Raw genomic sequence first — 121,896 nt, forward strand, 5'->3', positions numbered from 1 at the left:
TTCGGTTGATCGAAGAAAATTATAAGTAAATTGCTTTTTCAATAATGATGATTTTATATGCTAATATGTCGTATATTTTGCATATATTAGGCTACCTACATTGTACAAATAATTTTTGGAGCCAAAGAGTCAGGATGGTTAGGCTATACCGACACATTACTACTAGCCCTCCACCTCTATATCGCTGTTTGAATCCCATGATATACTAAAGTTGCAAAGCACCGACCACTGGTCGATGATTATTCTCCTGATACTCTTCCTTTCTTCCACTACCTCAATCTGGCATACCCTTAAATATTCTCGACTTTAATGAAATGTTTAGTCAAACCTGTTGACGGACTTTTAATTACGACTTGTCCTTCGTCTATAAATGTTAGATGATTAAGGTTGTCGATTTTTATTACAGGGCTTCTTCTCCTTTATGCCTGTCTACTGACGACAATGTATACCCTACATCATGACTCAACGGGTTCACCAATAAAACAATCAAGTTAAGACCCGAGAAAGAGGCTGAGCTTCATTACGAATGTTCGCAAGCAGACTATATGCTGTATGATTATTTTGTTAAAAACTTGAAGCGTAGCATTTAAAACTAGAATATGAACAAATCCTGAACACTTCTGTGCAGCTTTAGTTGCAAATGAACAAACCACAAGTGAAATATCGTTAGGGGGGGAGTGCATGGAACAAGCAGTTTTTTTTTATACGAAAGGAGGACTGTGAAAAGCTGTATATTCGTGAGAAGACATATTTAAAATTGTTAAAAAAGAAAAGTCATTGAATTAACATCGCAATCGTGAAATATATATATCGCATATGTAGCCAGCTACTTCCCTTGATTAAATACAAACTTTATGTTCATTTTCTCTTTGTTTTTATTGGCCGATTATTTGAGAATGGTGCGAAAATCCAACGTTATCGTGACGTCAAAATAGATGCTGTGATGTTCCATATTGAATCAAAGGTATTGTTCTTTAAAACGTTCTTCATCAGATTACGAAAACAATTGCAAATTTTTGTAAACGCAGAAATTATTTATATAATGTTCGCCTATATCTTGTCGTATACATGTTAACATTAGTATGAGAAAGATTTTAAAACGCGTGCTTAAAACGGTAGATTTACGTACTTTTGAAATAGTAGATGAAACACATTATTTTTAATACACGTTGCATGTAATATGTGAATGTTATGACTACTAAACTCCAAGGTAAGTCATTGGTTTCGAAAAAGTTGCAGTCATGTCTCGGAGTGGGGAAATCCATCCTAGATACTCAAGGAGTTACTTTCACTGTCGTTATATACACTCCTAGAGACTATCTCATAGTTAAACTGTAGGCAGTTCAGGAGAAAGAAACTGACTACATTGTATTTACAGACAGTGAAAATTTTCTTTGAAGATTACAGAGAAGACTGAACAACTTATTGGGAAAATATTGATGTTTATTTATGGCTTCAGCTTTGTTTGTATTTTATCTAAGTTTATACAGATGAATGCCACACATACTGTAACCAAAGCAGTAATATATCATTAATCTTGCAGTATAAAAAAAACAGTTCGGTAGAAAATGAATCAACATAGGAACCTGAATACAAATAAATAATTAACTAACAATTCATTAACGAACACATGAAAATACTAATTCGTCTGCTGCTTTTTTTGATAGAGACAAAATACCATTTGCCAGCGATGAAGCATCTTTAAACATAACAAAACCTACCATTACTTAATCTATAGACACGATGCTCCCGTGATATTTCTGCATTATCACGTAGAAAAGCGTTTAATGTTCACATTAAATATCTGACGATGTGTAAAACAACACATCATCATCATCATCAAGGCCTACTGCGCCATTAGTATATCATTATCACCGGAACACATCCCGTCACGTGATAAGGTGTTTAATAGACTAGTCTGAAAGCAAAGTCATTGAGATACAGTTGATTAGGTGTTTTCAAAATATATCCTTTTATCCAATATATCTTTATGAGAATTTTTATGCTTTTTCCAATGTCTCTGAATTCAAATTGCTGAATTATGCCGACAAGGAAGAAGGGGAAACCTGATGTTTGTAATACCAAACAAAGAGTTAATACAAAACAATGTTGTATGGCCATATATAAAAAGTACAACCTATATATCAGTGCTGTGGGTATCGGTGTCGTGCCAAAGTGATATAGGGGAACTCTTATTATTTAAGTTTGAGTATGGTCATGTGGTCATATCAGATTCACAGATAAAACGTATTAACACAAACAGACTATAAATATCGCTAATTAGATTTAAATGAAATAAAACCAGAGGGTTACGCGTTATCCTTTACAATATAAATGAGAAAAGAGTAAGGTGTTCATTTTTTCGTAATGATAAATGTTTACATACCTTGAGTAATATTTGCATATGGCGATACACCATCATTGCCCATCCTACAAATCATTCATCTGATTGGTTTATATAATGACAAAGAAGATATGGTAACACTAGTGTTCATTGTTTTATTACTTTAAACCTTACGGCTCATAAGTGGATCATGATTATAGACAACTACTACAGCTGACAATATAAATACCGCCGCCCCAAAAGTAAATTAGGATTAATTAATGTCATGAAACTTATTGTGACAAAGATTTGAATTTTAAATAGTCACAAAAATGATTTAGGCAATCAAAGGTTTTGGCAGTTATTCAGGATATTCAATTCAAAACTCAAAGAAGAAAGTCAAATTATCATGTCAATCATGATCACAAATTACATTAACATGTCGTTATTAACGGAACAAGTTGTACATATGTATCAAATACATCTATCTTGAATTATATCTCATATCTCTTATATTTGTTTTCTATTTTCCAAAGTCATTTAAATCAGTATTTGGTACATGTATATATATAATTACCTATTAGCGTCGATATTGTCAGCTCCAGCTGTAAAATACAAGTTTGTTTTAATACATTTACTGCAGGGGATAATTATGTTTATTCGAGTTTTACTTCTGGTCATTCGTAATATCTTTGTCATTATGCTGTACTTTCATAATATCCATAAACTGGGTGATCAAACTAATGCTTTAACTTATTATATATTTAATAACTCTTTTTTGGTATTTGCATATCACAGAGTTATCTGCCATTGCGGGTATATATGTAGATATTGCTTGTGACGTGATGTGTTTAAACACAACATCATTCTTTTTAGAGAAAACGATGTGCATTTTCCTCTTGAAATAATAATGTTAAAATCAATATCTATCAGCAAGATAAGATAGCTCTGTATTATGCAAAAACGGAATGCATAAACCAGAATGTAGCGGTATACAGATATGACAAATGACTCAATAGATAAAAATACTTATATATTCAATACTACGATAGAAATATGGTGGGATTTCTTACCTGCAGTTGTGCTATCATAATGTGATGGCGCCCCAATATCATTGAGGTTGAGTTCTTGATATTGAGTTCTGATTAAAAATAACCACATGGTATTTTAAAGTGACTGTTACGCATAACGTCAATGTACATTATATATTTTCATCATAAACTGCATCATTGTATCCACTATCCACTATTATTCATTTCCATAAACTTGGAACGTCTGTACCCTCGATAACAAAAAACCAAGGATACTCCCTTCATGAAACGTGGTAGTTCGTTACTTCAGTATAATTTATGACCTTGAATGAAGGTCGGTGTCATTTATATGAGCAACTTTATAGCCTTTTACCATAATTTAAAGTCTAACGGAACAACAAGTTGGCATCAAATAAATGTATCTTAAATTATATCTCATATATTCTATTATGTCAATTGTTTTCTATTTTCCAAGGATTTCAATATAATTGTGTTTGACTGTCATTTAAATCAGTAGTTTGTACATGTATGTATATAATTACCTATTAGCGTCGATATTGTCAGCTTCAGCTGTAAAATACAAGTTTGTTTTAATACATTTACTGTAGAAGATAATCATGTTCTATTTAAGTTTTACTTCCGGTCATTCGGAATATCTTTTCTGTACTTTTATTATATCCATAAACTTGATTTTCAAACTAATTCGTAAACTGATTCAATACTAGCTCTTATTTTTCGGTATTTGCATATCACAGAGTTATCTGCTCTTGCGGGTGGGGTATAGATATTGCTTGTGACGTTAAGTGTTAAAAACATGACGCAATGTTTTAGAGAAAACGACGTGCATCTTTCTCTTGAAATCATAATGTCAAAATCAATATCTATCCGCAAGGGAAGATAACTCTTTATTATGCAAAGACGGAAGACATAAACCAGAAAGTAATGGTATACAGATATGACAAATGACTCAATAGATAAAAGTACTTATATATTCAATACTACGATAGAAATATGATGGGATTTCTTACCTGCAGTTGTGCTATCGTAATGTGATGGCGCCCCAATATCATTGAGGTTGAGTTCTTGATATTGAGTTCTGATTAAAAAAAACCACATAGTAGTTTAAAGTGACTGTTACGTATAACGTCAATGTACATGATATATTTTCATCATAAACTGCATCATTGTATCTTAAAGGTCCACTATCATTCATTTCCATAAACTTGGAACGTCTGTACCCTCGATAAAAAAACCAAGGATACTCCCTTCATGAAACGCGGTAGTTCGTTACTTCAGTATGAAGTTTATGACCCTGAATGAAGGTGTCATTTATATGAACAATATTATAACCTTTTATCAAAGTATTTTAAAGTCTAAAAGCAGATTTTAGCTAATGAAAAGAATCCCACTTAAATGAAAATATATAAACAAATATCACTTGTGTTTCTGTCGGTTGAGTTAAACTCATTCTACTGATACATACACGATAAGTTTGAATTGCTCTATCGATTAAATCATTTTACCCGTACCCGTCCTCTGTACGATTTGGTTGTTCGTCTGAAAATATATAGAATGTAATCATTAGGTAGAAAACGTTAGTTTTACAGCCTTGAAATATAAATGGTCAAAGTACATCTCTCCGATGTGACTCATAGACAGTCTATATTGGTTTTTTGCTGAGGTTGAAAAGCTGACGCGACCGCGAATGTTAAAATCTAAAACGAAATTTATACTTACCATTTTCTGAGTGAATTATATCACTAAATGCAACTGGTGTCTTTACTCTGTCCTGCTGAATCGAAGGCCTGAAGCGATAGAGACAAAGGGTTAAATAAAAGAACAGTTTGATTGCATCATATCTCATTAACCATCACACTCCAAAATGAAATGAATCATAACAATTTCAGTTATAGCAAATTTATCTTTGTGTGCATCTACTACGACAGGTCACTATCTGCCGATAATTAAGAAGTATCGAATGTATATTTAGAAAAACAAGCAAATTCGTAGAACTTATTCCCCCCGCTTTGGTTAATCAAAGGCCCATAACTCCGCCAAATCGGGTCCGATGAAAGTGACGAGCGAACTAATCCGAGCCCATGGCACATTTAATCATGTTACCAAGTTAAAAAGCCGCTTATGATTTGTAGCAGTTATTGCACGGAAACAACGCGTTACAGACAGATAGCCGGACGGACCCAAATTACCCCCTTCCCGTTTCGGTGAAAGCGGGGGATAAAAAGTGAAAATACGTGTGAACACGCCAAATCTTTTGTATAGTTACTTTTATTGAAGACAAAATAAATTTCACTTTTGTTTTGACACAGACAACGACGGATTGATAGGTATTGCAAGAAATTATCTTACCTGGAGAGTAAACACCCCTTCCCTAAAACAATAAAGCATGAAATGCATTAGCACGCCATTAAAGGGGGACTGCGTCTTGTGTCTTTATATTTTGTTGGAGTGATGCTCATCATGACGTTCTCGTTAAAAAACATTAATCATTAAGGTTTAATGTAAATATATGTAAATACTGACTTAATATAAATTAAACTTCATGATATGACAAAGCAATTAATATTATATAAATGACAGGTTGCCTGGTGCAAAATTCAGAGCATACGTATTTCCCAAGAGGACTTACGGTAAATGACAAAGGCAGTACCCAAACTAATGATCCCTATCACGATCAGGACAGCTCCAACAGCAACGACAGCCACAGAGGTAGAGGACGTGGCAGCTTCCTGGCCAGAGGGTATTGCTGTGGTGCATTCTGTAGGTTCTAAACAAATAACATACAAGGAAATAGAGAAATGATACGTTCAACAATATACATTCAAGACAATAATAAAGGGTATAAAATAAAGTAAAAAGCTTTCAGTTAAATGATCATCTGATATGTGGAGAATTAAACAGCTATAAAACTGTTTTTACATCTTTAGAAATGCTACACATGTAAAATACAAAAGTAACGTCAACATCATTAAACGCTTTAGAATTCGTTTCCTTTACCATTAAATTATGATCAATGAAAACCGTAATTTCATTTATTTTAAGAAGAACATCATTGCAGTTTGCATTAATGCAACAGTATGAAACGATACCTGAATATCTTCAAGGAGTGACATTCAATAGCTGTATTTCACTTTATTATAAAAACTTAAGAAATATACATACGAGGTGCAGTTGCCACAACCAGTCCCGCTGACACACGTGTACCGAGTTTGTTAGTGGACGTGAGATTTACAGTGTACTGGGTCCAAGACAGCAGGTCAGTCAGTGTGGTGAGCTGGAACTCTCTGTGGCTTACTGTATCAATTGGAATGCTTCTCATGTCGTCACATTCAACACAAACATACTCAATACTTATAGTGTTAGATGAAACGGCCTCCTCACTGGGGAGCCATTTCAGGGTAACTGAAGAGGAAGATACGTTTGTGATGCCAAGTAACTCCGGTACCGTCGGTAACACTACAACGACAGTTAATAGAACGCGTTTTTATCAATTTTATCATAGCAAGTTTCTTCTTACATTCATTTTGAGAGAATGTTCAATATAATGTTGATAATAACATGATAATAATATAAAGTGGATACAACTTTTTATGTATCTTTATATATCTTCGGATAGGTTACGACATACATTCTGTAAATAATGCCCCCCAAAAAAGCCGAAATTAAGATTGATTGGTTAAGCTTAGGGTCTAATTAGCAAACAAGGACGAACTCCCGTGTATACGTTTTACTGCGTGTGTAAAGTTCTGTTGTTTGACCGTTGACAGCATATTGTAACCAGGTGAGATGTGCTGTTCATTGTCTTTGATTCATTAAGATTTGTAATATAAAGTGACAAAATTTCTCCTATCACTAATTGCGACATAAATCCCAACCAGTCAACGTATATCTATCTTTTCTTTTCTTTATTTACTTTTTAAATGTATATGCTTGTTATCCTTTTGTATTAGAGACAACTATACATGCTCCTGAGAAAAATGTTAGATTAGTATAATAGTGTGTAATTGTTGATAATATATACAGGTCAGTGAGTGTGGTGAGATGGAAACTCTATGACTTCCTGTATCAACTAGAATGCTTCCCATGTCATCACATTCAACACAAAAGGATATAACCATTAGTTGTAGTATTTGACAATACATGTATTTAATGTATGGTTTCAAAATCTTTGAAAAATAAATAATTTTAAAAAGTGACATATTCAGAATGAATCACTTGACTCACAAACAACTTCCAATGTGATATTAGCAGTTGAGCTCCCAGCGCTGTTATTGGCTGTACATGTATAAACCCCGGCATGTCCTAGTGTGACCGGAGGCAGACCGTAGGTACCAGTCCTGGACACCACTCTACTTCCTTTGGTCCAGACCATGGACGATACGGGTGGGTTGGTCAGCGTCACTGCGCACTGTAACGCTACGCCAGTCTGGCCTTCCTCAAGAATCAACGGGTTTGTGGATGGGCTGATTACTACGTAAGGCCGATCTGGTTAACAAGAATTAAAATTACAAACGTTTAAATATTGAGAAATGTGAATACTGCCTTTGCAACATACTGATACATGTAATAACTTAATTTTGAAGATTATACACAGCAAAGGAAAAGTGGGGAAAAGTGTTTAAAGATTTTTGCCTATCAGATGGAAATTGTCCAGACGATGTTTTAATGTAAATTTAATACTGTTTTAAATTTTATTGAATGAATATATCGTATATACGAATATGCATAATACCTCTTCTTCATTATCTTACTAGTATGGTCAATGTACTATATAAATATTTACAGAAAGGATATAAACAAAAGTGAAAGAGTTGACAGACAACTGGGAAAGGCAGTTTTGTTGAAATATCCTCTGATATTTATTTACAAAAGAATCAAATGTCAATATAACTTACATTTCATTGTAAGGTTGATAGATATAAATGACTCCCCGGCAATATTCCTAGCAGTGCATCTGTACATTCCCTGTTCTGACCTGTCCATTTGTCCTAGTGACAACACAGGTGACACAGTAAAGTTGGTGTTGTCCGGTCGTGTCCAGACAAAGGAACAGCCAGGTCTACAGTCCGCCGTACATGTGATGTCCGGTAACGTGTCACCCTCTGTCCTGTTGTAGGTGATGTCAGGAGGAGACAATGATATTGAATTCCCTGGACCATCTGTAAAGAAAATGGAAACATTTTCCACGTTCATTCGAATGTGTCCATAGTAAATGTAAAGAATAAAAGTTGTTTTACTTCAAAATTAAAGCCACCTTTCTGGTGAAGTGCTTTATTCGCTATTGTACGGTGGCTGATTTATGCTATTTCGTCTTTTCGTCTTTTCGACCCGAAAAGAAAAGACGAAAATTAGATATCTTAATTCTCGTCTTTTCGTCTTTTCGCCCCGAAAAGACGAAAATTAACAAACCTTGAATTTCGTCTTTTCGTCTTTTCGCACCGAAAAATTATTTATTACAGATATACTTTGTCATCTTTCATATACGATGGAGATTATAATGTAATTTCTAATGTACAATTATGATGAAGACCATGTCATGTATGTAGTCAAAATGTCTTTTCAAATAATATACAGTACATTGTACCTACTGATTGACTGTTATAATTAACTGTATTTGAGAAATTTCTTGGTACAAGTCCTTCCTTTAAACTCAAAGTCTTCACGAGTTGTCTTTCATAAAAATATTTGTTAACAAGTTGATCCGTGGTTCAAACGTTTTCAAATATTACCCGCCGACAACTTCTTTTTTCAAGTTGTGTAGGGGAGGCAACTCCTGTAAGTACTATGTTTAGCATCTTAAGTTCATGGCAATGTTTTGATAAGCGTAATTGCTAAATAGGGCGATTAGAACACAAAAAATAAGATATTAATGAATTTTAGAAAATGTATCAATCACGCGAAAAGATTTGCGGAATGATGAATCTGTTAGTGGCACGTGGCATATGACACGTGTGAGAAATCTACGTAACTGCTGTAAACATACATGTTGACTTATGTTTTAAAACTTCTAATCTTAGTTATTGATGAAGATACTTGTAATACTATCAATTTAATAAATCGATTGTTATCATAAACTACTTTGATGCTTCCATATTGAACAATTAAGTCAATATTAAGATAAAAAGATTTCAAAATGACTTCCACACCGGACCGGAAGACGAAAAGACGAAAATTAAAGTTTGTTAAATTTCGTCTTTTCAGGGCGAAAAGACGAAAAGACGAAAATTAAGGTTTGTTAATTTTCGTATTTTCGGGGCGAAAAGACGAAAAGACGAAAATTAAGGTTTGTTAATTTTCGTCTTTTCGCTACGAAAAGACGAAAAGACGAAAAGACGAGATTTTTGAAGGCGAAAAGACAAGAATTAAAGTCGCTAATTAGCGTGTATCACTTTCGTCTTTTCGTGTTTGAGTTTTCGTCTTTTCGTCTTTTCGTCTTTTCGCCGCGAAAAGACGAAATTTAAATTTGTTAAATTTCGTCTTTTCGGGGCGAAAAGACGAAATTTAAGGTTTCTTAATTCTCGTCTTTTCTTTTCGGGGCGAAAAGACGAAAAGACGAAATGGCACAAATCAGCCACCGTACTATTGTGACTTAACACTGCTGTCTTCTTTTCATCAAATAATGTTTGTGCTAATTTGAAATGAGTTCACTTTTTAACAGTACAAATTCTAGTAGTGCGTTAAAATGGTATTCAATGCCTAGACTATATTTGGGAATTTCTATTTTCTTCTCTCAACCGTATCCCCTGACACTGCCTTACTTTGGCCTTGAGTTGAGCGCTCACTTCTGTAAGGGAGGTTCTGGTATATGCGCATCGCAGTCTAGTATTGTAGTTAAAAGTTTAATAGTCAAATTAACTTTAAGTTCATTCTTTAGTCAGGATTATTTAGATAAAGTCTAATTCCATTACTTTTTACACGGGTAAAAAGTCGATTTGACTTGAAATTCAACTAAAAATATTTAGAAAAGCAGTCAAGATTTTCTGCTGTCATTAGTATCCTTAAATTCACGTTATCGCCAAATCATTCAGGAAGTCTTCATATATATCCAGGAAGGTCTTAAGCCAAATAAATATATCTTACTAATTTTACCTGCAACATTAAACTTAAAGTTCGGGCTGTCCAGGGTGTGGACAGTGAGATTGCGTTTTCAAATAGGCATGACTGATTTTTTTACTTGCGATTTTGAGAGTATAGTCGGCACTGTCTTCTGTCTGGATAGGCAGGTTACGGTTGGTACGTCTACAGTACCACACAGATCCATGATCCGCTGTCTTTGGCTGTATGATCCACCGGAACACTGTACCAAGGTTACCACCAGACGCTACACAGGAACACACATCTGACGTACATGGGGTGGCGGGACTCGTTATTACATTGTAACATTGGTCAACAGCTACTTGTATCCCACCCACTGAGAATGTTATGTCAGGAAACCGGTAAAACAGGACAAGCGTAGCCTCCTCTGGTACATCACATGTCAATGTAAAATCAGTCCCCGGTGTGGCATAGTCTGTCGAACCATTCAATGATACAGCATCTGTAATATGCACGTCAACTCTTTTTACAGTTTATTTAAACGTACCAAAATGCAATGGTTTGTTATATAATTGTATCTTCACTTCATCTGTTGCACTAAGTCTTAATTATTGATGCACACAGACCACTCATTTTGTATATGCCGGAATGACACAGAATAAAAAATGGCGGTGGACCAATAAAACGTTTCTTTTCTATTTTCTTTTATGCCGTTTTGATATATTATGTGTAGATAATGTACTTTTAGTACAGTACTAAAGATTTTTAGGAATCAGTGAACTGTGAACTTTAACCTCCATGAATAAGTCATGCATAGAAAACCGCGAAATATTTATCCCGCAAATTTAAATCTATACATTACACGAAAATATCCTTCTAGACTTAAAATCAAAATTCAAGTTATTAAACACTGAGATAATAAACAACAAAGTGTTAAGCCTGTTTGTAAAGCGACAAGAGAAGAGGGATATTTGATACTTGAAAATGTCAATAGATAATGCAAGAATGCTTATACAAGATACAAGAAGTTTTATTTAGTGTCGTATACATACAATTATATAACAAATTAGCTCTGTAGAGCTTTCCTTACGACAGACAATTATATACGAATTGTCTTTCATTGCGTTAACATAAATGAGTTTAAGAATCCACTTACCAGTTAAAGATAGAGTAGTGATCAGTAATAGAAGCATGCTGACCAGTGTCAAAGCCTCCTTGTATAAATCTATGTTACATACATAAATGTACTTGTTGTTCCCCTCTCCTAACAAATCATATATACATGTATGTGTGTCTTAGATCTTCTTCCTGGTCTGTGTTTCCCATAAGTTTCCTCCGTGACCCATATAAATCTAGATATAAGTATTCAGTGTGGTTTACATGTGCACAACGTTATCTTTTGCTATGAAATATGGTCGTATATTCTAGTGGTTTTTAAATGTATTGATCACAATACTAGTACCCGCCATTGGGGAACACTGATCTATGAAACATGTTCTTGCATTGAATCACGTAAAGTCAAACAAGAATAAATATCGTATATGGCTATTGAAACAAAAACTAAAAATAGATAATAAAATCGCATTGACATTTTCCCCGTATTTTATGGAAATAATTTCGAAGGACAATATTTTCGATATAATGTTTAAATTAATCACTTTTGATCAGTTTCACTTATATAAGTTCAATTAAGTAGTCTATAATCATGTTCGCTATATTGCGTCTTTTCGAATCTTTTTCCTGAATAAGTGTCGTTTTGGTTACACTGCCTTTTGGTTTATTTTCATTTAATTGACACAACCAATACGGTAAATGACTAGCAAATACGCTCAGTACGGAATGTGAGCATGATGTACAAATTATAGAGCTGGCCCTCTGATCGCGTAGACGTCTTTCTGATTACTCCAATTCTTCTTCGTGTTTTCTTCTACATATAAGACGCCACATTTCCTTTTTCACACAATAAGTAGATTTCCCTGTTTTATCGGCTCGATTTAGGAAACCAGGGATGTAGTGTGCTGGTAGTGTGGTAACTTAACGTTTGACCATGGATAGTATGTCTCTGTATAGGCACCGGGTAGTAGCTCACTACTGCGCAAAAGGGTGGAGGAGTGTGTAGTAAAACATTTACATTTTTTTTTGTATTTACAGCTTTAGAATGGTAAGTTCCGTGTGTTTATTGGGGTACTTTGTCAGCAGGGTCTTTGGTTATGAAATTATATTAAAAAAATATTTTAATCGTCTCAATTATGTATAGGAAACTGAAATGAAAAGTTTTTGAAAAAGAGTGTGTTGTTGATGTCTTTCATTTTTTATATGGACTAGTTTTCATCACATTGCCCTTGGCTGTTCAGGTTAAATGGTTGAAGCGGGAAATTCAAATGTTCACTCGGATCTAAATTATGTTTTACTTTGAAATAGAAAACAAAATGTAAATATACATGTAACAATTAAAGGATTGTTAGATTGCATTTATTGGAGATATAAATACGGGCACTGTTCTATTTGTCTCCCAGATTGTATCTATATCTCCAGTAAATGCGGGCGGTATGAATATTTATCATGACATGTATCGTATTTTCGACAAAATCGTATTTTGTATGAAGCGAATAAACATTAGAATGTTTTTAAATTAGTATCACCGAAAAAAAATCTTATGAAATGAAATAAATCGATATTCATATACATGAATAAACTTCGAAAACGAGATGTGTTTTTTTATGATTTTTACCGACTGAATGTTAAATAATTTCAATACCACATGAACACATATATACATCCAGCGCGGGTGAGGCACGGGATACACGTACATATATAGTAAACGTACGCGTCTCAGAGACCGTGATCAACCCAAGTAAACAAGATGGCGAACATCGACGTGGAAGATGAAAATATACTGACTTCCATGTTTAAAGATTCGTTCCCAGGTAAAGAGTGACATTCCTTTGATGGAAGTATTCGCTTTAAAAGTAATTCTTTTCGGTCGGCTCTCAATATTTCCCTGGAAACACAAAGGTCACAACTAAAATCCCTTTCACAATGAGCTCCCTATCGTTATCAGCTGGTTATATATAATTACTGTCAAGTGTGTTTTTCGTTACTAGGTCCAGTATAGATAACACTATTTACATCTTTTGGATCTACTCTGGATACATGCTGCATATACAACCAAACCATAATTATTTGGCCACGATAAAATATATGCAGTACTGTACCCAATTGCAATATGCCCAAGGATTTGAAGTTATAAGGATTCTTCTTCCTTCTATTTCCTCCAAAATAAAGGACAGGCTCAAAAGTTTGAGCGCATTTGTCCCTTTATACAACTAAACACCACACGAGACACCTTTGACCTATGAACTGGGAATAAAAACAATTTTTTCTCAACAAATACTTTTCTTATCGAGTCAAATGAAACACCAAATTGCAATGCAGCCCGAGATACTCTGGCCCTGACACCAGACTCGTATATTATGACAGATAGATGTCTGGTGTAGGGTCATGAGCACACTACTACATGAAAAGGTGGAACTCGTTGAAACTGTTTGGTATCGAGCTAGGTCACTTCTTAATCAGATTGCTTACAAATATAATCGCCGAGAATCACCACTTACCTTGGTCTTTTCAACAAATAAATAATTTATCTTCTCATGGCCGGAGTATCTTGGGCTAATTGCAATGTAAAGCTTAATCAATTTCAAACATCTAATCTTTGCTTTAAGGATGGAAGATTTTAAAGAAGTGTCGTAATTTTTCATTAAAAGATAACTTTTTCATGTACAATGGAATGACTGCCCGCTTCAGAAAGTGAGATGGTAACCCTCTCACCCGCAACCTATATCAAGGGTTGCGTCATCGGATATCAAACGAAAATCAATACGCAAACACAAAAGCACTTGTGACGTAATCGTCCAAAACCCCAGTGACTTATCCTTGTTATCTACTTCCCTGAGTATGCCTAATAACTTACATATACTTATATGTAATTTACATGATCTTCCTGAGAGATTAGTGAAGTAGAGTTTGGTACATTCACAGTATCTTTACGGGGTTCAAATCGACAACTTCCGAACACTAGTCAGATGCTCAATCGATTGATCTTCATATACATAGTCGCTGATAGCACTTGAAGACACATGATTGAGACCCTGTACCACATGCACCACCTTAAGATTTTTAGCTCACCTGGCCCTATAGGGCCCAATAGGGGTAATAGAGGTAAATCCTATAAATCGCTACTTGTCCTAGAGTTCTATATGGATTGTAACCAAATTTGGCCACAAACATCTTTTGGGGAAGGGGAACAGAACTTGTATAAATTTTGGCTCTGACCCCCCAGGGACAGGAGGGGCGTGGCCCAATAGGGGTAATAGAGGTGAATCCTATAAATCATTACTTGTCCTAGAGTTCTACATGGATTGTAACCAAATTTGGCCACAAACACCCTTGGGGGAAGGGAAACAGAACTTGTATAGATTTCGGCTCTGACCCCACGGAGGCAGGAGGGGCGGGGCCCAATAGGGGAAATAGAGGTAAATCCTATAAATTGCTACTTGTCCTAGAATTCTGCATGGATTGTAACCAAATTTGGCCACAAACATCCTGGGGGGGGGAAGGGGAACAGAACTTGTATAAATTTTGGCTCTCCCCGGGGGCAGGAGGGGCGGGGCCCAATAGGGGTAATAGAGGTAAATCCTATAAATTGCTACTTGTCCTAGAGTTCTACATGGATTGTAACCAAATTTGGCCACAAACATCCTTGGGAGAAGGGGAACAGAACTGTATAAATTTTGGCTCTGACCTCCCGGGGACAGGAGGGGCGGGGCCCAATAGGGGAAATAGAGGTAAAACCTATAAATCGCTACTTGTCCTAGAGTTCTGCATGGATTGTAACCAAATTTGGCCACAAATATCCTGGGGGGGAAGGGGAACAGAACTGTATAAATTTTGGCTCTGACCTCCCGGGGACAGGAGGGGTGGGGCCCAAAATTAAAATTCCTTCAGAAAAGAAACAGTGAACCTGTATTCAGAACATGACTTGACATTACAAACCAGGTGAGCGATACAGGCCCTCTGGGCCTCTTGTTTGTAGTGGCCGTCCAGACAGAGGAATTGTGATCATACCATGGTCAGGACTTTAGAAAACTAGTACTATTAGCTATATATTTTATATTGCTAGTTACGATTAGATGACCTACCGATTGTGTAATTTCTACTGGAATTTCAGTTGGAATTTAAACCAGTTCACAAGTATATCATTTTTATACTGAATCACAAAACAAATTTAGCATCATTGTTTTATAGTTGCTATTTAATGGTATACTTTCTTGTTTTTGTGTACAGAAAGCTGGAATGACAATCCTGAATTTGTGCAGTACTTATCTGAACTGAGCTCGTATGGAGTTGACAAATTAGGTATGTATGATGATGGACTATCAAATTAATCACTCATGTAATATATCTACTTGTACCGGTATGTATATATATATACAGCAAATTTTTTATACAGATAGTGCTGTCTTTTTGGATGAATAACGTTCATTCTAATTCTACTTGATATGTTTCAGCTCAAGAACCAGATCGTTTGTCTGAGGCAAAATCACAGATTCTACAAGAAACTCAACACTTGGCATTCCAACACTACAAAACATTTATCCAAACAGCAGAGTGTTCACGGGAAATATTTGAAGATGTAAGTTTATCGCCAGATATAAATATGTATACATCACGATGAATTACAAAAAATAATGTAAACAAAAAATAGTTTTTTAGTTTAGATTTTGTATCACCTTTGACAATAGTCAAGGAAAGCAACACTAAATTAATGATTTTTTGAACTGTTTAATAGTCATTTAATATTTACCTGTTTATATGATGTTAATCATATCTGATTAAACTGAAACTTGGTCAAGTTACATTCTCTTTGGATCATTCACAATACAAGAACAAAAACCGAGTACAGCTGTAATTTGTAGCTCTTCTTTTAAACTTTTAAAAAGTTTGTCTTGTAAACCTGATCTGCTAATTGACAGCTTTAAGGTGAAATGAATGATTTACTTTTAAAAAACATGCGATATGTTCAAAGATGAATGTCAGGATGCTTGTTTTGACAAATTTTTGATTTAGCATTTCAGGATTTTTAAAAAAGAAATTCAGATTTGATCATTTTTTATTTCAGTTTCAAATCATAGAAAAACATGTCGGAGACATGCTACACAAACTTCCAGACTTTTCAGAAGAATGTGAAAAAGTGATGAAGCAAGCGGAGGACATCAATGCCAGGTAAAGGCTTAATAGATAACCATATGCTATTAGTGTTATGGTAATTAAGGGTGTGTGAGGGGTGAATAAGTGATAAAACACACTTGGTATTTATAATTGTGATGATATACATTAAATAAATTTTATTTTTGATACTCAAAAGTGGTGGTCTAAAAAGATTTTCAGTTGGAATGGTAAACAAGATGCATACTGGTAGTTAACATTTTAGTAGCTCTATTGAGATAATTTATTTAAAATCAAAAGATTTAATGATTGTTTTTTATGATAATTCTATTTTCTTAAAAAAAAAAAATGAGAACTTAAACTTAATCTCATTTATATTATGTTCTTGACTCCCTTTGATAGCCGGCGGATGAACACACTGACCCTGCAGCGTCACACACAGTTACTGGAGATCCTGGAGATGCCCCAGTTAATGGACACCTGTGTGAGGAACAGTTACTACGAGGAGGCATTAGAACTGGCTGCACATGTCAAACGTCTCGAGAAGAAGCATGCCAACATTCCAGTGATAGCTGTACGTATGTTATTATGCTTAAAGACTGCCATAACAACACCTTCTAAAAAACAGATTGTTTAAAAGCTAAATCCATCAATTAAGTTAATTTATTTTACTATTAAATTAGTTAAATCAATTTAATTCCACTATGAATTTAGATCACCAAAACTCCAAGTATGTAAATTTAAATTACTATAATATTCAGATCATTGTAGATGTAGCTATAGGAGAAAATAAACATATGAATGCTTTGTATACAAAATTCTGTTTTCAGAACATTGTGGCTGAGGTCAAAAACTCTGCTCAGTTGATGTTGAACCAGTTGATCCAGCAATTGAGAACAAATGTCCAACTCCCGGCCTGTCTCCGCGTCATCGGTTATCTCCGCAGGATGGATGTCTTCACCGAAGCTGAGCTCCGTATAAAGTTCCTTCAGGTACTGTGGTCTTATAAAAATAATCAGTTTTGTCATGATTTTATTTAGAAGGAATTTCTTTTACATTAGTTTTATCAATATAATGAACCATGTGCATTGCAAACCTTAATAAATTTAGTATTTCTATGATAATTTCCATAAAGAGAATAAGGCTGTTTGTTAATGAGAAAATACATACCATTACATTTGTTTTATATAGTAAAAATAAAAAATGAGTGAAGATTATTTCATTGAATTTATCGGTATGACAAACTTTTACATGAGTGGTTTACTTCATGAGTATAAATGAAAATTAACTACGAGCACAAGAATTTGTACAATATATTCTGATTGTATTAGTCTAAGATTAGAAAGTCTTTTATTAATTAATGGATATCCAATTGTAAAGGAATGCCTTCTATCAATGTTCTGATGTTAAATATTAGGTGTAGTGACCACAATTAAATGTTTTCTCTGTTGCAGGCTCGAGATTCTTGGTTCCAGGGGATATTAGACGCCATACCAAAGGATGATCGTAAGTGAACACCAAAATCAATTGTATTATACCCTTAAGAAAATGTCATGACATTCTCTGTTCTTTTAACTCAGCTTGACTGAAGCAAAGGTTTCTAAATTGTAGTCTATTTATTAAAGATTACTTAGCTGAAATACTCAGTTTTTCAACTTTTAATTACCGGAAATTCTGTTGATTTTAAGCCAGAATGCAGAACCTTGCCAGAATGTAGAGGTAATCTTATGAAAGTTGTTTTTATTGGAGTTTCAAGCATAAGCAGTATAACCTTTTTACATTGCAGCCATGTATAACCTTTTTACATTGCAGCCATGTATAACCTTTTTACATTGCAGCCATGTATAACCTTTTTACATTGCAGCCATGTATAACCTTTTTACATTGCAGCCATGTATAACCTTTTTACATTGCAGCCATGTATAACCTTTTTACATTGCAGCCATGTATACTGGTAACCTTTTTAAATTTCAGCCTATGTCCATATTACGAAGACAATAGAAGCGAGTCGTGTCCATCTTTTTGACATCATCACTCAATATCGTGCCATCTTCTCCGATGAGGATCCAATTCTGTCTACCAATAAAGAAGAGAGCGTAAATGAATCTGCACTATTCCATGGATGGGTTGTACAGAAGGTACTTTCTGTGTAGACTCATGATCAGCAAACAAATCAAGAAATAATTTAAAGTTTCCTTACTTTGATATTCTTTTTTTCATATTTGCTTTATTTTATTGTGATTACCCTGTCTGGGCCCAGTTTCATCAACATCCCTTAACTAAAATTTCACCATAGAAAAGCGTTACAGAAGTTAGGGAAAATCTTAGGATAAAGAGCCTTCCTTAGAATCTGTAATGCTTTCCTTTGGAGAATTTTAAGTTAAAGAATTCAAATGCATCTTAAAATCTTATCTCACCACTTCAACATTTATAGAAAGTCTATCTTTTATAAAATGAAATCTGTTAAAAATAGTCCACATACATATTCATAATCATTATTATCATTTGGGTTTCTTTTGAGTGAATGTATATGTTTGATGTTACATCCATCAGGTGTCCCAGTTTCTGTCCATCCTTGAGACAAACCTACAGCAGGGTGTAGGAGGTCGTCTTGACTCCATTCTCGGTCAGTGTATGTACTTTGGGCTCTCATTCAGTCGTGTTGGGGCTGACTTCCGCGGACTCTTGGCACCTATTTTCCAGAGAGCTGCTCTCCAGGGGTTTAAACTAACTCTGGCAGAATCTCTCCAAAGGTATTTATAGGAAACATTATATAATATGACTTCGTGAAAAATAACATACTCATCTTAAATAAGTGTATTATTACATAAGTAAAAGATAATTTAAAAGCTTTCTAGACTAATGATAAGTTCTAAGCTACCGAAGGATAGGTTTGCAATATGAAACTGCAGATTGATAAACTGTAGAATTTTAGTGTTTCCCTTGTCTGTTATATCTTGTTATGATTTCAAATTTCATATTTAGTTCATACTTTTCAAGCTTTGATCATTTTTATTACAGATTTGAGGGAAACATGCAATCATACAATTTACTACAAGTGACTTCTACTGTAGGTAGTTTGTCATACAGTACAGGAACACAGGTACGTTTATCCTTCCCTCTATTATAATGTCTAAAGTGATGACCATGTACCATGATAATGCTTTATTTTGGCCAAATATCAGTAGACTTTGTTATTCCATTTTAAATATCTATTCTCCCGTTCCCATACTGTAATGATGTTCTTCTGCCTTTTGTTTTCCGTTGTAGTATAAAATCTTATCATTTCTTTCTTCTCTATTGAACTTGTGTTTGTGTATTTTAGTCAGGACAGATGTTTCCCCCCGCTATCCTCCTGGATTACTATCCCCTGGCCGCGTACTGTAACGACGTGCTCTCTGCCTTTAATGAACTACGTCTGTGCTCTCCTATATCTCTGGCTTGTAGTATTGCTGAGGTCCTCCAGGAATCACTGCTTCAGATTAGCCGCATCACATTGGCTTATTACAGGTTTGTATCAATTACTGTTCTACAATGTTTATAAATCTGAAATCTAATCCTTACTCCTGTAATGAAGAATTAATTTGTCACATTTCTTTATAAACACAAAAATAAAACTAGAGTTATCTCCCATTGATCACTGTTATTAATTGGCTGCATATGAATCTTGTTTGGCTTTAGTTAAATAATAAACACAATAAACTTTTTACTGTCATAGGTATGGTACAGCTTACAGTATTTCATTCCAAAATGGAAATTTCTTATTGTCAAACAGCAATTATAAAAGGATTTTAAAAGTGCTGTAATTGAGCTATGTTTACTTTATACAGAGCTGAGGAGTCGACATTTGACCCGAGAGAAAAAGACCATTTTTGTCAATTTTGTCAAGTGTATGCCACTGATCTGCTGCCCTACCTCAACAAATGTCTGCAACAGTTATTCCCCCCTGCCACACTAGCCCAGATACTAGGTGTCACCCTGACTGACCTTAACAAAATGGTAAGTTTTGTGTGGGTCTTTTCTCAGTAATGTTATACCATATTTTATAAAGTGAGTTTGTTTGATTTCACTTTCTTAAGTTCAATGCCCTATGGAATTCTTTGCTTCAATCTCTCTTTTTGTCTTTCTGTCAGTCATAAATAATTAAGATATTAATGAACCTACCTGGTATCTAAAAGTAAATAGGTAGATTCTCCAGTGTGGTGAGATGATTTTAGACAAATTAAGAACAAAAAGAAAAATAAACCTGGTCATAGATCGTTTGTTTTTCTCTTGGTACTCATGCATTCTCCACCACTAAAAACTGATACTTCCTGAAATGACACTGGATTGTTACTTGTGTGTTTAATCGAGTTATCTCCCTTTAACTTATTTAGAAAACGATGTAATACCATAACCTTTTAAAAGTTTTATTGCATAAATGTAAAAATACATATAAAAAAATCTTTGAGAACCAGTTTTATGATAAATGTGTTCCAAAACTTTCCTAAAACAACTTTGTTTGTTTTGAAATCATTGATATTTAGTGTATGATGTTGTTACCATGGTTTCAGGGACGATTGGGACTGGTAGATATTTTGGCAGTCCTCGACCCAATTTCCCACCTCCTGCCACAGAAGGAAGAACCAGTTCCTGACCAATCGGATATCAGTGTCTCTCCTGCTATCCAACCAACTGTCAGTAGTGTAACACAAAGTAACAAATCAGACTCTGCCAGTCTTACAGACCAATCAGAACCAACAAATGTTACAAAAACTGACCAATCAGATTCGTCAATAATACCACCTGACCAGAGCAAATCTGAGGTTAATAATACTGCAAACCTTACTGACCAATCTAGACCCGTATCAGATGATAAGAAGGACCCAGTTGACCAATCAGATTCTAGTTTACTTGGTGACATGAATGATATGAGCATTAAGGAAACTTCACCCAAAGTAACATTTACAACAGGAGAGAGTGACGACAATGATGACACCACCTCCACTGATCCAACAAGTGATCAGGCTAGTTCTGTATTAGATTCAGTGGGGAAAAAGAATGACTGAGCTTTTGTTTTCTACTTTGTTTTGTTATTATTTTAATTGGGGTAGTGCTTATTTATTGGTGTTAATATATCATGTATGGACTTTATGAATTAATAAATTACCGTGTCACATTAATCCATGTTTTGACTTTATATGCGAGGGTGGTGGACTGTCTTCTAGGATTATCTCCCCTAGATCAGTGTGAACCATGCCTCGAGTCCTGAGGTGGACTTGGACACTTATCAAGACAGCTTACATCAAAAACATGATCTATTTCAATTTTCTCTGTATGTCTTAATTAATCTTTACAACCAACCCATTTACTTAGGGTTTGATATAATTTGAGGCAAATGTTGTCATGTTTTCTACCATTTACTTAGGGTTTAATATAAGTTTGAGGCAAATGTTGTCATGTCTTGGTAGTACCCATTTACTTAGGGTTTGATATAAGTTTGAGGCAAATGTTTGTCTTGGTAGTACCCATTTACTTAGGGTTTGATATAAGTTTGAGGCAAATGTTGTCATGTCTTGGTAGTACCCATTTACTTAGGGTTTGATATAAGTTTGAGGCAAATGTTGTCATGTCTTGGTAGTACCCATTTACTTAGGGTTTGATATAAGTTTGAGGCAAATGTTGTCATGTCTTGGTAGTACCCATTTACTTAGGGTTTGATATAAGTTTGAGGCAAATGTTGTCAAGTCTTTGTAGTACCCATTTACTTAGGGTTTGATATAAGTTTGAGGCAAATGTTGTCATGTCTTGGTAGTACCCATTTACTTAGGGTTTGATATAAGTTTGAGGCAAATGTTGTCATGTCTTGGTAGTACCCATTTACTTAGGGTTTAATATAAGTTTGAGGCAAATGTTGTCATGTCTTGGTAGTACCCATTTACTTAGGGTTTAATATAAGTTTGAGGCAAATGTTGTCATGTCTTGGTAGAAGTCCAAAGGTGATCTATTCAGGAATTATGTTTGCTTTCTCTACCAGCCAAACGGACACACATTTCAAAATTTTGGATGTCAAATTGCTCTGTTCTCTTAATAATTGTGTTGCCAAAATGCATTGACTTTTTAGTCACTTTTTTTTCAAATAGAAGACAAAGGATTATTATGTATGACTTGTGCCTCAAATCAATCAAGTTTTAAAACCTGTTATTTATTGATTAAAAACTGTTGATTTGTTTTTTATAATAGCGAGTATATCACGATACAATGGTAATTTTTTATTATTGCAGCTGCATTCTAAACATGCATAAATTATGAAAATATGGAAATTTTTTCAATTTTGGCAGTTTTGTATCTAGAAACCATAGAGTCAATCCTTGAACAAATTATATATTTCTCCTAAGGATATGTGACGTGCCTACATTCAGTAAATAATAGGTTTGTTCAAGGTTGTGCTCTATTGTTACTTTTGACAAAAATTTAAGATAGGCAAGAAAATCAAATCTTCAAATTGTTTAATTAATGCATATTTAGTTGGATGTCATACCAATTAATCTGCAAAATTAGAAAACTAGCATGACAATTAAATTTAGGATGTGCTAAATGTTTCAAATTCAACATCTTAATGTCATAACACCTAGTTAAAGGCTCAAACCATACCTAGTCATTTGAAATACTGATTTGATAAAGTTAGAAAATTTTGAAGAAATAGATATGTTGTAAGTAAATAAATTATTACTATGTTCCAGTGGTTCATGCTTATCCACCATAGAAATTTTACATGCATCATAAACATTATTTGGAATTTTTTATGTACTAAATACGTTCATAAAAAAACATTACCCTCCATATCCCAATGTTGAAGTGGTCATGGTTTACTTACAAACTACCCAAGCCTTTCTAGTTGGATACAGTGTAACTATAATTGACCACCAAAATATTTCCAATAAAACATGTACAGCATTATAGTTATATGAAAAAGTTTGAGTTAACGAAGTGTTTCTTTGCTGTCTTTAGCGACGCCAAAATTATCTTACCAGTACTTAAGTAAAGTGACATTGACATTTTTTGTGCGACATTTGGGCATTTAAAATGGTATTGTGGGGCACACAATCTGTAATATAATCGTAAAGTTCTTGTTTAAATCATCAGAGCAGGGAGCTATTTATAAAGTCGTTTGGTTATACATGTATTGTATAAAAATACAACTCCAATATATCTTACCAATTTTCCAGTTAGATCTTCTATACAATTGATTTTAATTTAATGACAATTTTAGTCAAAAGCCAATAAAACAATACACATTATGTATCTACTGCTTTGACATTGTGTTCTGCCATCAGAGACAAAGTCTCACAGCTGGTTACTGACCGCCTGGCACCAGTCCAAATCAGCACGGATCTTTATGTGGTTTTGGCGGGAATATGTGCAGTTATCTGTCTTAATCTGGTTAACAAATGATAAATCAAAAGGCTTCGTATTACCATTTAAACTTTCGTAGGTGTACAATATGTAGATATACATTTACATGATGTGAATGTTTTCAATTTTGGGACAGAATTTAATTGCCCTATGAGAACTCTTTTTTTTTTTTTTTTGCAACAGAAATCATAAGATTTCAATATATATACACGTCATTTGCGCCAATATATTCCATTACCATCAATTATGTCAAATTATGTTGGTACATTATACTTGCTAAACATATATTACGTTGAAATTTCGATTTCTTTTCCATTTCCTAACCTTTGCTTTTGAAACATTTCATTTTTTCATTGAATATACACCACATTATCTTTAGCCGTCGTGAATTGAATTAGTACATATTGCGGTTCATATTGCCCTGCAGGCAGGACGTTAGAATTTTCGGGAATGGTTGTGGTACATTATTTTGTAGACTTTAAAGATATTCACAAACAGACAGGCCCAATATATTTCATCATTAAAACTCGTCATCTATCAGTTTCAATTAACATATTAGTGATAACTTTGATATCTAATACAAATAAAATAATTTTAGTTTAATTAAATATGAAAATAAATCTATAATAAACGCGTTGATATGTTTAAAGCTTATATGTATCTTCAGATTCTTCCACTGGACTTAATATTGAAATATCAATTTACTTTCAATGCCAAATTTTCATCACCAAGAAGTCGCAAATTAAGTTGCATTTTGATATGATGGAGATAAATTTAACTTATTACCTTTGCAAGGGGAGCTAAATAATTTGTCTGTTTACAATAGTAAATAATTTCATTTTCACAGTGATTTCCACAGTTTATAATGTGAGAATCATCGACTATATAAGAACAGAAATTATCATCTTTAACAATACTGTATGTATTCCTCAATAAGCTGTGAATGGTATCTAATATCTGTCACCAAAACTAAAATATATCGGTTGGTGAGAGAGGATTTCTTAGCAAAATGCTAACTTAAAAGTAGACAAATGTAAGAACGTATTTCATTACATCAATTTTTATTTTTCCAGTTTCTTAAAGAGGAACGTAAGAAATAATTCGAAAGAAAATTAGGAATTTTATGGGTTTTTTTCTGCTTGTGTAATAACTGAAGTTTTCTTCTTGTTATCCTATCAATTAGTAATTCTAAATTGAGATTCAAATTTTGTATATGATGGTGAACCCGTCATTATTCTAACTACGCCTTTTTGTGCCCTTTCTAACTTGTCACAATCAATTGTTACTTCACAATGTTAAGCCCATCAATCGATCGATCATACATTATACCTGCGTCTGGAAATCATGGCTATATGATTTTATCATAAGTTGCAAATTTTAGTAAAATGAAGTAGAAAATCTTCCCATTATTATTACATACGACTTTGCCCTTGTACATGCTATACCAGGTAGTTTGTGGTTCTGATATATGCTTTATGACCTATGGATACTAACTATCAATGACATACAGACAATGGTACATCTTAAGGTTCTAATCCAATACCATTCTGATTACCCACACAATATAGAACAAAAGACATTTCTATTGTTTTAATTACAATATATCCGCTGTGTATATCAGGGCTATTGCTATCTTTATCAATCCTATTGTTAAAATAGAAAGACCGTGTCGATATTGTGAAAATTTAAGGCTAAAGTTTGTGGATTAATTTAATGTATTATGATTGGAATCAATAATTCTTGTTTGCACATGTAAGATGTACATTTAAAATGCTAACGGCGACTAAAACGGTTGTCAGTCGTTAGCCGATACATAGAGAACTAGTTTTTGGTACCATCATGTACAATGCCCTTATACTTCAGTGCGTTACAATGACAAACGATCGTTGTACAGTTAAAGAAACGTGTTCGATCTATAATTATCCTCGAAGGTCATTTCCTTTTATTAGATATCGAAGTTAGCATTGCGAATTTTCCTTTAGAAATTAATTTCTAATTCACATAGATTTTGCTTTCTTGTGTTACGTGTCATCTGAAAGACTTCTGAATTTCTGTATTTACATTGTACGGGGGAGGAGAACGATCTGGCGTCAATATCCTGCCCGTGGGTTACAATTTCACGGTCCTCTGGGGTACTGTACACTGTTACACGTTGTCATTGCGTCTTTTCTTCCGGAAACCAAACCGTTACATGCGGAATTACTGCTCAATTATTCTTTTTAGTTGCGCTAGCAACCTGTTAACGCAATCTGTTATATACGTAATGAGTTTTTTATAGTTATATTCCATTTCAAAGATAAATAGCATATAGTATACCCTAGCCAATTTTGGAACGAACCTTTGTCCCCGCCTTTTGGGCCCCCGGGGATAAGCCTGATCATTTGAACAATTTTGAGTTCCCATCTCATAACGATGCTACCAGTCAAATTTGGTTGAATTCCGAGTAGCGGTTATGAAAAGAAGTTGATATTGTTGAAGGAGCCACAGTATAACATTTTAACTTTGCTCCTTCGAACTAGGTAATAAATACAGCTTTAGAAACAGGCACAGTTGAAGAAAATACAGAGCCCGGTAGATGAGGTCCTAATGATAAGTTATGGTGGTCATAACCAGATAGAAATGGTTGCTTTTGTTACAGTCGTTTTACAATGTTAAAAAGATTGATTCACAGAGTTTACACTTACACAATTCAGTTACGCCTTACATTGATACTCAATATGTTAAACTTGGTACCGAATCGCTGGACAAATATAAACAGTAAAATGTCGATTGTTAGAATGCTTGGGGATTACCGGTATTGGAGATCAATGGAACGTTGTAAGTTCTTAATTATAGAGAAAGCCTTAATGGTTAAAGTGTAAGACAGAATGGGAGATTGCAATACAAATCAGTACCTTCATGTTAATTCAGTGATTGTAAAGAAGAATGTAATAAATAACATAATTAATTAAAGATGCTCCACCGCCGACAAATGGTATTTTTTCACTATCAAAAACAGGAGAAGACGATTTAGCATTTTTCTTCAGTTACAAAAGTTACTTACTTTACATCATTACCAACATTGAAAAGCTTGAGCATCTTATTCTACTTCTAATTAAAAATATGAAAAATAATTAATTGCATCCCGAAAAAATTCCGTTGCACTATATCCTATATGGAATATAGTACTCATTGCGCATAAACCAACGGCAAATAAATTATTTTATATTATTTTTTATGTTAATTAGACATATATACACGATAATACACCAATTATTGTTCAAATAATGAATATCATTCATGCTCTATCGGCGGTGGAACATCTTAAAAAAAAAACCTACAAACTATTGGCGAGGGGGCTGCAGTAGACTACCATCCCACAACAATACCATACGTTATACCTTACACTGGTTACACTGTTATTCCTTCTGTGAGTGCCAAAATTGCATTTCAAAGGTTAGACACGCCTGCCCATTGTCATTTACATTACGTGATTCTGTACCTTGCATAGACGACTAGTAAAACGAATCGTAATCAAGATTCACCAAACATCTATAATCATTGCTAATGAATGGAAACTTGATGTCTATGTAGCAATGTATATCTTTAGTGAAGATATAAAATATAACTGCTCTTACGCTGATTAACATGGTGTTGTATGGAAGAAACAAACCATAATCAAAAGTCAAACTAAAATCTGGACAGATAACAAGGACATTTAAAACCCCGCCAATCGCATTTCATATAGCAATGAACTGAAATTAAAAACAACAGCTCATGCTATATTTCTTTTATTTAACATATTACGGATTTATTTGTTATTGCCACTTAGGTCGAAGGCGGATTAAGGATACACATTACTTTTCTGGCCTCCTCAAAATTTCCATATACCTCATCCTCTCTTTCTAGCTTAATTCTCGTTGGACCAATTTTGGGTTTCCAGATCTGTCCGCTGTAAGCGCAACTTTGAACAAGTGTGACGGTAAGTTAAGTAGGAGGATGATCATCAGTTGACTGTACCACGATACTATTATTAAAGACGACTGGTTTGTAACAGCTATCTTAAAATAGCAAAATACGAATCATTTTTAACGTCCGCATTGACACAGGTAATGTCGAGTATCATCTCGATTACGTTTGCTACCGTGCGTGGTGACCACTGACAGTCTGTGATTAACAATCAAGAAAACAACTTATCAATCGAAGTTGTAAGTTATTTATTTGTAGAGAAAATCTGGTTATTTAATAGTTATATGTGAAAGGAGAATAGGATTATTTCGCGCCTGAAATAATCACGTTTAGGAAACTGCTGCCTGTTAAAACACGCGAGATATAGTACAAGGGCGCTGATCATTTTTTCTTTATCAGGATCGCTATGTGGAAATACCTTCTGCATAAGGCCTGATCTGTATAAGTATTTATAAGACATAGGATAATTAATTAGATTGATGGGACAAATAATCTGATAACAATCTGTTGTACATACCTGTTTGAGAATATGGCGTTATTGTTGTACTGTTCGTGATAAATACTCATGATAAAGTGATAGTAATCTCTACAGAAATACATACCTGTATGTGTCAGCAGTTTGTGTTAATGTACTGTATATACAGTACACTACCCTCAGAAAATTGTGTTACACATTATTTTTTTTAAATATACATAAAATACAGAAATATGTTAACCTTGTTAATACAGACATCAGTATATTATTTATCAACTTATTCATCTTCTCTAACTCGTTCATTACATTTTCGAGAGTTTTCGCAGAGATAAATTGTCTGCAAATAACATATGTAACATAACTTTTGGAGGGCAGTTGATATATGATATTTTATATTTTTATTGTATATATATAATGTTTTTTGTCTTTTATTGTATATATATAATATTTTATATTTTTATTGTATATATATAATGTTTTTTGTCTTTTATTGTATATATATAATATTTTATATTTTTATTGTATATACATGTATATAATTAATGTTTTATGTCTAAAAAGGGCTATACAAAAATATGTTTTTTTATGTTTTATACGCTTTCTATATGCATTGTAATTTGTTCGTAGGGTTTCTAAAGTAATAACAACAACGTTAGTTTTTGGTTGACGATGTTAGTTGTCGCGAGTGGTAAACATTCCATATTAAAATGTTATCCTCATTAAGTAATCTGTCAAGGAAGAAGTAGCAGTATATATGTATATGATGTAATATTGTGTTGTTTTTACGACATATGACACATCATAACATAAATAGTTTTAACACAATACATGTATGTACTGCCAATCTTTGTACCAATGAATAGTACATATACTTTAATCGATCTACATATGCTTTGGCACTTTAACATTTTAGATATATGTAATGAACTTAAACTTGCCGCTAGAACCTAAGTTGTTTATTTTTTTCTCATCAGAGTTTTTTTTTATTTATTTTATTTTTTCAAAGTTTTTTTTCCAAACATACACATAATTATATATAATATACAAACTACATACATACATCATTCATTCATAACGCATAATATGCATGTAATTTGTTTTACATTGAGCAGTATTAATTTGAAATTATTTATAACGACAAAAAAGGAGTAGACCGATACAAAGCTTAATTTGTATCCATTATAGTACACTAGCAGTTCCCCTATTACTTAACATTACTCTCATATACATTTATAGACCTACACGCACAAACTCATACCATGACAAGACAAATATAGACACATACCTACACACCATTACACACATACACAAGGACACCAGCACGTGACAACAAACAAACAAAGAAGGAGCTGAAAAAAGAGGGGGAAAAGAGGGGGTGGATCAGAGTTGACCCCTCCTTCATAATCTGAACCTATCGGCAAACATAAATTGTCTAGCAAACTTTTTCCATTCTACGTGTATTTTAAGCAAACTGATATTTGCTCATTACTCCTACGGAATTACCAAATTATTATTTAAAATTACTGTTCCCTACTACAAATGTCTTGTTATCTATGTATATGGTTAATTTACAACCTTTAAAAAAAGCTCAAGGACAAGCGTTTGAATTTAAACCAGAACTTGCCAGAAGCAAGATGTCTATATTTCTTTCGCATTCCCTTATGAATGCAGAATTAAATTTATAATGCCAATATTTTGTACTTAATAGATGTTATCTTTTGACTTTATTTCACTTTAAACAAAACCGACAATAACTGCATGTACAAATTAACAGGATTCTAATAATGCATGGTAATCTTGTATGTCTTTAACAACCATTTAAAACTAGAGGCCATGTCTAAGTACTATAATTGTCTATACAATATACTTAATAGTAGAATCTATTTTATCGCTAATCTAATGCATTCAACCTTGCAGAGGTTAACGTAGGATCGGGTTTAAAATTGGCAAATCAATGCAATGTCTATCTATGTGGATATCATGGTAAATCAAGGTATGAATTACATCAAAGGCAGCGGTAACAAAGCATTTCTATATCATTATATAAGTATTCAAATTGTTCGGGTACCGCTGCTACCAGCATATTTATATATCATTGCAGAATTGCGTTTCGGGATTAGCCATGTTGATTTGTCAACACTATCCGTTCTAATTATTTTATGATTTTAACGAATATCAAACCATTAAGTTATACAGATAATAAATATCTTTATCACAAAATCCGCCTGATATCCAGTGATTTTGCCAGTGTAGTATTTTTGCATGTGTCACGTGTAAAATATGACCTGAAGCGATTTTCATTATGTTGGGCAGCTGGCAATCCATTGTTACGTCATGGCAGAAACAATAAAGTGACATCAGTAAAATGACGTGACGAGGATTTCGAGGACGGCGGGACAAAATTACTGTCTCCGATAGATTTTCACAACACTTTTTGAGGTGAGATTCTTCGAAATGTATGTTATTGCAGTTATGTGATAAAGTGTCTTATTTGTGTTAATTTTATATGATATTCTCGAAGTTTTAATATTTGCGAGCTTCAGACTAGTTTCATAAAATCTTATATGGCATGAACACTCATTGAAGATCCTATATATAGTAGAAAAGGAAAACATCAAATCAGATATTCTTTATCTCTGTACAATGCTCAAGTCCTCAAATATGTAAAGAAAACCAGCCAATGCATACTCTACCTCGCTATTGAATTTGATTAGGCATCTAAACAAGAGGTCCATGGGCCTTAACGGTCAGCTGAGTCCGGATACAGAATGAAACAAAGACATATAAACACTATACATTGGCCATCAAGCCCTTGAAGTCAATCATTGATTTTATAAATTCGACTTTTTAATCTATGAAGATAAATTTGACCCCTCCCCGGGGAAAATTTGAGATCCCAGGGCCATGAAATTCACAATTCTTGGAAAAAGCCTTAAAACCTTTTCACTCTATTAAGAGTATCTGTTTCCATCAAATCTGTGAATTCAGAAGATGATTTTTGAAGTTTTAGCCATTTTGACCCCTTTTGGCCACGCCCCTCTGGCCCCTGGGCGTCGGCAAGAACCAATATAGATATGACATTAAAATGCTATTTCAGGATAATAATTATAACCAAATTTGATTAACTTCCTATGAAAACTTAGCAAATAATGTTCATAAATGTGTTTTCCCTATATAAACTATAGTAAACTTGACCCCCTCCCCAGGGATAAACTTGAGACTCCAGGGTCATATAATTCACATTTTTTGTAAATGACCTTAAGAACTTTCCAGTTTTGAAGAGTATTTGATTCTACCTGTTCCAGAATTTCATAAGAAGATTTTTGAAGTTTTAGCTAATTTGACCCCCTCCCCAGGGAGAAACCTGAGACCTCATGGGCATATAATTCACAATTGTTGTAGAGGGCCTTGAGACCTTTCTATCCAGGAAGAGAATTTGATTCTACCACATTTGTGAGTGGAGAAGAATATTTTTTGAAATTTTAGTCAATTTTACTCCTTTTGGTCCATCCCACAGCCTACTTGGGGATAATAGGAGTCATGTAATTCACAATTATGGTTGGCTAATGCCTTAGAAGGTTTGTGCAAAATTTCATTGAAATTGCTTCTGCAGTTTTCGTGGAGATGTCGAAAATGTAAATTGTTTATCGTCCCACGACGGACGACAGACGACGGACAAAATGCGATTAGAATAGGTCACCATGACACTTCGTCTGAGGTGACCTAAATAGAAATACGATTTGAAATTATCACACATGTATATTATATAATCAACTATACATGCCAGTGGAGGTCCAGATGTCTTTACGTAAGTTTGTACATGTAATTTGAAAGATGAAACAGAGCATAGACGATTATATGAACAATAACTGACGTTTAGTCGTGTTTATATGTCTAATTAACACAGAAGTTCATACAAATAATTTGTTTTGCTCTTGGTGCATGCACAATCAGTATTTAATTTTATATAGAACATAGCATCATGGATTTTTTTCGGGTCACAATTAATTATTTTTGATATTTTTAATAAAAAAGATCAAACTTTTTAATGGTGGTAATGCTGTAAAGTAACTTTTGCAACAGAAGAAAAATACTAATTTGTCTGCTCTTTTTTCATATAGCAAAAAACATTGTTGGCGGTGTTACATCTTTAAAAGCAATGATAAAAATGTAAAACGTTGACACGATTTTTTTTTCAAGGTAAACATGTGATTTTACTCCCAAAATAATTATTGTTCTCTAGTATTAGCTGATTCCTGTGACACATTTATGTTCAGAGTTGATTAATCCTCTAACTTACCAGAAACTCGTACGAATCAGAGTTAAAACATATATGATTCTTATTTCTTCTTGAACAGGAAGGGACCGACATTTCACTCATGGCTTCCTCTTCAATTGTCTTTGAGTTGAAATTCTTGAAACTCTACATCGTGTCCTGTTGAAATTGTTCGTGTGTTCCTATAGTGATTGAGTTTCCTTACTTGATAAAGTTTGATGACTGGTTCTTTGTGTACTGTATAACACAAAACTCGGTGTGTAGATACGTTCATGGTTACCGTAGTTACTGAGGAACTTCGTTTTTATAGTATTGTTACTAGTACTATGGCTTGATCGAACAGTCACAAACCATAAAAACTCCGAACAACGTTTTGAATGTTTTAAAGTAATTTGAAAAGTTGGGTCATTTCTGCCTTTTTTAAAGTTGTTTTTTTTTCTTCAAATTTTGAACAAACTGAATATTTACTGACATTATAGGTACCTAAGATACACATTTAGAAATATAAAGTTTGTTCAATTATGCACTCTTTGGTTTCTAGATGAAAAACGTGAAGCAAAACTGACAAAATTTCCGCTTTTTCGTAATTTACGGACATTTAGGATGGTTTCCACAGCAACTGTTATGAAACTAAATAGTGATTTATTAGCACAGATATAAATTAGATTTTGATCAATAAGGGAAATCGGTTACAAAATTAAGCTCTGTGCATGAATCAGCGCCACTAAAGCGCTAAAATAAAACTACTTCTAAAATAAGTACGTTGCAGTACTGTAAATTATAAATTATTTGACTGTGTTGATGCTCCTGTGTTAAACAGATGCTCCACCACTGACAAATGGAATTTTTTGCACTATCAAAAACAGGATCAGGCGATTTAGTATTTTTCTTCAGTTACACCATTACCATCATTGAAAAGTTTGAGTTTCTAATTTTACTTCAAGATAAAAATATTACAAATAATTAATTGCATTCCGAAAAAATTCCGTGGTACTATATTCTATATAAAATGAAGTTCTGACTGCGCATGCACCAAAAGCAAAATAAATTATTATTTCATATTATTTTTGTGTTAATTAGACATATTTTTATATACACGATTAAACACCAATTTATGTTCAAATGATTGAGTATCATTTATGGTCTGTCGGCAGTGGAGCATCTTTAAATCAAGGATTCACCATATGTTTGAAATTCAACAATTTAATCACTCTATAACAGGGTCCAGTTGTTCAAAAGGTAATTAGGCTAATCAAAGTTTGACGACAATTTTCAAATCAAGATAAAATAATTTCTGGTAATACGAACTTTACAAAATTATATAAGAATCTTAAGAACTCCATTCTTACTTGCGTGTTGCAGTAAATGAAAAAAAAGAAAATTTCAGTAATCATGTGATTAAGCTAACAATGCTTTGAACAACCAGGTCTGAAAACTTGATAGATTTGGAATACAAACAATTCGCACATAGCATTACAGATATTTATTCGTATGTACAACACACAGTACAATAGCGGAGCCGCGGTGGCCGAGTGGTTAAGATGTACCGACATATTACCACATGCACTCCACCTCTGGGTCGCGTCCCATGTGGGGCAGTTGCCAGGTACTGTCTGCTGGTCGGTGGTTTTTCTCCGGGTACTCCGGCTTTCCTCCACCAACAAACCTTGCACGTCCTTAAATGACCATAGCTGTTAATAGGACGTTAAACTAATCAAACCAAAAAGTACAATAGCAGTGGGTTTTTTTAACCAATCATTTGTATAATTTAAGCTGGTTTGTTGTCAAATATAGTATCTATGTAATTAACAATTTCTGATCAGTGTATTCCACGAAGCCGTATCAAAAACTAATGAACATGCTTTGTGTACTGCCTTCCGTATATAACAAGCTTTATTTAACGTTTACATATTGTATAGTTGTTAAATAGACTCTACTATGTCTTAACACTCTATCTCGTATATCTTGCTGAAAATTCTCTTCTTTTCTACATTCATTAATTGTCCTTATTTAATAAAGTTTGATAACTGTAATTCGTTAGTTGTAATTATCCTAAAATTGACATTTTTTTATGATTTGTAGCCAAATATAGTTTAATGTCAAATATAGCATCTCAATACCTAACATTAGCTTATCAATGGACCCAACGGAACCGTATATAAAATCAATTTTGTTTAAAACATAGGTAGGCTACAAATAATTTCAAAAGAGCAATATCTCCAGTTATCAAAATTTTTTATGAAGTAAAAAAAAGAGATGCAAAAGTTACGACAAACTCAGACATATGTATTTGACATTTTTATTAAAAAACAGTAGAATGAACATTGAACACAGATACTGGTGGTTCGGTAAGTCAACCTAGATATTCCACACAGACGTTCACTCACACTCTCACTATAACACATACATAAATGTTATCAGTCTTAAAATTTGCTACGAAAATACGTATACCAGATTAACAATGGACATTCGTTTCTTTTTCACTTACAGTACACGTACAGTAATGCAATGATTTACATCTGACAGTGTATCATTGCTTGATACAAAAGGACAAATTCGACTGATAACATGAGATTGCAATAAACCAATTGAAATCAAGAAATAATTGTAAAATTAACGCATCATTCCTTGTCCTGTTGTAATTTTGTGTAATTAAGTCAGAATAGATCAATAAACAATGAAATACAAAATTAATGTTTCCATTGAAATAATAGGAGAAATGTTAAACCCTATAATAAGACTTTGGATTACTATCATTCTCTTTCACTTCACACTGTTTCGTTTACATCTCATTTACACCAACAATCCCATTCATACGATTTAAAACGCCAGCTTCTTCACCAGGAGGTACACGTGGGAATCGACCTCGAATCCGTGAAGGTTATTGGCGTCCCCTTGTAGCCTCATCAACAGACCTCCGTAAGATACATAAGCGGCCCTGGAATAGCAAAGATGTTCATTAGAACTCACAGAATAATAGGGTGAAAGAACAATGTCCTATTGCATTTAGTAATGGTGACAGTATTGTCGGAGAAGTTTTAGCTCTGGACATGTAATGCTCCATTCGACCGTGTGAACAGTACTGTTTCAACTATGAATTCTGTGACAGTGATGCAGCGCCGAAATTGATTAAGAACGTAAAGAACGTACAGATGTTTATGAAAAATGGGGAAGCAAGAATCATGAAAAACTGTATTAAAACTCGATGACTCATCGACAGTATGATTAGATGAAATGAATGATGATAATTATATATGGACATGTGTGTTTTTCGTGGTGATGTGATATTCAATGTTCAATTATCTGTTCTTAGCAGCATGTCTGAAATGATGTTTATGAAGTGCATGTCCAATTTCCAGCACGAACTTAATGATAAATGAATGAGATGAATGTATGAATGATTTAGAGAGATGTGTCATAAAGTTACAAAATATTTCAATTTGCCTTACACATCCATCGACTTCATCCATACATCCATTTAGGTTTGGCTGAACACCATGATCAAATATGAAAAGTTAATGAGAAGGTTTGAATAATAATGACCGAAATTGGCCGAATTAGAGCATGGTTTCACGGGAGTGCAAATAGTGGTTGTTTCATCGTTACCATGACAACCAGCTAACCACACTGCCACAAAAACACACCAATCAATATCTTTGGAAGAATAACATCCAAGGAAATTTGCATGAGATTTGATGATTAGCAGAATATTGACCAATAGAATACCAGATAGCTTGAATGCCTGGATGGATGGTCGAATGGCAACTGGTTGATAAGTTAATGGATGGATGGATGATTTTGTAAAGTATTGTACTTTATCATTTTAAACGCATATATATAACGAATAGGTCACGTCACAATTATATATTATGTACTGTGGATTTGCTATTTCAACAGTTAAAGTTAATACATTATGAAATCATAAAAAGCAATACATTCAACTAACAGGAATACAACAACAAAGATTACATTATACACATTTTAGTAGTAACATGACTGCTAGTTCCATCAGTCAATGACATAACTTTCTGTGATTTAAAACAAATACTAACATTTTTATCACAGAAAGAATATTTCATCCGACTGAAGTGTTAAAGGCAGGTTATGATATATGGGTAAAACATGCAGCTAAAATGGATTAGAACAGTAATGTTAATTTACCCATCATGCACTGTTAACAGGTGGGTCAGAGGTCACAGGTCACAAGTGAAGGTAAGTGTGCGTGGTATCCACGTGACGACAGAGGTCAGGTGACTGGCCTGGTCCAATCACATACCAGATTATGCATTTACAGATACTAATTGGATTGTAAAAATGCACAGCTGGTACTGATTGTACACAGATTTCTACCAATAACTTAGCTCTTCGAGCCCGAATTGTAGTCTTCATTCGCTTTTACGTCCAAAATGTAGAGACTTGTTTTCGTTTTTAAGAAAAATATGAATTAGAAAGCGTCGATCAAAAATGATTGCGAAAGTTGTGCAAGAGTATGATGTGCAGAATTTGAAATAAAAGCAAATTCATATGTTTCAGCTATCATGACCTCTCAATCACAATTTTGGCATAGAATGTACATTTAAAAATTCAAAATGTTCAAGCTAACAGATTGTTTCCTTTGAATTAAGTTGGTACAATATCTAGGACGATTATGCCAAAATTGTTGGAACACCTACATACATACAGTTTAATGTACTTAAAACCATTCACAATTACACTGTTATATATATTGATATATGAACTGTGAGAAATCCGTATCATTTCATGTGTTGTATGGATGCAAATCGATTTGATATGATTGAAATTGAAATATATTTTGACTTTCTTATTTACGTGTAGATCTGACAATTCATATATCAATATATCAATCGCTAATTAGGTTCGCTTATTTATCACGCCACATGTTAGTTTGAATTAAGATTAAGTCTTAAATGAAGTATGATTTCCAATAAAATACAGACTCAAAAATAAATATTCAATTAAATTTTGAACAGAATGTAGGTGGTATTGGAAATGATACTTCATCTACATAATGTCAGTGAAATAAACATTGGATATAATGCATGCGTACAACATAACATATAAATATATATGTGTGTGAATACATCGACAGTAATATTAGGTAACCAACACAAAGTGCACACTACCCATAACATAAGATCATGCAATACTTTACAATACGATAAATACCAAAAAAAGTAAAATAAAAAGACATGCCATTTAATTCAAAACTGTTTTACTTTATTATCAGAAGTATGTTTTAAGGATATCAGTAAATATTTCAGTTTTATTACTTTTTGGAAAGTCAAATAAGTAGTCGAATTCCAAATCTATATAAGCAAAAAAACCTTTCTGTTCAGCTAAAACTATTGAGCTTTCCTTTATAAACTCCAAGGGTAAATCAGAATAATGATGCATGGAATTTTAGTTTTGTTTAGTGACAAATAGAAGCGCTTTGTTTAGAAAGAGAGTATGTTACAATCACGTTGGATGAGCTATCTGCAGGTTAAGGCGGTAAAGCAAAGACACTGGAACATCAGGCTTAGACATGAAAATGCCGCCTATACGGTACTTGGTCATAAAACCACTTAGGCTGAAGATCAAACGCATGTTACGCTAAGACAATCGACCACACAATTGTAGAATAGCTCAACCGCAAAATATTTCCTATACAAAAGATTAAACTTTGTATTATATTGTCACACAATAGACTTAACTTAGCATTACACAACCGGGGTGTAAATCCATTTGCTATTTAAACTATGCTGAAGATCAATACCTAAAGAAATCCTTCCAATGTAACACACGATTACTCAAACCAAACAGTCGCACATTCAACCCGTCAAGTATCCTGATCTCACGCCAGTTACGCGGGGCCTTTAATTCCTCTCCTTATTAGTCCAAGTGGATAATTACCGCGCAAACCAATGTCATGTTTTTTCTTGATCATATCATAAATGTATTGATTCCTTAATGAACATTTTTTCGCGGCTAACTTTGTTAATGCAGGTAAAATCAAGATTCGGCTTGTACAACAAGATAGCGGTGAGTTATAATACCGTTACATTGAGAGTTGTATATGTTATACGTGTAGTATGTTAAATGGGTTTTAAATGATTTATGCCTTTAACCTTGAATTGGATTATGTATACTATGCGATATATAAAAGTGAGACGTTTTCTCTAAAGTGATAAACTTGTAATAAAACAAGTTATCAACATACAATTGCACTAACGATATATTCATGTTAAGAAGGCATTTTGTCATGACAGATCGAGTCTCTCTGATATACTTAGATATACTTGTTTCCGATGAGAGAATGAATTCGTTTCCGAGATATTTTGCAGCATAGAAAAAAATCGAACCGTTCATTATTTAAAACATATTTCAGAGCGATTTCTAACCTATGACATTACGAAATAATATCAACATGTATTTAGCATAAAACATGAGGAAATACTTAGTATCGTTTTACTGAATTTCCAGGTCTATTTCACCAGCTTTTAAATAACTGAAAACTTTCAAGTCGCCGGATACGACAATGGTAGTTATTAATATTCCAGGTGGGTAATTAGATAGGCAAAGGACATTACCTGTGCATCGATGGTACATGTACGGTGTGAAAAAGATTATTGGCCACCATCCAAAAGATATACTGGTCCTAGTGAGTTATCACTGTGTCCCAGTATATATAGGTGAAATGGTAGGTAGGTAAGGAGACTGCATAGTAAAGTTCAAAGTACGAAAGGGTAAACGTTTATACCTGTTTATACAGCTAATTACATGTTAGTTACACAGTGATTCAAATACAGATCAGGAATAATGATTACAGTAAAAAAAAATCTTGTGTGAACAATATTGTAACATATACAGACATTATAAAATGTTACTACAAAATGCTTCGGTTGCCCAGGTTAACATGTTTAAATTAAATGTGAAATGACTTCTTATTTTTACATATCACGCGGTAGTACTTCTATAGGCTTATACATGTATCATAATAGCTTTAGACATCTGATTCACCCACATGTTAATTAAGTCGTGACTGGGATATGTATCGACACGTACCATTAAGAAAACTGAACTTAAACAGAAATCGTGGTGACGTGATCAAGTCTTTAAAGTGAATGACCTTATAACACTATATCTTCTGTTTCCAACAAGTAGATGTACCACAAGTCCCTGAGCAAACCAAACCTTCACGGCATTAAACCATATTAACACTCAAGTGATCTTTTACTCGTACGATGACCAAGAAATCTATGCATCCAATATTTTACCAGCAGATCTGTCTGACCCTTGTGATGACCAAAACATTTATATATTCGATATTCTATCACTTGCTTCGGAAAGGTGGCTGACACTATCACTGAAATACATCTTCAATGTCAAAACAAAAAACCAAAGTCAATGCGGAACAGTTGTAGCTTTTATCCGTATGTCAACAGTTCTTCAAATAAAACTTTATTTTATATATATAACCATAATTATCAATTGAAAATCTACAGAAGGTGTTTCTATAGAAGCCGAGGTTCGGTAATAACGTGAATCAGATTCTGATACTGTTTGGTTAAGAGTTTTATCAATACATGACAATACCCCACGATGTTGTACTAATATGGTATAACTGGGAAAATAAAAATGACATCTAAATCAGATATGATTAAACACCAAATAGAAAAATACACATTTACATATCAAATCATACACATATAGAGACGGTTATAAAACTGTTCACAGTTAAAACATCAGTGACATAGACTAAGATATACAATCGCAAAAATATAGATAATTCGAATGATTTAAATACTTCTGTTTCTCCACTCCAATATCTTCAAACAGTTGATGATATTTGGCTCGGTTTTACCTCGCATAAGTTGTACCAATGTCGATTCCTTTACCAACTATACAAACGGAACAGTTTTCTCCAATGGTTTTCCCGCAGATAGTGTTCACAGTTATATACCCTAATGACAGCGGATTCATATACCTGGAAACCCACAATGCCAGGTAAGAACAAGTGTATATATATGAAGCTGATCTCAATTCGAGACCGATCGTAGGTGTATATATTTACACCCGATCTGGAGGCGTACTGCACATATAGGTATACACATAGACCTCGTCAGGATTATTCATGTACATAGCAGTGACAGGTCCATTCAGGTTAGCCGGGGTACAATAGGTAATTATATTAACGACAAACCATGTACCCGGCAGATCTATACAAATCTATATAGTTACTCGCACAAGCGTAACGTTTCCATCGGGAATTGTAAGGAAGATAGTCTGTTATTTTCTCATGACATGTATAAAGATTATTGAACTTAACAATGCTAACTTTTGGAACTGTTCTTAAATCTATTCTTACCCAACTCACAGGACATTTAACATGTCTAAGATCGCGACATGCAATATGTATCTAACTTTGTTACATCGATTTCCCATTGTACTGTCAGAACTCATAAATTTTATGTGTCGTTTTGGGAACCTTGTCTATAATCCCATTGAGTCAAAAGGTTTTGTATTTGCAATTGGAGGGCACCTCCAATTCCTTCCTTAGTCTATTACCCATATATGTTTAGAATTTGATCAGTATACATGTACCTTTATGAACAGATCATTATGCTATGTCATATTGGCCCGTGACCTGACAGACGGTAAGACGCGTTTCAACTTGTTGTCTCTAAATTGCATAGACAAGCATTTATCGAGTGAAAGAAGTCCTCGGAACACTCCACATAAGACTAGTTGTAGACACACCTACACCATCAGGTTATTTAGACATACACCTCAACACGTCTATTATTCACCTATACTTAGGTTTACATGTCGCATGTTTAGCATCTATATATTTAATGTGATATCAAACTAGATACTTTTAAGCTATGCAAGACCAGGATCACAACTAGTTACAACACAACTACATAGTTATGATAGTAAAACATGTGGTTGTAAAACACATAACTGTAGTCATAATGCATATTATAAGGAAACACATTTAACATATTGGGTATTTATTGACATTAAGTTACAGTATCTACTCTACTGACTAAAACCACAGCAACCATTTCACTAACAAGTATGTTAATGCTTATGTCATCTTCTCTTCGTCACGTTTGCCGAAAACTGCCATAACCAAATATATATATACACTCTTATAAGGTGGAATCTATATTTGGTCAAGACATTATACACATTGAGGTGACACTGGTTCCATTTGAGAAACAGCACGTTGAAATATACAATCATTTTAGTACTTGTGCAATTAGTTATTATTTTAGTTCACATTGGATATGATTCGGGCACAACTGAAAATAGTGAAATGATTATCTATCAAAAAGACCATATTTCAATTTTGAAAAAAAAATGAAAGAAATCAAAGGAGTATTGAAACAGAAGAAATCACATCCACCGAACGTGACAAAATATACAAGCATTAGTCAACGGAAAAACTAAGGATACATACTGTATTATAACAGGTAAACCAACTACCCAGGCTTGTATGGACAGGCACGGTAATCATTTAAAAGTATTTATGGTAGTTAGTTGTTCGTGATTGAACTCCAAAATCGACAATCTTGAAATAGGGCCTAAGCAATAGTGTACCTACATGTTGAACTTCCCTGTGTATGTTGCTATAGTGACAAGAATACACTAAACAGCGCCCCCTAGAAAGTCCGATATGTGATTAGAGGATAACTTCATGACATAACAGGTTAAAAGTAAATAACCTATTGAAGGCGTAAGCATTTTTTTTTATTGAGAAAACAATTTTATATCTTGTGAAGATTATGGCATCGCGCCAAAGTCCAGGTCATCCATACACTATATTGATAATGAATAACAGGCGTGCCCACCTTAAAATAAATAAATGTTTTCCTAGAACTTGAATGTGAAAGAGGTTTAGTTTATAAAGGTTAATAATCTCCTCCTTTATCAAGAACTCATTACAAATTGCACACAAATTATTGGGAAAGAATACTTAATTAACAAATCTAGCCTTGAGCACCCTTAGGCTTACGTATAACAGCACCCATCAATTAAATACTAAAAACGTTTTTGTTCCATCTATATAACAAGCATTTCTCAATGTGTTAAAGTTATGCCCAGCTTCTTATGACGAGATGTCCAAACCAGAAAACGACAATGAAAGAAACAAAGCAAACCACCAGAAAATTAGTATCCTCCCTCCAACTGGTAACATCGTTTTGGCATGGTAATCTGTAAAGGTGTGTTGTCCTCTTCTTGTTGCAATTCGCTGTCAAGGAAAAGATACCACCAGCTGTGTTCACAGACTAGTTACCATGCGAGCACACAATGGTATCTTTTCCTGCACAGGATCAGAAATCAACCTTCTCGGCTGACCAGGATCAGAAATCAGCCCTCTCGGCTGACCAGGATCAGAAATCAACCCTCTCGGCTGACCAAGATCAGAAATCAACCTTCTCGGCTGACCAGGACCAGAAATCATAACACTAAAATGTCGACTTTCTTGTGAAGGTTTAAGGCGTCCAAACAACGCTTACAGTAGTGTGAATGGCATGACAGACGTCAATGATAATGTAGGTCAATGATGATGATGATGATGATGATATAATGATGATGATGATGATGATGAATTTAAGCAACATGTTACCATAAACTCAGTTTTATCGAGTTTTCTTTATGAACCTGCGAAACTAAACTGATGGTTTTTTTTGTTATATTACCAAGGTTTCTCTTGTTACAGTATCCATCTACCTTAAAAGTACATTTTCAACTATAGTTATTGGCTCACCAATTTCTGAAAGTTTCAGACCATAACACATCCCTGTATACCTTACCTCTCAGGAGATCAAAGTTAACCCAATAGCAGACTACCAGTGTACACTGGGCAGTACGTCAAAATGTTTCATAAGACAAATGTATAGTAATGGGCTAGTGATGACACATATAGCTAACGTATTTTTCTAATGTCCCCGAAAGGCTCTAGAAAGTAAGTCCTTATGACCATGAGCTATGTATAACAAGAATCACTCTTTAGAGTGTACACGTGTATTACCTAGACGTACCTTATAGTAAATTAGTTTAATCTGCACCTGGTATTATATAACAGTATCTTTGTTCTTCGAAATCATTTACACCTGTATCGATTATGAGGTTTAAAATTAAGTATATCTTATGAAAAATCATGCTGCAAAAACGCTGATTGTATGCGACGAGATGTTTTGTCTGGTCTGATGTGAACGCTTAATAATTTGACTCTACCATAGACTCTACCAGGTTTAATAAAACAAACATTTATAGATACTCTACTTCTGTGTCTACGCACATAAGAATGTCATACCTCTCGCATACATTTAGCAACACAAAATGTCGGAATGATTCATACCACAGATTTAGATAAGTACTGAATCTAAATGTTTAGCTATTTCAGAACAGCATTCTGATTGGTGTTAAAACGTAAATGATGGGGTATAATTAACTTATTCAATATACTTATAAGGATTTAATAGGCAGTTATAATTAGTACTTACGGCTGTATCTTTGATATTCCTCTCGCTTTCGCTCTCAAAATAGATCTGACGCAAGTTGTTAAGTAGCTAGGCCTACTTGTTATTCACTATACGTTTCACGCTGCAGTTAATACACTCAAGTTTCATACTAGGTGTATTATTAGCCTTTAGACCCACTAATCTTGTTAAATAGCTATATAGATGTGATGAAATCCTAATACATGTACATTTCAGCGTTTAATATTGATATTTTAAACCTTTTCAGTTCGTTCATTGTATCATGAAGTGCATCTCTATAGGCAGTCAATCATACATACAGTTTTAATCACTTTGATGTCATTTTAAACAAAACAGAAGTATTAGCATTGGTTGTAAATACAATGTATAATAACATCAAACCTTCAATATTAGAGATATATCTGATTCATAGATTTTTCTTCAAGATAAGGACTAGTTTGATTTATTGTTATCGTGATTAAATCCATACATACGTTTTTTGCTTTGATATAATACTGCAGTTTATTAAATTTGTTGTTTTTTTAAATCAACAGTAAATAGTGGGTTAAACCTACAATAATCTCTCCATCCAATGTGCCTTACTCATTATCACTTTTTACACTCCCGCCATGTTGATACGACATTTATCAGATAATACCAGATAACAGTTCCGTGTGATAACATATCCTGGGCCGGATAGCACACATCATGTAACACTAGTCATGTGGTCAAAGCTCGAACCATTTTATATTTGAAGGCTAAACTATTTTAATCAATAAACCTGTAATCGTTTAAAAAAAAAATATGGTCAAAAACTAACTAAGTCAAACTTTTTTTTTGTTTTAGTGACATAAGGGGGAAAATATTAATTTTTGACTTAAGTCTGCACGTTTTGTTTCGAGAATTCGAAGCCTGATCTGGTTGATAGTTGAACAATACGTCTGCATCATAGGAACAATTTATAAAAACGAAAAAAATATTTTCTTTGGTTAAACAACAAATTGTTTTATTTGATTTTTTTGTTAGTTTTTTTTTTATTGTTTTTTTTTACTTTGTTGAAAGAGAAACAAATGAGAAATATTAGAAAAAGAAACATAATACAAATTTTATAGCAGTAATTGATAGAACTATACAATACTTGCATGCATACAACTGAAATACGTTCAACAAACATTCCATGGGGCTAGTTAACTTATTGACAAGGGTTAATATGACAAACCTCTCTCAACAAGGGTCATTATCATAATTATTACTTTTTAGTTATTTCTGTTAGAACAAATAACACGTTCGGAACCAATCCATTAATCAATGCATAAGTAATAGACATGTTTTACATCTTTTAATAGATAACAATAGTACTTTCAAATATATTTTCAAACAAATTTCTATGAAAGATAATCTTAAAATAATCTATAATTGATAAGTAGTTTTCTCTTTACAAAACTTATAATCAAACAAATTTAATGGTAGATACCAGTTAGCGGCTAGAAACTATTTCCTTTGTTGAGAGAACTTTGTTCTCCTACCTAACAAAGTGCACTGAGACAAAGGTCATTAGTCTACTTTACACAGGGTAGGTAACTCAACATGGAACACTGAGGTAGTTTTAAAATGTCCAAATCTCATTTGTTTTAATTTTTAATTAATAATCATTTCCTCCATTCATCAAACTCCATTCCATCAAAGAATTCCATTTTTTTTTTTATAAAATTGATATAAGAATTTCAATGGATTGGAGTTATTTCCACAAAGGCAGTGTTCAATCTATGATTATTTTTCGTGGGTCCTTTTCAACGGTTTTTGTAAAAGCAATGGGTCTCACAGTGTTATAGATACCCATTCCCAGAAATTTCATGGGTCCTTTTAAAATTCTGTGAGTCCAGGACTCGGGATGCGCATGTAGATTGATCACTGTTAAAGGTAATATTTTTCTATTTCTCCAGACAATGGTATAATATAAAAAATTTGATCATTGAAACACTGAGGAACAAACGGAGGATAAACACAACGATCCGCTATCAGATTGATTCGAAACACAACATGAAAGAGATGAGTTTTGGACATTTCTATCTAAGGGAAAGTGCAAGAGGTGGTTTTATCATTTCAATGTATTGTGTTAAATTAAAATTTGAAGAACCAGCTAACTGATAATGCATTTAATTAATTAACACAGCTACAATTGTAATGATTTACCTCCCCTTTATATCTAATAACCTGCTTCTCATGATACATCAACTTACAATGCAAAGGAAATCCTTGTAATGATGTCAGGTACAGCTTTATCGTATTAGTAAGAAATTTAAATAATCACTGTATCATTTTCAGTAATTTATTACCAAAACATAAAGGATTGAAACCAGCTTTAAATAATGCTGACGTTTGCTATTCAGTATTGCAAGTCTTATAAGAAATTTCTTCTGCAGCATCAGTCTGAAGGTTCATGAGAGGTAGATACAATGAGTTTTAAGTGTTTTTGGTTCTAACATGGAAATAAAATTTCAAATGTTGACTTACAATCGAGAAGAATCCGGTCCGGTCTCATCTCCCTCAATTCTGTACACTTTGCCATACATGACGTACTCGAAACTGTCTGCACGTGAAGGTCCCGTGTCCAAGGGGTTGTATTCTCCGTCATCTGGAGAGCCATCTTCTCTTAGTGTTGTCGCTAACACCATACGGAATTTGTCTCCTTAAAATTTAATGTGAAAAGTAATTATAGTTTCCATTCAGCGAAAAGGGGCAAATCATCTGAATACAGAAGGGAAAATATCATCTAATGTAAGTATGCAATTTATACCACTTTAATGAACAGTTATAACTCCAAAGTTAGTGGGGCTTTAAACTATAACATATATAGCCTTGACAACTTAGTTTTTATTTAGTTTTGAAGCCAAACTGTACTGACTAGTTTAGAAACCATTAAGTTCTAATTTGACAGGAAGAACCATCTTTTATTTATCAAAACATGACAAAAGCTATGTTTGTAAATATTATTTATAATAAAAAATGTATTTGATTATAGGATATTAACTTCGTAATAGTATGAACCATGATACATTTATCTGGTCATATACCAGGTAACCTAGATACAATCTGTAGCCACGGACAGTCCTGGGTATTTAAACGTAGGTGGTTTATTTGCTCAAACTACCAAGCATGTTAGAACAGATATTTTCTCAAATACTTCAGAGTGTGAATACATAACAGTTCTATTTGTCATTGTGAGTTTTGTTTTTATAGCATATTTAACCATTAGCAATAAGATTATTGGACACAAATGATTTAAAAGCTCTATATCAATATAAGATGGCTGCATACGTATACACTACAGATGCCGAAGAATATACCTCTACTTTATCCCTTTCTATTTCAAATTATTGATTTTATTAAGAAACGTTGTTTATAATATATTTACAGACTAAACAGGACAATAATCAAGAAAAACAAATAAAATAGAGTTTAATTTTAATAGGACTGCAATACACTGCACCTTTACTATTAGAATTTTATACAAATAAATCAGTAATTTCATAAACTAAGTAAGGAGTATGTCATGTTACTTCAAAAAATATTTATCTTTTACCTAATATAGTCCATTTAAATAGCAAAACTTGTTTTTTAAAAGAATATGTCTAAAATAATTTTGCTTTCTAATGAGGTGATGCATTTCACCTCACCCACCCATGTAAAACATGTTGTTTAACATTACTTACTGTTTCTCCTAATTATATACCATGTTGATGTGGTACCTTAAACATTAGCGTACTACATTTTACTATCATGTGTACAATCAGTTACACCACACATAAATGTAAATACTGGTAGCACATTTCTAAATGTATTTAAAACTTTTGATACAATTTTTTTTGCAATTGTGCAACAAGCACATACATGTATGTTCTAGGACAGTCCATATTAAATTTTCAAAAGTTGAATGCAATTTCCATTTATGCTACAAAATACATGTCATACAACAGTTTCACAATGTCTTTAGAATTCAATATGAAATATAAAGAATGAAAATGTCATACTGTGGTTTTGTTTGTTTAAGGTTCCTGTATTATACATATTGATCTACATGTTTGTACTCATACAAATACACAGTTAGAATTGAACACATAGGTGGAGCTGCAATAGCAATCTACTTCAGGTCAGCAACAAGTATAAACTTATTTTTCTTTGGAAATTTTTTAAAGCATATATTGTTCCAATTGGATTTTAAAATCCTCTATGCACTTCTAAAATACCAGTGTTCAATTACTTTGCAACGTCATAATTTATTTTCCTAACATACAATCCTTCAACAGGTTTGGGCAAATTCCTCTTCACAATTTGCTGGACTTTAATTCATGGATCTTGCCAACCAGAAAATGCAGCACAATCATGTACCAGTAAGGTAGTACAATAGTTTAATATAACCTTAGCCATTGTTTTCTCCATGCGGGTGACTACTTCCACTGTATAAATGGTTTGTGGTCGATTAAACAGTCGCCATAGTATCTTTAAATGGACGTTAGAAATTCAACAATAGCCCAGTGTCGGTATAGTCCACTAACTTGATAAGTTTACCAATAAAGTCATTGATAAAAAGAACATATATGATGAGAGCACAACTATGTATATATTATCTATTGTTTCTGATCAGTTTAATGATCTTCTTTGTTTTAAGTCGCCACATGCAGGGATTTTGAATGACAAAGGATATCTTTTCAACCTTATCATTTTTAATTTAAATCTAAATCTGATATCTCAATCAATGGAGCCTTTTGTTCTACACAAGGTGTATTGGATAATAGCTATATAGACAGCCTACCATGAAAGACACCTCTAAAGATAAACCAGACGACACACAGCTAATTTGATTCTGCTTGATTGCTTCTAATTATGATTAATCATCAAAAACTAAATAGCTTGATATTCATTCAGATAGAAACATGGAATAGCCTCATCTTATTTATTTGTTATACTGATTTTGTCAAAAGTCATATTAATCTATATAGAACCATGATTATTATTGACTTTCCAAATGTTTAATAGAATATTTAGCATTTACAACTAAGATACAAATAAGATATTCTTTTATAGGTAAGAAAATGGTGCACTTCAAAAATAAGCAATGCATTTTTTTATGTGTCTATTATGAATTTGCGGTTTAAGCAGAAGATTTTTTTATTTCTTAATTACACGACCTTGACTCAGCGTCCAGTTTAATGTGTAAGTATACATACCTAGGTCAACAGGATAATGTTGTGTATTGACATCAAGGATTAAGTCCATCTTAAAAGACTCGGACTCACAGAAAAGCCTTGACACTGAAAAGACACAAGAAACACAAATTGAATAGAAAAAGTGAATTAACTGATTTCCCCCCAAATATGTATGATTCATGATAAGTAATAAAGTTATATCATTGGAAATCAAGAAATAATCTTTATATATATATCTCTCTCAATAATCTCCCAAACAAGAATTTTTTTTCAATTATAATATCTCCCTTAAGGAATTATTGATTTATTTGTACTCAATAAGTGTTTTGCGTACTAAATGTTCAAATTTAATTAGCTGAAAACTAAAACCATCCATGTTAACAATTAGAGAAGAATAACTTCAAAAACAGATTTTATAAGTATACTTTTAAACGAAGTTTTCACAATTTTTTAAATAAAACTTTAACTAACTACAATTTGAAAATCAATAGCATAAATAGCAGCCTGTGAGTTGTTAAAGGTTGGATTACATTGGCATGGTCTGTTAACCTGGACAACCCTATCTCTAATACTCTGCTAATTAAGTCATAAATTCAGCACAATAGATGTTAAAGTTCACTCATAGGTAAACCTAATAACAGATGTACTCTTTGGCCATGTGTATAAGCTTAATATTACCTAGATAAATATATTTACACAGATCAGGACACACCTTCCCAGAAAGTGGTATGTGTACAAGCATCAGTATAAGTACAGTTTACATGATTTCAGCACAGTACACCACAGGGATTTGGTGACAATTTCATAGTAACAAACCATAATAAACATACTATAAATGTATGCACATGTATGATCTCCACTGCCTGATTATTCATGTAGGTTTTCTAGTTTCTTCTTTTCTAAGACCCCTTAAACTTTACATCTTGCACATGTAGTATATAAGTAATGTATCACCTGCTTCAAACTTGTTGTAAAATACAATAAATAATCTATAATTTCATTGAGTCCTTTGAAATTGTTATTCTTTAAATAATGAACTGCAGTAATACATACATAGTTTTGAGAAAAAAAAATAGAATCATATAATCCTTCTTTTGTAGTGTTATCTTCTTTCAAATTTTGAAGTAAAAATAATGTACTTCTTTCCATGATGATTGCAAATAAAAAGTATTGATTGAATGTAAGATTCTTCACCAAGTCAACCAATAAAGCTGTTCCATTTAGTCTAAGCGCTAAAAATGTGAGTTTTTTCTTAATTACTTATTATCTATTAAGAATTGGAATAAAATAATGCAGTTTATTGCATTCATAATTTTCCCCCTTTAAACTAAAGACAGTGATAAACATGTCTTTTAGTATATCATCTATAACACGAGTACTATAAAAAAGAAAAAAGAAATGATGTCTGCATAGACAAAACAAGAAATAATTAAAATAACTATTATCAAAACTTTTAATCTACCAATAAGTTGTCTTAAAATGGATCCTAGCTGAAAAAATATGAATTAGTAAATTTTCAAAGACAAACATTTTTCTGTTAAAATATATGAATAAATTTATAAAAACATATTATGAAATACGTCAAATATTTCAAAATAGATTTCAGTTTAAAATTGAATGACAGCACTAGGAAAAGTATGTCATTTAGTACTGAACATGTATTGACTTTGTGTAAGGCCAGGTGGTGCCTGGTTTGTATGTGTATTACATACCTAGGCAACCCATGCAGCAAGACTCAACATGTGAAATTTCTACGACAGAAATATGTCATCAATTTTGAAAGAAGTTCAAAAAATGCATTACCATAAGCAAGCATTAAATAACATCCCTACAAGTTTTTTTAATCAAGACTTCAAAAAATTTCAGTGATAAATATGACAATCCTAGATTCCGTTTTCTTTACATGTCTCAGCCTGCCATTAAACATTCAGGCAACAGTAAATAATATGTATGACAAGCAAACATAAAACATTCATAAAATAATTCAAATACAAGTCACAAATTTAACATGTGATAAATATTTGAAGCATATCAGGAAAAGTGACACGACATAATCACTGTTTAAGCAGAATTATCAGTTGTTGATAGCATTCAAAATGACAAGACAGGCTCACACATGATTTACCAGATATTTTTCTGTAGCTTCATTTCTTCAAACCCTCGTCAGTCCATTGCTAAGGCGTTCTCGTCCTCTGAATGTTTCTATCATATGCATTCGTTTCTAATGATGGCTTTCCAGTTTCAGCCAGGTTGCCAATTTTAAAAATGTTGGACGACATGCTGGATTTCTTCTGGTGCCTAGATGTACGACTGTCAGTGTAACGCCTTGGTCTGTCAGAATCGTCCCGATCCACAGGGGGTTTTGTAGGGCTTTTGAAGTTCGTAACCAATCAGACAACTTCACTACTGACAGGTTTTGACAAGTCCAAAAAGTACCGGGTACGAATTCAATAGCGTAACGGTATTGATCGTGTTTCAACTATGTTTTTATTCTGATAAAGATTACAAAGTTAAATGATTACAAATAGATAACCACAAATCACTACCCTAATTAGACACAAAACAATAGTAGACATAGCACCCGTTTTCCAAAACGTACGAATCAAGTGGTCACATGTTCGCCGAGTCCGTCAATGTTTTAAGAGGTTATCCGCAAACCAGTTTAATCAGCCAAGCCATGTATGCCAAATTATAAATTAATTTCCAAAACTTATCTGAACTTACCTCTATCAAACTTCTTTCCGTCAGGATCAATATCTTTAACGTCGAATATATCTTCAAAAAGCACACCCGCCATTTTTTCTGCAAATCCGGCGTGACCTCACAAGTTTATAAATTTTTATAAGAACTATATAATGGATGAGGTGACAGTTGATATCGTGATATTAAATGCTATATATTCTATATATTTACAGTCAAACAAGTTTTTAAATTAACATGATTTCACAAATAAACCAAGAAAACGTTTATTAGAAACAAATACACTTTGAACAGGAAATGACCATATGTAGACTAGTTATTGTTTCACACACAAGAGAGTTCTAACAAGGGAAGTAACTCGATGTAAAACGCAGGTTCCAACTTGTTGCAGTAATACATTGTGTTTTAAACAATAAGATTATGTGATCTAGTCTGAAGATTTTTTTGCTATTGTGACCAAACACTTTAAGATTGTTAAAAAAGTTTAATTTCAACTTTTTATTACTTATGCAGTTTTATAGCATTGAAAAAATAACATTTCATACAAAAATATAAGGAGGCTACTTCAGTACTATTTGGTCGAATTTGGCATGAACTTGATTTACGTACAATGTAAGTACATTGTTGTACAAAATAACTCCAATGTTGTGTTAAGAAAATAATATTAAAGAGGTACTGGCCCCCTAATTGCTACGCTGCTTTACATTGAATTTACATTTTATAATGTAAGTGACCTGCAACTAAAAAAGTAATTATTTTGTACGAAAATCTTAATTAATTGACAAGCCAATAAAATCACTATAAACAATACGTAATACATGTATGATATGGACAAGTATTTTATATACGTAATGCAGCAACAGGATAGCCTAGTATTAAGTCTTTTTTATTAAGATACGTTTGATACTTTCAGATTTATTTTGGACGATTTTCTTTGCATTGACTCTGTCATAGGCACACAATGTAATTCAAAAACCTTTCTAGATATAATTTATTATATTTTTATGTCATACATTAAACGTCGTAAACCTTTTATTTTCTATGCTTTTAAAAAGAGACACTAAAATGACATTTGTCATTAATATTATAATAATTATGTCGGCCATGAAATATTAAATTTAATAACAAATTCAGCGAATTTGTTGTTTTTTTTCCGCGACCAATTTTTATTTGTTATATATACATGTAAAGCCATTTTACAATTACATGTTGCAAGTGTAGATATACATAAATATCTGTACAACGAGTATGTGTGCAATAGATGTGTGGCATACAAAGTTTAATTTTTATTCCAGCTTTGTTTTTATTAGAAATAGCTGAATCAGTAGCGAATTTTCTGCAGTCTTTTTGTTAAGTTACGACTACCCGAAGTGAAGTTTAAAAGTCTATTCTGATTGATAGGCCCTTAATAATCGAATGACTTTATTTGAATTGCACACGTACCATGTGTATAACCAACTGCTAATGAGCCTAGCGATTTACGAAGATATTACTCACTAATTTAAAATCCTGTTATGACGTTGGACTGAATTAAAAACGGTTAAAACCCATACACCAACCCTACCCTTCCAAAGACGGGAGGAAGTGGGACGGGGGTTGAAGCTTATATGTGGTAACATCGAATGGCTATACCATTCACTAAGTTGATATGCAACGATTTTACCAACGTTATTTAGACTTTAATAAATTCCAAAGATTTATTTATCAAAACCGTACTTTTTTATGATATTATAGGGCATTCTCTATGTTATACAGTGATATACATCTTATTGGCGTAGTGACGTTATAAAGGCGAAATCCATCGACTAGGCTTATTGATTTTTCTGACTAGAGAGACGTTCAGGTGACGTCTTATATTTATATTCTTTTTTATATATGGCCTTAATTTTATATTCTCAAATAAGTCTTATGACTAGGATATTTATATATATTTCCAGGTCAGCCCTTTTTCGTTTTAATACAGGAATACGTATATGTATAATTAATCGTGCCAAGAAGAAAACCGATGGCGACATTTATTCGTACTTATGAAGATAACATGCTAGTGATTAGAAAAAAAAAAAAAAAAAAAAAAACTGATGCACATATATTAACTAACAAAGTCTATTATAAATAATTCAGTAAACTTTTATGACTTTACAACAATTTTGTATGAGTTTAATATCATAATATTTACTAATCGGTAGGCTCGAAACTACGTTTTCGAAACGAAAATTTAAGATGAATTTAAATTATCAAACAGATGCATTATTCCACGTGTATTTATGTTATAAAACCACTGTGAGGCAATCGGTTCGGCGTCAGACCCACGTCATCGAAATTAATTTTTGTTCTGAAAGTGATGATAAGTGAAGTATTTTAAGGTAAAATAAAAGCTTTCGAGACTTACCAAAATTATCAATTGGTCATGCTGAATACTCTTTCATCAAGTTCGCCGGAGTTACCTCTCTTATTAAAGTCTGCCGGAGTCGCACGCTTTCTAATGGGGCGCCGTTGTCCAAAATTCGATATTGATATATATCCAAAATTCGAATTCTTGATATCCAAAATTCGATTTATTGATATCCAAAATACAATCATTTCTTGAAGTCAACAATTCGAAGTTTGGATATCAAGAAATGATCATTTGGATATCCAAAAATATCATTCTTGATTTCCAAAAACAACAAACATTTCTTGATATCCAAAATTCAAATCTGAGTGTACTCTACATAAACCGAAGCGGTTTATGTAGAGTACACTTAGATTTTTGTGTTATATCTCCATAACATAAAAAATATATTCAAGTTAATCCTTAATTCTTCTTGTCATAATGTCTAAGTCTGGTGTTAAGGCGAGAGTATCTCGGGCTATTACCAAAATTGAAACGGTTATTTTGGATATCAAGAATTCGATTTATTGATATCCAAAATTAAAAACTATTTATTGATATCCAAAATTCGAATTATTGATATCCAAAATGTATTTCTTGATGTAAAAAATTCGAATTTTGGATATCAAAAAATGGTTGGCATTTTTGGATATCAATAAATAAATTTTGGATATCCAAAAATGAATTCTGGATATCAAGAATTCGAATTATTGATATCAATCAATCATTTAGAATTTTGGATATCCATAAACTGAATTTTTGATATCAATAAATCGTATTCTGGATATCCAAAATAGTATTTTTGGATATCAAGAATTGATTTTTGGATCAAGAATTTTGGATGTCAAGAATTCAAATTGGATATCTTTTATTAAAATTTTGGATATCCAAAAAGCGGAGAAAATAGTACAAAGGCGCCCCATATTAGGCCCACCACCTTTCCAGAGCAAAATATTAAGGTTTCTTAAAAAACCCATTAATAACATCAGAAAATATACGATATGAGTATACATTGATTGGATTGCCGTCCTATTAACAGCCAGGGCCATGTAAGGACGCCCTCCCATGTATGTTGTGTGTTGCGTTTATGAAATACGTGGTACATGTTTTGGGAGACTGCGGTATATTCGTGTTGTGTCTGTGTGTGTCTCGGCTAGGGGACAGAACCCAAAGCCTACCTCATAGGGGCGAACGCTCAACCAAAGGCCAAAAGTGAGGCGGTCTCAAGGGGGGCGTTAGGAAGAAGAATGTAAGTAAGGAAGAAAGAATAGATAAGGTCCTAAATTTAGTCACCTTAAATTACGATCAGCATGTACAATTCTTACTGCTCCTATAGCATGATTGTACATAATTGGCGACTAAATTTAGGATGTTATTTACTTATGCGATACATATGGAAATTCCTCCATATTATAATGTAAAACATCACTGTTAAAAAGCACATGTCGTGCGTTACTAAGTATGTACGGAAATGACACAAATGAGGAAATATTTTTTAGAGATGTATGAGAGAACAATAAATTAGCATCCGTAACAAGAACATGAAATTCGCATCCGTTACAGGGACATGAAAATTAGCATCCGTTACAGGGACATGAAAAGCATCCGTGACACAGGGACATGAAAATTAGCATCCGATACAGGGACTGGAAAATTAGCATCCGTCACGGGGACCTGAATACTAGCATCTGTCACAGGGACATGAAAAGTAATTTCAGTCAACATACGCATTTTATATGCATTTTGACATTTCCCATAGTACTCATTATTCTAATGTTATGAAAGAAGGTTGTAAGGAGGACAGTTCAACTTATCTGTGCCGTGACATCAGTAACATCTGAATACAAAGAAAAGTACTTATGCACAGCAAAATGAAACTAGACATGTATTAAGGTTGGTTAGTTGAGTATCTTACGCTTTACATTTTTTATATTGTTAATGTAAGATTATTGCTGACGTCCTCTCTTGTATGCGATGTTTGTTCGTATAGTACTATCTCGTTGAATCATACTGCCACTGACGTCCCAACAGGTCATATTGTAACTGACTTTTTCATAACGTGGAACGTTGTCTAAAGAAGCAAAACGTGGAACGTTGTCTAAAGAAGCAAAACGTGGAACGTTGTCTAAAGAAGCAAAACGTGGCACGTTGTCTAAAGAAGCAAAACGTGGAACGTTGTCTAAAGAAGCAAAACGTGGAACGTTGTCTAAAGAAGCAAAACGTGGAACGTTGTCTAAAGAAGCAAAACACGGAACGTTGTCTAAAGAAGCAAAACGTGGAACGTTGTCTAGGGAAGCAAAACGTGGAACGTTGTCTAGAGAAGCAAAACGTGGAACGTTGTCTAGGGAAGCAAAACGTGGAACGTTGTCTAGGGAAGCAAAACGTGGAACGTTGTCTAGGGAAGCAAAACGTGGAACGTTGTCTAGGGAAGCAAAACGTGGAACGTTGTCTAGTGAAGCAAAACGTGGAACGTTGTCTAGGGAAGCAAAACGTGGAACGTTGTCTAGTGAAGCAAAACGTGGAATGTTGTCTAGTGAAGCAAAACATGGAACGTTGTCAAGGGAAGCAAAACGTGGAACGTTATCTAGGGAAACAAAACATGGAACGTTGTTTAGAGAAGCAAAATATGGCACGTTGTCTAGGGAAGCAAAACGTGGAACGTTGTCTAGTGAAGCAAAACGTGGAACGTTGTCTAGGGAAGCAAAACACGGAACGTTGTCTAGGGAAGCAAAACGTGGAACGTTGTCTAGGGAACCAAAACGAAGAACGTTGTCTAGGGAACCAAAACGTGGAACATTGTCTAAAGAAGCAAAACGTGGAATGTTGTCTAGGGAAGCAAACCGTGGAACGTTGTCTAGGGAAGCAAAATGTGGAACGTTGTCTAGAGAAGGAAAATGTGGAATGTTGTCTAGGGAAGCAAACCGTGGAACGTTGTCTAGGGAAGCAAAACGAGGAACGTTGTCTAAAAAAGCAAAATGTGGAATGTTGCCTAGGGAAGCAAACCTTGGAACCTTGTGTGGGGAAGCAAAACGTGGAACCTTGTGTAAGGAAGTAAAACACGGAACGTTGTCTAGGGAAGCGAAACGTGGAACGTTGTCTAGGGAAGCAAAACGTGGAACGTTGTCTAGGGAACCAAAACGAAGAACGTTGTCTAGGGAACCAAAACGTGGAACATTGTCTAAAGAAGCAAAACGTGGAATGTTGTCTAGGGAAGCAAACCGTGGAACGTTGTCTAGGGAAGCAAAATGTGGAACGTTGTCTAGAGAAGGAAAATGTGGAATGTTGTCTAGGGAAGCAAACCGTGGAACGTTGTCTAGGGAAGCAAAACGAGGAACGTTGTCTAAAAAAGCAAAATGTGGAATGTTGTCTAGGGAAGCAAACCTTGGAACCTTGTGTGTGGGGAAGCAAAACGTGGAACCTTGTGTAAGGAAGTAAAACACGGAACGTTGTCTAGGGAAGCGAAACGTGGAACGTTGTCTAGGGAAGCAAAACGTGGAACGTTGTCTAGGGAATTAAAACACGGAACGTTGTCTATTGAAGCAAAACGTGTAACGTTGTGTAGTGAAGCAAATCGTGGAACGTTGTCTAGGGAAGTTAAACACGGAACGTTGTCTATGGAAGTAAAACACGGAACGTTGTCTAGGGAAGTAAAACACAGAACGTTGTCTAGGGAAGTAAAACACGGAACGTTGTCTATGGAAGCAAAACGTGGAACGTTGTCTATGGAAGTAAAACACGGAACGTTGTCTAGGGAAGCAAAACGTGGAACGTTGTCAAGGGAAGCAAAACGTGGAACGTTGTCTATGGAAGTGAAACACGGAACGTTGTCTAGGGAAGCAAAACGTGGAACGTTGTCTAGGGAAGTAAAACACGGAACGTTGTCTAGGGAAGCAAAACATGGAACGTTGTCTAGGGAAGTAAAACACGGAACGTTGTCTATGGAAGTAAAACACGGAACGTTGTCTATGGAAGTAAAACACGGAACGTTGTCTAGGGAAGTAAAACACGGAACGTTGTCTAGGGAAGTAAAACACGGAACGTTGTCTAGGGAAGTAAAAAAACGGAACGTTGTGTAGGAAAGTAAAACACGGAACGTTTTCTAGGGAAGCAAAACGTGGCACGTTGTCTAGAGAAGCAATATATGGCACATTGTCTAGTGAAGCAAACCGTGGAACGTTGTCTAGTGAAGCCAAAACGTGGAACGTTGTCTAGAGAAGCAAAACGTGGAACGTTGTCTAGTGAAGCAAAACGTGGAACGTTGTCTAGTGAAGCAAAACGTGGAACGTTGTCTAGTGAAGCAAAACGTGGAATGTTGTCTAGTGAAGCAAAACATGGAACGTTGTCAAGGGAAGCAAAACGTGGCACGTTGTCTAGGGAAGCAAAGCGTGGAACGTTGTCTATGGAAGTAAAACACGGAACGTTGTCTAGGGAAGTAAAACACGGAACGTTGTCTAGGGAAGAAAAAACACGGAACGTTGTCTATGGAAGTAAAACACGGAACATTGTCTAGGGAAGTAAAACACGGAACGTTGTCTAGGGAAGCAAAACATGGAACGTTGTCTAGGGAAGTAAAACACGGAACGTTGTCTAGGGAAGTAAAACACGGAACGTTGTCTATGGAAGTAAAACACGGAACATTGTCTATTGAAGTAAAACACGGAACGTTGTCTAGGGAAGTAAAAACCGGAACGTTGTGTAGGGAAGTAAAACAGGGAACGTTGTCTACGGAAGTAAAACACGGAACGTTGTCTATGGAAGTAAAACACGGAACGTTGTCTATGGAAGTAAAACACGGAACGTTGTCTAGGGAAGTAAAACACGGAACGTTGTCTAGGGAAGCAAAACGTGGAACGTTGTCTAGGGAAGTAAAACACGGAACGTTGTCTAGGGAAGCAAAACGTGGAACGTTGTCTAGGGAAGCAAAACGTGGAACGTTGTCTAGGGAAGTAAAACACGGAACGTTGTCTAGGGAAGCAAAACGTGGAACGTTGTCTAGGGAAGTAAAACACGGAACGTTGTCTAGGGAAGCAAAACGTGGAACGTTGTCTAGGGAAGCAAACCGTGGAACGTTGTCTAGTGAAGCAAAACGTGGAACGTTGTCTAGGGAAGTAAAACACGGAACGTTGTCTAGGGAAGCAAAACGTGGAACGTTGTCTAGGGAAGTAAAACACGGAACGTTGTCTAGGGAAGCAAAACGTGGAACGTTGTCTAGGGAAGTAAAACACGGAACGTTGTCTAGGGAAGCAAAACGTGGAACGTTGTCTAGGGAAGCAAAACGTGGAACGTTGTCTAGGGAAGTAAAACACGGAACGTTGTGTAGGGAAGTAAACACGGAACGTTGTCTATGGAAGTAAAATACGGAACGTTGTCTAGGGAAGCAAAACGTGACTCCCTTTCAAGCCAATCTGTGAGCGGCTTACAATGTTATGTCAGAAAGAGACTGATTTGCTTGACAAAATTAATTTTATAAACTTGTTCTACAAATCTCATTTTGTTACACAAAAATGAATTTTGTCCACAGATAGGCATAGCTTATTTTTGTTTTTGGTGATGTGTGCATGTTTGTTCACGCAATTAAATATAAGCTAATTTGTTGTCAAAAATACCCGAACTGATTTGGTAGTGAATATCAATTTTGTGATACATAATTTAATGTTGTCTACAAATATGTCATTTTGTGAAACATTTCTGTCAAGTGGAAGAATATCTAATCTGATTTAAGAATATTTTTTATTTTGTGTACAAAATTTCGATTGTCCCATTTGGCGCCCCGTAACCGATACTTTTGTAGATATATTGTGTATTAGCGCATAAAGCTTGTTTTTATCATTTATTGTTTCACAGGAAATGGGAACACTTGCCTATAGCTATACAACGAGGAAGAATTCAATGTACATATAAAAAACAGATGTATGATCCATTCATATACAAGTAACTTCAGCCATGTTCTTACAGAAATGGAAGTAATAGTATTAATCGTGGTATTGGTGCCTTGCCTTTATGCAGGTGAGTGTCTTGAGCACTGTACATGTACTGTAATATTCTACACACAGGGATCTGAGGATTAGTTAGTCTATATCATTATGGAACTACCAGAGTGCCCATAGACCATTTTTAGACTTTTAGGGGTTTAGATCAAAAATAGGTAAAAATCATATCCTACATTTTATAAGTGTAATTTCATATCAACTTTTTGAAAACTTTCACTTGACATAAATATTTCACAAAATGACATATTTGTAGACAACATATAGGGTAAAAATCTGCACAGGATAAACTTTTTGAATTTAAATTAGTTAATTGCATTAATACACATATGTCTATAATACTTAAAATCCAATTGTACTATTATCATTACTACAGCGCCCCTTCATTAACACTAGTAAATTTGAAGCCCATTAGGTTTTTTACCTATAACAAGTCATAGTGAAAATACCTAAATCGCGTTTTTGTTGTGACTGAAAATACCACATAAAATTACCTTTAAAACGACACATCACACTTGACTGTATTCAACATTGTTCTTTCACAAATCAAAATTTGAAAATTTGACAGCAAATACGACTTTTCTAAAAAAAAATTTTTTATTTTTTTCGCTTGAGCAACTGAATAAGTAAGACACTAGTCGAGTACCCTAACATTTGATGTTTAAAATGATATCCAAGTTATCATCAGTTCACCGTGATCCACAGCATCAGTTTATGTATTACTGGATATGAGTACTGAGAGTAAAATGTTAAATATTACCAACTTTATGTAAAAGTAGAATGTGATGATCAGGTGTTTATTTTGACCAAACCTTGAAATTAAACTGATATTTACACTTTTCAGAAATTCTACTTATCCGTTTTAAAAGAGTGGGACATATAATGCTGAGTGTTGTGATTTAACATATACACAATGTCATGTTGCATTCCAGAAACTGTATAAGCGTTTAGGTAATAAAAATTCAATACGACAGTCTGAGATAGGGGGTTAGAATTGCACCTGCTATCCCCATTGCATGATCGTAAAAGATGACTAAATTCGGTACCTTCTTTTGCTGGCGTCTATCAGACAAGGCGCTATATGTCTTTAGTAACCTAGGGGTTGAAAAATGATACCACCAAGTTTTTTCTCATCCAACATTCTTCACAAAAGTGCACTCTTTAATGGCCATTGCTTTCTAACAGCTTCATTTTGCTAGGTATTTTAGTCTAACTTCTTGGAAACTGAAGACTGAAATACCTTTTTGAATTAGTTTAAATTCGAATTCGTCGGTCAATGTTCAAATTACTATTTTCAAGAAAATACTATTGTTACTAAGTAAATTTTGGAAAGCTTTCTTTGACGAAGGCTCTTGGTAAAGCCCTTTGGTCAGGCAACACTGTAGAATGTACATGTATGAAATGGTATACACGGGATCCCGTCCCAGCTGTAGAAGGGCGTCAGTCAAAAATCATAGGTCCTACCAGTTTACTTTCGCGGTAGACAAGTTCCTGAATTCGTGACTCTATGAAATCGTTTTCATTGTTCATTGTCTAATACAACATTATTTTAAAGTTGTTTGGAAATACTATAAGGTCTTGACAACAGCCACTCTCCCAATCATAGATAAGTTTCTAAAAGACCAGTCTGAGAGAAGAAATTCAACTGATTTTAATTTTCCGTAAAATGATCTTCGTAAATATCATCTTTTGATGAATCATATTTATTCCCTACGAGCTTAAATTTCCCTCAATAATTCCATGAAAGGTTATGCTCTGTTTCGATTTACTCCCGCAGGCCCGTTTCACTTCTTTTCTTCTAAATCTAAAGAGTTGCTTGTATTGCCTTAATTAATTGTTAGGCACTACTGTATTCTTTGACAGTTTTGTATTGTGCTAATATTCAGATGACCGTTAAGACCTATGGGCCTCTTGTTAAATCATCTTGCCCGATGAGTCAGGTGACCTCAAGGCTGTTTTCGACTGGCAACTCTCGAATAAGAGTGCGGTTATTTAAAGAAAGGAGGAGTGTCAACTTGGGCCCTCTGGTGGCCATGACCGACACGCATTATTTTTGTTTACAGATACCAAGGGGTTAGGACATCATGATATGACATATGATTAAGGTCAGGTCTGAGTCCCTTGTGAGTTATAAAGGGTGTTAAACAGGAGGGGCAATTTTCTGTTTTGTCCAGTTTTGTTAGACACACAGATGAACAGGACACGCTCCCTGTAAACGGTAACGTAACAATATACATTTGATCCTGTGACAATCCTTCCTATCAATAAGGGCATCGATTGCTTGAGTCTGGAACTCTGTCAGCTTCAAATCAAAGGTTAAAAAATGTATTTGTAACATATTCTTAATAATAAATGAATTTTGCAATGTTGGTTTTTATCCTTCTTTCAAAGCGCGAAGAAAACTTCATTCTGATTGGTCGAAATTTCCGAAAACAACTTTTTTTTCGGGAAAACGACGCGATTCGTATCATGCGACCCACGGTATTAGACCGTAGGCTGATCAACGTGGGTAGCCGACAATTATGATTGGATGCGAGCTTGTCGCCAACACTAACACTACCTAGATTCGATCCCTTCATTACGTTATGAGAAAAGTGGTAACAAACTTAACTTTAAAAATACAAGATGGCGCCCTGGCGGCCATCTTGTTGATTGATCGGTCCCATTGGACTGTAAACAAAAGGAAGCAGATTATTGAAAATGTTAGAAACATCGAGTAAAAGACCGAACTCCAGCCCAGCGGGTAAAGAACAAAAGAAAGGAGAGCAAAACTAAAACTCTACATCAGCTCCTAATTATAAACATCCTAATTTGTCTAATGCCTAGGCCAGTGAGCAAATTTGATTCAACGGACAGTGAAGGCGGAAACAAAGACCTAACACGAATATGTTGTGATAACTTAAACAACACAACTATCATTGACGACATGAACACGAGAATGGCTAGCTATGAGAATAGGGAGTGCCCTGTCTCTTACCCAGGTCTCCACATCCCTGCTATATAATAGTTTCTGGTGGCAAATCTATGAACTCAACGGACCCGGTATATTGATGAGAATTTACAAGTACTTTTAACCAGGCCACTATTGATGAAGCGTAGCACCTTAAAGTTGTATATACCAACGCAGACAGCCTACGTAATAAAAAAAAGAAGAACTTGAAATACAACATCATAGCTGTTACCGAACTATATACTACCCAAAAACAGGAACAATTGTGACATTCAGCTGCTAGAATTCAACATTCCCAACTGCAAACTGTTCAGTAAGGAAATCGATAAATTGTTGAAAAATAAAGTATTTTCATCTCAGTAATCACGAAATTAAGATTCCAAATTTAGTCGCCTTTTACGAACATGCATTTAAGTAGCAGGCACAACTCTAATATCCTACATACAGTAAAGGCGTTGCTTGAAAAAAAAACCTTACAAAATAAGAATAGATATTTAAAAACCTGCTTTTCACATGGGAAAACAGAGGATGCATTAGTTATGACCTAATTTATGAACGTGACCTAGCTATTGTGATCCTACATGTAGGATGTAATTATCTAAAGCAGGCCATCTCAAGATCCACCTGCAGTACTAAATATCAACCTCAAGCTATCAAATCTTTGAAAAATCTTCATATTTAGCAAATGTTAAAATTTGAATATAATCGTTGAAAAATCTTCATTTTTAGATCACTGTAACCTACTTTTTGAGTGAAGACTAGATTATCTATGCAGGTAGAGGGCCCCGCAACCGCTGGAAACAATATCTTATTCGATACTGGAAATATATGTTCTTAACCTTAAAGTTGACTTTTTTATTACTGTTTTTTTTCAGTATCTATATACAGTATATTTCGTAAATATTCAAAACTTCACAAATTTTCACCGTTACAATATTATCTCTCCAAAGAAAGACTAACAAAGGGAGAGTGAATGAGAATGAATGAATATGTCCTGAGGGAGAGAGGGAGAGAAAATATAATATTAAAATAAATTTGAAATACTATTTTTATTAGCTGCAGTAAAGTGAGAAAGAGAACGAAATAGTATAAATGTGGAGAATAAAATTCAAAGCCAAAATGAAAATAAAAGAATGTACACGCATTTATATGGAGAAAAATAATAAAACGAAAGAAAAAAGCATAAATGTACGAAGATGAATGGCTCCGTGCCGTATAACATATAAAACATAAATAGATAATTATAAGACTAGACATTAACAGCACAATTTCACAAATACTGATTTCACCACATTTAAGTTAAACAACTCTTGGTTAAGTTATTTTTTTTTTTTTTTTTTTGCTAAACATTCAAAAACTTTATTTTTCTTAACGGAAAGGCCTTTTCTTTGAATATGTTTTGACTATGCTATGTAAAAACACATGACGAGCCCATCACGAGTACAAAAAATAAAAATAATGCTAAAATAGAAAAAAATTACTAGGTCACTGTGACCTACTTTTTGAAATTTTTAAATAGTTTTCAGAGTTGAACTTCACAAACCAAGATGTCAAGGCAAAAATTGCAAAAATTATTTTCGTATTTTTCCTTTATTCTAATAATTTAAAAAAAATGGATATTCTGAATAGCATACATATGCAGCTGACCCCTATGTGTCCTCATGTAATTTTTTTTTTCTAACACTGATTGGCCGTAAAACGGCCCAAAGTAATACCCCTCCTCTCTGTTGGTCAGAAATACCTGATGATAATCCGGGTACATGTACGTACAGGCACATAGGCTATGTTTGTCTATTTTTAGACAAATACATTTACGTGTTCTGTCTATATTTTTTAATATGCATTTTGGTCGGAACTATAAATATTTTAGCAAAATTAAGTAAAGATAAATTAATAAGGATTATCGATGTTTAATTTATATAACATTCAAAGGAAAACATAAAAGGAGTTTTAGCATCTGTTTTTCTTGGAATATACTCTTTGTAAAAGTGTTGCTTGTTATTAATAGATTCGCCTATCTCGGGTATCATGCTGTCTCCATCTGGTTCGAAAACTATTAGTGCAGGAGAAAATGCAAGCATTGAATGTCAAGTAAAGGGAGGTAACCCCCTGGCTACACTTTACTGGAGGTGTAAAGGATTACCAGTCCAAGGATACAACATATCTGGCCCAAAGCTAGCAGCATCCCGACTTATAATCCCTATTGACAAGTCCTACCACGGTCAACAGTGTGTGTGTAACGCCAGACATCTGACCAGACCTGACGGAGTCTTCGCCACAAAGAATGTGACTTTTGATGTGATTTGTAAGTACAATACTTTGTCCCACAATAAAAGTGTTTGTCATATTTTTTGTTTGTATCATACATTGGACGATCTATCATATCTACCATGACACACGTGCTTGTGATACGTTTTGTTTTCTGTTTTGTCATTGTAGCTATGGCGGTTCTGTCGTAATATGATTTTTCAACAATGTTTTCAGAACAATATCCATTTCAAACTTCTTTCCTAGTTCCATCAATGGAATATCAATAAAATTATCTGCCTATTTGACTCATATAACTGATAGACTAAAACCTAAACTATTTGCATAGCTTCAATGACTAATGTAGGCACAAGCCATAGACATATGATTTAAAACATATAGAACACTGCTTTATAGTTCAAAATCATTTGAATTATGGGTCTCCTAGCCCTTCGTTCAACTCAGAACTGTGCTGTAGTTTGGTGTTGAACACTTTCAAACTTTTAAATCAAATACTATTATAGTAAACTCACTTGATCACTTCACAACACAGTTATTTTTCACATTATATTCGTTTCAAATCGTCAGATATATTTGTTCAGTTTTTTGCTAGTATTAGAATAAACCATAACAACATTTTTAGAACCTCTGCTAGGTCACAAACAGACAAATTAATATTAATGGAGTAATTATCCAATACAAAAACGTTTTATCAAATTTCTTTTAGTTTTATGCAGGTGAAATGAAGTGCAATCACAGTGTCTCATCATCACAAGGCCTTTTTCATATTCTAAGCCAAAGCAGTCACTTGGTCGATTTCCTGACATAACGTTTCTTATTCTTGATCGCTGCCATCTTGAAAACATATGTTGGATCACTGCTTCAGATTACGGTTGACGTTTAGCTTTTAACTTTTTAAAATTCGCCAAATAGAACTGTACTCTATTCTACATGACTTCATCGTGTTTTTTCTAGATCCTCCGTCAGGAGTTGTATCTATTCTACATGACCTCATTTACTGTTTTTGAGATCCGTCGCTAGGAACTGTATCAATTCTATATGACCTAATTTATTGTTTTTGAGATCCGCCGACAGAAACTGTATCAATTCTATATGACCTAATTTGTTGTTTTTGAGATTCGCCGACAGAAACTGTATCAATTCTATATGACCTAATTTGTTGTATTTGAGATCCGCCGGCAGAAACCGTATTAATTCTATATGACATAATTTATTGTTTTTGAGATCCGCCGACAGGAACGGTGTCAATTCTAGATGACCTAATTTGTTGTTTTTGAGATCCGCCGACAGGAACGGTATCAATTCTATATGACATAATTTGTTGTTTTTGAGATCCGCCGACAGGAACGGTATTAATTCTATATGACATAATTTGTTGTTTTTGAGATCCGCCAACAGAAACTGTATCAATTCTATATGACATAATTTGTTGTTTTTGAGATCCGCCAACAGAAACTGTATTAATTCTATATGACCTAATTTGTTGTTTTTGAGATTCGCCGACAGAAACTGTATCAATTCTATATGACCTAATTTGTTGTATTTGAGATCCGCCGGCAGGAACGGTATTAATTCTATATGACATAATTTGTTGTTTTTGAGATCCGCCGACAGGAACGGTATCAATTCTATATGACATAATTTGTTGTTTTTGAGATCCGCCGACAGGAACGGTATCAATTCTATAGGACATAATTTGTTGTTTTTGAGATCCGCCAACAGAAACTGTATCAATTCTTTATGACATAATCTGTTGTTTTTGAGATCTGCCAACAGAAACTGTATCAATTCTACATGAACACATTTATTGGTTTTTTTTTTTTTTTAGATTCGCCGACAGGAGCTGTATCTATGACGCCATCTGGTAGTCAGACCTTTCAGACGCTTTCTAATGTAACGCTCACGTGTCAGGTGAGGGGAGATAACCCTCTCGCTAGATTTACTTGGCGCTGTAAAAGAAAGGCATTGATTAGACGTCAATGGTCTGCTGGGAACATATCACGATCGAGTCTGTCTGTTACAGTGGATACCAGTTATCACCTAAAAACATGTACTTGTACCGCATGGCATAATGCAACTAGAAATGGACGTTTCGGTGAAGCGAATGTCAAGTTTGATATCCTATGTAAGTATCACAGACTTAAGCTGATATTTACCTATTTTTGATACTTTTCGTCCTCGTGAACTAAGATTTCTCTTCCCATTATTTTAAAAAGATAAATAAATCAATTTTCATAATCGGGTAAAAATGCTCTATGTGTCCAGAGCAAATGTAGTCGAGTTTAGAAATTTTAAGAACAACATATCAATCGATATCTAAAGAGTAGAACTCGATGAAATATTGATGATACCTAATGACCAACAAGACTGAATATAAAAAAAATATAACATATTGAAAACGATATGTTCATGAATATCCGACTTTTGCTGAATTCCATTCGTATATTTTTCATGTACTTTAGATAAGATTGAAAGCAAATGAACCAAATAGATTAGCTAACAATGATGATGTAGAATTAGTGACGACGATTCAGACTGGTACATATTGCCTTACGTACATGATTATTGCAGATTCACCAGTAGTCACACTTGATCCTACACTAGTTCATGTCAAGGAAGGTAGCACTTTCACCAAGATATGTAGTGCTCGGGGGAACCCAACACCAACGATTTCCTGGCATCACGGATCTTACGTTACTTCAGACGACGTTCTGACGTTCACAAATATCAGCAGATTGGACGCAGGAAACTACACGTGTAATGCTAGTGCTACACACCAAGGTGTTGCCCTGTCCTCAGTGGCGACACTTCAGCTTGTTGTATTGTGTAAGTACTCAAGTATTGTTCTCCATCTTCACCATGTGAAAATGTTATTGGTAGTATTATAAAACTTAACAGGGCAACTTTATTGATAGAGATGTGGAATCATAGATATGTATTCATGATAATGGTATATATTTTTAACAAAAGTGAATCACTCTATATCGTTATATCTATAAATGAAAGTCTATTTGATTATGTCATTTTTGTTTAGATGGACCTGATGTTGATGTTTACATCAACAACACTAAAGAAAATACCACAAATCTTGCATTGAAATGTACAGCTAAAGGTGTACCGGCAACTTACAATTACACGTGGACCCACAGCATCGGTTCTACTGTCATCAGGGACACATTTGCTCACGTGACTAATTCAGGGTCAGTCAGTACATTGATCATTTCCAGAGCGAGGCTACAGGACATGGGGATGTACAAATGTGAGGTAGAGAATGGATTTCCTGGGAGAGACGGGCAGATCGTACAAACAGCAGAAGGATTCTTGTCTGTAACAGGTTGTGTCTTGTACTAAAATCGTTAAAATTCTAATATAAAGCTTTTGTACAACTTCAAAAAACAATCAGAAAAAATATATCATCTAGAACCTATAAAGAAATAGCTTTATTCGTTTTTCCGAAAATCCCGAAAGAAAAGAAGAAAATTACAACATTCCATTTTGTAAACAAAAACTCATTTGTGCATCTATATACAATATATGGGCAAACTGGTTATTCGCGTTATCATTTCAAGTCATTGTGCAATGCTAACGTATATGATATCATATTGTATTTCAAACATGTTTAATTTATTTTAGCATTGGTTTAAAGACTGAGGTTCTTGTCACGTTGAAGTATCCATTGAAATATATTTGTCAAGTAATTATTACACGAATGACCAAAAACCATATATCAATACGAGTGTAAATCCGATATATCAAGTAAACATATGAAATAAATATTTTCGAGTTTAGGCAGTCCGCGGGTGATTGGAGCAAAGAAAAATTATTTCCCAGAAAAGAATGCGTCCTTGGCTATCAACATGACATTCCTGAGTTTCCCTGAGGCCGACGCCACCACACTCCATCATACTGGCCCGTCGTCACCACCACCCAGTCAGCCTACCGTGTCTGTAGCCCCAGTCCTGGTGGAAGTGGCCTTCTACAACAAGACGGTGTCTATAGACGGCTTCGTGGTACAAATACTCTTTAACAAATTCGAGACGGGACATCGAGGACAGTATCAGCTGTTTATCAATAACTCTTACGACTATAACTACGATTTCGAAATAGAAATATCGGGTGAGGATTATTATGGTCACTGTTTTATTTGACAGATCATTTAATTTGAACAATGACGCTTTGGGGAACATATTCTTCTAATCTTATTCCCTTGTGTACCAGTATGTTATACGTCTACATGTATATTGGTTTCTGTACGAAAAATTTGCATACGTAATGCATATGAAACAACTAGACATCTCATGGTTTAAATATTAATACACTGTAAAATACAAAACATTTTTTCTAATATCAAAACTTTTTTTCTAATATCAAAACTCTTTGATAATTGAAAAACTTTATATGTATCGATAGACAAGCCTGATGCCCCGACACACCTGGTGATTGATGGGATCACAGAAAACAGCGCCCGGATATCTTGGCTTCCCGGGGAGGATAACGGACACCCCCAGACATTTACGATCAGCTATTGGAAATTTAGTGAAGAACAACAGCAAAATGTCAGCCTCAACTACACCGTCACGGAATTCACGGTGACCAAGCTTGCTGAGTCAACCAAGTATGTTGTCATTCTATATGCCAGTAACGAGAAAGGAGCTAGTGAAAAGATTGACGCTACATTTCACACAAACTCAGGTAAATATTTGATTTATTTGGCTCTATTTGCCCTATTTGCTAAAATTAATATGTATTCGTAAATTCAAAACAAAACTCTGCTCTCATACTTGACAGTATTATTCCGCAGTTCCTATCTTAGGAAATATATCTCAGCTGACACCTGTTAGACAATGATGTGACGTCATCAATAACGCGATAAGCATTATCGACATATAGTCATCAATTTTAATGCATTGTGTGATTCGGAGCTATGACATTGTTTTAAAAAGATGATTTTCACCCTTCTTTGTTAAAGTAACGGAAAAAAATACCAAAAATTGGTCTGTCAAGGTACATGGATATTTCGTGAAAGATATTGGCTGGTCAAAACTCAGGCCTCTTGTTAACCAGCCAAGATCGGGTTGAGTAATAACATTCTATTATTTATTACAATGGGTAAAATTGAAGTCCATTGCTAAGGCCTCGCACAATTAATATGTATATTTCGGTATTAGAATGCTCTGATTTTGTATTTTTGTAAAAATCTAAAACACAATTTTCTCTTTTGTCCAGGGTATTCACATTTTTTCACTTCGTATTGCTGAGTTAGACTGAAATGTTTCTTTTTGCAGTTGACAAATTATTTGGGATCAATATTTCACATAAAAATAAATAAAATAGAGCATATATAATGACTACCAGGCAATATCACATTCTATCATTAGTATCAATATCGATTTTTTTCATTAAATCCATAACGAATTAATATACCATTCCATTACAACTTGTAGCAGACACATCTGTTCGACTACTGGATATTATTGCTGGAGGGTCTGGGGCAGCTGTTCTTGTCATCGTCTTAAGTGTGATCATTATTGTGGTTGTTTGTATCCAGAGGACAAGAAAATATTCCCCTCGACGAAGTAAGTAAATGTTATTTATAAAATGGAAATTATTTTTAAATTAGAATCTTTAATATGAAATATATTCCTGTCATATTTTATTATTTGCAGAGAGTACAGAACCTGAAGACAGGTAAGCACTATGTTAATTATGATTTCACCTGGTTACAACTTTGAAATAATAAGTACAAAGCTTTAAACAGTGTGGTTAATTGAAATATCTTATTTTTGGAACAAATTTTTCAATGTTTAAAATTTCTTAAATGCATACTGAAGAGGACATACAATATCGACCGTTATTATCGCTATCTATAATTATCGTGCTTTGTCCATCAATGTGAGGGGGCCGCGGTGGCCGAGTGGTTAAGATGTCCCGACATATTACCACAAACCCTCCACCTCTGGGAAGCGGGTTCGAATCCCATGTGGGGCAGTTGCCAGGTACTGACCGCTGGTCGGTGGTTTTTCTCCGGGTACTCCGGCTTTCCTCCACCAACAAACCTGGCACGTCCTTACATGACCCTGGCTGTTAATAGGACGTAAAAATAAACAAACCAAAAAAATCATCAATGTGCGTAAGTCTATTGCATTATAAAACCTTCTTCTTATATATTATATCGACGACCCGTTAATATTAACCTTTAGAAACAGTATGAACACTTCAAGTGTTCTTCGTTTACTTGTAAACTAATCTTGATTTCACTTGATTCAGACCTGGAGACAACAATGGTGAGTTGATATCAAACTCTTCACCTATCTCCTCTATCAGTTTCTATCTAATTCACAAACGAGCTGTATGTCACCTTACCTATATATGTTGTGCTCTAGATTTCGTGAAAATTATAATAGGTGAACAATATTTCCATATATATGTATATCATTCTAAGTCTTTCCGTAATTCCAAATATAAATATGGCTTCAATTCAATAGAATTTGCATTTTCATATTTTCATGCTGCGATCTTTTAAGAAACTGTTTTCTCATATGTTGGTATTCACTAAGTCTGGACTGAGTACCATTCTTTTAATAAAAAGCCATGAGATCAAAGATACATTTTATCTCATACTAGCATTATATTGCTAGGTTTTTTTTTTGTTCTAAAATAAATCAAATCCTTCGAAGTTACTCATTAGTCGAAGTTATAATTTACTAAAAGTGAGCAAACTCTGCTCCTTCTTATGAACTGATACATTTAACGGATTGTAAGATAAAAAAAACACACACACACACAGCTTAGTTTATCAGATATCCTCGGGACTTACGTCACGTTATTGTCATAATCATGACGTCAGGCATCATTGTGAAAATGGGTACTACGATATATAGCAAAATGGGTACTACGATATATAGCAAAATGGGTACTACGATATATAGCAAAATGGGTACTACGATATAAAGCAAAATGGGTACTACGATATATAGCAAAATGAAAATATACGTACTAGATAGAAAACATGGGATCGACAAATAGATCTTCTTTTAAAAACGATTTGTAAATGTCAACAGACTTAAATGCCAAAATGTGTGGTATAGAAAGAGGGTCTTCGATCATTTCTGTGACTTACTGCTACCACGAATTTCTACATAAATGTGGCACAAATGTTCTATTTTATGATGAGGGTACTGTTTATCATGTTTGATTTGTAATAAAACATTAAACACTCCAATTTCTAAATATTCTTCATTTCAGGTGGAATGAAAGATAACATTTTATATGAATCTGCTGGTCCTGATTGGGCGCCGGAACCAGGTCCAAGTACTATCAATAAACACATGGAAGCTAGTCATGACGCGGACGCTCAACCAAAGCAGGACACTGCTGCTACAGAAACGCGTGTGTACGCTGAGGTGAGCGACGCAGTGAAATCGACGGAACAATCAGATCCTCTGACGCCGACAGAGACAAAAACGGGTAAGTATCTTCCTCTCTTATGGATTTCGATATCAACCTCCTAGGTTATTTAACCTGCAACTGCCCCGCATACTGACGGATAACTTCTACCGGATACACTTGTGCGTTATCCGTCAATACGATATATTTTTTCTCCCATACTTCACAGGGATATCCCGTGGTTGCTAGGGAAAAGATATCTCAATCTTACACGGGGGAGGGGGGGGTGTAAGACAGCTCACACGCGCCTGACAATAACGTGGCATTGTAGATGACGTCATACTCGTGAAAGATTTTGGTCAACCCTCGGCAAGCCTCTGGTGAACGGACAAAATCTTTTACTCGGGTTGAGATATCCCTGTCCACTTTACAGACCCATGTAAGATTCTTTTAATCCGTCAATATGATCACGTGAAATTGTTCCACATCATTGGCCCGTGTAGTATGTCGCGGTGAGATTGCTCTTTAGATATTAAATAGGTCCTCTCCTAAATGTGACGCAACTTGATATTACCATGGTGCTCGATGGTCAACCGTATTGACCACATGGATATACTTTGCATAGCATATCTACTGTAGGAACGAAATCGATGGGGAAACTTATATTCACACTTTCAGATTGGATGAAAGATAACATTCTATATGAATCTACTGGTCCAACTGGGATGCCGCAAGCAGATCCAAGTACTCAGACATCGTCAGAAGAAGCGGCTTATGCTGAAGTACAGAAACCACAGAAGGACAGAACGGGTAAGATTATTGTTCGTCCAGTACTACTTGTTTACAGAACAGATGGTTGTGAACGATAGGGATGGGGTGAGGAAAAGAGGGAGGGTTTGGCCGTGATGTTTTGCAACGTTGCGGTTTTTTTTTTTTTATAAATGTAGCCATATCATATCTAAAATATCAAGTTATAACACTAGCAATCGTATATAATAATAACTAATATGTAATGGCAGAAGCAACTAAGTATTTTAGGTCAATTTATTTAGTGGAATGTTTTAAAGACAGCAACATACGGCTCTTTGTGTAAATGTCTAGCTTTAACGAATATTCATAAACATGAATATTCATATTCATATTTCTTATATTTCAAAATACATTATTAATATGTTCTTCGTATTACTTAGATATATAAACTTAGTTATATTTAGATTATTTTGTAAACGGTTTAATTCTATTTTTTTTCTAATTCTTGCAGAACATGAAATGGACAGGTACGTATGCACTGCATTCCCTGTAGAGATAACACATGGTTCATATTTACCGAAACAATATGTCATCTCTGTGAATGTAAAAACAAATGTATATATAACATGTTGAGGTAGTAGAGACATCACATTCTAATAATAATATTTCGTATTTACAATTTCTTTCATATATTTTATACCGTATGATAGTTTAGCTTCTCTTGATTATTTCCAAATTCTTTTATACCATTTCACTTCGTTATTCAGGCCTACTGATGGTGATAATGGTGAGTTGATTTCAATTTATTTTGTTCAAAGAGATGAAAAATCTGAAACGAAAATAAAACATTTTTCAAAAATATGAAGAAAAAACCTACACACATCGACTATGGCACATTCACGTTCCTATTGATGGGTGATCTGGTTTACCATACCGAATAATCCTTGGCAATATTCTTTCTTATGTACTTTCAAAATAGATATCAATAGTGATCTCTGTCCGGAATTCAAGAGATGACTTGATAAGCAATTCAGAAAGTTTAAAATAATAATAATAATAAGCCATGGTTATTTCAAATATATCACTGTCAAAATGGCTTTTTCTGAACAAGCACCAAGCCCTGTTTTTCCTTACGAAAACCTTACGAACGATATGTATTGACAATATGATTCTGTGAACAATCGCTATTATGATCAATTTTTGCATTAATCTCATACATCAGTTATTTAAGCATTATTCTCAATATCATTTAAGTTTATGAAGTTATAGACAAAAATGAACAACAACAAAAACACCCTTCATAGACGCGAAGCGCAAAGTTTATGACTTAATAATGTCAGTCCTTGTTTATATGCCTTGAGGATAATGCCTATAATTTAATCTAGATAACTCAATCATGTACTAATAAACTGCCGCGATTTTATTTACTTTCACAATAAAACAAATTGAGTTGTGGCGCATTGATACATATGTATCTTATCTAATAATTCAGTTTGGCTAATGAATATGCCGCTTTTAAAATATCCCTGTGAAAACGCTATGTACGTATGACCTCATTATACTTTACGTATAATTCTTTCGGACTATGGAAAAATAACCAACAATCGATAAGAATAAAATCAATAGAAATGAGTGTAACATACGAAATTCAATTATTTTGTGATGGACAATGGATCAATTTTAATTAACCTAAAAGCGGTCTTTTCGATTTCGTAGATGGGATGAAAGCTAACGTGTTATATGAATCTGCTGGTTCGAATGAGTCCCAGCAGCCAGGGCCAAGTACCCAAGGTACACAATCGGACACAGCAGCGTATGCAGAGGTGCAGTAGCCACGGAAGGGGAAGGCGGGAAAAGGTAAATATTTATATAAACGATACAAATGAACTTTATAAACACTTCAAAAACATTGCAGTCATATCAAATGTAAAAATAAGTTAAGGGTTACTGTAGTTAGATAAACAGTTTACCGTACCATCTGGTTTGATTCAGTGCTAAAGGTTAAGTTTGATTTTATGAATATCAAAGTTTATCATCGACGCATTTTATTTATGCAATACTACGATTGCAGCATATTCATTTTGAACAATGACTGATCTACATTGTAAATGAGTAATATCATGAAAAGTTGCGTGACGTCATCGTTGGAGGTCATTTATGGCAATATTCCTAGCCTATTTTTTGAAAGCCAATGTGATCATGATGCATACGACGTTCACAGATACGACAGTCTGATTAAGTTTTAATAAAGTTATATTGTTTGACGCTGACATTCTGTGAAATAGTCTATATAGAGTTATATTGTTTGACGCTGACATTCTGTGAAATAGTCTATATAGAGTTATATTGTTTGACGCTGACATTCTGTGAAATAGTCTATATAGAGTTATATTGTTTGACGCTGACAGGCTTTGACGCTGAACATTCTGTGAAATAGTCTATATAGAGTTATATTGTTTGACGCTGACATTCTGTGAAATAGTCTATATAGAGTTATATTGTTTGACGCTGACATTCTGTGAAATAGTCTATATAGAGTTATATTGTTTGACGCTGACATTCTGTGAAATAGTCTATATAGAGTTATATTGTTTGACGCTGACATTCTGTGAAATAGTCTATATAGAGTTATATTGTTTGACGCTGACATTCTGTGAAATAGTCTATATAGAGTTATATTGATTGACGCTGACATTCTGTGAAATAGTCTATATAGAGCTATATTGTTTGACGCTGACATTCTGTGAAATAGTCTATATAGAGTTATATTGTTTGACGCTGACATTCTGTGAAGTAGTCTATATAGAGTTATATTGTTTGACGCTGACATTCTGTGAAATAGTCTATATAGAGTTATATTGTTTGACGCTGACATTCTGTGAAATAGTCTATATAGAGTTATATTGTTTGACGCTGACATTCTGTGAAATAGTCTATATTATATTGAGTTTATTGTTTGACGCTGCAATTCTGTGAAATAGTATATATAGAGTTATAATGTTTCACGCTACAATTCTATGAAATAGTCTATCTAGTTACATGTATATTGTTTTTACATCGTAAAATGTGAAGGTGAGATAAAGACTAGATATGTAACATTCTGAATAAGAACGTTAAATAACGTAAAAACAATTGTGTTTTTGTTTCCTCAGATCTCATACGGGACAAAGCAGACATTGGGAGCACAGACGATAGATATATAACAAAGGACTGGTTGTCAATTAATATTCTAATGTTGCTAGGAAGACATAATTCTTAAAATTTATGCAACGCATTTGCTGTTTTGTTATTGGCTGAAAAGCGTGATGTGTACATTGTGAGATTGTCATAATCTCATCAGAGAGAAGAATACTAGTTTTGATTAATTATTGTGATGATCTGTTAGTGAATGTGATATGGTGCAAACTTACCATTTCGTGCTTTGATATCAAACTTAATGCAATGTGTATGTGATCAACAAGAAAAATTTACTCAAGCTAATTTTAGAAATATTTGCCAATTTAAAAATTCGACAATTTTGCCGTACTGCCAGTTTCACGTACATTCTTTAAAATGAAGGAAATCCTTAACTTAAAATTTTCCCTTGGAAAGCATTACAAATTTTAAGGAAGGCTCCTTTACTTAAGATTTTTTCCTTAACTTTTGTAATGCTTTTCTATGGGAAAATCGAAGGTAAGGAATTCAGTAATGTTAAGGAATGTTCCCGAAACTGGGCCCAGATACTTTATATTGGGGCCGTTGCTCGCTGGAATAAAGGACTACCGTTCATGCGACCCTGACCTTTAGTGAAATTCATTGGAGTTGAATAATTTTAAATCTAAAAACAAAACTTGCTCGACAGTCATCTTTCGCATTTTGACTCACAGAATATGGTGCAATGGTGGGACAATAAAAGAATTCTTTAAATATAAAAATAATTAATGCTAGGAACAACGTTGTGTATTTGAACATATCTACAGATAAATCTAATAATATACTTCTCTTTTTGTTTAAAATTTGTTTCTAAGAACCAAATGTTATTTTTATCATAATGTATTGTCAATGCATTCATTGTAATCCTTCAGTCTTATAGACCTAAATATGGCTTTCTGTATGGTTATTCATATACATTATCAATCAGTTCTATACAAATTATACTTTCTAATCATTATGAGTTCTAACAATCCAGTTCTGATGCGGTAAAAAGAAAGTGAAAAACGTGTTGAAGACTAAAATCATAACCCAAGATATAGAACGAGGAGTGTATGCAATGGGCCTCACCTCTATTGAAATATATATTGTCTAGATATGTAAGGTACCGTCTAGCCGGTTATTTTCGCGGGGATGATATTTTCACGGTTTTGTGGCACATTGCTATGATCGCGACTTTTTTTTTTTTTTTTTTGATCCGCGAAATAATGAAAAATCGTTTAATGATATCTACCTTTAAAATCCATATCGAGAAAACTAAAAATCCTTGTACAAAATTTCGAGGATCACAAAATGAAATTCAGAAGGCTGGCCAATATCGGATTTGTTATTTTCAGTACCGTTTATCAGCTACATGTATGAAACATCCCTTCAATTATTTCGAACAAGACTTAATTTACTTAAGTCCTTAATGGCCAGGATTTGTTTAACATTTTGTATACAAATTGTGGTCTTTAATACAAACTTTTGAAAGTTATCATTCATTGTGTACAAAACTTAATTATTATTATCATCTTTAGTATCCCATTTTAGTTCTCCGTCAGATGTATTGTCACGAGCTCACCTGGTTCGAAGCTTAAGGCTCACCTGGCCCGAAGGCTTATACAGTACATGTATCATGGCGTCCGTCGTCCGTCCGTCAGCATTTCGTTTAAATTGCTACTAATCATAGAGTTCTGCATGGATTGAAACTACATTTGACCTGACACATTCTAGAGGGAAGGGGAATAGAGCTTGTATAAATTTTGGCTCTGACATATATTTCAGTTATTTTATTCAGGTCAAATATAGCAATAACACATTTGAAAAATTAAATTTGTTTTATTGTATGTCTTCGATTGTTTCGTACATGTGTTATTTGTAAACATTGACACGTGATTTTGTGTAATGCCAAAAGAAATCAGCCAGTGTTTACATGCACAAATTGTATTCATACGCCTAGCTGAATCGGGTCACGTTCTACACTCAAGTTATTAAGAAATAAACATATCTGCCCCAACTTTGTTTATCGATACAGAAACAGTGGCAGTTGTAAATATATTAATATAACCCGTAACAAAGTTGCGTAATACATGTATTTACATATTTTCATATTCATCGCTGAATCGCTGAAATGACATCTTTGGTAAGCTTCTTGGCTTGTTTGATGTACGTTGATGCTTTCTTCAACTGGTATAGTACTATACATATGCGTACTATTTGTTAAAAACTTCCGGTTGCGTTAAAAGGTGTCTATATTTGACACTTGATAATCGTTCGTTAGTTCCTGTAATATTGATTATGTACATATACGGTACATCATGGTGACCCTATTGGGTGTTAAAAATAACCTCTCCATTTAAAATGTTAGTGGTTGTTTAACAGTTCATACTACCACTACACTGTTCAGTTGACTAACTCATTAGTAGAACGTTGGTCGAAATTTGGTTGGGTGGTTGACCCACAATTTGTTCAGTCTGGATTTGAAGCAATTAAGCGTTGGTGATGTAACCACTTCCTCTGAGAGCGAGTTCCATGTATTAATTACTCGATTACTGAAGAAATTTCCGGTTGAGTTTAGCCTAAATCGTTTTTTGAAGAGTTTTTTCGAGTGTCCTCTAGTTGCTATACCCGTTAGTTCTCTGAACATAGTTGTTTGATCCAGAATGTCTATTTTGTTTAAAATCTTGTAGACTTGAATCACATCTGCCCTGTTTCTTCTATATTCTAAACTTGGTAGCCCGAGTTTCTTGATACGCTCTGAATACGATAAGTTTTTAATTGATGGTATCCTTTTAGTTGCTCTTCGTTGTACGTTTTCCAGTGTAATTTTATCACGTGTCAACATTGGTGACCAGATTGTAGTTGCGTACTCCAAATGGGGACGAATTAAAGTTTTGTATAGAGTAATAAACATGGTCGGACTCATGTAGGTGAAGGTGCGGAACACTATTCCCAACATCCTATTCGCTTTTAAGGCTGCTGCATTACATTGTGCTGTGAATTTGAGTTGGTTGTCTATAGTGACTCCAAGATCCTTTTCCATGGTTACTCGAGAGATAGTAGTCGTGTTGCCTTGTGTTGTGAGGGTGTAATTGTGGTTTCCCAGATTGTTTCCAATTTCCAAGAATTTACATTTGTCTGTGTTAAGGCTCATTAACCATGTCTTCGTGCGTATTAATATGTTCATGATCACATATAGTTTGTTACATGCATTTTTTTTTATTTTGCATCTCCGACTTTGTTTACGTTATGTCATATTGATCATCTCAAAAAAAGCGTCCTTGATACTACATTTACCAATTGTTCAGCTTATCGGTCATAAAGCACATATCATATGTTAATAAGCTATTTCTACTGAACCGTCAGTTCATGGACTATTTCTACTGAACCGTCAGTTCATGGACTATTTCTACTGAACCGTCATCAGTTCATAAGCTATTACAAGTCGTCAGTTCATCATAGGTGTATTTCTACTGAGCGGTCAGTTCTTAAGCTATTTCTACTGGACCGTCAGTTCATAAGCTATTTCTACTTAGCCGTCAGTTCATAAGCTATTTCTGGTGAGGTGTCAGTTCATAAGCTATTTCTACTGAGCCATCAGTTCGAAAGCTATTTCTATTGAGCCTTCAGTTGTTAAGCTATTTCTAATGAGTCTTCAGTTCATAAGCTATTAATTTCTATTGAACCTTCAGTTCATAAGCTATTTCTACTGAGCCATCAGTTCATAAGCTATTTATATTGAACCTTCAGTTCATAAGCTATTTCTACTGAGCCATCAGTTCGAAAGCTATTTCTATTGAACCTTCAGTTCATAAGCTATTTCTACTGAGTCTTCAGTTCATAAGCTATTAATTTCTATTGAACCTTCAGTTCATAAGCCATTTCTACCGAGCCTTCAGTTCATAAGCTATTTCTACTGAGTCTTCAGTTCTTAAGCTATTTCTACTGAGTCTTCAGTTCATAAGCTATTTGCTATCTTTATTACACGATTTAGTATAAATATGGTTTTGATTCTCATCACATTGTCATTAAAACTGTGCTATTTAAATTTGCTTAATAAAATCCTTTATCATTTCATAGCATATTATTTGTTTCTATGTTATAAAATAGCTATGGATCCATCGAAGAAGTTGCCTCTTTCGATATTTGATAGGAATGTCAGGTTCTTTGTGAAAATAGGTTGATTTGACCGAATCTGGAACGGACCCTTTACCTTCTATCACCCGCAGCAGACTTATATACATACATGTATACCTGGTTAGTTCGACGTCGGCAAATCCTTGGAAACACCTTGAATAATTGCGTCTGACCTGAGCATACACTTTTGTCAATCCAACAGAACTTTGTACAATGTGTTCGAGTATAAACTCTTTTTCCATTTAGGTGAAGATGTATTTCAGGTTTAATGAAGAGTTTTATAACAAATATATTAGGAATAGAATTAGATAATCACTTACAACAATTACATAACAAGGAAAATAAGAATAATCGGTTATAAACAGCGCCCTCGGATACGTCAAATCCGGAAATCAGCTCAATCGATTCTTTTTGTGTTTGACGTACGTCCTTTCAAAAACAGGAGATGCATTTACCAAAATATCCTGATTATTAATATTGATAACGATTTATGTCAGTTGTTTGCGAATTTCTATTTACGCTACAAATGAATAATGACATATTCAATATGTTACATAATCTCTGTGGTGGACTTTTCGTTTGATTAGGGTATAGAAAACAAAGTAATATTTTAATATATTCAAGGGAAAAAAAACCCAGAGAAAATATCCTTAAGTAAAAGACACTTTTATTTTTTATGTATAAAACTATACACGTGAATAACATGAGTAGATGGTTTTGTCATCACAAAGTTTACACACCATCAAAAACCAACTTTATGGCAGTTTTTAGGCCTTTCCCATAAAGAATGTACATTAGCATTATCAAACATATATTGATGTTCTGTTATTAGTTGCTTTCATTGAAACATTTTTGTCATAAAAAAATTCTTCTAAAGGGTCACGATGGCTGAATAATAGAGTGTATTCATGGACAATATATGGAGGGTGGAGGAATTAATACATGTAAAATGGCTTGTCAAGAGACGGCAAGTGGTTGGTTTTGACTTGTTAGTAACCATGCAAGGGTTATTCTCTCCTCCTTTCTCAACACGGGCTTGGATGACGGCAAGTGGGGTAGGGGATTTCCTTATAAAGGGGTAATATGCGTGTACGGGGTGACGGCCGCTGTCGGCTATTGTAATAGCTAGCTATACATCTAAGCACATATAATAACTGTTGCCATGGCTACCGGAACCTTTTTTACTCCCTCATTCCCACCCCACAACCAAATTATATAAAGGTGACACGTACGTACCTTACCTGCGAAGATGACCAGTCAGCTGACACAACCTGTAGGATCATCCCCAGGGGGTCCATTTATAACATTCATTAGCATTTGATATCATGCTGTTACAGCCTCGAGCTCTGTACCTGTATAACCACATACAATGTATTTAGGTAAGCAATTAGATGGTTATCTAAATCTCAGTAAAGTCTACCAGTCTACATGTAAATGACCTCATATGGTTGTGTTTCAAAAATAATAATGATAATAATAATAGACCTACTTATTTTATAAACATTTACTTTATTTCATTTGCATCAATTATTGATCTACAAAAAGGTTTGTCCTTGATTTGAAAATATATTAAACTGACGATAATTTATACACGTTGTTTTGTATCTTGACCCCCTCCTCCTAAAAAATGATAATAATGATAAACACGTTGTTTTGTATCTTGACCCCCTCCTCCTAAAAAATGATAATAATGATACATTTAATAATAATTAAACGTACATGATACATATACCAGTACGACACATATGTTTCTGGTATTGGTAATACCAGAAACATACACATATATGGTTCTGCCAAATACAATACAATGCAAAAGTGTCATATGTTAATTTACATTTATAAACCATCATCAATATATTGAACGAGATATTAAAGTCATATGTGCCATAACTGGGCGACAAAATTTTACATGCTATTTTTCTTCAGTGATGAACAAGGATTTTATAAGTGTTATATACGTCCATGGTCATGAATTAAACCAAGGAGACTTATAAATCTACGATTAAACTGTGAAAATCAATGGAATGGACAAACAAACATGTATGATGCCTTGTAAACATTAGAAACAACACTGATTTTATGCACTGTAAAAAAAAATCTTGGTTTTTATGTCTTATACAAATTGTATGTTTAGATGGAAACAGTTTAACACGCATGCAGAAATCCTTTATTCAGAGATTTTTATAGTATTATTTTATATTTAAATCTCTGCTTTATTATACTAATAACATTGTAAAAATGTAAAATGGAATTGTAGACCACAACTCGGCTTTATGGCCTGACAGTATATTGTACTGGCTTCACTGCATTGTTTATTTAAGGAATATATTTTTATTTGTTGAGGTTATGAGGGTATCATGATAATGGATCACGTGTAAATTATGTAACCCCGGCGTAGCCGAGTTACTTGTATATAAAATTTAAAATTTACAAGGGCTCCATTATCATTATACTTCATAACCTCTACAAAATAAAATTAAATATTATTAGACTTTTATTTTTTTCCTAATATATTAAAAAAACCAACTAATAACATATATATATAAGGCAGATTTAGCGAACTACATGTAATTCCTACGACATGAATACAGACACTTGTATATGTATATACGCTATGTCAAAAACATGTTTGCATCTAGATATGAACATGTTTATTTATGTGTTTTGAATTTATAATACCCCGATGGAATTAAAAAGTGGTGGCCAAATATTTATATTTATATCTCGTCCAATCAATCGAAAACTATTTTTATACCATCTGATCCTAGACGAATAGGCCTATATGTATCTTGGAAAAACCTCATGCATATGTAGGTCTACTCATGATCAATAAAGCCTATTACATCTACAAATGTATATGAACATGGTGTAGACTATACGAGGAGTACGTGTCATGCATATAAATAGATTATTAATAAAATTAACGGTAATGACGGCACGGTACGTATTCTCTATCACTGTTCTCAAACTGAAATATATTAATAGACTGTTCTGGAATCTACGACTTCGTCGGGTGTACACTATAGGCCTACATGTACATACGCTATATATCTGTCAACGTCACAAAAGGAGCTAAAAATAGCCATTTTTGTTGTGTAAGCACAAATGCGCATTACCCAGACGTTTAATACAAAAAATAAAACAAATAGCCGAAGTGTGTCCAACTAAATATTTTAAGTAACATGATATAATGATATAGCATGTGTTTCAGCACCCATTCTGATTAATTTTATGCACTAAATCCCGCCGCTTAGCACTTTACAAAAAAACATTCCACATTCTATTTTTATCTACTCATAACATGTATACGTGTTCTATAATTACACTTCTTTGTACGGATTTCGTTTTTGTTTCTTCTTAACTAAATGTCATTTTCTGATATGCTAAAATGTTTTGTTAATAAAATGCCGTCAAATATCGTATTATTTATCCTTAAAAATAACTACGCATATTAGGACTGATTCATGGAGCAAACTAGGTCGATCGGGTAAAAATAGTGGTGGCGAGGTCATTTCTATTTATAGATTGTAGACAGGTTTGTGCTTTTGTAGGGAAATCCCCGTTTTGCAGGCAAGCGTACTTGTCATTGGATAAAATAGCACACGTGACCGTGGGACTTTCCCGAAATGCCATTTTCCATGGTAGGTGTTTCGAAAGAAGATGTGAATTGTGTTGACGAATGATATTGTTGACGATTTCAAGGACGTTTGGAACGCAACGTGATGTTGTAAAGATGTAAATATTGACAGTTAAAGTATCATGATCGAGACGAGAGTTCAAGGAGTGAGAAAAATGTCTGGAAAAAGGAACAAATCTGGTCAAAAATCGCCTGGGCATGTTGTCGCCAGCGCGGAAAATTTGGCCGAGAAGGAGCAAGCAGATCGTATAGCGGCCGCGGAGGCTATGTCGTGTTTATCTTCAGTTATCCTATTGTCTTCCGAATTAGATAAGGATGCCAATGTGACCCCGCCAACTAAGTCGACAACGAGAGGCCAAAAGCGGACCCGAAATTCACAAAAGACAGTTCCCGTGAATAAATCTGGGACGGAATCGAAACGGGGAAAGTCCCGCAACGGGAGAGGCCGAGGGGCACGTTCAACCAATCATCAACGAGTTGCTAGTGTAATTAAGCACGAGGGGAATCCCCCGGATGCCGACAGCATGGTTGAAGGGGTTACAAATGATGCTCGAGAAGATGCAAGGTTAGGACATGCCACAGGGATTAAGAGCAATATTGAGTCCATATCACAAGAACCAGTGGGGCTAATTCCCCAAGGTTATCGTGTTGGCTCGGCACCCCCTAGACCACGTCAGAGTGGAGTAGCAACTCATCAGTCAGCTAATGAAGTACCCAACAACATACAAAGTGCTCTACAACTTGCTATATTGTCAAAGTTGACTGCCTCGACGAGAGAACAACATCAGACTTCAGGGGAACAGTTGGTACTTAAGCTCCCACTTGTGATAACCAATGACAATACTGAGCCAAAGTCGATGAAAAGTCCCACAGATGTGGTTAGTCCAGCTTCAGTAAGCAGCACAGATAGCATTGAGTTCACTCATTCATCAGTAGAAAAACTCCTACAACCTCCGAACAGTAATAAATTTGACTCTTTAGACTCTGCACTTCCTCTAAAAAAACGGAAATTGCTAAGTTATTTAAACAGTGCTAGCCAGGATGATGGTTCTTCTATAACAAGTAAAGCAGCAAAGCTTGAAGAAAGTGCTGATGTCGTTGACCTTACTACAGTCAAAGTTGAGCCAGAGTTTGCTCAGCACCAACAAGCTACAGGTAAAACTGATTAAGTCTCAACACACATGCTGTATATATATATTTTGATCAGTTGTGGGATCACAGTTTAATGTTGTTGAGCTGCTGAAATTAAATTGCTCAGTAAAATTACTTTAATGACTTGTAACATCTTACATTTTTTTCCAATAAATAAACAAGACTTTACGCTGTAGACTGGGAAAACTTTTGTCAAATGTTCATTATTTTTCAATTTTATAAGTGTATAGCAGTAGGCTACATAATAACAGACGTTACACATTTTCATTTTAGCACCACCCACCTCTGCCTCTTCTGCCGCTGTCAACATGACTCCAGTGACCTCTGCAACCTTGAACCCTGTGAGTGTTGACCCTCGTACCAGTCTTATGCTCCTAACAGAAATGCAGATGGCCCTTCAGCAAGATGAAGATGGTGACTTGTAAGTATGAGAAGGGATGTAAATTATTGTTCATGTAGATTCAATTAAATTGGCTCTAATTGGGGTTAACAACCCATGGCTTTATTTGAAGTTTATCAATTGGCTACATGTATGGCCAAGATGTATCTCATTTTATCAATTTAATGCATGATATATTGTAGTTATAGGATTAAACTATGGTAAACCGGCAAATGTCAGATCAGAGTTGTAGAAGCAAAGAACAATAAATTTTGAAGGAATTAAGATCAACTGTATTTTCTAATTTCAAAAAATTATTCAATTGACACATTCACACTGATAATTTGTTTCTTTATTCAGAATACAAGTCATTTTCTCATGTAACATTTGGATATGGTCAGATATTTTAGAATGTTGTCAAAGTCTTACATGTAGCAGTAAAGTATACATGTAGCAGTAAAGTATACATGTAGCAGTAAAGTATAAATATAATGAATCATTGATGTTATCCATTTTAGACCTCTACACATTGCTGTGGCCCAGGAGAATATCGTGATGGTGCAGAAGTTTGTACACCTGATGTCAATCTCTGGGAAGAGTGTGGACAAATACAACAAAGCTCAGCAGGTAGGACAGTGATTGATAGCCTCTGTTAACTTTTATGTGAGAGGCTAAATATTGTGTCAGAGGTTAACTTTTGTGTAGAAGGTCAACTTTTGATAATAAAGAGACTGAACATTTTACTTTATTGACTTGACCAAGAAATGCAACATTGTTTTTTGTAGACACCACTCCATTTAGCTGTTGAACTGGATTTTGTTGATGCAGTCAAGACTCTACTATTAGCAAGGGCAAATCCTAACCTGGTCAATAAACGTGGAGAGAATGCAATCCACCTAGCAGTCAAGGTCCAGTCATCTGACTGTCTCAGGTTTATGATACAGCACTGGCCGAATAAAACTGACCTCAACACCAGAAACTTTGAAGGTACAGTATACCACTACACAATAAAACTGACCTTAACACCAGAAACTTTGAAGGTACAGTATACCACTACACAATAAAACTGACCTCAACACCAGAAACTTTGAAGGTACAGTATACCACTACACAATAAAACTGACCTTAACACCAGAAACTTTGAAGGTACAGTATACCACTACACAATAAAACTGACCTCAACACCAGAAACTTTGAAGGTACAGTATACCACTACACAATAAAACCGACCTCAACACCAGAAACTTTGAAGGTACAGTATACCACTACACAATAAAACTGACCTTAACACCAGAAACTTTGAAGGTACAGTATACCACTTCACAATAAAACTGACCTTAACACCAGAAACTTTGAAGGTACAGTGTACCACTACACAATAAAACTGACCTCAACACCAGAAACTTTGAAGGTACAGTATACCACTACACAATAAAACTGACCTCAACACCAGAAACTTTGAAGGTACAGTATACCACTACACAATAAAACCGACCTCAACACCAGAAACTTTGAAGGTACAGTGTACCACTACACAATAAAACCGACCTTAGGCTTAACACCAGAAACTTTGAAGGTACAGTATACCACTACACAATAAAACTGACCTCAACACCAGAAACGTTGAAGGTACAGTATACCACTACACAATAAATCTGACCTCAACACCAGAAACTTTGAAGGTACAGTGTACCACTACACAATAAAACTGACCTCAACACCAGAAACTTTGAAGGTACAGTATACCACTACACAATAAAACTGACCTTAACACCAGAAACTTTGAAGGTACAGTATACCACTACACAATAAAACTGACCTTAACACCAGAAACTTTGAAGGTACAGTATACCACTACACAATAAAACTGACCTTAACACCAGAAACTTTGAAGGTACAGTATACCACTTCACAATAAAACTGACCTTAACACCAGAATCTTTGAAGGTACAGTATACCACTACACAATAAAACTGACCTCAACACCAGGAACTTTGAAGGTACAGAATATCACTACACAATAAAACCATGTTATTTCTCCGCCATTTGACATTATATTGTTTTAGAATAAAGCTGTCAGCCTCAAATTTGTGGTCTTATATCCATTTTATGTCATCTGAAGGGTCAGGATGACTTATAGACATTGTTCTTTGTCTGGGGTTGTTCGCCATGTGACGTTTGCTGTCTGTAATCTTTTCATTCAAGTAACTCTTTCTCAATACTTTATAGGCACAGGGTACTGATATTAGGCCTGTAGTATGCTGGGATGAAGAGCCCCAAGTGTATACAAATTATTGACCATAACCTTAAAATGTATTCATGGTTACAGCGGTCAACACTGCTGTAATGCCACAGTTAAACACCTACATCATTACTTATATTATGTTTTGACAGCATACATGTAAATTAAGTTTCTACAAATAAACAAAAATATTAAAAGGTCATTGTCAGCATATTCAAAAGTAAAATGCATGTACCCTGTAGTGAAAATGTGACATGCAGTACCACATTCAAACATTACCTTAAAACAAGATCAGACATGTGATGATAATTGATTTATTGTTTTAAAGTTTAATCAGGACACAGGTATAGTTATTCAGATTTTATGTCCATTTTGATAGAGCTATGGTGTATCAGTTATCCTTATAATGTCTATAATTAATGCTAGCTAGTAATAATTTGACTTCTACAATTGTAGGGTTAGCTCCCCTTCACACAGCAGTGGAGAGAAACAATAAGACGGTAGTAGAAATGCTTCTTCAAGCTGGTGCAGACATCAATATTCTGGTAAGTCATTTTATGGTTTTATCTATATTTTCTATTTCTTTCAAACTCTTTAAGCTCCTAATGGTTTCTACATGGTGCATATTTTAGTTTTAGACTGACAAAGGTCAGTTACCATTCTGTAACCATGATTCTTTTATGAAACGTTTTCAAGCAAGGATGAAATAAAGGAAAAATACACTTAATATCCTTTATTAATTTTCATAATATTGAAGACTAATCAGTGATGAGATTAACATTTATGATCCCTTTGGCATATTGTGTGAACCTACCGTACTACAAACTATTGAGATCTATACCTATAGACAGTAGATCACTGTAATCAATATTGTTTATGTCCTTTCTGTAGGATGGTAAGAGTGGGAAGACACCTTTATTCTATGCAGTGGAACACAACTTCCTAACAATGATTCAGTACCTGCTGTCAAGTGGTGCCAATGTTGATCTTGCCAACTATGCCGGTATAACAGTTGTGATGGCAGCCCAGGCCCGCGGCTACCAGGAGGCCGCTACCATCCTCCTGAAAGGGATGGACTCCCAGGCTTACAACGAAATCAAGGAGAGCACTCCTACTAAAAAGGTGAGGTCAAAGGTTAACGAATCGTAATGTTTTGATAACAGTACCAGTGTGACTCAACTTTGTTTAATCCAGTTTTTTGAGTACCTACAAAAACAAATCATATCAAAATTCCTAGGAGGTGATTTCAGATAATGAGTAAAATGTTTACATTAACATCAGACAATAATATAGAGTTCTATAAAAACCAAAAGAGGTAAATATCCATTTTATTAAAACTTAATCAGATAAGAACACTTGAAAACATTCTCAAAGATTGATTGTGCTCCTTGTTTTACAAATAGTTTATAAAGATCATAAGGATGAAAAGGCTATATTCTATTTAACACTTTCCGTACCGTTTATAGTCGACATAATTTTACCAACTCTTTTCCTTATTGTTGACTATGGTCGACACTCGATATTGGCGTTCATTCTTCACAATAAATTTCTTATTAAACTGTATTTTGAAATTTTCAAGTGAACATAATAGTTATAAATTAAAACACATGAATGTAATTAGCTAACATTTTAGATTATTTTTATTTCTTTGTTTTACTTAGCCATATTTAAAACTTACTGTCTCTGTGGAATTATTTGTTATTAAGTAGTATTTTGGTTGCTGTAAACATACATATGTACTTATTTTAACGGTACACATTTAGTGTTATTTTAGAGCTTTTCGCACTGTCTTTAAAGCGCTAATTTATGTACAGTGTTAAGCAAAAGGGTATTTCTGTTATTGAAAACCATCAAAATGCTAACTAATATAAATCCACGCAAATAAATGATAATTTACAATTTTTCACATATGCACGAAAATTAGTGTGTTTACAGTAATTAAGTGAAATTTTGAAAAGTTATAGTCAAATCTAGCTTTGAATATTTTAAAATGTGGTTGTCAAAGTTACTTGAGATTCTGTTCTAGATTATGTTATCCTCTTAGTGTGTCGGATTATCTAACTAGTGTGTCGGATTATCTAACTAGTGTGTCGATTATCGTGTGTCGGATTATCTAACTAGTGTGTCGGATTATCTAACTAGTGTGTCAGATTATCTAACTAGTGTGTCAGATTATCTAACTAGTGTGTCAGATTATCTAACTAGTGTGTCAGATTATCTAACTACTGTGTTGGATTATCTAACTAGTTTGATGTTTTGTCATTTCAGATTCCAATTCCCAGAATTCCAAGTAAATCTCACCTGATAGTAAACAGTGAGGCAGTCAACACTTCAAATACAACAAAGAATTATAAATTCAGTATTAACAATACAGACTCCAATTCGAGTGAGTCGTCTGTGCAACCCTACCAAGGAGTAATTGCCCAACGTTTAGCAGAGGAACCGATGATTGTAGGTGATTCTTTGGGAATTAAAAAAGAAATGAATGGTGACATGCGACTTGCTGGATACCAACTTATCAATTTTGTCCCAGCAAACTTGCTCAATGGCTGTAATCAGCCAGAACGTATGATTCCACAAACACAAAGTAAAGATGAAGTGACGATAGCCGAAACACTGCCTCAGTTTTCTCCGGCTTCCTCTCTGTCCTCAAGTGTCATTAGACTAGGTATTGAATCAAAGGACTCACCGTCTCCTCCCAATCATAGCGCTACAGTTAATCACATCACAGAGAGGAGCCAATCTTCCCCGTCTCCGAAAAATCACATCCAAACCACTCAGAACCAAAGTGTGGCCCCAACAAGTCAACTCCATGAGAGCCAAGCTCCAACAACTACGAACCAAAACATCCAGAGCCACCATGTATCTACTGTTCTTAGTTCTATCAGAAACCAAGCAATGCATCATAACTTTCATCCTTATAAATCACCCCCAGGCTTAGATAACTCTAAAACAGAGGCCAGTAACCCTCGTCCCGTGGAGTCGTTTCCCTTTACAGAAAGACATTCCCATCACCTTACAGAGACCTCAGTGAGATCAGTGGAAGGTTCTGACACAGGCTCTATAAAACCAGCAGAAGGATCCTTACATCCAGGTGAGAATCCAGTCCATCAAAGTGGCTGTTCCACCAAGGCTGTCAACCAGCATACCATTCAGCAGAGAGAAATGTCTCAAATCCATGTTAATAATACACAACACCTTGTAAATAACGCTTCTAATCCAATGAAAATCAGTTCATCACCACCAGGAACAACATCAGTGAATCCTTTAAACAGTTCTGTGTATCCTACTGGAAACCCTAGAGACAAACCCACTCACCCAAAAAGTAGTTCCCAACACCAGAGGGACGGCTCCCCCTACCGCACCAACTCGCAGAAACGAATAGTTAAAGTGAATTCCAGTGGCAAAATGCATGTTGAGAAATCTGGGTCTGGGTCAAAAGGTCAAAGTTCGGGATCATCTAAGGGATCAATGCCAGCCTCCCAAATGTATCATCTAACTAATATTTCTAGGTCAACAAAGAACATACTGGCAGCCAAGCTGCAGGGAATATATACTTCAAAGGCTAACCGACCACTTAACCTAAGTACTGGTTGTACAGGAGCTGACAGTGAGAGTGTGTCCATGAAGGAAGAATCATAGTGTCAAAGGGAATTGATGTTTAATATGTAGTATTTGTTTTTGGTTCTTTGGTATTCATTCTATCTGTATTGTAGATTTTGAGCAAAATTTGGCCATTTTCATATATCTGAGAATTTTCAACTACCTTATTCGACCCGATAAGTGCCAATGCAATGGCATTAAAAAAATTCAACAAATAAAAAGGTGCATAATAAGATGAAATTATTGCAAACCTTGACAGTTTTGATCTTCATTTATGCCTGGGTGCCTCAAAAGAGGGAGGGTGCTTATTGGGTCGAATACAGTAATTATTCTACTTTCACTTTCCCTATAGTTTGGCAGATGAATATTTAAACTGTACCCTGAGAAAATATTAATCAGGAACTAGCTTGACCTTATATATTCTTGTATTCATTGAAGGCATTTTATAGTGGCAATAAGAATAATTTCATATTCTTTAAAGCCATAAATGAAACCCAGAGTTTTTTGAGTTGTTGAGTAAGGTTTATACAATGTAACTTAACTGTGTTTTCCTTATAATAATAAGTTGCTTCAATGCTATAGAATATTCACTTTCCTTGTCATAAAACCAATAGAAGTTTATGCAATTGACTTTTTTTTCTCTTTTCTCTGTATTTATTTTGAATGTCTTCCTTATAATGACTTGAATTTAAACTCTTCAAACATTAAACATGCTGTAATGTATATTAAAAATGGAATTTATCTTACTGTTATTTGCTTTAATGTAAAATCTATCTGTCCAATGTAAGCAGTTAATATGGGTGTACTTTGTAGCAGATACTTGAGAACTACATGAAAATAACAGTATGTAATTACCATGTAACAAGTATTTGTATACTTTGTAACTATGTAATAAGTAAAGTATCTGTGCACTAAATGTAACTAGTAAGTATCAGTGTGTGCTACAATTACTAAGTATTAAGCTTAGTACACTAAATGTATAGCTATAGCTACATATAAGTTATGTAGCTATATATAGTATGTGTGTAATGTCACCAGTGAATGTGTGCTACATTTTGTATGTAACAGGTATGGGGCTACCATACATTGGTATGTATGTAATGTATATAGTGTTGAACAATAGAATTACACCACAATGGTGCAATGCATGTAAGGTTTTATGTGGTAAATTGTAGGCCTTTCAGAAAGTGACTTTCACAAGGCTTCACCATAACCATTAGTCATTCTATAAAGGTATTAGAATGTAATATGCATTTGTAGAATAATACATGCTTAATGAAAATGTGCAGGTAAATTAGGTACACATGTACCTTATTATGTTAGGTGGTATCCACATGTGTTAGGGATATACTGTACATATAAATACCTTATATATGTTTCTACAGAAGATGCACATGTGTATTTGTACTTGTACACATACCTTGTATATGTTCCACACATGTACTAAGAAAATGTGTCCTATGCTTATAGCCTGTATATACTAATTCTGAATGTGTGTATTTAGTTCTGTCCAAAGGGCAGCTTGCCGATGTCTTTGTCTTGGAATGGATGCTAGAGAGAGGCACTGGACATGAATTATAACACAAAATATTCCTATTGATATTCAAGATCCCTTATCCCTATGTTTGTGCTGTGTGAATGTATTTACACATAGGTAAGGTTCTGTACATATGATGAGAAAAATGTTATTAGAATTGTTACCATGGAGTTTGGTACATATTGGTACTATGTAATTGGTTGTGTGAAGGAGTTTTTCATACCTTTCATGATTTTGGGCATTCTTCAGATTTAAGTATAAGATTCTGCATGTATTCACAATTAACTATGGCTTTTCATTTAGGAATTTGTTCAAAATTGGATAATATCAGTACATAATTTACAGTTATCATTAAGAATGGCCGTACCATTGTCGTAGATATCTTGAAAAGAAATCTTATTTGCAAATCACCAGATAGGGATGATGATGAAGTAGTGGAGCCTTAATTTATGATAGTGTGATTAAACCAATCATTTTCTATGTAAAGAAATAAGCCTAGTGTTTTCTAAATTGAAATGAAAGTAAATCTAAAAATAGATATATATAGTTTCGTTAAAAATCTGATGATTTTTACTGTATACAAACTGGATATGGGTTTATCTGCGGTATTCTGGTGTCCATCAGCTTACAATTGTTTTATGCTTGTAATGAGTTATTCAGCTCTGTGCATTGAAACTTTATTATCTTTTGTTATAGTTACGATATGATGAAGAAAATTGTTCCGAAATTCTCGTGCTAGATATATGGGTCCATGTTGGTGTTTATTATTCATTTCATTTGATCGCATTTATTTCATCGTTGTTAAACATTAGTGAAATATACTGTCTTGATGACAGTTGTTTTTTCATTAAATAAACTTTATTACAGAACTTGTTTGTTCTCCTGATTTGTTTCCTTATCAGAATAGTAGATCTGATCTACACGAGTTACTTCCCTTCGTTTCCCTCTGTCAGTACTGAAGTACATTTTGTAACTCTGGTATTAGTAAATCATTAAGGAATCATCAGGGTATTTTAAGGTACCCGAGGTAAAATGTCATCCTTATCTATTCCTAATTTGACTTTCTTACATGTATGTAGAAGAAACCTGTACCAATGGTTCTTGTCATTTGATCAAGTGACTTTGGATTCTTTTTCAAATTAATTACAGTCAAAGACGTAATATTATCAACGGTATCTTCCAGGTAATACAGTATCCTTACAAAATGTCTGTAAGATGCAAGATTTACTTCAAATACTGTAGTAAATATAGGGTAGGGAATTCCTATAACGGTGTCGACAAAATAAGATTGTTAAATTTTCAAGGCAGTCTTCTCCTTCGTAACACTCGTAACACAAACAGATACATTATCGAATTTAAAAATTGGTCTAAGGTGGGACGGTGTTCAAAAGAACGCTACAATAGCGAATTGTGAAACCGTTGAACTGGCCGAGATGTTTGAAAAATATGCGCGCGTGAAATAACAAAAAGTTGAGTTCCCACAAGTAATTAAACGGTTAGCTCCGATTGTGTTGTACTGTGTCAGAATGGCACAATTACATCCACATACAGTGTACATACATGTAGAGTTAGAATTTTGAGCCCGTGGTTGACCTATAGCTATTGGAAATGGATAAAAACACTTCAAGTCGTTATGTGATGATATCATGGAATGCTCCATTTAGGACCTCTGGAAAGTGGTCCTTAAAACACAGGTGGCCGCTAAGAAAGGTCATGGTATGTTAATTGGCTTGTCAGTGATTACAATTTTGTTATCTATACCATCATTGGATCGGTATTGTCTTTACCCTATTAGAAGGAGACAATTTATCTCATTTTATATATCTTCCATGGTTTTTGATTTTATTTCTCTTATGTCGTTGGAGTTGCTTCCCTTCCATCGGGAAAAAAGTGTTTTTAAATATATTTTGTTTATGTAGATGATCAGACTGATTAAAATCCAGATAATCACTCCATTTATTAGAAGAACACATCCTATAAGGGGTCACGTTATGGTGATCTTTATACTTCAGATTAATTAAATACATTTACACTTTGCTGCGACATTCCGTCCCAATATATTCGGCGAGATGACTACATACACAAAAAATAACTATGACAGCTCTTTCTTGAAAACTATTTCCGGCTCTGAAATTCTGGAAGCAGAAATTTGATAGGCCGTACTTGCACAGCTTTTTGATAATGACTTTTCTGCTTCCTAACGTCTCCCTTGACAATGCCTCACTTTTTGTCCTGGAGCGCTGAGACATATGTGAAATGTTGGAACCGCAATGAACCTTATAGGCCTGTGAAATATTGCCATTTAAACACATATTAAGTGGTATTTCACATTAAATTGGTTTCTGTGCTACACTCAGTCAACTATCTTGCGGGTTTCCTTTCAAAGGGATTTCATAATTGTAACAACCAAGAGAAATGGTGAACATTTACAGAAGGAGGTAGTTCCTTAAGCCCCCATACGCAACTCCAACTATGTTATGGGTTTAGCACGATGGATCCCGTGAGGGTTTTTATTCTACAAGAACAATGGCTCAACCTCTTTCCTGTTTAGATAGACCGAATTGTTCTATAGTTGACATGCGGTTTATTTGGGTACTTCAAAGTTAATTTACAACGCAGAAGTCTTCAAAACCCTCCACCACCATAGTGACAATATATCCATATTGGTATGGCGTCTCGTTGAGTGAACGAGAGGAAATTTTAACCATATAACCGAACAACAATAGCTAGATGGCATGTGTGACTAAATCAAGACTAAAGCATACACGGATAATTACAATATATAGTTTTACGTCAATGGTGCATTTATCCGGGTGAATCAGTTTTGTATCGTTTCTTTGATATCCTTTAAAGGTCTGATATGCTAATCACACAGGAATCTATGTATGTATGACATTGTCTAGAATTCACAGACATAAGACAGCGTCAGAATGACACTGCGGGATTGGTCAAATCATAGAAAAGTAGTTTGTGAGTTATATTTACTATTTTACGATATTAAATAATTGCTATACTTATTCTATACCACTATAATGATGTGAAAATGGACGTGTGGTTGCCTCTATACCCACGCAATTCGTTTCTAAGAATAAAATGCTTCTATGACCACAACATCATTTTGCATATACTCAGCGTTTGAGTTTGCATGTACTTAGCGGTTGAATGAGGAATGCGGGTGTGATAATTCCCATGCCATCATGTACTTGTCAGCAAAAGACCTGTCTCTGTATTTTATTTTTCTGCTTAAATTAACTTACATTAATATACATTATCTATTCTTTGTTCTAAGGGAGTTTGATCTACAAAAATGAAAATAACTGTTCACTGAAAACAATGAAGCCTGGGCACCGGATGACGGACGTTAGTAGTGGTAGGTCGAGGGGCAGTACATAAGTACTACACAAGCCACAGGCCAAGCAGACGACATGGAGGCGGTGAGTTTGGTTCATTATCACACGTATTCATTATACAGCGTTTTCTCTCAATCTACTCAACGTAAACAAACTGTAAATTTATCATGTAAATCGAAAGGATGTTTCTGTAGAATTGTTTACCATTAGAAGCTTTTCCCAGACGAATTCACCTTCGTAGTCTAAGTATAAAGACAATGTGTGTTTAATTTTAACGTATGCATTGACATCCTACGTGTAACAAATCGTTTATCCGCTGTACCATATTTATTTAAAATCATTCGAACGCACTTTTTGTAGTTTTAGTTAAAGATGCTCCACCGCCGACAGAGCATAAATGATATTCATCATTTGAACAATAATTGGTGTTTAATCGTGTATATATGCCTAATTAACACAAAAATAATATAAAATAATTTGTTTCGCCTTTGGTGCATGCGCAATCATTACTTCATTTCATATAAGATATAGTGCCACGGAATTTTTTCGGGATGCAATTAATTATTTTTCATAGTTTTAACTTGAAGTAAAATTAGAAGCTCAAACTTTTTAATGGTGGTAATGATGTAAAGTCAGTAACTTTTGTACCCGAAGAAAAATACTAAATCGTCTGCTCTTGTTTTTGATGTTAAAAATACCATTTGCCAGCGGTAGAGCATCATAAAGAAACACGGAAAGTAGCCGACTCGTCCTCCAGCTCGGGATTGTCGGTTACATAACGGGATCTAAATTGTAATGGATCCGTACCATGCGTCATTTGTAGGACATTATATAAATACTACCTGCATTAGAGGATGACAGTGCCTAGTGTCACCCCGAGGATATCACTGTCACCCGAGGCGAAGCCGAGGGTGACAGTGATATTCCTCGGGGTGACACTAGGCACTGTCACCCTCTAATGCAGGTAGTATTTATTTTATTATACAAAAAGTTTAGAAACAAAACTAGTTTTCAAGTATTTGCTATCTATTGAAACATTTTAATTAATTTTAGCAAAATTCGAACAATCACCGTCGGCAGTAGAATAGCAACTCGGCTTCTACTGAGTAGTGCTAACTATCATTGCATTATAAAAAAAAGAATACTCACAATAAGGATTTTGTGAAAATTCTTGTTGTCTTTATTCCTGCGTTTGTTAAAATCTTAACGTTTTTGTTAATCTCAAATACTGATAAACAGACTAATTTGTCAGAACTAGCTCCAGATAAATTTTGAAGCGTCGCTTCAAAAAACAAAGATGACGTCGAAAAAAGAAACGCGTGCGCATCTTTTTCGGGCGTTTAATATTTTGCACTGTCAAAAATACACTATCACCCGTTGCTAGGGAGTTGCTACGAACGTGTCTATTGTGTTCTATTATTCTAATGTTACCTGACGTGTGATAGTGTAAAATACCAAATATTTCTCGACCAATCAGAATGCAGGATTCTCACTTGAGGTATAATAATATTATATATCCTCGTGTGTCCTCCATATGGAACCCGGATAAGGTCATACACCCCGCAACGTCCGCAACGTAATCACGTCACTTAGTGTTCATAACTAATCGATAACTGATAACTATGTACTCTATAATGCATTTTGAGTAAAACCAAACGTGGTGATTTATATCCTTACGTAATGACCTTCAAAAGTATGAACTTATTATATCTTAAGTTAAAGCTCAATGATTTCAATACATTGTACAAAAAGGGGAATTAAGAGGCATATGGACAAAAAGTTTGAAAAAGAATTTTGGGTAAGCGACTTTTTCGTTTTACTCACCTTTTGAATTGGTGGAGGGAGAGTTGGAGGAGTGGGGAGGGGGTGGGGGCGCAGTGACGAAATGTTTTTGGTTTTATGTTTAGATCTAAATGTCCCTCTTCGGTGGCTGTTCTCTGGTTACTCTGGTTTTCTTCCACCTCTTGAATCTGGCACGTCCTTTAAAGTGAATAGTCGGGCAAAGAAAACCAGTCTAAATGCGTTCATTGGCCTTCCAAAAGTTCTCGCATATTAATACAACGGTCAAGTTCTGCTTACGTTTCCCAGTCAGTGGCGTAGCGCCCGTGCATGCTTGCATGCTCAAGCATGCAATAAATAATCTAACTATCATTTTTGTACAGTCTGAAAAAAACACAACATTTGAATACACGTGACGCTGCAGAATATAAATTACGTATAAATACATATGATATGTCCAACTGTATGCCTAACATAACTTTGTGCACATTTGACTGTCTTGAAGATTGGTCATTCTGGAAATTTATTAGAATAGTCCATATATTTCCGGTTACCACGTGCATTTAGTTGTTAAATTTGATTGTTTGAATCTTGTCGAAGACAATATTAGACTTCTTCACCAAATTCCCTCAAGCAAATGTGGATTTTGAATCGGGAAACACTTACGAATACCAAAATAAACAACATCGCATGAAAAGTGAGAAATATTCTAAAAACATATAACTATATTTAAATGATAGCAAATCAACTGAAATAGCAACTGCAATATGTTCTTGGCCAAAGTGAGTTTTTCAATTTTAAGTCACTTCCCGCCCCGTTAAAACGCATGTTAATGCATGATGATCGGTGTCTACTCACAAAATAGTTGACTTTTATTTTTGTAGAACATGAACAGATTGTTGATTAAGAAAAAAAATTGTTATTGTAATTGTTAGAAATAGCACAGAATATGTAGAAAAATAGGTCATAAATACTATGTTTAATTTTTTTATTGAGGTGGTCGAGGACTGGTCCCTTCTTACGCAATTACGTAAACTTAATATCAATTTTGTTTAAAATATTCGCCATAAGTTTTTCATCAGTTGAAATAACACAAAATTCTCCCATTGCTTACTATTTTAATTTTTACAGACAAAAATCCGTTGTTTTTTTGTTCGAGCACTTGTCAGGGGAGTCTAGTATAGTACTATTATATGTATATAAAAAAAATCACCACAGTTCTGATTTTGTGTATAGTTTTGCATGGTTATCAACTAAATATTGTGACCTCCATTTACCATTGGTATATATACTGTACGTTAAAAGTTTCCATAGAAGTAAAATGGTTACTACGTTGTAACAATGTCCCGTCAGCTTCTGGGGGGCTTCGCCCCCCATACCCCCTACCGGGGCTTCGCCCCTGGACCCTGAGCAGGGGGCTATCGCCCCCTGCACCCCCAGGCATGCAGACCTATCCAGACCTAGCTACGCCACTGCCAGTTCTGACCATTGAAATAAAGAAAAGTTGAAAGCATTGAAAGCGAGGCTGCGTGGAAATGTAACCACGGACATAGTCAGCCGGGAGGACGTTTTAGCATTCGTATACTTTAAATTAATTTCTACGTACGCAGACAGATTTTGACGAGAAAGTTTATTTTTCTATTCCATAAGAAATTATACTGGATACATTCACACCATTTTTACCGACTTTAGCCATCCTTGCCCGACTGTTCACTTTAAAGTTGGCTTGACTGTTATCAGACCAACCAAAAAAACTTAAACATCCTAATTAAGATGTTTCTGTCGCGAGGGATGATTGATCTTCCTCGTATGAAGTTTCATTGCAGTCTACGGGTATGCAATTCCACACGCTTTGAATAAATATTATCTAGGATGTTGCTTGTTTTAAATGAACATAAACTTTTTACCAAAATTTAAGTTCAGCCCTTAGGAATTCGGAAAATGTGATATGTATATGGGATGAAATATAAACAACCATACAAAAACAAAACCGTCAACGATTTCTAGGACCACTTGTTACTGTGACGTCAACCCGCGTAATTACACACACAAATGTAATGCCCTACCTAAATACTTGTACCGTCCTATATCATGACATTGCTTATGAAGGCTAGAGATATATGTCATGTGAATGTTTCGTTTAATTAACAACTCACTCGATGGTCGTCCATATATGTGAATATGTTTCGTCGAAGGAACAACTCACGCGATGGTCGCCCATATATGTGAATGTTTCGTCGAAGGGACAGCTCACTTTTTGTTTGTTTGTTTGATTAATTAATTAACGTCCTATTAACAGCTATGGTCATGTAATGACGGCCTCCCATGTATGCGGTGTGTTGCGTGTATGTTGTGCGAGGTGTGTGTTTTGGGAGACTGCGGTATATTCATGTTGTGTCTTCTTGAAAGTGGAACTATTGCCCTTTTTTATAGTGCTATATCACTGAAGCATGCCGCCTAAGACACCAAGCAACACACCCCACCTGGTCACATTATATTGACAACGGGCAAACCAGTCGTCCCACTCCCTGTATGCTGACCGCTAAGCAGGAGCTGAAACTACCACTTTTATAGACTTTGGTGTGTCTAGACCGGGGGAGAGAACCCAGAGCCTTCCTCAGAGGGGCAAGCGCTCAACTAAAGGCCAAAGTGAGGTGGTGTCAAAGGGAGACGTTAGGAAGAATAAAGTAATTTAGGAAGAAAAAAAGATAATATCCTAAATTTAGTCGCCTTTTACGATCATGCAATAGGGGCAGCAGGTACAATTCTAACTCCCTACCTGCAGGGACAGCTCACGCGATGGTCGTCCATTTATGTGATTGTTTCGTTGAAGGAACTTATATGTAATTGATATCATTTGGAACAGTTTGTTTTGCATTCGCTGTGAATCAGCATTAGTGACGGCTGGTTATACTCATAGTTCAACAAGCTTTTGATTAATTAGTTAATTAAGTGACACCTATTATAAATATGTGTAATATTGGACACAAATATAGGTGTCTGTATAACAAACTATAGAATCAAAAGTCTGCGGTAGTTCCAAGAACATAATCAAATTCTTAAGGAAAAGACTTAGATAGAATTTGCCTGCTGTCTAATCCTTTTGACTGTATATTAAAATATATGTCAATGAAACTTGTTGAAATTGGAATTAAATACATCTATAACTGCATAGCCAAGGTAATCCTAAATCATTAAAATGATGGTTGGATTAATTAATGTGATAAGTTATAGAAGACATTTTTTTATTACAACACCTTGGATCCAACGGCGATAAGTCTCAGTTATATTAAGTTATTTTCACAATAAAGTGTCTTCTGACACCGACAGCAGACTAAGACATCCGTAACACTCTAAACACGGATCAAAACCTGTGTAAAGAGGAGGACATCTCCAGATATAGTCACATCATTCTTATCACTAGATCCGGTTTTTAAGAATGATTCCCATAACCTTCACTGACTCTTTATTATTTCTGTGATATCAGAGTAGTGAACAAGTATTTATCAAATGGGTAGCTCACGATGACTAGTTTGTAGTGGACCTAATATGTTTTACTGACCACATTGCATACACGAAACATATTTTCTGATATTATTGGGTGTAATAAAAGGGCCAACAATTTTCATTGACATATTGGGAACTTCCGGGGTGCAGTGGCAAAAAGAAAAAATGTTAGCTGATGGACGGAAGTAGCTAAGTACACACAGATATAATGTCCCCTTTGTGTAAAGTGTTAACAATGTCGATATATTACAAAACTGTTTTACATTATAAATATCGAAAACAATTTCAAACCTGTGCCCTTAAAGGTCCCACTATAGCAATATTCTCATTAGCGTTACGTCATATCTATGACGTCATAACGAATAATATAACTAATGCTTTTGATAAACTAATTGTCCTGTGCATTGATATTCATTGCTGAAGTATGCGTGTGTTCCGTAACAAACAGGCTAAGTAGGCCTACTTTACATGATAACGAAAGTCCGTGTATACGAATGAGAAATTACTTTTTTTTCAAACATTTTACACAGTATATATAAATGGACACCAAAACACAAACACTTGCATACGCACTCATTCACAATACATAAAGCATCAAGTTGTACGTTATGTTACATCATATATAAAACATTACATAGCATGCCATGGTGTTACCCTGCATACTATGCATGTATGTATACTAACATGACACAATACACATACATGCATGCATACATACATACATACATACACACGTGCATGCATGCATAGGTATATGCATACAAACATACTCTAACACGAATTTGTTACATTTTAATTTCTCACAAATGAGAAATTACAATAAATAGAATAATTCGACATAAGCATACATGACTAAATGCATTTTTAAGGAAATATTGGTAGTAACAATTATAATCGACATATCAATGCTCATCTCCCCAATCTAATAATCTATGTTTCTGCTTTATGTCATATTCTCCTCTTTTTCTTAAAACGTCCATTGGTCGTTTCACAAATCTGGGAACATTTTGTCAAAATTATACCGTTTTCATTTTCACCACTATCATGAATTTACATTTTTTTCTCTCTTTGAATACATCACCACCACCCCTCCTCTGGCCTCATTTATTCATACTTTTTCATTTAGAATTTCTATTTCTGACGCCCGTGATTGCTTTGTCAAGGTTCGTCTGAAAACAATATAAAGTCACCAGGTCCGTCTTTATTAATAAACGAACAACTAAATCCAACCAGTCAAACCTTAAAACGGCCCCTTGCCTAATCCCCTTTAAACAGAATCGCGCGGAGTTTCCGAAGGAAATCAACAAAGTCGAAAATACGACCGCTACTTCCTGTCATCTTCCTCGTTTATCCCACAACCACACCAGTGATGGGCAGGAAATGACATACTTCTACTTCATAATTTAGGAGTAAAATATCAAACATAACTGGAAATCCTCATCATCTCTCCCTTGCCGGGAATCCGGAAAAGGAAGACTTCCTCACTATATGACAGAGGGAAAGTTTTATCAAGTTTTGTTTTACGAGGGGTGATTAAACTTCCAATTATGTTCCTTTTGGCTCACTTTTAAATCTCTATTGTCTTATCCTATGGTTAGACTATATTAAGAACGAAGGGAAATTAGTAATCTAGATTTAGAAGTACATCCTTCTTAGCCATGGACTAAGCCCAGTGCATTGATAAAGTACACAATCACAAAATCAAAGAAATACATATTTTGCTTTTCATTACTGAGGAAACATGTCTCTGGAATGACTTTGTAGTTTTGGGATTTTCTTAATAAAACATCCCGAACTTTGTATGAGGAGTAGGACACAGCCTCGAGGTCACATAACACGTAGTTATAGAAACATGACATAACTTATAAAAAATTTAATGATTGGGTTGCCGGGGTGTTTACCACGTCAACGAGTATCGACGAACATCCTAAAGGATCTGTTCTACACAAAACACACAAAACATACATGAAAATTTATTATGTAAAAATGATGAGGATAGGTAGTAAGGTCAGATGTTGTAGTAGAATATGATTATGGACAAGGGTTTTACTAATACCTTAAACTGTTATGGTCATCTGTCTGGGAGGTGTTACATACCCGGTATGTGTGTTGGTGTATACGCTTTACAAGGATACAATAATGGTAATATGCATCAAAACGTGTAAAATTTTCATTTTAACTTATTCTACGTAATGTATACTGTGTAACAAAATGAATGGAAAACATAAAGGAGGGATAATTCCATTTACTGTCATAGTATAAAGTCAAACTAATGTTATCATGTGTTCATTATACTGACCGGACGACGGACAGAGCGTATTCATTGAAAAAATGGGATATTCTGACATGTCATTTCAATTCTACTAACTTCTTATTTATGGAATAACATCGCAACAGCCAACAATCTAATTATTATTATTACATCTGTATTTCTTTATTTCATTCAAATATGAAGAACAATAGAAATAACACAAAATGCACATTAATCTCAATCACCGTAGAAAGAAAGGAGAATTCGGTCACACTCAGAATCCCATTCTTATATAATAACACGCACGTACTCAGAATCCCATTCTTATATAATAACACGCACGTCTACATAATCACATTACATAATAATGATAACAGCATGCCCAGTTTACTATATACAACACAGAAATATAATAGGCGCACAAAGAATCATACAGTGATATATTGTTTCACTTAAAATTGACTCTGTTACATCTGATACGAGGGGAGGTAGCACTGAGTTGGTATATACCACTAGTTCTGCTCTATAGACATACCGACGTTGTTGGAGAAGAGTCTTATTGTTAGGATTCAACAATTTAAGTCATCACACCCTATACATCAACCAACCGGAGAAATCGTCTGACCGACGTTTAACACCTGACTTACGTAATTCTAGAAGCTTTAGGCAAAGATTTTCACATGTACACTGTAATTGTATTCTATCGAGGTTCGTGGATGATTTGACGAATTCTACCATTAGAATATCAATAAAAGAACTGAAATGTAAAATTGAACATCTATATCATTTAATACGAGAGTGCCAATATATTGTCATTAACATCATGAAGTGGTTACTAGATTTGATCATGCATCTTTCCGATTTCCTTTCTAGGCTAATAGAAGTACATTGCGTACATGGTTCCGCAAAATAAACTCTTATATAATAAAACAAGTCACCATTTGCACACAATTAAGTTATGTTAAACTGTTCTTTATTTATCAATACTATCAAAATTGTTGATTTCTAAACTTTCCGCGGCAAATAGTGTAGAGAAAATAATTAAAACATTTCGAGAGAATCGATTATTGATGCTGTATGCCATTTGGTATATCTTACAAATAAAATAAAATATGTTTAATAATGCTGCAGTATTTCTTATCAATATGGATATAAATTATTTTGCTAAATACGATTTATTGTTTTTATCTTTAATTTATTAACTGATTATAATATGGAAATTATAAAATAACGTAGCTTTAAAATTGGAGGTTAGTCTATATACTGTTCTATCGCTTCATACTCAAGTTAGTCCAAAAAGGGTACTTATTTAGTTAGACGTTTTTGAGTTGCTCATGGAATCGTTAGTAAACGCTGTGATACAATTTTGATAAATTAAGTTTTTGGTCGGAAAAAATATCACGAAATTTTAACTCCAGCCAAAAACAATGCGCTTAATGTGTTTGTATGTCCCAGTAGCCCTTACAGCTGTAACAACAGGAATCGGCGGACTATCAAACAAGCATGGCATTCTCGGAAACATTCATTTGTTTTTGTAAGTGAAAACCACCATTTCCGCGAGGAAGGATACTGTTTTGGTCAATACCAATAATCACACTCAATATGTCCTGAACGTGTGGAAATTATTTAGACAGTTAGTGCGGGGCGCCAAATGGGAAATTTGTGATTTTGTACACGAACTCCAATTTTGTGTAGACAAAAAATGAATTTTGTTCAACAAAGATGAGTGCAGATTAACAAAATTTATAACATATTACTAAAATAAGTTTTGTTATACAAACAATCTTTCAGCGGACAAATATCATGACGAAATTGTAGACAAAAATCAATTTCGTGACACAAAATTGAATTCTGTCGTAACAAAATCATTTTCGTCTTACAAAAAATGATTAAAAAAACTTCATTTCCGTTATAACAAAATCATCTTTCATTGGACAAAAGTCATTTTTGTTATGACAAATATCATTTTTGTGGACAGAATTCATTTTCGTCTCGACGAAATTCAATTTCGTCTCGACGGAATTCATTTTCGTCAGTTAAGTATGCAAATGAGTCCATGTTTGACCTTTGCTTGTAAGCTGCTAACCCATTGGTTGAAACGCGTACAGTTCGCTCAATCTTTGGCGAAGGATAACCGGACTTGAAAGTTGTGAAAGTGAACGAATATTTGTTGAATAGGAACGTAGTATCCATTTCTGTATGTACGTAATCGGCCTGTACTTGATATCGTAACCTCTTTCCAGTTCTACTAGGCCTTATAAATGATATTCCAGAGCATGCGCCTTTTACGTGACATAATCTGCTGATTAAAGAAAATATATTAAACATCCACAAGAATGACACGGATGATACAAACACAAGTGCTTTCTCCAAAAACTCTTACAGCCTATCCATTATGTAATAACACCGTGTGCGCGTGCCATACCAACGGTCATAATATTCAATGAGAGGCCATGTCACAAAAATCGTGGTGAGACATTTCATTTGCATATATTTATATTTGGATTCGGTAACAAAATTGACTTTTGTGACACAAAATTAATTTTTGTGTCCAATTTTGACCTTTGTCTAACAATTTTGTGAAGACAAAAATGAACTTTGTGTTCTGAAAGATGATTTTGTAAGACGAAAATGATTTCGTTATGGCAGAATTGATTTTGATTAAAAAAAGATAAAAGTTTGGAATCAGAGTGCATATCAATGGAAACAGTTCACATCCAATGCAACATTACTTCACAAGAAAAAACTAGCTATTCAGTGTTTGAACATAGTTTGACCGTGTTGCCATCAAAAGTAATTTTAAGAGATATTTTAACAAAATATATATCAAAAGTCATACACATCCCATATTTCAATTAATATCGACTATGTTATTATTTTGTAAATACCATATTATAGAGTTGTATATATTGTATTTTGCCATAGACTTCATATCAAATTACATTTGTAATGACCCTTGGCCTGTAGAACAACTATTCTGATCTCTGACCCCATAACCCGTATTTCACACATATCTAGTAATGGAGGCGGACCTCTTGTTGGTATCCGGCTGGAGTGACGTTCTCAGTGTTCCTCACGTATGCGTGTATATATGTAAAAGACTTATCTGAAATCAGCATTCGCACAGAAGTCAGGGATAGAGTTCACCCAGTTAACTACGTCCCGACGCTGCTACCGTGTTGTCGGTCCAGGTATATAATATTTATTCGGTTTTTAGGGTAATTATATGTATGTATATATTATTTATCATTATATGCACAAATTCATCTGTTATTTATCCATTTTGTAAGTATATAAGATGTCTGTATATTACAGATTATGTTGGTACAACAGGGAAGAATATTTAGGTCAATGTATATTTTTGGAACAATGTTGGTTTTTAGTTTTGACATCTAAAGAATACTGATATTTTTAGAATAAAATTGCGATACGAAAGAGACAGATGAATATAATGCGATAAACTAGTCATTGATTGATGTCTTATATTTTATTTTTTGTATGTAATTTTCGCTTCATAGTACTCTAAACGCTATTTCTACCGAAAGGCAATACTTGTAGCCTTCTAAATGACATGAATACTCTATTTATTTACAAAAATATGTAACGTACAAAATAATATATATTGTAACAAAGCTACGATGAACCATATATTTATAATTCTATATCACAGGCCATACATATGTATACATATATCATTGCTAAAAAGGAATACTTTTTTTGTATTCTTTTGATAAATCCCGTTTATTTGTGATAAATCTATATAATTATATTTGATTAAAAAATCGTAATCATGCATCTAATACATAAGAAAAAACAATAAACCGTATCAGCCGTGCTTATCAATATAGTAAACGCAGCGCATTCTTATAAATAAGAAACCAGATTGGCTTTCTCCAAGTTTTAGTTCCTTGATGAATGATGGAGTTGAGAACCAGAGCTCGTTTTATCTTGTTAGGCTAGGTTACTGATACTGTTAACATTTATATAAACATGAAAACGCCCGGTCACCGGAGCAAGTGGTGTATATTGGCAACAGATCGAGGAATATGTTATTTTTTAATAAACAGTTTCCGACATGTGTGAGTTAAAACACTACACACCTGTTTGGGTTCTTAGCGTTGTACAGAGGCGACACTGAAACAATATTAAAGTTCACACGAAATAGATCTGTGTACCTGTTTATACAGCACGAGTGGCATCAGTTCTTTATTTCCGCCATCTTTGAGAGATACAAATTGAGTGAATATGTTACTACTTAGCAGCGATAAGTGGGAAATGATAAGTGGCAGAGGTGGCCGAGCATTTTAATTGGCTTCTGGAACATGTTCCTGTTGCGGATCGAGGAGTGCTTTGGCTTCGTGTATTGGTTGCCTTGTAATAAAGTATATCGGGCTCGCGCTCAGAGCCTACAAAGTGCAGAACACTTCATATTTTAATAGGTATTCACAGCAATCTTGTGGCTTTTAAATTTGGGATTATATAAATCACTTCAGAAGAAGTATTTATATTAAGTTTTTTTTACTTTCGTTATTTTCGTCGGGCACATAAATGAGTGGAAAAGTTCGTTTTCTTGATTACATGTGGAAAAGTTAGTTTTCTTGATTACATGTGAAATAGTTCGTTTTCTTGATTTCATTAGAAATAGTTCGTTTTCTTGATTTCATGAGAAATATTTAGGTTTTTTTTATTTCATGAGGAATAGTTCGTTTTCTTGATTACATGTGAAATAGTTGATTTTCTTGATTACATGTGAAATAGTTCGTTTTCTTGATTTCATTAGAAATAGTTCGTTTTCTTGATTTTATGAGAAATATTTAGTTTTTTTTTTTATTTCATGAGGAATAGTTCATTTTCTTGATTACATATGGAAAGGTTCGTTTTCTTGATTTCATGAGAAATAGTTGATTTTCTTGATTACATGTGAAATAGTTGATTTTCTTGATTACATGTGAAATAGTTCGTTTTCTTGATTTCATGAGGAATAGTTCGTTTTCTTGATTACATGTGAAATAGTTCGTTTTCTTGATTTCATGAGAAATAGTTCGTGTTCTTGATTTCATGAGGAATAGTTCGTTTTCTTGATTACATGTGAAATAGTTCATTTTCTTGATTTCATGAGAAATAGTTCGTTTTCTTATTAAATGTTAAAAACATAATGTGTCTAGTGCACTTATAAAATACCTAAGGCACCCCGATATTATATAGTCCTCATCATACATATCTTCATTACACAGCAGTTTTCATAGTTGTTGCAGATGCGTTGTTAATATTTATTCTCTAGTATTTAACGTTCACTTGATAAGATGTCAATAATTCGACAATAATTGATAAAATAAATCTTAAAAATTTATTTAGCGACCTCACTTTAGATAGGGATGTAAGAACTATATTTTTTGTAGACATTAAGTATAAACAGCAAATTAGAAATTGAAAAAAAAATGTAAAACATTTCTATCTCAAGAACAGATAAGTTGTCCTTAATATATCGACAAAATTGAAGAATAACAGTACTATTACTACACATTGAGTTTATGTTCTCAATTTTGACTATTACTTACGGAGGCAATCTGTCATTTTGAAAACCGTATTACTCCAACATTTTAATGCATTTAAAAAGCTGAACTAAGATTGAAGTTTAATATCAACAGATGCGCCAAATTGCAGAAAAAATGCCATTGTTTGTATCGTCAGTTACCGTATCACACGTGTGGCAGACTTTCCAGTGTAGTCATGTAGCATACCATCACAGACAAAATGACTAAACCAGTAGTATATCCATATCAGTATATAATGAGAGTTGTATTTTACCTAGTAACCACAGAATAGCCGGTGTGAAGTATGGGAGATATTATGTGTTTTATAGGACAGACACTTGTGTATATCTGCCCGTAGGCGACACACCTGTTTATATACAGGGCTAAAATATCAATACAACGAGCTAAATACACTGTATCAAGGCAGTGGATGGACAACTCATGATCAGACCATATCTGTACAGTAGGCAAATCACGGATTATAAACATATTCTGTTTAATTTAAAAAAAAATCGCCGAAAATATTAAGTAGATATTGCCTTCAACAGAAATAAATGTACAAAATGAAACAAATGTACAAAAATATGAATTGATTAGTAAACAATCTTTATTTCAATATTTCTCTTATCTCTCCCGAAGCGTCTTTAAATTTGTTGGTTTGTTTGAGTTTTACGACCCATCGACAACTAAGGTCATTTAGGCCAAACTACAAGCCACTCATTTATATCAATGAACAAGATAGAATATAAGCAATGCTTGCCTCTTAAAGATCATGATAAGAAAAAAAGTAAAAACTAAAACACAGATTGTAAATTTTGATTTTATACATGTAAAATATGTAAAGCAAAAAGATAATCCCCCACCAAATGGTTTTGAATTTGTATAACTTAACTGTGATGAAATCCTTTATTTTCAAATAATTTCATTTGTATATTTTATTGATTTATTTTGTTCCAAATTATTATACAAATTATTATACAAATTATTATTATTATACAAATTATTATACAAATTATTATACAAATGCATTTTGAATAGGTTGTATACTATTTCATCAATATATTGATTATATACGTTGTATGTTGCAGTGTAACAGTCTTAATTCACAATAATTATTTCAATGATTAAGATTGTTTCACATTTCGATATCATTTTCACATTTCGATATCATCTCGGTGTAAAAGAATGGAATTTCATAGTCAACATGCAGGCGCGTTATTACTACCGCGTTCATTGATAACAGAAATAGAAAGATATGCATTAATCTCCAAATTCTACCAAATACCCAACATACCGAGGAAGATTTGTTGATTAGACGCGTAAATATAAATTTTATTGCAGAATTCCCGCGTTGAATGAGATTCAGTTTAAGTAGATCTTGGCTGGCTGGTCCGACGCATTATAAACAGATCGTCTTTATCTTACAAATACGTCGTTCTAGTCTCATTACCATGGACGCCAGTGGCTGTTTTGTGATAGGTTTTATATATGTATCATAGTGATATGCTAGGAGATGTACTGATTTTTTAAACACAACTTTTTACTGACTATGGGAAAATATAATCTATTTAACATAAGCAAAATTACTAGCTACAAACGTTCTATACTAGTATAGTCGAGTCAATCTAGTCAAAATACAGGCCTGACTTATAATAGGAAAAAATAAATGAAATACTGATAAGATATGAATATACTACGTTCATGGTTTCTTGAAAATTATGTATTGCTTCAAAGGGTGATATCATTCATTTAGATATAAGAAGAATTTTAATCCCCATTTATCAAAAAGGTCACATTTTTAGTCAAATTTTGCCAAAAGATATAAAAAAGGTCAATGATTACAAAAATGTTTTGTGGTTTGATATTATGGACTTTTCGGAGATTGTTCAAATTGTCGTCAAATCGCCATGAACCTGGATTAAATCATTACTAAAAAATATTTACATAAGCGTTTGTAAATGACTTTTAAATATTCAATGAATGAATCTATAACCAATACCATTTTTTTACCTTAAGATCAAACAGATCAACAGGTTAATTTTAACAACAATAACACTTCTCTAAAGGGTGAAAGTCATTTTTCTTTTGTGTGTTTATGAAATATTTAATAATCATTAAACACATTTTCCACAATCAATACTAGCCTCTCTATATTCGTTGTCCTTTGTGTAAATTTTGAGTTCTTAAATATTTGTTTATCTTTGTAGATCTGGAACTCTATACTCCATCATAAGATGTTCGTCAAGGCGACATTGGCCGCTACTTGCGTCTTCCTTGCTCTTATATACAGCGTGACCGGAAATGACGTCGAAACAGTCGCTGTGACCGACGGTCACTCACGTAATGCCATGAAAAAAACGAAACGCAAAAAGAAAAAGTATCCACCAGGCCCTAGTGGATTACCTTTTTTCGGGGTCCACTTCAAGGTCACGTCAGGGAAACTTCACGAGAATCTTGAGCAATGGAAAAGACAATATGGAAATATAGTCAGCTTCAAAATATTGGGTCAAAATATTGTTGTACTAAACTCCCCCGACTTGATAAAAAAAGCGTTCGAAAGTGATGAGTTTGCTCCTCTGATGAGTGACAGACCACCTAATTTTATAGGCAGGCATGTCATGTATGGATACAAGGATGTACTACTCAACAGTTATAACGAATCGTTCCGGAAAATGAAAAAGCTGATGGTATCTTGTATCAACAAATATGGATTTTCTTCAAAACATTTCCAAGATATCGCGGACGAAGAATTCCGAGGCATGCTTAATGAATTTCATGCCAGGAATGGCCAAGCTATGGATCCTATAGGAATTCTTATGCCTTCGTTCTGCAAACTAATCGGTGGTTTTGTAAGTATAATTGTGTTTGTTGTTAAAAACTGTTTGTGGAAGAGACGTAGTTTATCTGCCGTCCATTATGTCGTTTGTGGAAGAGACATGTGGTTTATCTACCGTCCGCTAGGTCATTTGTAACGAGGAAGCGGAAACTATTCGGGAGTGTTTACAAGTGGGATGATATTGTTTTATGGTGAGAGGTACATAAACTGTCCGGTTGGTTAAAACTTACTTTACAGTAACACGTACGAATGCTAGTAACATATAAATTGCATCAGCTGTTTGTGTGGACGCGGGTCGTTAGCATTCGTCCTTTATATAGTTTGTTCTATGTGTGCGTGCTATCCTGATAAACTATATAGTGTGTTCTAGGTATGATATCCTGATAAACTATATAGCTTGATATCCTGATAAACTATATAGTTTGTTCTAGGTGTGCGTGGTATCCTGATAAACTATATAGCTTGTTCTAGGTGTGCGTGCTATCCTGATAAACTATATAGTTTGTTCTAGGTGTGCGTGCTATCCTGATAAACTATATAGTTTGTGCTAGGTGTGCGTGCTATCCTGATAAACTATATAGTTTGTTCTAGGTGTGCGTGCTATCCTGATAAACTATATAGTGTATTCTAGGCGTGCGTGCTATTCTGATAAACTGTATAGTTTGTTCTAGGTATGCGTGCTATCCTGATAAACTATATAGTTTGTTCTAGGTGTGCATGCTATCCTGATAAACTATATAGTTTATTCTAGGCGTGCGTGCTATTCTGATAAACTATATAGTTTGTTCTAGGTGTGCGTGCTATCCTGATAAACTATATAGTTTGTTCTAGGTGTGCGTGCTATCCTGATAAACTATATAGTTTGTTCTAGGTGTGCGTGCTATCCTGGTAAACTATATAGTTTGTTCTAGGCGTGTGTGCATCCTGATAAACTATATAGTTTGATCTAGGTGTGCGTGCTATCCTGATAAACTATATAGTTTGTTCTAGGTATGCTTGCTATCCTGATAAACTCATCGAATGTCATATGATAATAGGACATAAAATAAATACAAAAAAATGAAAAATGATTGTTATCAACTCCTATAAAAAGACTCTGTGCAAATCAAAATAAAAACGGAACCCGTGTCGAGTTGTTGCCGGGTACATTGTCGGTGTTTTTTTCTCCGGGTACTCCGGCTTGCCTCAACTTCCTTAACCTGCAATGTTCCTAGCTATAAAACAAAAGTTAATTGTATTTCACGTAAATGATCATATCGACGCTAAAACCGCTTCAAGCAGAATCGTCAAAGTAATAGGTTTGTAAGGTATACCCCGGGCCTATCTCACCGTTAACGGTTGATCACCATCACAATAAAAGAGATGATACTCATATCGCGATGGGTAACCAGGATTGCTCGATCTGCAGACGTAATACTCATATCGCGATGGGCAACCAGGATTGCTCGATCTGCAGACGTAATACTCATATCGCGATGGGCAACCAGGATTGCTCGATCTGCAGACGTAATACTCATATCGCGATGGGCAACCAGGATTGCTCGATCTGCAGACGTAATACTCATATCGCGATGGGCAACCAGGATTGCTCGATCTGCAGACGTAATACTCATATCGCGATGGGTAACCAGGATTGCTCGATCTGCAGACGTAATACTCATATCGCGATGGGCAACCAGGATTGCTCGATCTGCAGACGTAATACTCATATCGCGATGGGCAACCAGGATTGCTCGATCTGCAGACGTATTACTCATATCGCGATGGGCAACCAGGATTGCTCGATCTGCAGACGTAATACTCATATCGCGATGGGTAACCAGGATTGCTCGATCTGCAGACGTAATACTCATATCGCGATGGGTAACCGGGATTGCTCGATCTGCAGACGTAATACTCATATCGCGATTGGCAACCAGGATTGCTCGATCTGCAGACGTAATACTCATATCGCGATGGGTAACCAGGATTGCTCGATCTGCAGACGTAATACTCATATCGCGATGGGTAACCAGGATTGCTCGATCTGCAGACGTAACATGCAACATTATACACGGTGACTATGTAATTGATTTAAAAGTTTTATAATTGCAATTGAATGGATAATATTCCGAAACCATTTTTTGTTGTTGAGAAAAACAAATTTTCCTACGACATATCTACTCTGTCAGCGTCAAGAAAACAAACACGATACATTGGCCGAAATGCGGTAATGCATATTAACATCAGTGCCGATGTTTACAATGATATTAATATAGCTTGTCAAAAGAGACACGAAGTGTTGTTTATCAGATAGAGAAAGTGATGTGGTTTCACCGTAACATTAGAAACAATGGAGCTGGTGTTATAAGCCACGATAGAGATCTCAAGGACAGTTTCCGAACCCTCTTATAGTCACTGGCGTATACAGTATCACATGTCTAAGTAGGTCACCTTGGTGTTAAAGAAGTAAATATGATGTTCAAAACGCGGTTACTAAGCCATCTAATTAAACGAATAGAAAAAATGAGTTTATAAATGATTAAAGTATTTTATCAGCACTATAAAAACATATACCTGATTTACTTTTTATTATAATTGTTTATGGTTCGTATGCCCTATTCGTGTCTTCATCTCAATCATCATTTTAATGATAAAATAAACATTTGTTTTACAAAATGTTTTACAAAATCAGCCGTCATCTCTTTGACATCTCCTTTTCGAACATATAAAATAACTATGCATTTTATTAGACAATGCAATCGATAAAGGTACATGTAAATACAACTGTCATTCGACTTTTGAGACATAACCACTATAATAGTTCCAGTTCTAGTAAAGAAACCTTATTCAGAATCAATGCTTATGTCTAGCAGTAATGTGGGAAATGTATTTCAATATATTTCAATATTTCTTTTTCATTTCAGTTTTCGGGGAAACTTCTAAAAGATGGCGATCCTATCCTAGACAGTATCATTCGCATGGATCACGATGGGGACATTATGATTCAACCGCAGGTGCATGGTATCCTTGGAAAGTTTCCGTGGTTACGGCGTTGTTGTGGGTTCTATGGAAATCTTTACAACAATGTCATTCAAGAAAGGGAATCACTATTTCAAAGTCTCGTTATCGGAATGAAGGTAGGTCATCTAGATGTAGTTTTTAGTATTCATTTCAGTTCTCAGTGTCATGCATATCCTGTATAACAATATCAACAAATCGAATTTATCATAGTATCAAATCTTTCATTCATTAATTATGTATGCGAATTACTTACCATTGCACAAAATCAGGTTGCTATGGGAAGAATGCTCAGAAATATCAATAACTAATGTCTACATATAACGATTTGTGATTTCGGATATCAATTGATGTCAGCATTCGTGTTATCATATAAATCTACCATCTGTTCATCTGTATTCCTAATTTTTATTAAAATTCCGGAAGTAATGCAGCTGAATGTGCAAACGTAGTAATTGTTCATTTATGGTTAATAATTTGTCGGCATGGATCTATATTTAGATCAGTGTCAGTTTTTGTATAGCCATCACTAGTTGATGTGCCGTTCTGCTAGAGTTTACACTTTGCTGTAGGTAGCTTCAGTGATATATTTTGTATCCCTGTTTTTGTTGCAACCTCTGTTCATGTTATACACATGTTAGTTCCACTCTGATCTGAGAGGTATCATAACAACATGTCTTTCGCTACACGGATGGGCTAAGAAACTGATCTAAACATTATACAGATGTTGACTTGGATTGAGGGCAACAGATGATTGGTTGGACCCGAAGACAAACTATTGCCCGAGGCCTTCGAGGCCTTGTGAGGGTCCAAGAAATCATCTGTTGCCCAAAAACCCAGTCGATAACTGTTTTGTTATACCCTATTGTGACGTAACTCCGGTACAGCACATTTTAACAGTCGATTTTAACAGTTCGTTGAACCGCTCGACGTAACAGTTCATTCATTTGCATTTTTGTCAATAGAGTTTATAGAGAAACTATTTTATATGGGTATAACAAAATTACATGTACAGGCACTGTTGACTCTGGCACAATAGTTTATTTAAAGCTACAAAGCACATCTTTTCGTATAATACAACTGATATTGTTGCCGAATATTATATAGATTACTTCGAAATAAGAGCAAAGAATATTACGAATAGCATATCTAGTTTTGATTCTCATAATAAAATTTGCCCTTTTAGAGATTTTTTTATATTCACTGAGATATATATCATCCGCATTACGTACCTTTAACAGAAAACAGTGGACAAAGATAACACACAATGCTACTCCCACCACATGCTGAGTTCTAAGGAGGAATATGATTGGCTGACAGATGAACATATCAACGGCATGCTTATGGATCTGATCAACACCTGTAAGTACTAAACTATACATATATATATAGTAATATATAGGCATTATTTAGTTCATACGAATAACTAAGACATGGATTTAGAGAAACGTGAATGTTTCTAGTTTACAAATCTTCCGTAAAACTGCCTTAGTTATATCTGTGAAGAGCATAAAAGCACCTTCATAAAGTCAGAGGTGGTCAATTTCAATACCTCAATCCAATTTGACCTGTTTATAAAAAACCACTTGTTTATGAAGAACTTTATACATTATGTTAAAGACAGCTAGGTATGTCACTTACAACATTCTTGAATATTGCTACCAGTAAAATGTTAATATGTTTTGTAGTCAGAACAAACCCCCAATCCTGCCAATCAATATAGCTTCATACTAATAAAATTACAGCGAGTGGTCTTAATGTAAAATACTGGTATGTTGATGTGAAATAGATATTTATATACATATGATAATTTAGTATTATGTTATGTGTCAAACTACATCAGAGTTGTCTTGGAACACGAATGTTCTATAAATCAATGCGCCTTTTGGGTCAATGAGCAATATGTCCTAAATACGATGTGTATTTATAGAGTTTTTATTTGTATTTTAGCTGTGCTAACAACCAAAAGTGTCATGTCTGGTATGATTTATATGTGGCTCCATCTACCGGATGTACAACAGAAAATGAGAGATGAAATAGAGCAGGTGATTGGACGAGACCGCTTACCCACAGCTGAAGACCGGAAGAATATGCCATATGTACAAGCATGTATTTATGAGTTGCTACGGTACCAGTCACACCTTCCGCTGACTGCTGCACATGCCAACAATGACCATGAAGTGGAGTTCGAAGGTTACACAATACCAAAAGGAACTGTTGTAAGTACATTGTATAAGGAAGTTTAAACTTAAGATATATGGCGGGCATAAGCCAGTTAAAATGTCAATAGAATTTACGCTTTCATTTTGTACTGTCTTTTGATATCATAGGTGATGAACAAATACATAACGAAGGGGCTTCTGCTAATGATGTTCTCTTTTCATATACATTTACCAACAACAGTATTTGGAGATGGGTTTCATAGAGGGCGTTTCTTGTAAGATTTGCATAACTTATGATCCCTTAGTAATTTAGGGAGAGGGCTTATATAGGCACAGCCTGCTGCCCAATCCCTATTAAATCAAATGATTTAATGATATATTTTGAAATGAAAAAATGAAATTCCTTTGATACAATGGTCAGTCAAATACAAGAGATATATCTTTGTCTTGGGGATCAGGGTTGTGATGTACTTTATAAACACTGTCTTTATTTCCAGATTAATCCTTCAAAATAAAAAGCGCTATTTGATGAAGCTGCTTACATATTGTAAGGCCATGGCAAGAGAAGTGTTTAATTGTACATAAAGAATGTATGTGTCTTAGATTTAATGAATATTAATTCAAATTATTACATGGTTTATTAAACGCAGATCTTTGGAAACCTGTATGGAGCTCATCACGACGACGAAATCTGGGACGAGCCTTGGGAGTTTCGACCAGAGAGGTTCCTCACAGAAGATGGCGCGCCTGTCCCACGTGATAATGCTGTTCATAATAAGTAAGTGGAATTGGAGGTCATAGGTCATAGTTACAAGTGTATGGGGTCATTATTGTGTGGGTTAGTTTGAGCAAAAACACAGATTCCATACTTGATACATAATTTTACATAATTTTAAATGTTGGCCACCATCAGGAAAACTAGTTTTGAGAGGATTTTGTTAATGCACATGTCAAAAGACACGTAAGATGTGTGTCATTTATCTTTCCAAGCTACCTCTGTACGTATAATCTATTAAGAATTAATAGAACATCACGATTTATTAAAAAGGATGTATATACATATAAAACAAATAATAAAAAATAATACGTGTACATTATTTCTAACCTTTTTTTATATTTTATTGTTCTAGTTCGATTGCTTTTGGAGTCGGAGAAAGAAAATGTGTTGGAAAAGAAATGGCGTACGACCGGATGTTCCTATATTCTGTGCATCTCTTAAGAACATTTGATTTTCAACCGGAAATAGATACAGTACTACCTCCCCATGACCCTCGTCATTTTGCCATAGCTTCGCCAGTGATCCTGCCAAAAAACTTTAAATGTAGAGCCATCCCATTGTGATTTGGCCGTTTGTATAAAACTTTATTTATATTTGAAAGTTTACATCGTTACATCAACGCATTTTCATCGTTTATAACGGCACGAAAGTATTCTCTTCGTGATCTGGTTTGGTAAAAAAATGGTCGGACAAGGGCACGATTCAACTGTTGGTTTAATCCAAGCAAATATCCCAAACGTATGCTGATAGTTTGATTTGAGAACGATTTCAAGAAACAAAAGACTTAATCCTAACAGTATACAAAGGGGTGATGCTGACTTACATAATATCGAACATCCTGTGACATCGGATTAGGTTTATCATGTCAATATATTGACATAATAACATGTTCCGTATTGTGTAGCAAATCAGTCTAAGGCATGTCAGACGGATATCGTGACCATTGTAAGCCATGAAATGACCTTCGATATGATTGGAAATGGCGGACAAATATTTTGATTTTCGTCTCTCAGGTTTTTTTTTTTCTCGTTTGTTTGTTTGTTTTGATCTGAGTAATATGTACATTATGTGTGTGACTATTTATGTTTAGAATGACTTTGCATTTAATTTTATGTGTTCATTTAGATAAAGTTTTGATCTGTTTGGGACAATTGAAATAAACATTCTAATGTCCTGCTCTGTCTCTGAAAACCATACATTATAGAAGGATTACGGATGTTCATTCGTATAGGTTGTTTACTGTCTTTCTTTGACGTTGTACCTCGCTTTATTTTCATTACAGGTTAGCCACATTTTCATTGGTTCGTAATTAGGTTCAAATATGATTCCGACGAGGTCGTTTAAATTAAAAACACAAATTCCACACACAGATGACATAAGAAACTAGTCGCAAATCATTTTGAGTTAAAGGTATCGAGATGATGGTTTGTACTAAAATATGTATTTCATTGTCAATTAATTACAAGGTACAGTTGGTATTACTGGTATATCGCAGATGAATAATTATTAAACCTGGTAAATAAAAACGTCGGCCCCTATTATTGTGTTATGTCACTCAGCTGACGGACCGGACAGCAATATGATTCATTTGATTCACCGACTAGAATTGGTGGTCATATAACGATGTGTGATTCGTAGGAAAATATCTAAATTTCATTTATATTGATTAGAAAAGTGGGAAAATTAACAGTCGGCTTTAAAGTCTCCATTTGTGAATAAATAACAAATTACCTCTATTAGAAGCCACGAGTCCCCTACTTAGTCATTACATTAAATAGGACAGTATGCTGTTTTATTCCGGATGTTTGTGTATACTAAGTTTATAGCTCGGCTCATTATCTTGTCTCAGGGACAGCTGTTTCTCCTACCCCGGACAGTGCTTCCACGTATAGTTACACGTGATCTTTGCACGTTCTCACATAGGGTAAACGAATAATAATCATTAACCCTCTTTGGGGTGAGATTGGAGATCTGAACCCTTGTCAAACAATCGCTTCGTATTTGACAACTTAAGAATCTCACCTTCGGGTTGAGATTCTCCTGTCTTACCCCAAATTTAAAGTGGATGAAAGATTCTATTAATCTATAACGACATTTCATTTGTTTTCTATCACTTTTGTTAAAACTTGGTCAATTGTTGTAATATATGGATGTCTATAATTTGACAGGAGGAACATTGAATGTCTCCGATAAGGGAGCTATCAACCGGTTATTGGATTTTTTTGTTCTCTAAATCTGAATTAATATAAAAGTGTTTTCTAACATTTCATACATGAAACGTTATGATAATGTTTGAATGTTTGCATGTTTGAACATAGTTCTTACATGTTTAAAAAAAAGTCTGCATAATTCTATTTTGATATATTTGCATATCACTACAATTTTTTACTCATGATCATAAAACTGTATGACAAAGATCTATATTGTATGACTAACGGTAATATGTGCATTGCTGTGAAATGAATGTGTTCGCAATGTGAATCTAAGAGCATCTTTAGATATAAAAGTGGTATAAGTAATTCCGATTTAGCTTTCAAAAATATCTTTGACGTTTGCCTGACCAAACCCAAAGTACTTAGCAGTCATATTATTGTAATATTCATCAAAATAGGGATTTTATTATGAAGTGTTATTACTTTATTTATTCTCACTTCGTAAAAATACATTATTTTTTGTGGTTAGATGACAAATATACATAAATTTATCTACCTGTTGATGTTAATTGTATACGTTTTGTAAATTTTATATTCCTATGTTTAGTTTTAATAAAATGAAAATAAAATTGTCATGTCTATCACTGTTGGTTGCCATATATTTATCCACACAAAGCTAGCAATCCCCAATTATTTCAAAACATTGCACTCTTGGTTATTTTCCTGTAACCTAATAGACTTAAAATAATTTCTCAGTTTTTTTCTACATTTTACATTAAATACCAAACCAGCAGGCTCCGAACCTCTCTGTGAAAGGACGATTTTCCAGAAATCTTTTTTGTTTGGTTCTG

General features: G+C 34.4%; 7 protein-coding genes and 1 long non-coding RNA gene across 19 annotated transcripts in view; 6 read left to right on the top strand and 2 right to left on the bottom strand.

Annotated features, from left to right (window-relative positions):
- LOC138317850 (uncharacterized) overlaps positions 1-855 on the top strand; it is a 1,430-nt gene extending 575 nt beyond the window's left edge. The window contains exon 2 of the long non-coding RNA XR_011207810.1: positions 407-855. This is a non-coding gene — a long non-coding RNA (uncharacterized lncRNA). The remainder of the gene's footprint in view (positions 1-406) is intronic.
- LOC138317845 (contactin-1-like) overlaps positions 1-11,944 on the bottom strand; it is a 60,207-nt gene extending 48,263 nt beyond the window's left edge. For 7 of the 9 annotated variants that reach the window (XR_011207808.1, XM_069259773.1, XM_069259778.1 and 4 more), the window contains exons 1-13: positions 11,564-11,944; positions 10,547-10,909; positions 8,268-8,531; positions 7,597-7,857; positions 6,535-6,828; positions 6,002-6,139; positions 5,722-5,743; positions 5,092-5,159; positions 4,884-4,911; positions 4,383-4,450; positions 3,897-3,924; positions 3,397-3,464; positions 2,901-2,928 (exon numbers count right to left, since the gene is read on the bottom strand). Coding sequence is in view for 8 of the 9 variants with exons in the window: in XM_069259773.1 (XP_069115874.1) it covers positions 2,901-2,928; positions 3,397-3,464; positions 3,897-3,924; positions 4,383-4,450; positions 4,884-4,911; positions 5,092-5,159; positions 5,722-5,743; positions 6,002-6,139; positions 6,535-6,828; positions 7,597-7,857; positions 8,268-8,531; positions 10,547-10,909; positions 11,564-11,600 (1,667 nt within the window). In the remaining variant the exon portion in view is untranslated. The other 2 variants (XM_069259785.1, XM_069259783.1) reach the window with 2 other exon arrangements.
- A 1,312-nt stretch (positions 11,945-13,256) lies between these two features.
- Positions 13,257-21,800, top strand: LOC138317847 (conserved oligomeric Golgi complex subunit 8-like). Its single transcript, XM_069259786.1, has 13 exons — positions 13,257-13,334; positions 15,751-15,822; positions 15,975-16,099; positions 16,586-16,689; positions 17,035-17,206; positions 17,463-17,624; positions 18,087-18,138; positions 18,607-18,770; positions 19,186-19,385; positions 19,654-19,735; positions 19,958-20,142; positions 20,463-20,631; positions 21,186-21,800. The coding sequence occupies exons 1-13, from the start codon at positions 13,271-13,273 to the stop codon at positions 21,678-21,680; spliced, it is 2,046 nt and encodes a 681-aa protein (XP_069115887.1). The 5' UTR covers positions 13,257-13,270; the 3' UTR covers positions 21,681-21,800.
- A 13,211-nt stretch (positions 21,801-35,011) lies between these two features.
- On the bottom strand, positions 35,012-52,429 carry LOC138317851 (DNA-directed RNA polymerases I, II, and III subunit RPABC3-like). Its single transcript, XM_069259790.1, has 4 exons — positions 52,150-52,429; positions 49,447-49,530; positions 46,733-46,907; positions 35,012-35,664 (listed from the first exon to the last, which is right to left on the bottom strand). The coding sequence occupies exons 1-4, from the start codon at positions 52,220-52,222 to the stop codon at positions 35,547-35,549; spliced, it is 450 nt and encodes a 149-aa protein (XP_069115891.1). The 5' UTR covers positions 52,223-52,429; the 3' UTR covers positions 35,012-35,546.
- Positions 52,430-56,116: 3,687 nt separating this feature from the next.
- On the top strand, positions 56,117-57,931 carry LOC138319556 (putative uncharacterized protein ENSP00000383309). The gene is made up of 2 exons (XM_069262708.1): positions 56,117-56,204; positions 56,574-57,931. The coding sequence occupies exons 1-2, from the start codon at positions 56,117-56,119 to the stop codon at positions 57,929-57,931; spliced, it is 1,446 nt and encodes a 481-aa protein (XP_069118809.1).
- A 2,396-nt stretch (positions 57,932-60,327) lies between these two features.
- On the top strand, positions 60,328-82,637 carry LOC138317853 (nephrin-like). Of its 3 annotated transcripts, none has more exons than XM_069259792.1 (16): positions 60,329-60,502; positions 65,442-65,738; positions 67,530-67,826; positions 68,273-68,527; positions 68,736-69,035; positions 69,491-69,817; positions 70,112-70,393; positions 71,146-71,277; positions 71,368-71,389; positions 71,969-71,985; positions 72,947-73,168; positions 73,766-73,897; positions 74,349-74,364; positions 74,605-74,624; positions 75,554-75,694; positions 76,990-82,636. In XM_069259792.1, exons 1-15 carry the CDS (start codon positions 60,409-60,411, stop codon positions 75,667-75,669), a joined length of 2,529 nt encoding a protein of 842 aa, XP_069115893.1. In that variant the 5' UTR covers positions 60,329-60,408; the 3' UTR covers positions 75,670-75,694; positions 76,990-82,636. The 3 variants fall into 3 exon arrangements, with proteins under 3 accessions (XP_069115894.1, XP_069115893.1, XP_069115895.1); XM_069259794.1 differs by having other exon boundaries at positions 60,330-60,502; positions 65,494-65,738; XM_069259793.1 differs by lacking the exon at positions 71,146-71,277 and having other exon boundaries at positions 60,328-60,502; positions 76,990-82,637.
- A 1,960-nt stretch (positions 82,638-84,597) lies between these two features.
- On the top strand, positions 84,598-94,564 carry LOC138317852 (uncharacterized). The gene is made up of 7 exons (XM_069259791.1): positions 84,598-85,937; positions 86,208-86,355; positions 86,832-86,940; positions 87,099-87,300; positions 89,012-89,100; positions 89,447-89,677; positions 90,824-94,564. Exons 1-7 carry the CDS (start codon positions 84,905-84,907, stop codon positions 92,195-92,197), a joined length of 3,186 nt encoding a protein of 1,061 aa, XP_069115892.1. The 5' UTR covers positions 84,598-84,904; the 3' UTR covers positions 92,198-94,564.
- A 2,294-nt stretch (positions 94,565-96,858) lies between these two features.
- On the top strand, positions 96,859-121,689 carry LOC138317854 (cytochrome P450 2D27-like). Of its 2 annotated transcripts, none has more exons than XM_069259796.1 (7): positions 96,859-97,129; positions 112,324-112,965; positions 115,859-116,071; positions 117,194-117,314; positions 117,903-118,171; positions 118,765-118,892; positions 119,245-121,689. In XM_069259796.1, the coding sequence occupies exons 1-7, from the start codon at positions 97,121-97,123 to the stop codon at positions 119,453-119,455; spliced, it is 1,593 nt and encodes a 530-aa protein (XP_069115897.1). In that variant the 5' UTR covers positions 96,859-97,120; the 3' UTR covers positions 119,456-121,689. The 2 variants fall into 2 exon arrangements, with proteins under 2 accessions (XP_069115897.1, XP_069115898.1); XM_069259797.1 differs by lacking the exon at positions 96,859-97,129 and adding an exon at positions 107,593-107,773.
- Positions 121,690-121,896: the final 207 nt, after the last annotated feature.

The sequence above is a fragment of the Argopecten irradians genome, chromosome 3 (assembly GCF_041381155.1).
Source record: "Argopecten irradians isolate NY chromosome 3, Ai_NY, whole genome shotgun sequence".
Classification (NCBI taxonomy): domain Eukaryota; kingdom Metazoa; phylum Mollusca; class Bivalvia; order Pectinida; family Pectinidae; genus Argopecten; species Argopecten irradians.

Excerpts from the sequence above, each read along its gene's own strand:
- LOC138317853 (XM_069259792.1), top strand. The coding sequence starts at position 60,409 with ATGATCCATTCATATACAAGTAACTTCAGCCATGTTCTTACAGAAATG. Across the intron at positions 71,278-71,367 it reads AAAATATTCCCCTCGACGAA|AGAGTACAGAACCTGAAGAC; the intron begins GTAAGTAAATGT and ends TATTATTTGCAG. Across the intron at positions 73,169-73,765 it reads GCCGACAGAGACAAAAACGG|ATTGGATGAAAGATAACATT; the intron begins GTAAGTATCTTC and ends TCACACTTTCAG.
- LOC138317852 (XM_069259791.1), top strand. The coding sequence starts at position 84,905 with ATGATCGAGACGAGAGTTCAAGGAGTGAGAAAAATGTCTGGAAAAAGG. Across the intron at positions 86,356-86,831 it reads CAAGATGAAGATGGTGACTT|ACCTCTACACATTGCTGTGG; the intron begins GTAAGTATGAGA and ends TATCCATTTTAG. Across the intron at positions 86,941-87,098 it reads AATACAACAAAGCTCAGCAG|ACACCACTCCATTTAGCTGT; the intron begins GTAGGACAGTGA and ends TGTTTTTTGTAG.
- LOC138317847 (XM_069259786.1), top strand. The coding sequence starts at position 13,271 with ATGGCGAACATCGACGTGGAAGATGAAAATATACTGACTTCCATGTTT. Across the intron at positions 16,100-16,585 it reads CACGGGAAATATTTGAAGAT|TTTCAAATCATAGAAAAACA; the intron begins GTAAGTTTATCG and ends TTTTTATTTCAG. Across the intron at positions 19,386-19,653 it reads CTGGCAGAATCTCTCCAAAG|ATTTGAGGGAAACATGCAAT; the intron begins GTATTTATAGGA and ends TTTTTATTACAG.
- LOC138319556 (XM_069262708.1), top strand. The coding sequence starts at position 56,117 with ATGAAAATTAGCATCCGATACAGGGACTGGAAAATTAGCATCCGTCAC. Across the intron at positions 56,205-56,573 it reads CTGTCACAGGGACATGAAAA|AAGCAAAACGTGGAACGTTG; the intron begins GTAATTTCAGTC and ends CGTTGTCTAAAG.
- LOC138317851 (XM_069259790.1), bottom strand. The coding sequence starts at position 52,222 with ATGGCGGGTGTGCTTTTTGAAGATATATTCGACGTTAAAGATATTGAT. Across the intron at positions 49,531-52,149 it reads CGGAAAGAAGTTTGATAGAG|TGTCAAGGCTTTTCTGTGAG; the intron begins GTAAGTTCAGAT and ends GTGTCTTTTCAG. Across the intron at positions 35,665-46,732 it reads GGACCGGATTCTTCTCGATT|GGCCGCTTATGTATCTTACG; the intron begins GTAAGTCAACAT and ends TTGCTATTCCAG.
- LOC138317854 (XM_069259796.1), top strand. Across the intron at positions 112,966-115,858 it reads GCAAACTAATCGGTGGTTTT|TTTTCGGGGAAACTTCTAAA; the intron begins GTAAGTATAATT and ends TTTTCATTTCAG. Across the intron at positions 117,315-117,902 it reads TATGGATCTGATCAACACCT|CTGTGCTAACAACCAAAAGT; the intron begins GTAAGTACTAAA and ends TTTGTATTTTAG.